At 40.1% G+C, this 144,179-nt stretch overlaps 6 protein-coding genes across 6 annotated transcripts; 3 read left to right on the top strand and 3 right to left on the bottom strand.

The window, feature by feature from the left end:
* Positions 1–28,544: 28,544 nt before the first annotated feature.
* Positions 28,545–43,654, bottom strand: CMC2 (C-X9-C motif containing 2). The gene is made up of 4 exons (XM_074157847.1): positions 43,532–43,654; positions 37,287–37,423; positions 32,954–33,025; positions 28,545–30,838 (listed from the first exon to the last, which is right to left on the bottom strand). The coding sequence occupies exons 2-4, from the start codon at positions 37,365–37,367 to the stop codon at positions 30,764–30,766; spliced, it is 228 nt and encodes a 75-aa protein (XP_074013948.1). The 5' UTR covers positions 37,368–37,423; positions 43,532–43,654; the 3' UTR covers positions 28,545–30,763.
* CENPN (centromere protein N) lies at positions 43,320–52,021 on the top strand. Its single transcript, XM_074157846.1, has 11 exons — positions 43,320–43,359; positions 44,223–44,404; positions 45,566–45,611; positions 46,365–46,421; positions 46,830–46,906; positions 48,460–48,636; positions 49,358–49,459; positions 50,015–50,072; positions 50,501–50,613; positions 51,276–51,399; positions 51,694–52,021. Exons 2-11 carry the CDS (start codon positions 44,234–44,236, stop codon positions 51,807–51,809), a joined length of 1,041 nt encoding a protein of 346 aa, XP_074013947.1. The 5' UTR covers positions 43,320–43,359; positions 44,223–44,233; the 3' UTR covers positions 51,810–52,021.
* A 2,026-nt stretch (positions 52,022–54,047) lies between these two features.
* ATMIN (ATM interactor) lies at positions 54,048–64,599 on the top strand. The gene is made up of 4 exons (XM_074158127.1): positions 54,048–54,275; positions 60,471–60,596; positions 61,609–61,808; positions 62,769–64,599. The coding sequence occupies exons 1-4, from the start codon at positions 54,048–54,050 to the stop codon at positions 64,597–64,599; spliced, it is 2,385 nt and encodes a 794-aa protein (XP_074014228.1).
* A 16,116-nt stretch (positions 64,600–80,715) lies between these two features.
* PPP1R3E (protein phosphatase 1 regulatory subunit 3E) lies at positions 80,716–81,669 on the top strand. The gene has a single exon (XM_074158155.1). The coding sequence runs from the start codon at positions 80,716–80,718 to the stop codon at positions 81,667–81,669; it is 954 nt and encodes a 317-aa protein (XP_074014256.1).
* Positions 81,670–92,589: 10,920 nt separating this feature from the next.
* Positions 92,590–102,351, bottom strand: GCSH (glycine cleavage system protein H). The gene is made up of 5 exons (XM_074158079.1): positions 102,210–102,351; positions 98,677–98,756; positions 97,378–97,441; positions 95,667–95,798; positions 92,590–95,089 (listed from the first exon to the last, which is right to left on the bottom strand). The coding sequence occupies exons 1-5, from the start codon at positions 102,334–102,336 to the stop codon at positions 94,992–94,994; spliced, it is 501 nt and encodes a 166-aa protein (XP_074014180.1). The 5' UTR covers positions 102,337–102,351; the 3' UTR covers positions 92,590–94,991.
* Positions 102,352–102,966: 615 nt separating this feature from the next.
* Positions 102,967–142,714, bottom strand: PKD1L3 (polycystin 1 like 3, transient receptor potential channel interacting). Its single transcript, XM_074158196.1, has 43 exons — positions 142,261–142,714; positions 141,531–141,695; positions 138,145–138,330; positions 137,282–137,392; positions 136,715–136,862; positions 134,983–135,212; positions 133,927–134,331; positions 132,722–132,820; positions 131,943–131,992; positions 130,702–130,819; positions 129,862–130,069; positions 129,037–129,157; positions 128,634–128,775; positions 127,931–128,131; positions 127,574–127,719; positions 126,916–127,110; positions 125,938–126,063; positions 124,388–124,570; positions 123,216–123,340; positions 122,273–122,399; positions 120,980–121,114; positions 120,090–120,315; positions 119,503–119,696; positions 118,833–119,063; positions 118,508–118,609; positions 118,120–118,298; positions 117,639–117,785; positions 116,926–117,125; positions 116,553–116,779; positions 115,794–116,010; positions 114,553–114,781; positions 113,550–113,781; positions 113,014–113,110; positions 111,481–111,621; positions 110,596–110,781; positions 109,436–109,763; positions 108,803–108,936; positions 107,751–107,878; positions 107,081–107,241; positions 106,712–106,922; positions 105,231–105,332; positions 103,945–104,076; positions 102,967–103,092 (listed from the first exon to the last, which is right to left on the bottom strand). The coding sequence occupies exons 1-43, from the start codon at positions 142,712–142,714 to the stop codon at positions 102,967–102,969; spliced, it is 7,605 nt and encodes a 2,534-aa protein (XP_074014297.1).
* Between the last annotated feature and the right edge of the window lie 1,465 nt (positions 142,715–144,179).

The raw sequence follows: 144,179 nt of genomic DNA, 5'->3' as shown, positions 1-144,179 counted from the left end.
TTAGTTCTTAGCTCACAGCTCATACACACAAGCAGAAATAGCCACAAATTAAAACACGCGGACTACAGACGCTCAACTGTACTTGCACATTTTGCAAGTGCTCAAGTAAAGGCAATTTGTTCCAGAAAAGAGAAACACAAATTACAGACTGCTTGGTGAATACACTGCAAACCAAACCACAGATCATGGGTGAGGTTCTCTTCTGTTGTGCTCTACCTTTCGTAAGTGTTTTAAAATAAGCACTAAATAGTTCTTGCTTAATGCACCTTAAATATGCCTTTGGGATGCTCTGTGGACAACTGCAGAAAGTCACTAGTGCCACAATATACTCAATACGTTTGAAATATTAACTTCCATTAAAATATCATTATTTTCTATTGTTACATCTGTCAGCAATAATTGCCAAAGGACATTTGTATAGAAAAATTCTCTCCTCTGTGTCACTGAGAGAGGCTTCAATACAGCTCTTCCACCAATGCTAGATGGTAGCCACAGATACACTGTATTTTTTTCTACAGTCACAACCTACAGTAAAACCTCTGAAAGGGTAAGGAACTTGCTGTTAAATAATAAAATGACAGGATGCCTGGTAATTCTTATGCACTGAAGAAAGTAGAGGGATATAAGTATAGTCAAACCTTAAACTAAACTGTTTCATTTTATACATATATGCAGAGTCAACATGGTAGCACAGTTTTTTGTATGAGCCTATGTAAAACAACATAGTTGTTTTACACACAGACTTGGCAGTGAAGACTGGGTTTTTTACATCCTGAAACAAAAATCAAACTTGTCTTCCACACTCTAAGCCAAGAGCACCTTTGTTTAAGCAGTTAAACGCTCTTGTTCCAGGGCCAGCCGCTAGGACGAGGTATGAGCTCGCAGAGCAGCCTGTCTATTAAAGAGGTTTTATCACAAAAAGTGGTAAGAGGTTACACAAGGTTACTCCGATTCCATTTAGGAACGATACTCAGCCTGACTATTTGCTTTAAGTCAACAAACCATTACACACGAAGCCTAACAAAGCCTCTCTCACAAACCCATGCTTGGGTATTGCACAGCAGGAGCTCAGTAAGCTATAGCTGGGCTGCAGTGATCCTCCTGGCCTGGTAGCCCCATCAAGGTAAACCCAGCACAGCAGCTCCACTTTGAGTTGATAATGTCTTTGCCAGACTTTAAACATTCACACCAGTAACCTATCTAGATGGAGGAGAACAGCAGATAAATATGGAAGAGACCTAAGACACATTTGGCAGGACAGAATCATAGAATCATAGAATGGTGAGAGTTGGAAGGGACCTTATAGATCATGGAGTTCCAACCCTCCTGCCCTGGGCAGGGACACCTCCCACTAGACCAGGTTGCTCAAAGCTGCATCCAGCCTGGCCTTGAACACCTCCAGGGATGGGGCAGGATAAGACTTTGCAGGGCGAAGGGAAAGGAAAGAACTCAGGAAGTGCTGTGCAAAGTGCCAGCAGAACTGGTATCTGGGGAAACTTCCCATACATTATGTAGTATCATATGGCCCTACATTGTGTAATTCCATATTATTCTTTTCCACACTCCCCGCTATTGCTCAGGATGGACACGTGCTGGGCTTGGTTTGTTTAGAGAAAAACTTCCCATGTTATTGCTAAGTTCACAACCACACTTGAACACAATGGCAGCAGTGGGAAGAGAAAGGCAAGCAAGAAGAAGACAGTGTCGCAGTAGGACACCTGAATATTGCAGAGTGGAATGGGATTTCATCCCTGTCTCTGCTTTGCTTTCCCATAGCTGGAAAATCTTATGAATTCAAACTTCCACAATTTCAGAGCTTCTGACTGGAGATCCTTGGGTGTGACATTTCTGAATACTGACCAGCTGCAATGGAAGCTGTTCCCTGGTCATGTAGTGTATGTACCTCATGGTGGTTGAAGAAAGGTAACTTAGGTCCTAGGTGTCTCCATTTAGGCAACCAGCATTAGTAAAAACTGTCACTCACTTTCCATTGCTTCAACTTATTACCTGTAAAATGGGGACAGTACTCACACATCTCCCAGACTGTTTTGGAAAACCCTGGTAATTACAGAACACATTATACAAGAAAGCCTCTGAAGGAATCAGTCTTCTTGTCTACGTGGTTGAGTACGAATGTTGTGCATAAGGCACTTGAAAAATCAGAAAAGAACAAAATAACAAGCTGCCGACCATTTTAATGTACAGGGAGTTCACTCACAAATTTCACTGTTGAAATTGCCACCCTTCCAGCAAATCTGACAATGTGCTTTCAGCAATTTGCATAAAACATTTATGGAAGGGATATCGTGTACAACATTAAACTCAGCTGACATAAAAACCTACAATAAACTGGAAACCAGCAATCAAAGTTTCAGCTTATTGATGGAGGCATGTGCATACTGAAATTCACTTATCTTCTGAGCATGGCAAAACAGGCTGCAGAGTATTTTACATCGCAGAACATCCTCAATGACACCATTTTTCTAAACAGAGCTTATTTTACTATTCCTCTCCCTTCGCTACACGTGGGGTAAAAAATACAGATGAATTCCTGCTGATACAGAGAAGAGATTAACTGTGAAGCAACACTGAAAACTCCAAAAATAACTCGCTCTTTTTGAACTCTGACTGTAAGCACTTTAGAAAACACACACACTACCAGATGAGCGTGTATTTATTACTGAAAGCCCCTGCTTCCTTACTGCAGTCTTTGTACATGGGCATTACCAGCGTCTGCAAGAGCAGTTTTTGCCACTGCTGAGAGGAGGAGGAAGCAGCACAACGTAGAACGGAAAAACTATGTGCATTGCTTATATACATTAAAAACCAGCTGTCAATGCATGCAGTCATGTACAAGGATTACTGTAGCAAAGCCTACAACTACACATAAAATCCACCTTTTCTTGTTTTTTTCCTCCTTAGTCCTCACATAATATAAGATTTTTACTTTCTCTTGCTGACATGCCCAAAAGCTTCCTGTATTGCGATCTCTTGGTCTTTTCGGCAGTGCTTAAAATGAACCCAAAGCCTCTTGTTACAGGCAGTTGCACCTCATCAGATCTACTAAGAGGTACCAATATTCAAACCAATATACTGAGAGGAATCTGAGCTGTTTGTAGCGTTTACAAGATCACACATGCAGCTCAGTTTACATGTGTAATTTCAGCTATTTCATTCTTTACTTTTTACTTCAGAATTTGTGAGGTGGGGTAGATGAGAATGACAATACAGAAGATAGTTTATTTGAGAGTAACTACAGCACTTTGTCATAACATTTTTATACAACAACAAAAGCCAAAGCACATCATATAAAAAAAAAATTGCTAACCAATTTCTTGTTTCTTACTGATCTGTAAGAAACAATACTAGATTTTTACCAGTCTGTATCATCTGCCAGAACTGACACTAATCTATCCAAGCACATTGACACTCAATATCCTCTTACAGGTGTGAGTGAACACAGCAGGAAGCTGAGATCACATCAATTTCTCAAACCAGGTTTCTCAGTTTTAAAACCAATACATGAACCCAGCTAAGACTTTTGTCATTTCCACGGCACGAACAAAGCATGAAGCTCAAATGCAATACTTGAATTGGCCACTCCTCCTCTCACAATCTACTCAAATAACATGTTTCTAGTTGAAAGGTCTTTTTTGATGTAGATATTTGCGAGTTGTTTAGTTTATCATGGCTGCAAGAAAGATAGACATAAATAATCACAGCATAAAATAATTAAGGAATATTATTCAGAACAAGATCCCCAAGTTGTATATTATATACTATGATCTACTAAAATCAATGGAGCTGCAATAATTTACATCCATGGAGAATCTTGCTAATTATATACTTGTACTGAAATATTTTTTCCCTTGCTCATGATACAAATATCAAATCTAGGATGTTTTCATTTTGAAGGTTCTCTAGTGTGCACTACACTGCAGAAGGTACTGAACCCTAAGAAAAACAAAGCAGCCAGATGAAATAGCGCTGCTAATTTCAGAACATGCAGCTGATTTCTATCACATTTCAATAACGCTTCTAATCTCCCATCATAAAATATAAACCAGCTCTCTGAAAGGCTAAATAACCAACTTCAGCTGCTATGATCTGCACAAAAGGCTCTGCTTTAGTAAAAGATACTTCCATAGTTTTTAATACATCAGTTTCTGCTGTACTAAATAATCATTTGTCCAAGTTTTAATTTCAAAGCTCTGTGCTGTTAACATTTTACAGTATTTTCTGAAAAAGAAAATCAAGAGCAAAACAATGACAACAAAAAGGATGATTAAGACCTTAGAAAATCTTTCTGACAATTTTTTTTACCTGCCTTAATCATGTTTTATGTTGTGTGTACTGAACTCTTGCAATGACAGTTTCTATAATAAGAATTTTCATAACAGATTGGCTCCTGGTTTGCCTTCTAATAGGATCAAGAATTCAAAGTTTAAGAAGTCCACGCTATACACCCACAGGCCAAGCCATACAAAGGAACATGCTTCATTTATTGCTGTTTAAGGATATTGCTCCCAATCTTTAAAAATGGAATAGGTTTGCTAAGTATGAAAGTGACCCAGGGCTGATGAGGATACCCAGGCAGGTGTCCAACAACTGCCACTCCAGAGCGGAGGCAAGCAGTAGCTTCACTCAGCTTCTGGTTGAACGGTGTGACTTAGCACTCATTCATATCCGCGTTTCCTTGAAACCTTGGGTGGCAGGACTGGAGAAAAGAAATAAGAGCTCACACTTTGTTATAATTTGAATTAATCTTCCCTGTTAAAACAATGCCATGGGTTCTAATCAATGCTCGATTAACAATTAAGGACACTGGATTTGCAATACCACACAACTTCTGCAACCAGCTTTTCTCAGCTTTATCTAATGCAGATCCTCAGTGGCCTTGATCAAGAGATGGGAGAGAAGAAAGATGGGGCTATTAATTCCTGAAGAAGTCAGTCATTCAACTAATGGGAAAAAAGAAAATAAAGAGCAACATATTTTCAAAATTTTCTTGCAACTATGAAGTAAGATTTCTGCCAGTCCTTAAACTGACAGTATGTTCAAGCATATTTTCATGAGACATGTCAGAGCAAAACTTCCTTGTGCTCCGTATTCCAATAAACTAAAATACTGCACCTGCCAAATAGAAACGGATAAGAAATAATGAAAGAGAATAAGAAATTAACATATAGACCTTTCAGCACCAAACGGATATCTAAGGGGTTTGCATGCAGCCATATATTTCACCCGATTCTTAGTTTAGCTCTTCTGAGAGAAGAAATTAAGGGTGTGGACAAACACCCACCTTGCAAATAGCTGTGTTGGTGGAAAAGGTTTATCCCCAGATGTTCATCACCAACTCAACTGCAGATGCTACTGCACCTTCAGAGCAGGCCCCAGCTGTTCACTTTAACCGGTACCAAAACCACTTCAGCCCAAACAAACTAGATTAGCACAGACCTGCTTCTTAATAATGTTAGAAAAATTTAGACCAATGAAAGCTGGCAATGCATGCCCTGTCCTTCCCCCTCCAATCCACTCATCCTCTCCCTCATGCAAGCATCAGCACTTAACTGACCCCTTTAGGCATCACAGGATGTTAAACAGACAAATAATGACTTTTTATTGAACAGGGAAAAAAATGAGGGAAGGGGGGAAGCAGGAAGGCCATCTTCAGCTGCAATCTTGATGTATCCTGGATTAAAGTAACCAGGAAGCCAGTTATCTTATCTTCAGTATATAAATGAGAGAGAGAAGGAAGGTTTATTTCTTTCACCTGAAGAGAAATATTATGTTTCCTCTTCAACAGATAAAATACAGAAGAAATGGCCCAGAAAAGAGTAAACTAAGTATATTGCAAGACAGTTTTAAAACATCCCAGGTCTTCCTCTCCTTTAGGATCAAGATTTCCTATCCTTCTCATGACAAGAAAGTCTTTTATTGTGCAACCATTTAGAAAGACTATTCAGATTGTTTTACTTTACATTTTCCAAACCTGAAACACCAGAATGAATAATTACAAGAGTGTTCACCCTTGCTATTAGTTTTAGAGCCCTCTAGGGCAAGCTGTTTAATTCTTGTCTTCAAGTTTTAAAAGTATTTTTCCTTCTCAAGAAGCAGTTCAGAGAATGACATGGGTTTGATCAAGAAAGACTTGAAATACGGAATAAAAAGAATCCTTCATTATGGGCAGATGCTAGGAATCTCTTCCCCCCACCTCTTTTTTCTGTCTTTGAGGAAGACAAATTGCTAAAAGTTTAGACATATAAAAAATAACAGCAGCATCAATTTTGAGGCAATGTGTATTTCAGCAGACAGCACATCAGTCAGTTTGGTTTATAGAACCTGAGAAACGATGTTTTAACTTTTACTATTGCTTCTGTCAGTGTAGAAAAGATGTAGTTTCTCTGCTTTGGAGTACAACAGATAATACTGTCATGTTCAAAATTATACTTATTGCTTATGCGTACGATAACTACAACATTTATCCTGCATTTAATTTTATGTCTGTGTTGCAGTGTTTGCTTGGGTAAAAAAAAAAAATTTAAAAAAAAAATAAAAGAAGAAACGGTGTAAGAATGCATGTGTGTGTGTGTGTCAGAGCATTTTTTAATGTGCAGTGTCTAATTTGTGGAAACAAAACAACAACAAAAAAGGGTAGAACTGCTGTGTATTTTGGGGAAGGTAATTCAAAAGCACTATAATTTTAACCTAAAAGCTAATTACAACTTACCTATGACAATTGTGTTTCTGCAACACAATGGCAACAAGCTCAGACCAAAACTTTCAGAGCTCTTCAATTTCCTCCTGCTCACTGCACAGATAGCAATCTCACCAAGCAGTGCTGGTCTTTTTGCACAAAACTAACATGTTTTAATGCATTCCGGGCAAATCTTGCAATGACGAATTTGATCTACTCACTAAAACTGCTCTGCACAGAACACTCCAAGATTATGTTCTCTTACAGAACCTTAGCAATCATCTTTGTAACAGTCCACAATAGCACAAGCATCAGGTGGGACATAAGTCGTACCGATGTGAACCAAGAAGGGATGGCTGATCAATTCCACACTGAGATGGTATGTGGAGGTGAATCCTCCACACAGCCCATCCCTGTTAGCCCCCCGTATAGCTGTGGTGACTGAGACCAGCCAATAAAGCATTGTATGAGGTCTATAAGTGGTCTATGTACAATGCAAGACAGTCCTTTCTCTCCCTCCATACCTGGTGTTCAAGCTCTTCTCATTCCAGCCCCAACATTAATTTTTTCCTTAGGGACCACACACCCAGAGTAGCTTAACTCGGCGTCCTAACTCCTAGGATACCATTCCAGAAACATTATTTCATTCCCACTCCCTGAAAGCTGGCTAGCTAATAAAATGCTGTGCCAAAGTATTACTATTAAGCCAGAAATACGTTATTCAGCCAAACAATACCTTGAAAGAACATGTACAAGTAGCACCACAGCAGGATCGATAACATCCAGAGGACAAGAGGAGAACAGATCCCTGGGGGTTACTCTGCTTGAGCTAAGTGACAATCAACAAAGACTAGATACAGCATGTATCGCTGGCAGTCTAGGGACTGCACAAATATAGTGCCCTGGAACAACATACTCTGCAACCCTGATGGAAGTAACCGCTTTAAACAACACTCACTCCCCCTAAAAATCCCTATTGTAGACAGTCGCACAAATTATTGATCCTATTCCATCCATTTGAAGAATCATAATAAATACTCATTGTTTCAAATGCTTCCTTATTCCTCTGCTTTGTCTACTTTATTGTAAGCTCTTCAGGGCAGAAGACAGCTTTTTTTATGTGGCAATGAAAAGTATTAAACGAAATATGGCTTTGAGCATTACTTTATTTTCAAAACAATAAAGGTCTACTTCATCCAAGCATTGCTTGCTTGGTCAAGAAAAAATGTGCTGTCTAGAATCTCCTCCTTTTCTGCTTCTTTGCAGTTCATCACTAAATCATTTATTTGATGAAAGAAGGACCCCTAATAAGACTTCCTCAAGACTTCCTCCACTTCCGTCACTTTCTGCTGCTGACTCTTCCTTGCTTTGCTGACTCCTCCCAATTTCCTCCTGTGTGTGTGCGTGCTTACGTGTGCATGTGCGCATTTCCTCCTCTACTCTTGAGTTCTTCAAAGCCCCTGGTGTTTACACCAGAGCACGTTCAGTGCTCATGATCAATGCACAAAACGAAGAAGGGAAACAAGACAGACAATGTGACTTAGCCTGGCTGTGAAATGATACCAGCTCGGTGGTTCAAATCAGCATCAGCCATTCTTGGTTGCCGGTCCCTGCCAGCAGCCAGAGTCGTGCTGTGGTTCTACAGAAGGAATCGGTCCCTTCCCCCACTGCCAGAAATCCCTCCCTGGCCTCCAGCTGCCAGATGGAAGCGACAGCCAAGGGTCAGATCTTCCTTTGTTACCAACATGCACTTATTGATCTGTGTCCCCCCCAAAAGCACATAACTCCAGCTCAACCTCAGCTCTCAGACCACAAGCTGTTTTAGGTCCTGGGGCAAACAAAACATTGAAGCCTCATAACTGAGACCACACTGCACAATTTTCCCTTTCTCTTTACTCCCCCAGCCAGTTTCTCACAGTTACCAATGGATAACTCTGCGCAGGAGCCTTTATACCATGGCTGTGAGAGGCAGAGCAAGCGGAGGGGAAGGAAGATGCGAGATGATAAGGTGGCAAGGAATTTCTTCAGGTCTCCCAGGTCCCTCATTATTGCTGGGACATAACATTATCTCTCTTCACGTCCTGGTTGCTCCTGAAGTTATATTTTAACACCAAAACTCTTAAATTCTGTTCCACTGTCGCGAAGAACAAGCAACTACAGAGAACAGCAGAGAAGAAAGAGCCTGGGCTAAACGGTACAAAGGAGAAAAATCACTGAGAGCACCTGTATCCTCATTCTGATCAGCTTTTCCTGCTTTCCCATGCTTACAGACTACGTTTTTTGTTGGTGTGAACCAATACAGGCTACATCCACTTACACACCACAAACCTTGTAAACACCTATGTCCGTAGAAGGAACTTGCACTCTCCGAGATGCTGCCGTTGCCACCATCTCCTCAGACATGCTGTGTGGGCACTGCCCCAAATGTTTCAGCCAAATCTGACAGGCTACGAGAAACAGCTGTAGACGAGTTCTCTTATTCAACAGAAGTAGGTTGCAGAGCAGCTCCACTGTCAGGGCTGGTAGACGGCCACCTGTCCACAACCTACTGGAAACCACAGACAGACATCTTTGCCAGATTCAGCTGAAGTCTGCACCCATCTCTGCCTTCTCATTATCCGCCAGGTCAGTGCCGTCCAGCAAAGGTGGATTAACACCATTAGGCAGAATTGCTTAAGGAGTGCTCACAGCTTCTGTTGCAATACAGAAACCTCTGGCAGAGGCAAGTTTCTGGGGGTAAGAGACTCTCCCACCAGTTCAGTGATCTGCAAAATGAGCTTCATTTTATGGCACAAGAACCTCTGAAGTACATGAGATGATATAAGAGCAAAAACAGCTGTAGTGTGGATGGAGGAATTTAGACACTGCTCTTGCTTATGTGAGCGGGTTGCGGGACAGCGTAGCAGGCAATGCAAAGTAGAGGCAGAAGCAAGAAGCAGTTGGTCCTTCATCCCATCTCAATAAATCTGTACCTGTGAAAGCAACCTTTTTGATTCAGTGACATTCTACCTGTACCTTGCACAGGTACAAACTGCTGGACAACAAATTAATGAAGGCCTTTAACTGCAGCCTGAGCAAATGCTGCTGGTGCCGTGACTCAGTGCCATTCCCTGCTTTTTCTTGGAACTGCCTGGTCACAAAAGCAGTCCCTGTGTTCCAAAACCAGCCTGAGGTGCCTGAATCAGCAGTTGTTCTTCTCGTTGGATGAAACATAATGAGAAAGGGTATTTTCAGAACAGTTTTAGGTAGGGATATGTGCTAACCACCGTCAATAAGAAAATCATAAAAACCTTGAGGAATGGTACAGAATTTCCAGGCATGTAATATCCACTTGTCTCTAAGAGGCAACAACAGCTACAGCAGTGAATGTTGAGAAGCCTCTGCTCGCATTTTAAATATTGTCTTATTTTAATACAATCTTGCTTTTATTTTCACATAGAATCCAACCTCTTTCCTGTACCGGTAATTTTATGCCTTCTAGAATGCAGTACTGTAAGAAACACTCAACATTGTGATGAGCACAAGCCCTGTTCCAAAGAACTGGTGATGACATGATACTGTCAGCATCAGTTCTAATATCCCTTCAGCTCGGATGCTGAACAGAGCAGGGGACCTTCCTCACAGACGTTCAGAAATACGAGGCCTCTGTTCGCTCCAGTAACAACACCAACATATGTATTAAAGGAGATTCAAAGAAAAAGTAAGCTGTATTTCAGAAAACTCTATGCAAAGGGAAAATCAGGTACATTGTTATAAGTATCAGGCAGCTTTTTATACGATATGACAGAAGGTGCTGGTGTGTCAAAGCCCCTCTGACTCCCACCTTTTGTATATGTTCCATACAGGCAAACCGCTGCCTTCCAGTCCCGCTGACTTCCACATGATCCACAGAAATCTGATGACACAGAGAAGTTTGCACCTGGTTTTGGTGGCAAACTCCCTCCCTGAACATCCACATACAACACTCCGTGCATGTGTTCCTCAAGGCCATGCACAGCAAGCCCCTCCCAAGGAGCATTCAATCCAAAAGCTGCAGAGCAGAAGGGTAATATAGAGTGAGGTGAGACAGAAAATATAATTCCTGCCAGCATTCGGTAAGGCACCAAGTGGAATCATGTGCTTCAGCAGCATATAGCCTCACCCTAGTTAAATTCATAATATTTAAGTGCACAATTCTCTCTCCTTTTTCTTTTTTAAGACTAGAAAATGAGGTTATTGTGGACAGCTCAGGTATCTTGTGTCTGCAGATGAAGGGGATGCTTCTGTGGGGTTTGCACTACCAATTAACTTTCCCAAGTAATGAGGTATAATCCCCCCTGAGAAAGCCTGCTTCATCTGTGATATACTCCCTGCAGAAATGTGGAAATCTACCAGCCTAAGTTGATTCATGAGATTTTTAATTTTTTTAATATTTTTGAGAAGCTACAGGAATAAAAATTTGCCATGGGAGCCCTTCTACTGTTTTCCTCTCTGGGACAAATATATAATCAGTGAAGAGTGTTTTAACACAAAAGAAAGTAACAATATTTTATAATCAGTGCCCATATAAAGCTATGTGTATTAAAAATGTTCAGCCAATCTCTGTAGAAAACAATGAAGATAAATGACTGTTGGGAATTAATTTAGGGCTGCTACTATAAGATGTCTCAGTTTCTCACATATTACAGGTAGTGAAATTTATGATTTACTCTGGCTTTTATTCACTGCCACTGTAATAAAAAACTCCAACAATTTGGCAGCAATATAAATGGTTTCCCATCAACATGAATACTGTCAGTCCATGGACCTGTATCTGTTTTCACTTGAGCTCAAGTAAATCAGAGGTTAACCACTTAAACATGAATTATACTGATACAAGTTTAAGAATGAAGGAATTGGACCTAGACATCGATTCTGCGTGCCCTTTGCTAATGAAACCAGCCCTGCTATTGTTTATACCCTAACTGAATGCTATCACAATCATTTGGATACAATAAACAGCTCTTGCAGATGGCTGACTGCTAAAGAGGAGAAAAAAAAGAGGTGTATAATGGCCACACTAAAAGGCTTTGATAACAACACATCAACTTCATAAACTTGTGTCCTGCAGTAATACAAGAGAACATTCAGCAGACCACAAGCAACAAAGGAAAACGCGGATGACTTCATCAGCCATTAAGTCCGCTGTGCCCTGATCTAACAGCATGATTCAAAATTATAATCAAGCAAATTTGTCAACAAGCATTTCCTCAGCTCAGAAGAATCCTCAATTGTTGTGGCTTTTACTCTGCACCCATTTGGGAGTGTCAAATAGACCATGAATGGGGAGGATACCGAGCAGACTGTTGCTGTACTTTACCAATTCCAAATCAATAAAAACAGTCCTTTGAGGCCTAGGCTTAGTCTCTATCAGTTTTACTTTATGCTGGGGACCTGAACTGCTACATGCCATGACACTCTAGGGTGGAAAGGAAAATAAACAGTTTCATCTCTTCCTCCTGCACCCAGACCTTCCAGGCTTGTTCAAAACGCAGCAGAGCAAACCCCTGCGAATCTAAGTCACAGTGGTCCTCAGAAGTAAAATTCAGAGTGCCTTTCTGTGGCTGCGGAAAGATGTTCTTCAGCGATGGGAATTACATGGAGAACCAAGAACAGATTAGATGAATATTCATTATGCAAAAGTAGGATTAAGAAGTAAATGACGGTTTGAGGATGTAATTTATGAGACAGAATGACACAATCCTATACCATTTAAAGAGCGGCTTCTCAGATTGCCCCCATACTTTCACACCCACAGTTTTTCCCTTAAATGTTAAGGAGCTGGGGAAGAGGCCTAATGCACAGAAATTACATATGGATACATACTCATTTTTTCATGTATTTGTGAAAAAAATCTGAGCTCTGGAATATGCAGAAAACAATCGCACACTGAAAAAATTGAAATTTCGAGGCACATTTTACTCCTCTAGCCAGTATTTCTAAGTCATACACAGGGCAACATTTGACTTTTCTGATCTGGAATCTCCTCATATAAATACAGAGCTAGTTTTTGATACCAATAAGGGTACTTCATACACATCTTTACTGACTTCACATTTTGCTTTATCAATGAATTCAATCATTTTTCAGCAATTGATGTGTTGAAATGTTATTTTTTAAAAACTTCTGATTTTAATCTTACAAACTCAACAAACCCAAAGATCTTTATTCTAGCTCCATCCTTGAAAAATTTACTTTTTGGCAGGTGTTCAAGGCAGCAAACGTTTCTATAAACTGCAAGTGCAAATATGTCTCATAAAATGCATTGCAAACAGAGAATTAAAGAGACACTTAAGAAAACACAACTGAATAAAGCAGTGACATGGATTATAGGGGAAATTTGTTTTACTCATCAGAATTTAAAAACAGTTTCTTTCTGGGCAAAACACTACATTTTCAGACCACTCTGCTGTGTAACAGGGAAGTCTTTTTGTACTCCCAATTTTCTGGCTTTTAAGGGTCTCAGTTTAACAGAAAAATTAAGGATTTAAAAAAAAATTGACAAAGGCATGAAGAAAGAAACCAAATTAAAGCAGGTTAAGTAATTCAAACCCATGGCTGGTAAACCCCACTTTATAGATAGGGGAAAAGATGCAAAGAAATTGAGTTAGTGGACCTAAACTCACATGCAAAGTCAATAGGACAGTCAGAAACAGAACCCTATTTTCTACCTCCTAGCCTAAGCACCAAGCTACAGTTCTCAGAAATGGAAAAAAATATTCACAAAAAGCAGTCCTATAAAAGAGAGTCTCATTGAGGTAAATACTTGTTTGTGGAGATTACTGCCTGTCTCACCAATACTCTAGTGACCACCCTGTCTGCACCCATAATTAGGGCAAGCCCCTCTGTAACTGCATGAGGTCATGTTTTTCTTTCAAGCAGCAGTAAATTATCATGCTTGTTATCACTTCTCTACACAGATTCCCTCAAAAATTAGATTATCTCCAGGGCATCCTTTGCTTTTTTGTCATTTTCAGTATCGCTCTCACTATAGCAGGAAAAAAAGGAAAAGAAAAAAAAAATCAGCATTTAGGGTTTGAGAAACAAAGATATTCGTGTATTATAGGGGGGAAAGACTGAAAGAAGCAGATCATCCTGGAACTGCCAATTTTCTGTATCCTTTGAGGATTAGATCCAAGCTTATAATTTCAGTGAGCAATTATCTAAATAGAAATGCTCTAATTGCACTAGGATTGTGTTTTCTCTGGAGTGTTATTTCTTTCAAGTATCCTGCTGTTTATTTATATTCAGCTAAATAAAAGGTACGCTGAGCTACCCAGCGATTTACACTGCAGTAGGGATGTTACCACTGGTACACTGGAGATTGCTGGTATAGCACAGAAAACCCTCTAGGCTGTTCTAACTTACTAGAACTAAGCTCATTCCAGTCTCTGTCTTATAAATTCACAGTTTAATAAAGAAAACAAAGCAATTCTTCCTGGATGATTGTCAATGAACTGCTTTGTTGCCTCTGGAATCACTGCCAGCTCAGGGAGAAGCAGGGAAAAAATTAGGCATGATGCACAACTACCCAAAGAAAACAGCTTACCTGGTTTGGTAACCCATGAGTCTGGAAGCAGGAAACATTTGAGGGGAGGGACCGTCATGGAGGCCACACACGTGGTTCCGTCAGTAGTTACAGTAGTTTATCCTCATCATTTCAACATGCCTCAACAGCTGCTGTAATCAATATTCCAGATACACTGAGAAAGAGAACAGCACTAAGTCAAACACCCAAGACATGACAGACCTAACGCTTGCTTATTAAAGTTTTGTACCTAGTAAGAGCAGAAAGCTTAAAAGGGCTGGCCTCTATTGTTATGCACCTTATACACCACTGCCCGAGAGAAGTTCTGTCTATCCTAAAGGTTAATAAGCCTGCAAGATGTGCACGACTTTGAGGGGAAGGCAAAAACTCTCCTTCACAGGAAGCTGTGGTGCTCATCTAAAAAGGGCTCCCATTCCTCCTTCTCCTGAATTATAGCAAAATGTCAGAAGGAAAAGCAGCAAGGGGAAACTCAAAGATCATTGCATTCTGCTTGAAAAACAAAATGGATCACATTAATCTTGAAAGTCTTAGAGGCAACATCATGATGTCAGGTAACAGAAGAAGTTTCCTATTGCACGTATTCCCATCAAAAGCTACTTAATATCTCAATTTGTATTTATTTATGTTTATACACAGTAATAGAGATAAAGAAAAAGGGGAAAGGGACAAAATTGAGAGAGTTTAGAAAAGGATAAACTTAAGGAGAATGCATGAAAGTTATCCAGTTTAAGGAGTACTAAGTATCAAGTCATGAATAATTCCCTAGAACACATCACTGCTTTTCCAAATTCCAATCAAGAGTAACTGCTTTACGTTAACAGTAAAGAAACAATGAATAGCATGTTCCTCCTCTTCTTAATGTGCCATCATTAATGGAGAACTTGACAGGAGCAGTAAGTGAAGAGGATTTCATGCGCTTTAATTTTATTTCTGTGTAGAATAAATTGTACAACTCAGTTTAACCATTTTCAAACAGACAGCAACTTTCAGAACCATGGCTCAGATCTCATTTCAAAGCAAAAAAGCATGACAAATAGGAGTCTGTGTAAAAGCCTAATTTTTGTATCAAATTTTACTATGCAAAACGTGCACAGAGCACCTGTTGATGAGCCACAGGCATCTGTGACACAGGTCCCAAGAATAAAACACAAAAATACGTTAACTAGCAACTAAAACTGTAACAGCCAACAGATTCCAATCCCTGACAGGGACTGAAAAACATACATTTCAGAAATACACCTACTTAAAGCTAATTTTCTATGCTGCCGTGAGTATTACCAGCAGAGAAACAGTATCTACTCACCTGTCCTTTAACAATGAGGAAGATGACTGGGAGGAAAATAAACATGATAATTTCTTGTCCAAAGCTGTCACTCAAATTGATGGAGCAACTGGGTTTTTCCACAGCTGAAGTAAAGGAGATATATACCTGTTAATTTTATTGCTTTTTTCTATGTATCCAACTGAAGTAAGAACCTTTAGAGACTGGGACATCCAACACCAGAACAGACAAGTCCTACTTATGCATACGCAAAACATGAATTAGTGGCAAAAAAAAGGGCCAGCAGAAGCAGACCAGATTCAGAACTACTCTTGAGGGAAAAATCCTACTTAACCAACTGGAAGTTCTTCTGGAGAAGTGTTTTTTTACCATTTAAGTCCATGCTTCACTTCAGTCACTTAAAAAATATTATTGCCTCATGATATTACAAAATTTTCACACATAAAATCTTCTAAGGGTCGTGCATTTCAATGACTAAGCATTTGGGACAAGGGGGACAAATAAGTCTTTGCTGCCTTCTCATTCAAGCCACGAATTCAAGGGTGCAAAATCTCCATGTGAAAGCAGATATCTACAATATAAATCAGAATTTTTTTCTCCCCAAAGGTTCAAAAGATAGGAAAAAGGGCAAGGGAATGCCACTCAGATTATAAAGGGTCCTGGGCAGCAGAGCACTCAAGAATCCCAGACCAGTCTTCAGCTCTTCCATGCCCCATTTCAGCTGAAAGGGCAAGAACAAGCCAGCAAAGAACTTGGTGTTTAGAACATCACACACAAATTTTGGGGTCTGCCTTTTGCAAGTCCTGCCCGTTCACCACTGTTTTTCTTCTTGCTCCAGAAGAGTTCCGAAATGGTATTAAAAATCAAAGCCTTCATGGCATTTTAATGACCTGGGGATCCCCAGTCCTTTGAAGAAAACCAGGTTCTGTATATGTGCTCAGACATTCATGTATGTCTTTCTTCATGTAGTACTTGGTGTATTATTACTTTTACACAGATATCATGATATTCAGTGGTGGAAAGAAAGCTTTTCTAAAACATAAATTTATTCCTTGTTCTGTTTTCCACAAAACGAGTTTTTTACCACCTAGTTTGCAAAATGCTATCACACAATTGCTCTTGCAAAGTACATAAGTCATTCAGATTTCCAGAACCCAAGTCTATTCAGGAAAACCAGACTTAGAATTGAAAACCTGAAGGATACACAATAAAGCAGTACTTCAAATTCTAAACATAGTTGGTAGCAAACCATAAAACTCTAGCAATATTTTTCATCATTTATTCTCTGCATATAGCAAGGACAAGGGACTACTTGTACTTGATCATAAAGGCCTCAGTATTTATTACTTATTCCCTATTAAATTCAACTATGTTGCTATCACTGCCAGTAGGTCTTTCTCTGGTAGATTAATTCATTCAGCCGCACTGTATTTCAGCAGAGTAAGGATTTTAGGACTGTGTTATCTGTTAACTGAATCTGTGAATTTAATGTGTTCTGGCATCATCTTACAGTATTGAAATGATTGGAAAAATAGTAACCTATCATAGACATAATACCGCCAAGTTACCTAATTGCAAGATTAGCTTATGCTTCTTGACCTACTAGTTTCATTGAGTAAAAATTAGAAATTTTCTGGCTAGGATGGGAAACAATTTTTGAGATTCCTAATTTTAAGACAGGATATGAATAGTTTTCTCTGCAATTAATTTGGTATTTTAATTTGTACAAAACCATTCAAGGAAGAGGCAGTATCTCAAAGGCTCTCAGTTTCCAAGATACTTAATGAACAACCTCTGGATTCTGAAATCACAGTTTGTATCTCAAGCTTAAATTCTACTTCACCTCCGCTTCATTATCTCCATCTCGTTGGAAGACAGCTACATACTGTTTTCTGTGTTACTGTTGGTTGCAGTAGCATTCTATTTCTATTTATTATTAGCATAGTATTCTCTCACCACACATTCTTTTCTAGCTGCTTCAATGCTGCTGACTTTCTTAAATATATTCTCTGAACTGTGCTCCCAATTTCCTGTGAATAAGACTCTCTCTTATTTGCAACTGGCTCCTAAGATAGTCTTTTCTTTCTCATACATATTCAAATACCAAATGAAATTTGTCTTTCTCCTGTATCTAACTTTTTGGATACAAATAAAATATCAAGACTCTTACAGCAAACACCAAAGCAGTGTTCCAGTCATATTCCTCAAATATACCAGAGACAACGGATCAGCTGCCTTCCTGGTAGAATTTCACCTAGAGTTTAATTTGATAACGCTGATTAATGTAGCCCAACAGACAGGCACTGGCCCCTTTTCACAAGGAACAAAACCAATGTATTCTGTTAGTGTCCGAGAAACAGACAAGCTTGAACAGTTATAGCACCATACGAAATTATTCATCATCTATATTTGTAAATATTCCCTCTGCTTATGGACAAATATTTTCAATCCCATTCAGTGCACTAGCACCTTAATGAATCAAAGATACAAGGATGCAAACTGTTTTTACACAGTGTTTTCATTATCTGTCATGACCTTTCATCCACAGGCAGGCAGAAAGCATGTGTGCAGAAGCAACCAGTGTATTCCCACTTTATTGCTGCATTTTATGCTCTAGAGCAATAGCAGTTTTTCATTTAATTCAAAGAAAATATTTGAAGCCATCACTGCCTCCAGAAACTGTTCTTCTCTAACATAAATGAAGGGAATTATCATGATGTCTCTGAATTCCATGTCAGTATTACTTTTCTCCTTGTCTCTAAGTGAAGATGTTTAATAGCAAATGCAGATGTAGCTATACTAAGTTGTCATTTATGACTCTAGAAACAAGTAAAGCACCAGGTCTGAAAACTTCACCAGTTTGGAACTGTTTGCAAGGCTTATGAAAAGCAAGCCAAAAAGATAAATACACACAAATAATTGAAAGGCTATACTGAACATATGCACCACGTTCCACAAAGCCAAGAAGAGAGTATCAAATGGGTTTGCATTAAACAAGAAGGGTGGGAGTGGAAAAAACCTTCAAGAAAAACAGAACAATGGCATAATTTAGCGTATTTGCACTTGGGTTAGATCCAGCTGATTGCTTTGGAAAGGATTCTGCTCAAAGGGAAAGGTGAATGGAGGAAGGGAGATCAGAAAGGAGGTGGGATTTTTTTATTAAAAAAAAAAATTGAGAGAATGCAAGGAGTAGCAAATGTATTATGTTGCAGTAAACACTCCAAATATTAGAAAAAATACTATGCAGTATCTTCATTCTCTTGATTGTTGTTAAGTAGAAGCTTCTTTGCAGAAACAGAGTTTGGAGCCCTGCCAGGAATGGTCACATCTAACACACATTATTTATGACTATAAAGTGCAAGAATATTAGCCATTTTATGAATAGCTGGAGGATGTCTGTTACAAGACATGAAATGATCATAACTTGTTAAAGGTAAAGAAGGTTAAAAATGGGAATTTCTTCACTCAAGAAGCTGTTGTGAGCACAGAACAGTCTCCACCTCAGATCTACAGAAATGCATTTTCTAGCTTCTGCTAAAACAGCTGTCACAGACATCACTGATGGCCCTTCTAAATCCAAGACCTAACATTGTCTTCTCCTTACCATCTCTTACAATCCCCCATTGATACCTCTGACATCACAGATTACCCGTCTCTCACTAGAACTTCAGTTTGGTGCACAGTTGTACACTCAGTGGGCTTCCTTCCTGCCTTTCTTCTCAGAGCTCTATTCAGTGGGCTCCTCTTCCTCCTCCTCCCTTCACACAATGTGGACATTCTCCAAGGGGCTCTTCTCATCCTACCACTTTTTCACATTTTCTATTTTCACCCTTGTGTTGGCCTCATTCACTCACATGGTCTCTCCTCAAGCGGGGACTGACAATCCTCAAATATTCCTCTTTTGTAGATCTCTACCCTGCCACCCTTCTCTCCTCTCATAGGTACTGCAATACCAAATATAACAATAGAATTACACGTTTATCCTACCCAACCTCATCCAACCATTGCCCTTCTCTTCAAAAGGAATCTTTTACTCAAGTACAGATGGAAGTTTTGAGACAAAGAAGCCATAAGATATATATTTTTTCTCAATTTTAGTTTTTTATCATTTATTCAGATATTAAAAAATGCATAGGGAGAAGGGAAAAAAGAGCTCTCTGAGAAGGAGAAATTCTCTTTGGATCTGTATTCAAATAAGGAGATGAAACAGAACACAAAGAAACAATAGCTTTTGTGTTGTTCAGAAGGTACCTGAAATGTCATGAAATACAGAGCTATTTATATATGGAATCTAATTACATAAAGTGTTTTGTACCTCTGCCACTGAATTTTGTGAAGCAGCATAGGTTACGTGGTTTGTTGCTTGGTTTTTTTAAATTGTGGTTTTACATTATTTTTGCCTCTTTTAAAGCAGCTTCCCATTTTCTTAAAGAACTGCTGTTTCCAACGATCAGACTTTGCTAACGCTGTTATGACAAACTGGCCATGCTTAGCTAACTACTTGCTCAAGCTATTTATTCAGTTTCCAACACAGCCCAGCCCAGCACAGTATATCTGGCATCACATATCATACACATTGCGCAAAAATTTCTCTCAAGCATTATCATGGCTCTTAAAACTCAAACTCTGCCACACAATGACAAGGTCTCCACATTACCAGAATTACATTCCCTCCTCCTCCACCCCCATCCAACTCATCAGTCTCTAGCATGACTCAACCCAGTTGAAAAGAAGTAGGTTTACAAGTCATTTCATTTCTTTCAAGTGAGATACATCATATGGAGGAAATAAATAAAATGTTTTACAAAAGTTATTCTCAGCGCCTGGTCCCTGGTGTACAATAGGGTCTATCTGATTTCAGAAGCTGCTTCTAACTGGGAATTTTTCTACATTAATTTTGGCTTAACTGGAGTGATATTACCATTTTGCAGCACTCTGATGGCAGCAGAACCATGCCCAGGAGCACATCAACATTTCCTTCTAAGTCTTTAAGCTGACAAACAAATTTTGGACAACCATATTCCTGTTGTTACAATTACTGCCTTATCTCCAAGGTTGCGGGCAGGGTAACAACTGCCTTTGCACAAATGCCTTTTCCCTAAGGTCCTGTGCCAAGGACCATCTTTTATTTGCCAAAACCCTAGACTTCAGTTAAACTCTGAGGATTTCAACACATTTTTAACAATTTCACTTTCAAACAGTAGGCAGCTTATTGGCTAGCCATGAGATGTTTATGTATACGCCCTTCTTTGCCTCCTTCTCCCTGGTGTATTGTTAGTGTGGTGAGCTGTGTTAAATTTATACAAAACAAAAGGGGGAAAAAAAAGAAAATGACTGTCATGTATCATCCTGAGGAAAATGAAGTTAAAGTATCTTATTTTCAGTAGTCATGAGGGATTGAAACCAGTAGCAAACATTTATCTGAATGTTGCAGAAACTGATACATCATTACGATTGCAATTTTTTTTTTCTTTTTTTTCCAAGAGCTCCATGGTATTAAAATTTTGAGGATGAATTACGCCAAGTTTTGAGTATCCCCTGCTAGCTGCTACTTGCCCTTACTTCCCCACTTGAATCAATAGCGGTCACCACTGTGCAAGATTAAGAGCCCTCTTGGAAAAGCATCCCCAAACCTACAAAAATAACAGCAAAAGAATCAAATGGGGCAGGTGTGAAAAAAGAGCAATGAGAGCTCAGAGAGGAGAGATGGCTCATTGAACTGAAAGGGGCCAGGTAGTAGCTGAAATTTCAGTATTATAAATAGGACATTACGTAGCTGAACTAAAAATAGGAGTTTTATTTTTACTTAATGTTCCTCACTGCTGGCTGCTGACCTAGAGAAAGAGGACTCAGAAAGGAGAATTGAACAATTCCCCACAACCATGCAACACAAAACCACTAGCCTGGCTCCAGCGTCTATTTGTAAACTAAGATGAATATCATTTTTTAAACCAATTTCAAAAGAAGTCCAATTGAAAGAACTCCCTAATGTTGCTGTGAAAAGAATGTAATAGAATACAACAATTTCTGCAGAAAACCGACTGCAATTACAAATTCCCTGTCTACATACTTGCTCATAACAGAAAATCGCTAGCGTATCTAATCTGATTCCTTCACGCACTTTGTATGTATGCCACTGTCGTCCTACGCTGTAACTAGTCTCTGCTCAACAGTAATAATATATTATCATTCCAGTACTTGGTTTCAAGTCAAGACTGAGGGGCCCAGCATAGGTCTGGAGGAAAATGCTATGTCAACCTGCCACCTGCCAACTGTCTCAGGGCAGCATCTTGTGTTCCTCCCTTTCCTAAGCACCAATGTTACACTTAAACTGAGAATCCTAATTTAGCCATGGTAAAACGGCAGTTTATATGGCCAGCTGCTAAGGTGGCACTCATACTTTGTTTCATTTTAATAAAATAAAATAAAAACCAAAAAGATGAACTAGCACAGGCCCAAACCACCAAATTTGGATTTAGTTTCAAGCACATACATCTAATCCTCAGGACACAAGAGACTTGAAACCATGGTTTTGGTTCTGCTTACAAAGATAAGAGGAAGCTGTAATATAAAAACAGATCTGAATCTGAACTTAAGTTCACAGATGTCTGAGTCCATGGCTTTTCTTTTGGGTCCATCACTAGCTAAAATCTAAGCATCTTGATAAACTTGAGGTTTCCCAAGGCTATTTTTGGCTGATTCTGCTAAATACTGGGTCTTTGTAATGTACCATAGACCCCAAGGGGCTCTACTGAAGCATTTATTCATCACCACTTTTGCAGGAAGCTGGATTGAAGATAAGAATATGGTGATTTAACTTTGGAAAGTAAGCCATTATTACTTAAAAGAGTTTATGGCAACAACAAAAATAACTTGCATTACTTGTCATTGCTGGTCAAGTTGAAATAAAGGTATTTATTGTAAAAAAATATTATAATTATTTAAGGAAAAAGACTTAGCATCTGTGTAGTCTGTATGCAAATCCACTACCTAGTCATGCTTTCTCTTGGGCTGAAAAATGGCAAATTACTTATTTGCTGTATTTGTACACCATTCACATCCTTCGTTAGTATTAGCAATCTGATTTGTTTGGGAATGGCAAAACTCAGAAGATAATTCTGCACTTAGCTTAAATAATTCTACAATGCTGGTTAGCACAGAAGCAGATGATAATTCAAAACTTCTTGCTGCTGCTATTTTAGCTTCTCTAAAGCCAAGTTAAACACACCTAAATTAAAATGCCTATTTGCAGTGTCTCAAAAGACAACAGAAAGACTAATGTATTTTGTTTTCCCTCTTGATTTTAGGTAACATTTTTGACTTTTCATATGCTGAATCAAAACCCCAAAATAAAAGTAAACGCCATCACTAAGGTTGCACTGTTGTATTACTATTCGATTCCAATACAGTAGGCAGTTTCAGTGGAAAACAAGAACCATACACCTTCCAGATTTGAAATGTTGGCTAAATTTGCCATTTCCTTTTTTTCACTGTTGTACTAATTTTTATACATTTACACATGCACATATATATACATCCACACACACCACCACTTCAAATGCAGCTTTGGATGCTACTAATAATTTCAACAAACCTACATTGCTGCCTTTACTTTTTCCTCTTCCCCTTCCCTAATAACCCACTCCCATAAACAGATGAGAATCGCTGTGTGATCTCTGGAACCTTCCTGGACGCAAATGGAAGGCAACATAAGAACTAAGGAAAGGACACACAGAGACCAAGGTTCACACAACCTGGACTTGCCAGGCATGACCTAAATCATTCCTACATGAGGAAACTTCAACCCAGCAGCACCACAATACACTAAAACTGGCCTGTTGATCTATAACCACAAACAATTCAAGCCTCATCAAGCCATCAATAAAATGAACCAAGTTCTTCCTCTGATATTCAACCTATTAAAGCAGAGATATTTTCTCAGAGACAAGGTCCCCTGCCTGCCATTCTGCTCAAAGGGAGAATTCTCACTTCACTTGCAGGTATGGCATTTTTGCTTCCCCAGTATAAGGTATGGTACACAACTTCTTTACGCAGTATGTTCTCACACATGCTAAGATCTAATAAACAAATCGAAATAACATTACAACATCTCCAGTGGGTATTGGCCACTGGAATTGGTTTCCACTTGATGCACCACTCCCTGCAACAACACGCAACTTCCCAATTAGGAGATTTAGTTGAACTACGTCATTCTCCCCCTCACCTTGAACACAGCCCCGAGCATAGAAACAGACAACCTTGAACACAAGCCCAGCGCAGAAAAATTCAAGGGAGAATATTTTGTTCTTGTAATAACTAGAAGATGATTTAAGGGTTTCCATTTTGAATACCAAGAAGCTCCAGAGGAAAGGTTTGGGTTTCCTTGTTGCTACCCCTCATTAGCCTTCATGCTTTCTGTTCTTGGCCATCCTACGGAACAGAACCAACAGCAGCACAGTTGCATCAGAAATTGGCTTTCTGAAGAAACTTCTACTATTTAAATCTTTTCCTCACAGTGAATACTGTAACTCCAACCAGCCCTTTCTGTCTTCCTAGTTAAAATAAACAAACTCTTATCACAAAAAAAAGTCTTGTATCTCAAAACCCATTCTCCACGGCTGCCATCTGCTAGCTGTATGACAGTGAACAGTGACCAGGTTTTGGACTGTTTGCTGTCGCATATCACACGCTTGTGTATCCACCTAAATGAAGCCACTGTGGACCAATTATGAGAGATATGTTATTCCATTTGGAATTACTCATTTGGGGATTTGATTTTTGATTTGTTTTCCTCTGAGGTTTTTTGGAAGCACTAGTGGGATGAAGCTTAAATTAAATTGGGACCATCAGCATCCCAAAGACAACTATTCAGTAGCACACATTTAATATTGATTTAATATGATTATGTGGGCTGCTTGTAACCACAGATGTCTAACTAACACCACTTACACACAAAGTACTTTATATATTCATTACCAGTAATGTTAGAATATGAAGCAGACCAAAATACGGCAAAATAAGCCACACAAATATTTAGCTCTGAAAGCTACAGAAAAGTGTAAGAATTAAAAGCTGGAATTTTCAACTCACAAAGACTGCTCAGATGGATTGTTTCATGAATCACACAAAAGTCTAAGGTGCTACTGGATAAATAATTACAACATTATAAAATGTACAAAGAAAGTGACAAACCAGCAACTACGCTACCCAAAATTAATTGCTAATAAAATAAACTGCAACAACACCAGTTTTCTTCGAGGATGACCTTATATTCCTGGCCGCTTCCAGTGCCAGGCTCATCAGCCAGTTCAAATTTCCAGATGAACTTTGGAAAAGAGGAATGTCTGTATTAGGGCACATTATTGCTCTTTCTAAAATACCTCTTATAGTTATAATGGCAAATCCAGCAGGTGGAGGGGGCGGGAGTGAGGTGTGGTCTTCTATTCTGACCACACAACATAGAGGGTTATTTACAAAATCTGTATCATTTCCACACACAAAATCTATATTGCTGCGGTTTGTGAACACACATGGGGCCTTGTGCTAAGGCCCTGCTCCAAGCCGAGCACAGCAAAGTCCAACCAAGTTTGCTTATTTCAACAGTGCTGTTCTGGGCACAACATCAATTTGATTTACACAAAAAAAAAGTAAAAAAAAGTGGGTGATAAATAAAATAGGATTGTGCAAGAGAATCTGGCATCAACAGGTGATCGATAAGATCCCTGGAGTATTTCAGGACACAGGGAATGTCTGTGAGAACTTTTGGCTCAAAGGAGCCACTAAGGGAAGAGCATGGGCGCCATTTTACCTGAGGCAGAGACCATGGGGCGACGGCAGCCAGGCCAGCACCCAGCCCTTCTGAGGGCTGCAGCCACTCCTCGGCAGAGCAGCCAGCACCTGGGCACAGCACCCACCACCTGGGCACAGCCAGGCCGCCACGGTGGCCAAGTGCCTGCCAAGGCGGCAGGGGGCTGCGCCCACTCTGGGCCCCTCCAAGATGGCGGCCGGCGCACAGGGAGCCCCTGCCGGCGGGACGGCGCGGCCGCTGGGCGGCGATGGCGGCTGCCGCGGCGGGGTGGAGCGGGCGGCCGCCGCCGCAGGAGGCCGGGCCGTGGCCTCGGAACCCGGCGGCGTTCCCCGGCTGCCAGGCGGCGAAGGGAGCCGTGCGAGGCGGTGAGCGAGCAGCGCCGGGCGCTGGCGGCCCGCCCCGCAGCGGCCCGTGAAGGTCGGTCCCTGCTGGGGCGGGGAGAGGCGTCCGGCTGCTGTCGGTGCGACCGCGGCAGCGCTGTGAGGGATCGGGGAAAACAGCTGGAAATTCCCGGTGTTCCTCCTCGCAGGATGTAGGGGAAGGAATTCCGATGTAAAGGAAGGATTTTTCCATGTAAAGGAAGGATCTCCCAGCGGCAGCGCTGTGTGGAGCCGAGGGCCGGGAGGGAAGGGCAGTCATCACTTGGGTTGGTTAAAAAACACCACTTTGGAAATAGCTTTTAAAAAAATACCCAAAACAACACACCGATCCAAACGTGGGGAATAACCATTTTAACCTTCTGCTGGAGGAGAAATTAGCTTAGGGTTTCACATATTTACAGTCAAAACAGTCTGGCCTTAGGCTGCTGGCAGCAAAGGTCAAGAAGAGATTGTAAATCAAAGGTTTTGGAAAAATACAGTATTGCCATGAGACCACTGACTTCACGCTAACAAAACGTGTATTTTGTAACCTGTTCTTTCAGCACCTTAACGTTGGGGACAAGATGGTCGTGTCTGGGTTCCAGTAATACAACTTCGTTACACATCTCTATTCTTTACAACATTCGACTTTTTTTTCCCAAGCCAAAGCAAATCACTGGATTCTGGATGGCTGATGTCTGCACTGGGGACCAGTTTTGTCAAGCTGTCAGTAAGATCTTTTCCAGGTAATGAATGCCCCAAAAGATCTTTACTCTGTAGAGTTTCCTTTTTGAAATGCAGCTTGTTTTATCTACGGGGTCTACATTAAATAAAGCCTCACTAGTTACAGTGATGGCTCCGTATCAAAGTTCCCAGCCTTTAAAATGTCACCAAATAGTTCAAAAGAAGAATCTTAAAGTGTGACAGTTCACAAGAACCTTTTTTAGGCTAAATATATATTTTGTTCCTATCAATATTTTATTTTTTTTTGGTACACAGCAATTGAAATATGATTGGGGAACCTGATGTGAATTTAATATTCACTTAAAACTTTTTATTAGTAGGCCTTCATTTAGCTGGAAGCAGGTTGTGTTGATTAGCGGCACGGTTACCGCTCAGCCTCAGTCACACCAAACCCATATACCTTGAGTGATGCAAACACCTCTAAGAATGAGGACAGACTATTAACTTCATGAAGTTCCTCCTCCTGGGCAAGCAGAATAAGAATTAGCTAATTACAAGCGAAAGGCTCTGTAAAACAAACAGAGAATCTAATGGGACCACTAAGATTTGCTATAATACTCCATTTTAGTGAATGTTAATAAAATTGAATGTGTAACTTAAGTCTACAGCCCTAAAATCCATTATGCTGTCCAGGTAGAGAATCCCCTTTGCTTAAGCACAAGTGTTAACAGTTCGTTTTTAATTAAACTGTCAGATTCTGATATCAGAGTTTTCCTGTTGTTCACATGATTTTCGGTATTCCACAGAAATGTGTCCTCATTTATATCAGAAAGATTTTATATTAGATGTCAGACATTCTTTTGAAGCACGGGCAGTGCCAAAGTTAAGGAATGGTGAAGACTCTTTACTCATGTGGTGAAGAGCTTTAGCATAAAGTATGGAACACTGGAAACATTCATTACAATGATTCACAATTACAGTTGACATAACTAACTTTTCAGCTGCATATTTTAGTAATAGTTATTCACATTAATCATTCCTGTGGAGTGTGTACCAAGACTACATTTCTTACAGGAGTTTTTTTGAGTGTGCACTGATGTTCAGGAAGATTGCCTATAAAATTCCCAATCAGCTCATCCCTGTGTTTGTGAGCCATTCCCCCAGCTGTTTGAATAACCAGGGGATCAGCTGGAAATCTGATGGGAAAAATCAAGTGGCTAGAACACTCACAGGACTACAGCCCTCACCCAAATTGTACAAACCATTAGCTCAACCGAATGGAGGTCTAGAAACTGCACGTAGACTTTATCTGCCACAAATGCGTCTGCCATATTCCTTCAGGGTGTTACCAGCCGGAGTGGAACAGGGAGAGACAAACAGTATATTCGTATTACATTAACACTCAGCGCTGCAGTTTTAACAGTAATATCGGACTCAAATCCTGCTGTATAAAGAGCCATGTGGATACAGCACATTTTGGCCCTTTGACGCCAAAAAGTCCAAAAACAAGGCAAAAGAGATGCAGGCCATACATGAGATGAGGTGTACAATGAACAGTACATGAAAGCCAGTATTATAGCTCTTTATCAAGTTAATTATTAAATTACCTGCAAGAAAGCCCAGAGGAAGGTTAAATTGGATAAAGACTAGATGGGGATGTACTGAATTCTCATCTCCCCATCATTGTGGAGCTCACAAACACACAGTGCTGTTTCTGCTCAGGTGTTGTGCTGGTGCGGCACAGCTACGCCGCGCCAGGGCACTCGCTGCAGGTTAAGGGTGTCCCAAATTAATTTATGGCAAGCTGGCCACGGAGCACTGGCTGGAATCTCTCTCACGTTAATTTCCCCTGACAGATAACTAATGTTTCAACTATTCCTAGTAGAATTGAGCACCAACTGAGTACAGTGATCTTTGCAGACAGAGGTTAACACCAGAGCATTAAAGCTGCCATTTGCCCTTTCCATTTATATTTTCCCCTTCTTCACTTTCCCTTGTGAAGTGCCCAAGAGCTTCTCACACACAACGCAACACAAAATTCCATCAAATTTCTTTTTTTCTTCTCCCTCAAACTTGCTCCTTCAGAAAGAACACGGGGGAAAATGCTTCTATACACAAACGACATTACAATAAAGTGTCTTCAGTGTCCTTATAGGTAAGGTTTATTTCACCCAGCATGTCCCCTACTCACCACTCAGCTCACTTTAGGAAACCAAAAAAACACATTTAACATTTCCTGCTTACCCTTTTCTCTATCAGATAAATCCTAAGTATTATTACACTAGTGTTTCTCAGCTTCAAGATCAAATTAGCAACGCAACGCCTTCAAAAAAGGAACAAACCCACAGGAATCAATGGGCGATCTCGTATTGCACCTCTAGTGGGCAATTAGCAGAGAGAAACAGGATGAACGTGATCATACTTTCACTAGGTAAACAAAGTTTATTTGTAGAATAGATTTATTGCTAAATGTAGTTCAAAGTATCAATAGAAATTGTGCACGCCATTTGGTCTTTCATTCATTAAGGACACTGATCTTTGAAAATATGAAAATATGATTCTGACTAACAAGCTGTGTTAAGTGGCTCTTGGATTCATGTTTTGTTGCTATTCTAGTGAAAGAGCTGGACTCACAGAAGGTGATGAAAGAAAAGCTTCAGTGCTTTTGCAATCAGGTATCAGCTTCTCAACCTAATCTCTAGGACAATTCTCAATTTATTTATTTATTTACTTACTTACTTAAAAGATTACAAGCTTTTTAAGAGCCTGCTTGAAGTAGATTTTGTCATCACAAATGGATGAAGGATCGGGATCAAGGATGCAGAGTTCCCAGTTAGGAAACTTCAGTATAAAGTACTCTTCAAAAGTATTCTGAAGTGCACCAATAAAAAGACTGCATCACTTCCAACCACTCAAGTATTTAATTCAAATAATGCATCATTTACTTGCTCTAATAAAGCAGAGGGTATGTCAAAATGTGAAGAAACAATTGATTCGGTTGTTCTTGGAACTTTCACTTGAAAACTTTCTGGCTAAGTTTTACCAATTTAACTGGGTCCACCCAGCTAGTGAAAAAATAAGTAAAATTATTCTAATAAATCTTTCAAAATAGATCACAAAATACAGCTTTCTTCCAAAAACAGGTTCATTTACCAATTTCAAGACTTGAGTGTCAACAACGGTTCTTACAACAGACCATAGAATTCATTGTAGAACAGGCACCCTTTCTTCAAAAGGTGTCAGGGCTATATTTTTTTTTAAAGTAGTCTTTTGTTGCTAGGCAGAACAGGAAAGTCATTTAAAAATAAGGTGAATCCAGCAGACACTCAGAGAAACACCTCCATCACTGCACAAACCAATGCATGTTTTAATACCAAACCTTCTGAATTCAGAGCCTTGTTCAGTACTTTCTGCAGTTTGATAGCAAATTAACAGCTCTTGTAGGCTACGAGGCAACTTGATTAACACAATACTAGTTGATTTGCCCAACTGAAAGACAAGTTACACCTTCTTTCACTTCAGTGTCGGTCATAACTTGACTTCATCTTTGTACCAGAGTATGTGGAAGAACTATTTAGCTTGTATTTTTGGCAGAACTCCTCTTCAAAAAAATCACTCAGCACACATTGATTGTACTCAACAAAAATCAAGGCAATGCTTTGTAAATCCCTGGAAATGTTCCATTCTGAATTTCTAAGGCTGTGCTTGCTTTGGGTATGATGAACAAATTGTCTTACAACAGTCCACACCGTACATATAGTTGGCAGGAGGGATTTTTAATCTTCTTGGTGGAAGATGGTAGTTTCATCATTTTAGCTCCAATAAAAATACTAGAGCTCCAATTATTACTTGATAGGTAATTTCCAATTTCAAGCCATGTGTTTAAAATTTCTTTTTGCTAATTCATTTAAGCAGTGTTATCACAACATTACGTAGAGTGATGGAAAAGTCATTCAGTGTTTTGAAAGAATAAAAAAAATACAAGATGAACAAAAAACTCCTAAACACAAAACAATAAATGCAACTCAGCACAAGGTAGGGAATAGAGCAGCCTTGAATACATAATACTCCACACACACTGATTCCTCATTACTTAACAATCATAACAAAACTATGCCAGAACAAAGATTTTCCACAATAGTTGGCTTTTTTAGAGGTCAAAAATAAAGTTAAGTTGTGAGTGATCATGTATTATTTATTTTTTTCCACATTGTTTGCCTTCCTGGTAATGAGTATGTTTTAGGTGCGTTTATTTTTTCATTGTTTCACAAACCACAGGCTGAGCGTTGGTGATGGGAAAGAAGTATTCTGTCAACTTTCACCCGAGCGTCCCTGTTGAGATGCAGCTGCCCAAGTACAGCACAGCTCACTTCTCGGCGTTTTTGTGAGCATTAATTATCTGCCGCCGTATCGCCTGGTTCCTGGCCCTGTTTTCTTCATACTAGAAGAGAGATAAGGAAATTAAAACAATCAGCTGTTATCGTTGAACAGATAAGTCACATTTAAAAATGTAGAGAGTGTTTATTACTCAGGAACAGAAACAATATCTTTGACTGATGCATTAGAAATGCAGTTCTTGTTAATATCTATATATTGGTTCATTTTTACTTTGAAATTAACATTTATTTGATAAAATACATGCTTTTAAGTTTGAAGGTATTAAGCTAAAGAGTATAAGAACATACTAATAAAAAAGATTCAGTTAATCTAGGGAGGAACTCAATTATTTAATAAAGCCTCTTATGTATGACAGCTACACTTCACACATGAACTAGGAAAAAGTTGGATGGGTGCTACTCTGGAGCACAGGTCAGGCTCTTTTCCTTTCAAAGGATTCTGATTAACCTAAGCGTGTCTGCCTTCTGAAACATGAATTTGTCATCACAGACTTGGTCTGGTTTTGATCCTGGTCATTAATTACACGCACAGATAAAGTAGTATACCAAGATGAAAGGAACAAAGGCAAATTTTGGTTGAAGGAGGGTAAGACGTTTTGGGGGTGTTTTTTTATGGTTTTAAAAAAACATGCAACAGAGACGGGACTCCAGTGTAAAAGGGAATCACAAAAACCTTCACAGTTCAGACACATGCATAAGATGACCATGCTTTCAAGTATGCCCCTGCGCTACCAAAAGCCTGAAGACTGAGGAGCCTAACCTTCTTTCATTGCAGCCAAAAAGGAAACCTTTTCATGGCTTAAAGAAATGAAAAATTAAAATCAATGCATGATTTGGTATATATTTCACAAGAAGCAAATTATTCTTGGCCTTAAGTTAGAGCATATCCTTGTTCAATTTTTTAGTAATTGGTATCAAGAATAAAAACCAAGTAGCCCACCAATACTCATTTCTCTATATAATGTAATAAAATACTAAGCAGATTGATTTTAGAAAGGATTTGCAGTTTTTCACTCGTTATGCTGATTGCTTTATAACAGAAATAATGGCCAAAAACATTACTTAACATTTACAGAATGCTTAACTTTTCCCCATACCAGTATTTAATTTTTCAGTAACTCATCCATGTTTTTACACAGAATGAGAACAATGGATCTTTAAAAACTGTATCTGTACCTATTCTCTACTTGTGAACAGCCTTTCAGGGGCTTCCCAGTAATGGCATATTTTAAGAAGGCAGACAAATATACCCATCAAGAACTCCCTTTAATGTAAAGGCTTCAATGGAACAAAAAAAAATAAGATGACATGGAGAGAAACTTTACTTTGTTATTTTCCAGATCTGTGCAACAGGTTTTACAGGGGGAAAAAATGGTATTTGACATGAGCAAATGAAATTAATGCCCAGAGACTGACAGAGGGATAAGAGGGGGTCCAAACTGTCCCGGCTGCCATGCACTTGAAGTTTCCCTTTTCAGACACGATTGTGGAATTTATATAAAAATTATTAAATACAATATCAAGTTAAAATGTGAAATGTTCATTTATGTGTTCTTGCTTGTATGCATGACAACCGTAAAGACCAGTTGATACTCTGCTGAAAATGTGAAACTAGTTCAAGCTAGTTAATCTGCTTGAACTACTGGGAGTCTTCTGCTCCTTCCTATCTGCAGATGTAGTACCACAATCAGCAGGTCCTAAGCAGCAGTATTTTCATTTAGGGCCTAACTCAGCAACTCATCCAGTAGTTTCAGTCACCACAACTGACTTCAGTAATAAGTGTTACTCACGCAGAAATGACCCTTACTGCTTTACATTCTATTCTGTGTGAATACCACTACTAAAAAAATTTAAGAAAAAAAATCAGAAGCAACCTGTGAAGTGTCAGTTCCTATTTGCAATATTTGTTTGGGTAAAATGAGTTTGCTTGTTTTTCTATATCCAAAAATAGACCATGCCATTTGTGAAAGCCAGATTTTACCTGAAAAATTTATCAAAATAATTTAAATTTAGTCTCAAATGCCCACTCCAGAATGTGCTTACATTTCAAGGCCTATTTATTGATTTGTACTACTTACTAAAAGCAACTCTACTTCTATTCAATGGACTTTTTTTTCCTCGTTATTAAGCAGTTAACTCATAATAAATTTGTTTCTTACCTCTTTCTTTAAGCACTTCCGCATCTCACGGTCAATATCATTGCAATGGCCAAAAAATTTCAAAATGTTGTGCTGATAAATTAGGGAGAGAAAAAAAGATTTACAATTCAAAGGTTTCTTCCTCTGTAGCTCTAAATTTCTTAGAAGTCATCTGCATTTTGCAACATATCCTGGTCTTCTTTTCCTTTTCTCTTTTTGTGAAAAACGATGCTTTCTAACTTTTTAACTGAGTAGCTAGAAGTTAGAGCTCATTTCAACCTCATTTGAACCACTTCTGCCTTGCTGAAAGTTGAAGGTACTCACCATGTTGTGTAGCCAGACTAAAATAGGATACCTAAGCAGAAGCTATGAAACCTACATGTAGAACATATATTTTATTGCTCTAGGAATCAGTCTTACCACTTTCACTCACACTAGCTTGAATAATGTACAAAAAAATAAATATTCTGAACTCCAGTTTGTGATATAGAAAGACACAGGGAGATCTACTGGCATCCTGGAGGCAATGTCCTCTGTCGCTTTAGTTTCCATTATTTCTCCAAGACCTAGAGAGGCAAAGGACTTGCTGCTACATCATCCCAACAATGTGAAGAATATGGTGTTGGTCCAAAAGATGCAGGCACTAAGCTTAAATGAATGAAATGTTAAAACTAGTATGAAAAAAAAAAGGGAGATTAAGTTTCTCCAGGTCTTGAGGTTAATAAATGAGATGCATTTACCATCTTTATGAGACAGCTCAGCTGTGGGCCTTATCCATACTTAAGTGTTACTTAGTTCCAGAAAACTGCAGACATTCCCCAGGTAATCTGATGATATTCACCATAAAAATCTGTCCTCTTAGCCAGGGTTTCCTGAAGCGATTTCAAATTATCAGCCATCAAATCACTCTCAGAATGCATCCTTCTAAAAGGACTGATTTTTCCAGAGTGATGCTTGCCAACATGCCACAGAATCTGGTGGCAGAATCTAGTAGCAGAGCATCCAAGCAATTCAGAAGGCCTGAAGGAGTGGAGATTTTAGTAGATATTTACAGCTGTACAATCAACAGAGACAATTTGACCAGTCTTTTAGAGAACTAATGAATTTAAAAAAAAAAAAAAACCAACAAAACAAACCTATAAATACCAAAATAGACGAGAACAGTAATTTACGTATTTCAGAGGGAAACCTATATGCATTTCTGTAGCTGTGGAGCAGCTAGATGGATTTATACAAGTAATACAGGAACAAGGAACACTATTGAGAATTCAAACATTGGACAAGATTTCAGCCAATAGAACATCACTGAAAGTAACAGTGGGATAATAAATATTATGACAAACACTTAACTGTAGCAGTGCTATACTTAGCTTGTTTATACCTCTCTGCTTTATAAAGGGCATCAGATGACACTCTGAAGCAGTTGCATGTGATAAATGGTCACTTTAACACAAGCCGATCTTGCTTTTACAACATTTTCATTTTAGGTAATCAAGATTTAATTTTGTATTCTGTTCCCATACCTGTGTATTACATTTCAAGGTGAGCACTCACATTTCAAGCTAACTCCACTCTTACGAGTACATTCAGTGATTTGAATCTATGTTTATTTAGCCAGATTCCTAAGGTGTCAAATTTTTGGTTCAGATTACAAGGAAAAAAGAATCAGTTTCTCAAAAATAGTTATTACGCCTCTTAACGGTGATATGACTGCAAGACAACATGCATTTCTTTCAGCTGCTACCTATAAAAATAAGTCTCTTTAAAGCACACGCTTGGCACCAGTGGCATTGTTAAAAAAAAAATTAAAATAATGACATCAAATAGGAAACCCAGTGACCTCTCCTTGCTTGATGTGAAACTTGACACAATGGGCAGATTCTAGATTAGGAATAAAGTAAATCAAACTGGCTTTTGTGAAAATGCACACACAGGACACCCAATTAAAAAAAAATAATACTTTTCTTCATATTAGTTCAAATTGTACATCAAGGTTCTTAAGCCATTTTGGCACTACAACAAAAAAGTAGGTACTCACTCATAACTGATTAAGATCACTAATTTTTCAGACTTCCATGACTTCAATTTTAAAGGAATATCTCAGTACATTCCCCTTGAATTTGAAATGGAACGATATTGCCTCCTTTCAACTGAGTGTGAAAGAAACCATCTTCACCCTTTCTGCTCTGAGATCGCTAGCACAATAGTTGAGCACAACACTGACAAAAGTAATTCCTCTTCATGTAAAGATAAACTTCAAACAAAACCAAGAGAATATAATCCTGTGCATGACTCTACTAGTGCTGTTCCTGGTCCCGTCCTAACTCAAACTGGCAATAGATTCCTTTGAATCACTTGCTGACAAGGAATTCAAGTACACCTTTTAGTTCCAGTTGCCTCTTCAAGTCAAAGTAGTCTAATAAGCTACATTATACAAAAATCTTATGATGCTTATACATTAACATTCATTTTTATAAAACAAAACAGTCAACCATTACTTTAAAGAGTAAATGGGTATTTCTGGATTCTCTGGTTAAAGCATAGAAAGCCCAACTATGCATATACCAATAAGCAGGACAAATCTGAGTGTATTTTCTTTTCTGATTGGCTTCGTTTTCACAATTATGAAAAATTAATGACAACATTTTCATTTTATATAGCCTACAGAAGTTTTATTCTCCTTTTAACTGTCATTTTATTTGGCAATCCTTTTGATACCATAATATTTAATGTACAAGGAAAGTCTTCTCACTTAATTCTAGCTACTGAACACTTGTAGCTACATTATAACATTAAAGTTGTTTCCAAAATAGAAAAACAACTAATAAAAGGGAAAAAAAAAAAAGACAAAAAGAAAGTCTTTACAATCTCTCAAATTACCTAAAGCATTTTTAGGCAAATTAAAATTTTAGAACACAGAAGGAAAACATAACTCTTACACTTAATACAACCTTCAGTTTTAAAGCTTGGGGATGTTCTGTACAAGAACTTTGTACCTTAGGTTTAAAAAATACAGACAGTCCATAGGAACAGTCAGTCAATAGTATGGGAAGCACCATATATGAGATGGCACCAACAGATTCCAGCACACTTACATTTCAAGATACTGCACTACAAGTGCTAACAAAGTACAACTAAATGTTGCTGAACAAACCCAGTACAGTGTACTCACTGCAAGTGAATTTTAGTATTAAAACTTTGCTCCCTTCATTGCTGTAATTTAGAAATCATAAGAAAGCGTGGTACTGCAGAAGTTTTTTTGATATGTTAGTTAAGCTACTTTAAAATCTGTGAAAATGTTTCATGCAAAACATCTCCTCTCATTTCATGTATTATCAGCCTTGTTTTTCTTTCTGTGACAACTTTTGCAAACAAAAATGCACAGTTCTGCTCAAAACAGTAAAGCTACTATATGTATTGTGTTAGAATTTATGGGTAACTGCATTATTAAAAAAATTATAAACATCACATCTGAACATAGAGCTGAAAATATTGTAGATTGCATGTAACTGTAAACCATTGTTTTCACATTCATATTTAACATTTGAAGATATATTTGTCTCAGTGGAAACTACGAAATTGACCTTTTATGCACTAATACAGAAATACATCTGTACAGAACATCTATTTAGAGTATACAAGAGAACTGGAAAAATAATTAACAATATTGCAACAATGCTGCAGGTATCTTAGCTTCCATTGCAGACGCTGGCTCTTCTACCTCTAAAGGTTTACTACAGAGCAAATTAAAAAAAGACTTTTAAACAAGTGACATGAAGAATATATCTTCTTGAAGCAATGAAGAGTCTTGAGAAGCCTGAAGTCAGTTTTGCATTTTATATCTTTGGGTAGGTGCCTATTAAGAAGATGGAAGTCAAACAGTAATTGGCACTTAGGTCACCAAGCACCGAATGTAAGGCATCCTGCACGTCTGGATCCACCTCACCACATCTGCTTATAAACAGACTGAAGCATCTGCCCAGTGGGCAGCTGGAATATGGAAATGCTGCGAGCGTACAAAAAGAAGGCCTTTGAAGTTGCTTTTATTATTGTTTTTTGAGGCGCACACAGTACTAAAAGGTGCAGAAATTATTTCAATTCTTAAAATAGGTCCATACTTGTCAAGGTGTAGCACAGGAAATTTTAAGGCATGTTTTATTTCCTAATGAAATCACTGGCAAAATTTTACACACAGTTGTCAGATACCTCTTCAGTGAAACTGTACTAGCTACGTTCCATGGCTGTTCTGCCTAGAGGAGGCTTTTCTCTCTATGATCATATAATATTCTCACTAATTTATCTGACACTCGTTTCCCCAACCCACCCACTCTTTTCTCTGCTCAAAACTCCTTACCTCCTTGTGACACTTCTTGAGCAGACTGATAATTAGGTTACATTCTTCAGTGTGCAGATGAGGAGACAGGTCTGGATGCATCTTTAGTTAGGGATAATTTTAGTAGTACAAGGACAAGAATCTGAGAAAACTTCCACCTGCCAACATCAAAATACAAAAGTATAACTAAAAAGTTTTGTGTTAACCACTTAAGATATTATCACATAGTGTTATTTTAACAAAAAAAAATTAGATCAAAATGCAGCTTAATATATATAATTTATAGTACACAGTTAAAGTAATTAATACCAGCACATCTCTTCTGCTACCCAGCCCAAATGTTAAAAGTTAACTACAAGTTTATATCCTTTGCTGCCATGGACATAAGCACACATTTGGAATTTTAATTTTCAGGGACTCCCTAGTAGCATTAATCTTTCTTGAATTGCAGATTATCTTTTCACTTTCCTATGTCAGTTTTTTTTTTCTCTCTAGCTTTAAAAAAGCTAAGTATATGTAATTTTCTCTCTACCTTCTACAAAGATGGATCAGAACAGGAAGCACAATGATATTTCATTACAGCACTCTGAGAACTGACATCTTTTTTTAGTTATCTACATGCTTTTTAAAAAATCCTGACCCAAAGCACTGATGATGCTTTAAAAAAACGCACTTAATCAAAACAGTAATTTTGGTTTTTTAATTGTACCCAATTGGAATGTCCCTTCCTGCAACTTCACTTGGTGTCTCTTGCCCTTTCACTGTGCTACTCTGAAAAGCATCTGGATCTGTCTTCTACATAGCTGCCTCCCTCCTTCAGAGAGTTGAAGATAGCATTTAGGTTTCCCTTGAGTCTTCTCTTTTGAACGCTAAAGCAGCCCAACTCCTTTAACCTCGCTGCATGCGCCAGCTCTTCCACTCTCCTGACCCTCTCAGTTTCCCCTTTGCTGGGCTCAGTTTTGTTATCACCTCTGTTGGCCTGTGGGACCCAGAGATGAACACAGTATTTCAGACGTGGCCTCAAGACTGCCAAGGAGAAGGGAATAATAATTATTTCCCTTGACCTGCCAGCTACGCCTCTAACACGACCCAGTATGCCGTGAGCCTTTCTTGCCGCAAGGGTGCACTGCTAAATCATGTTTTAACTTCACGTCAACCAAGACCCCCAGGTCCTTCTCTGAGGGGTTCTGTGGGACAGCAGCAAACTTAATTTTAGAAATTATTTTTTATATTACCTTCCATTTAAAAAAAATATATACATATATTCCCAGAAGTAATTTTCAAAATCTTTTCTTGAAAGGGATGAAAGCATCATATGATAATGGCTGAAATAAGATGACGTATTTGTTGTGGAAGATTACTTTACCAAGGAGGGAAGAAGAAAAGTCCAGTTCATACCAGGATAAATGGGCTCACCTTGACAAAATTCTACTTGTATGACCCATACTGCTACTGAATTAGAAAGATGCCTTTTTTAGTTGTTTACTTAGTATTTTGTGTTCCCTCTCCTCCCAAAGACGTCACCTTTGTAGCTGCACTACATCAGGCAAATACTGCTACAACTTGTACTAAACAGCCAGCACCGTTTTAACACTCCAGCTAAATAGACAAGCTAAATACTAGTAGGCAGTGGTCAGATTTTACAATTGTGAAATCCCAATATTCAGCTGCAGTGCTGGCAGCTATAATCTACACTGCTATTCCTAGAACACTCAAGTAATATATTTGGCTTGAAGAGGTATGTACACTAATTTACCCAATATTTCCCATCATGTATTCAGCTTAACAAGAGTTACATTCCCATAAGCAAACAAAATCTTAAAAATCCAAACAGATTTAAAAGCCTCTTGAGACCCACGAGAATATGTTCCACATTGTGTTATAAACACATGTAGTAATTTCTTTCAAAAATCTCCCCCATACTATCTGGAAGTCTAATATTACACTACATATACTCTTAGCACAGAAGAAGTTGGAAACCGTACAAGTTGCTTAAGCATTCCATTCAACAAATTAACAAATGAACCTTTAGAAATATGACAGCAGGAGCACGACTGTAACAGCAAAGTGATTAAGAACCCTGCTGTGTTATTGCCACCAGCTTTTGATTGCATGCCACACAAAGTCAATATGTTTTAAATTTATCAGTAGATTTTTTTTGATAGCACTAGAGTTAGCATTCCCTTGAGAGGGTGACCTGCTCAATGACTGCGCATTACTTTAACATGTGTGAACCCAGCTGATTATTAAATCTCTCCATCATTCAGCCTCCGACCGCTCTTCCTAAAACTGTCGTCGGAGCTGGCTGTCTCAGAAGGAGACAGCAAGGCTAATGCTCTAGTGAAACAGGCAGCGTGCACATCAGCACAGACCAGGAAGTCAACGGGAGCATTTCAAGGAAAAATTTTTTCTTTCTAAACGAAGATTAGTAATCACTGCCATTGTTTACAAAATTATTCTCAGATAAAATGGATAAAACCATATAGGTGACAGTGTATTCCATCAATTAAAAGCCTTCCAACACCACAAATTAATTTTCCAATGGCACCTCTTGCAGGATAGATGGCTACAAATCAGAGGTCCTAACTGTCACACCAGTTCATAGATCAGTACTCCTGAAATTCATTTGCAAATAACATTGAATATTAAAATCTTTCAAGTTCCATTACCAGATATGGTACTTAGCTCACATAGGCTATGACGGATTAAAGTAACAAAACATCTTACAGTGATCACAGAAGAATTAACTGGAGCCTTTAAGTACTTTCGAAGTTCATGACTGAACAGTGTTATCAGTGCTCAACGCTATATTTATGTTTAGGAGTGTCAGATTAGACAGCGATCTATAAACAATCAGAGAAAGCTAAAATATTTTTGCTGGAGGGGAATGACTCTGACAGAAAAAAGAGTAACAAAAACATGTATGAAAAAAAGGACAGGATGAGCTATAGGTTTCCTTAGTTTCTTTTAAATAATCTTCTAACCTAAAATAAAGATAGCAAGTTGCCATCTTACCAGAATTTAAGTCGACATGGACAGAATTTTATATAGGTGGTAGCTCTTAGGGAATCTGACAGTATGAAAAAACACTAGGGGAAAAAAAAAAAATCACAGAAAAAAATTGGGCATAAGCAATGTAAATTGCTCTGAGAAAACTACAAACAGAAATGCTGGATAAAGAATGTCAAGGTGAATATACAACTGTTGTAGAAGAAATACTGTTTACTGTTGTAAAGTAGAACAATATTAAGTAAATATAGAATTGCTTTAGGAGGAAAACGGACTGCAAAATGCCAAGCAAACATTAATATCTGAAGCAAGTATTTGGAGAGAAGTATTTAGATGAACTCTTTACATTAAGGCACCGACATACTTCACTGGGTTGCACAACAACGGTCTGCCCTTTAATATTTTTTATATGAGACTTTGAATTCTGCAGTTTTTCCTTCCTTGTTAAAAATTACACTACATACATATCTAAATGATTTGGTTGAAATGCCTTAAGAACTAACTGCAAATTTCTATAAACTATTAGCCTCTGAAGGTAGAAGACATGGGCAAAGATGATTGGTATTTCGATTTCCTTAACCAGTTTCTAAATCTACACTATCCTTCAGGGAAAAAAATAATTAAGAAATTGTAAAATTTGCTCCAGTATCATGTTCTGTGTAGTTTATCTTAAAGTGGGGAAAATAGGGCAGGTTCTAGCTTTATGGTTTCCACCATAAATCAGATTAAAAAAAAAAAAAAAAAAAGAAAAATCAAAAGCCTAAACTTAGAAGGTCTCTGACAATGATACTGAATTTCCAACGCTAGTATTTTTGTTTAGAAAAATAATACTTACAAGATAATTCTGTGCATAAGCAATCCTGAACACTAAGCATATCAACTTGCTAAAGATTTCCTAACAGGAATCCACATGTAAGTTAACAAGAAGCAATACTCATCCCTGATCTAAAAGCTGATCTATACAAATGTTCAATACGTTAAATATTTAATAGTAATGTGCAAAACACGCATTTGCTGCAAGCACTCAAATAACACCCACAAGGCGGCAGCATGACCATGCAAATGAGAACACGTACTAACAGCAGAGGGACGGGTGAACAGATCTGCAAATTCCTATAAAGCCACTGTATCACTCACCATGTGCAACATTTACTTTTGCACTTCATTTCACTGTCTAATTTAAGTAAGACCAGATAGTTTGGGTTTCTCAGTTATATAGTATTGTTCTGTTTGGCTTTGGAGAAAAATACTTGCAAACCCACCAGCTCGTTGTTTGCTCCAGTCACAGCTGTTTTCTGTAAGATTATAAAAAGTTTTAGCATAAAAAAGGATTCAGCTCCACACCTAACTGCTGGGTGTTACCTGAAGGTATCATTCACATCACTTCAGCAGAACTTTTGCATTCCTAGTATTATCTTTAATACACAATTTGTAAATATTTTTGATGGTAACAGCTTAGAATACTTAGAAGATTGGTCATTCAGTGAAATGAGAAATCAGTTGATGAACAGCATTTCAAAACCCTAGGGAACTCTGAACTAAGGACTCTGTTTCTAGCTTTCAGTTCTAGCTTTCGGGTTAACATCTTCCTGATCAGGATATTACAGTATCATTTATCCTAATGGTTGTCCTTAAGGTTGTCATTAGACACACTGAGAATGAAGCCTAACTTTCACGTTTCCAAGAAATTTGGCCAGACACCTTCAGTTTATATAAACCAAGTTTAGCTATATCTGATAAAAATTGGTCACAACCTCTTAAGTTTCAGTCTTCAAAACTATCCACTAGTTTTTCAATATTACATATCAGAATGCGGGGGGGGGGGGGGGATAATTTAGATACATATCCATAAAGACTTGTAAATACTAAGGAAATGCAAAAGCAGGGGGGAGATTATGCCTACTTTTACAATGTTTTTATAGTATGTAGATTGCATTTACTTTCCCTAAACCTAAATAATAATAAACCTTTGATAAATAAGATTCATACTGATTTTAACTCTTTGAATGACTGCTTTCTGCCAACAATTCAACGTCCCTCACATCAGCAGAATGAGTACTCACAGGCTACTTTTAGGAATAAGTATCTGATAAAACGATATCATACCTGATTTCATACTTAGTAAAGCAAGTTAAAAAGCTATTAGTCCTACTGAATACAGCAAGTTGAACACCAACTTGAATATCAAGTAATTTCTCGTTTTATTTCAGACTAAAATAAATGATTGAGTAAAGCACAAGAGGGTATTTTCACCACCTGGCAATTATTTAAGGTCGTGTTAATACAACAAACATCAGTACAGTTACAGGACAATTAGTGGAATATTTTTATTATAATACGCAGCAAGTGACACTGCACAATATAGCATTATATTACAAAATATTAGTGAAGCAATCTCTTTCTATCCCTGCTGTATCTACAAAGATGACAATATTCAGTCAAGAATGACAAGACCCAGCCCGTATAAGAAGTAAAGCACGCTGAAGATGAGGTGCTGTCACCAAATTCCTGCTTTGCAAGCTGCTCTTGTACTTCAGCTGCATCCACCAGACCAGGTGTCATTTCATTACTATTGCATTTATTTCCTGATCTAGCAGATAAGAACACTATAAAGGTAGTACTGCTAGCACAATTTTCTTGCTTACTGTAGAGCTGCTTTTCCCCTTCTGAGAGAAGGGGATCAAGAGGATCACACTCCCCTGATGGAAATGACAGGACCTCATCCCTTGAGCAGCAAGACCCCTGGTGGAAGGCACAGCGCACTTAGCAGAAGTAAATATTGTTAGCATAACACAGCTTTGCTATCAGGTGAAAGGGTCTGCTACACTGTTACCAACAGTTATATCAGGAGAAGAGGCCCACTGAACTAACCCACACTGTTTTCACTCTGTAGTTCCTCAGTGCTCCCAGGAGTCCTTAAAACAGCGATGGGAGACACAAGAAAAGCAAGCTTACGGCAGTCGCAATGGAGAGCCCCAGATTCCCACTCATAACAGCTCTTTTAAAAGCCTTCCTTGAGCCCTGAAGGAGGAGGCGAGGCGAGGCGAGCAGAGGGTCCCAGAAGCCGGCCCCGAGCTCGGGCAAGGTAGGGTAGGGCAGGACACGGCTCCCCCAAAGCCAGGGAGTGGGGCTGGGAGGGAGGGAGGTGAGGAAGGCACCTCCCCATAGGCCCCTCTTTTCCTTTGGGGCTAGAGAGGAACGACGCGGCCCACTCGGGCCTGGCCAAAGCCTCCCCTCGCAGCCATCCTCACACTTACTCCAGTCCCCAGAGGACAAGCTCAGCCAGACGCGACCGGTACTGAGAGCGATCCACCGGCCGCACAGAACCGGGAGGATGCGCGGATGACGCGGGCAGGCCCCACCGGAAACCGCCTCAGCGCAGCCCGTAGCGGCGGGAAGCGCCGCCACGGCGCCGGCGCGCGGCGGGGCGGAGCGAGAGGCGGAGACGCCCTGTGATTGGGCGGCCGGGGCACCGTGCGGAGTCTGATTGGGCGCTTCGAAAGGCGGGCGGTGGTTGGTGGGGCGCGCGGCGGGCGGGCAGGCAGGAGGAGGAAGAAGGCGGCGGCGGCGGCGGGCAGGTAGAGTCGGTCGTGGTGCGGTGCTCCGTTCGGTTACGCCGTTCTCTTCGCGTCTGTGCCCGCTGCCTCACGTCCCCCCCGGACACCCGGCGGACTAGAGAGTCAGTGGCAGGCCTGGGTGAGGCTGGCGCCCCGTCTCTCTCCAGAAGCTCGCACCAGGCCTCGGTCAGTGAGGGGAACCTGAGGAAAAGTTATTCTAGGAAGCGTTTTAACTCGCTCCCTGGAATCGGTGGTGGTGTTACGCGTCGGACTGATGCCGATGTACTGCTAGTAGTGCCTCGGTGCTGCTTTGTACGCTTTCCAAAGGGAGTGACTCTCCTGAGCCCGCCTGTGCCTCCGCCTCAACTCCTTTAACGTTTCAACGTTTCAGGTGGCTTCGTCATGGACGAAACTGTTGCTGAGTACATCCGAAGAACTGTACTGAAAATCCCACGAGATGAAATCAAGACGATGCTACAGAAATGGGGCTTTCTCTCCGAGGCACAGCTGAAAACAGTAAACTTCCACCAGATAAAGGAGAACATATCTCAAGATGTGGTTCAGCTTTGTGAGGTAACCCTTTCCTCCGGGAACTGTGCCTGTCAGTGACATTCAGGATGCATGTTGAAGCACCATCAAAAAACCATTCCTATGAAGAAATGAATTTTCTTTGGCAGTAACACAGCATCAAATAGCGGTTTGTAATCTGAAAAATGTAAAGCTGAGCTGGTCGTAGCATCAGTTATGTCTGATTGGTAGGAGTGCAGGATTGACCCTTACTGAGTACGAGAATACATGTTTTGAGATCTTAAGTTGCACAAGGTAGATAAACGCTTAGTGTGTTAAACCTTTAAGAAATGTGTGTTTTCTAAACTGTAAAGGCATTGATTGAGATGTCTACTCATTACATAGTGCTAATTTAGATCTACTTAATATGGATGAGGATAGCACTAGTTCATATCTTTTAGACTCTTTAGACTTTTTTGCAAAGTTGCTTTGGCCAGAACTGCTTCATTCTGCATACTGTAAGCAAAAAAAAAAGGTTTTCTTATTGCCTCTTTAGGTGCTCTGATTTTTGTGTACCAGGAATCTTTATATGTGCTAGGAATCTTATATAGAGTATCATAACCCAGATAGGTACAGTTTTTATTGATATCTTTTAAATTCTATAGGTTTTTTGTATCACTTCCTTTGAATTTTGTACCCAAAGATTAATTATCTGGGGTGTAGATCAAACTGCAGTTGAAAAACTATGATATTATTCTTGTAAGATAGCAAATGTTATGTTTTAAAACTGTGTTTGTTTCTGAAGCATCTGTAACAAGTAGTATCATAGCATGAAAAGATTTTAAAGAAACTGTAAAGGTTAAATAAGGAGGAACCAAGCAAGTTAAAATTCCTGACAGTGAAATACTAGTTAGTGTTGCATAATGTCGTGAATACCCATTAATTTTACCTTCTAATTGCTTGTACATCGTACTATAAGGACAACGTTCTTGCTGCTTCTGCAGGAACACTTAAACCTTGCTGAAATAGCTTTTGTTATTGATTTCTCAAACCTGTATTGTGTGCACATTGGGACCACAGGTGGGGTGTCTCTGAGGGGAGTGTACCTGCTGTGGGCTTCAGTACAATGTAATTTAAACCACTGGTACTGAGGTTTTTCACTTTTTAACAGTGTGATAGAGCATTCTGGACTTGCAGTTCACCATGCACTGTTATTCTTCTTTCCAGGAAAATTCTGCAGATATAAAGCAAGCAGCTGTCCTAGACATAATTTGTAAGTAAAAAATGAATAAAAAGAAACATCTCTATATTTTTTCTGAGTAACTTGATAATGCCTTTAATTACATAGGAATTGCCCTTGTGAGATACAGCTGCGTTTGGTGTAAAAAGATTACATTTTAGATGATGAATCTTATTGGATCTGACCTTTCTAAAAAAAGTTTAAAAAGCTCAAAATTGACAAAAGCATGTTTGCTTCTTCTGAGGTCTAAATAGATGTAAACTGTGGTAAACCACATCCAGCACACAGTTATAAACATAGAGAGATATGTTTATCTCCAGTATGCGCTGAACCCTAAAGTCAGTAGTATCGTGCTCTGATAAGGAGTGGCATTGGCAAAATTATCACCGAATGCTCCAGGTGGAACTCTAACTCCAATATTAATTCACAACTTGATTATACAATAGTTTAAATCTCAAGGGTTTTTTTAACAGTCTACATTTCTTAGTTGGACGTTAGACTGAGTTTCGGTCATTTTAGGTAAAATCCTTCTTTAAACATTGAACCTCTGAGATACCCATTGCTTAACTGAATTTAAAAAGATCTTCCCATCTCTTTTAATAAAAAACTATTTTGCTTTTAGGTTTACAATGAGTGGTAGTTTAAGAATGCTGAATAAATTCTATTGTGTTACCAGAAGAAATCTTTTTGAAATAAACTGGTCGTAAAAGTATTGTAAAATTATTTGTCCCTTTAATTACCGTTTGATAATACACTGTGTTGTTGAGCAGTTCCTCTTTTTCTTAGACAACCACATCTACCCAAACAAAAGAATATGGAGTGTTTACCAGATGAACAAAAGAGGTAAAATGCCTTTCCTTGCTGTAATCTCACAGTTCTTGGCAACTTACTGCAGTGCTGCCTCATGTTGTACATTTTAAACACAAATGTAGTCTAGCATGGATTTTTTCAGTAGAGATCTTTAATGTTTAACTGTAGTCTAGTATGGATTTTTCAACAGAGAGATCTTTAAAATTTTTAGAATACTTTTGATTAACTTCTCAAGCAATTACTGGAAATTACAACTTCTAATTAAATATTAACCTTTTCTCTATATCACAATAATGAGGCTCACATTTAATATAGAGCTTTTCATATAAGGCTATGGAACTTCAGCTTTTGGTGCTTAATTTTGTTTCAGCAAAACTGTAACAACATCTCTGAACTAGTTCTTCTAAACACAATTCTCATTTTTCTTTTCTTATGTAACAGGGGAAGAAACAGAAGTTTTTGACTTAACCGATTTCAAAAAAAAATTTAAAAGACAACTTCGGTCAGCCTTGAAAAACGTAAGAATAAATCCATTCTAAATTTGTTACACGGCTCTGGTGTCAATAGATTGTTTTTGTAACTTTAGCGAGGTGTTTTTCTTTCTTACAGTCTGCATCAAAAATCAAATGGAATTATTCATTTGGGAATGGTAGGAACTGCATGTGAAATAGGAGAAATGTATTGCATATCTGTTCTAGCCACTTTACAATTACGCTGGAGTGAAATAAAATGTAAGCTTGCCCTAAAATATGACAGTCTTCAAGAAAGGCAGTATGTTTATGTTTTCTATCAAATCTTTGCCCTATACAAGTGTACCTGTTGCCTGGGTAAATTGATACTGCTTTGTCCTGTTACACAAACAACAGATCAAAAGGAGTACAGAGGGAATTTGAAGTAGCCAATACACAAGACAAGGAAGTTCAGTTGCTACCACTTGGATTAGTAGCAAAATTGTATCCATTTCCTTTTAGTTCAGGTTTTGAAATGATATTTTGTGATGGCTGTGAGAACTTGACCCTGGTATATCATTACATTATAATGACTGAAAGACCGCTGTCAATAGCAAGAAGCGGTTTCTGGACTACAGAAATGAGCACGGTAAGAAAAATAAATGGGAGGGAGGCACTATCATTTCGCTCTTTGCCTAAGCAATTTGCAGAAGCCTTTCCTTGCTTTAGCTCGCCAGCTTCATGTAAACAAGGTAATAGAAAATGCTTCTGCCTAGTTAGCAGGTTCATTTCTTGATGCACAAAAGATTCCCACTGACAACAGCAGAGGGCAATAAACACAAATCGGACTAATGGATGATCAGCTGCAGTTCATATAAATGTATTCTATAAAGTTTTGTGGCATTTTCATTTAAAAAAAAAAAATTCCACAAAAGCTTTGAGAATTGATACTGGTCCAGCAATCTAAACAGGTTCTCTCCTAGTTGGACTAAAAGCTTGACTACATGTGCCTCAGTTAAAGGGAGGATTGTTTGGTGGTTGGTTTTTTTTTTTTTTTAAGGAAGTTTTCCTACTCTTAAGTCACCCAGATTGAGTCAAGGTAAAAAGAAGTAACCGAGGAGAAAATCCACAAGAACAGGAAAACAAATCTTCAAATTTCTGATTGCGTATTCTTGAGCAGTGATAAATATTATAGTCAGGTCTAAAATCACAAGTTGATCAAAAGTTTAGTTTCTCAAAAATTGGACATATTGGAAATATTGCCATTAGCCCTCCATCTAAACAGATGCTTTTTTGTTGTGTTATTATTTTCCAAAAGAGAGAATCAAGGCTTTTGTAATAAGCTATTTTTATTTTCACTCTTCAGAAGAAAATGTACATCAACAGGAACAAAAGTCATATTAGAGTTGGAAAAGTGATTTTTTTTTTAATTTTTTTTTTTTCAGTTTGTGAGGAATTTCATTTAAATACAGTCCTTACCACACTAGTGGGATTTGTTTCTTGTTCGAACAGTGGTGGACTAAATTATGTTTGGGTGTTGTGAACACAGGGTTAAGAGATAACAAAATCTTTCTGGGCACTTGAATGTGCTGGTAAATCAAAGCTTTTCTTTTTCTGTTTAGGTCACCATCAACTTTAGAGAATATGAGGATAATGCAATCTGGATTAGAATTGCCTGGGGAACACCGTATACAAAACCAAACCAGTACAAAACCAGTTACGTTGTGTACCATTCACAGACTCCCTATGTCTTCATTTCTGCCTCAGTGCTTAAGAGCAATTTGCCTCTGCTCTGTCAGGTACGGAATAAAACTGTGCAGACCCTGATTTCACCACAGTCATGTAGAGCTATATTTGTGTTAAGAGTATGGGTAAAGATTCGTCACTTAAAATAATTTAGTAATTTACATAGTAATTATTTTCCCTTAGCTCGTGATAAAAATGGGGCAAACCCCAATCTTTGAGACCTTTGAAACGGTGTATCGTGAATAAATTCAATTTAATGGGATTTTTGCTGACCTTGAATTGTTCTAATTTCTTAACCAAGCATTAGGCAATATTTAGTTAAATTGTCTCATAGAAGTTGAAGAATATTACATCAATACAGTTAACTTCCAGAACTGAAAGTATGAGCTCATCAGAGAATGCTATTAATTAGTTTTAAAAAACCTTTTCTGTCAACTTGTGGTGATCAGCCTTGGAAGTCTTTAATTTTTTTAACTGTTTAGCAGACTTCTATAGTAGTAATTAAATTATTTTATTAATATGTTTGTTTATTTATTCGGCTGATAAGGGTATAGGATTACCTGGTTATCCTGTGAATGCTTTTAAATATTAACTTAAGCTTAATAAGTCTATTCAACGTTTTTGCAGACACAAGAATCCTGCTATTTAAAGGGCAGTTGCTGACCGTGAAACAAAAACATCGCAATATCTAGAAATGCTGTGGTTTTTTTTCCATATTATAAACACAGTGATGATTAAGACTGATGTTAAAACAATTTCAATTTTTATTTAAAGGCCCTGGTTGTTGCTTCCAATTACCATGACATCCGTGAAATGGAGCTTCGAAGTCATTCTTTAAACTCCCTTAAAGATATTGTGTTTAAGAGATATAGCCAGGTGAGCTACTTCACACCTTCATCTGAAGATAAGTGTTGCTTTTTGTTTCAGGCCTAGTTCTCACCCCCTACTAGGTGGGGAAATTCACCTCTCCCAAGAGATCATCAGATAAAAATAATATTGAACTATTGAGGTGGACAACCTTTTATTAAGGTAACATTTCAACAGGGAGGTAATTACTTGCTATCCCACCTACCCTTTATTATTGTTATGGTTAAACTCAGTCTAAAAACTGTATGAACAGTTCAGTCCTAGGATTTTCTAGCATCATTTCACTAGGTATCCTAGAGCAGTGAGTTGGAGGCTATTAGAATGGGCACTTACTCTGTTCATCTGTGTAGAACTTGTAAATAGGGACATGTTCACAAATATCATTGGACGGGCATTCTTTTCTCGAAATAAAGCTGGGCTTTCTGACTTCTAGTAATTGTCAAAAACTGGAAGAATACTCTTTCAGAATGAGAAGTGAAAAGAAATCTGGAAAGTTCTTTTCAGCTACAGTCTCTAAAAGTGGAAGTGAAGTAAACTTTTTTTTTCCCTTGTCTCTCCATTTAGAACTTCCAAAGTTATTATCCAAGACCTCTGCAAGAAAGGAATGTAGCACCAGAAACTGGTATGTATATTTTAAATTAAACTGCAGTTTGAATATCACTACTGCTGGCTTATGAAATGAGATTCGTTATAGGAAATGTACCTACGTTACACTCGCCTTACATTATCCACCCCTTGTGGGGTGCTGTAGCACTGGCTGTCACTACGAGAGGTAATTATTTCCCTGTGACTGTCGTTGGACACAGTTGTGAAACCAAAAATACTCAATGCCCGGTATCTCCTTCTATATTTGCTTGGATTTTTTGCTCAATAAGAACTGAAAATATAGACGGAGACAAGTAGCTTATGAATAAAAGATCGTGATGAATTCTTTATTATTTTCAGAATTTCACTGGACTAATCACCTGATTAGAAAAACAGTATTAGATCAGCTGACAAAGTTGTCTTTCTGCATTTTCTATTCTTTTCCCTTCTCTTTTTCACCTGCAGCAGATTTAAGGATAATTCAAGAAAACAAAAGTGAGAAAGAAAGAATACAGAGACTGAATCTGGAAGCTTTTGGTGATGGTCCCCAACCGAAACTTGAATTTGCACAATATAAGGTAGTAAAAGCAACAAATTTGGGGGTTTGGTGGGGGTTTTTTTATATATAACTTTAACGTAGTGGTAGCTACATTAAATTGCAAATTGAAGGTATGCTAGATTTCTAATTTTTTTTTAAACTTTAGGGAGGACATTTTAAAATAAATTAGGTAAAAGAATCTTTAAGAAAGAGAGAGATTTGCATTGAGATTTGGTCAGACTACTAGATCATGCTTCAGTCTTTCAGCCTTGTGAACTAAGCATTTTGGCTTGTTGTTGTAATAAAGGTAGACTTAGACCAGCAGGGTATTGAATCATGAGAAATTTGGGTTATTTGAAGTACGTACAAAGCTCACACTACAGATAACGCCATCATTTAACTTCTTGGATGATGCACGGGTTTTTTGCTGATGAATAGATACATATAGGGAATTCTAAGAGATACTTAACGTTTTATATTATTACTGAACTGGCCACCTCTTTCAGCAGAAAACTGTTTACCACATGGTGGCACCCTCTGAGTTTATTAAATATTCCTCCAGCTGTAATCATATTAACATCACACATTATAGACAAATGAGATACAGTCTGATCACATAGTGCATTTTTAATGTTTAAATAATAACCTATAAATAAAATATATTCATTGCTTATACTCCCTGGTTAAATTTTGTGTTAACAGCTTGAGACAATGTTTAAAAGTGATCCTAAAATAGATGTTTTGGATAAAAAAGAACCCTTCAGATGTCTGGTCAAGTTTTCTAGTCCACATCTTCTAGAATCGTTGAAATCCTTGGCACCAGCAGGTAAGTGTTCCAACTCTCTAAAACAGAGAAAAAATCCACAGTTAAATATTTTTGTCATCTTACATTCTGCTTGTACCTTGCGTAAGGGAGAACCTTCATAGTTTATTTAGAAATACATAGAAATTTAGTAAATTAAGAAATTGCTGCTGTAAAAACTTATGTCTAAATACATACAGTTTGTTCTTAGAATTACTAGTTGTACATGGATACTCATGCTGTGTTTTTAGTTTTATAACGGTTACGAAAGGTAAATATTGGTTGAGTTAAGCTATAATTCTCTCTCTCTCCCTCCAGGTATGGCTGATGCACCACTTTCACCACTACTAACATGTATACCACAAAAAGCTAGGAATTACTTTAAAATTAGAGAGAAAAAAGGTTTATTGCCAGGAAGTTTTGTAAGCCCTTAATTTAAAATTGATTCATACAGAAATATAGAATTCATTTATTACTACTATTAATCTAAATCATCATAAACTTTTTTAAACACATCTTTAAAAAAATAACTTATTCTTTGATAATCCCTTAAAGTTTTTTCCAAATGATGGCTGCTCTAAATTATTTTCCCACATTTACCTTTAACAGAAGAGTTAGCCCTTAAATAATAAAAAAACATTTATTGCAAAATTTAAAGAGAGATCGTGGTTATTTTAAATATAAATGTGGTGATTGCTCTTAACTGTATTTTTAATAGTATTTGTGAAGTTAAAGCTTAATAAAGATACAACATGACAGCTGTAGCTGTTCAGTTTACTGTGACAGCTGTAGATGGTGAAGATATTCTTGGTGGCCGCCTCACTCGTGCTCCAGTTCAGCAGAGTGACAGACACCTGTCCCTTTCCCATGTGTGAATAGTGCCCTTCAAATAAGTGGAACCGCTCGTCTGCAGGTGAGGTGTGTTTTTACCTTAGTAGGTGAAGATCACATTCAAAGACCGTTACAGGGCGATAGGGGAGAAGGGACTCTAGGAATATAGATGTCAGCAAGAAGTTTCCATCCAGCTTTAGTGGGTATTAATTCAGATCCAGAGGTTTTACTCACCAAGGGCAACAGCCAATAACAAATACTTAAGTTAAAAAAAAAAAAAAGAAAAATCTTCCTATTGGTATAAACGTGTTGTGAAATTTTATCTTAGAAGGATACAGTGAAAGAGGCAATAATTTTCTTTTGAGGAAGGCCATGTTTTAGAATATTTCGATTAAGATTTGATCCTTCTGCGATCCTTGCATGTTCTCACTTTTTTGTGCTCGAGGACATAGAGATTGCAGCATCGTGATGGCGACATTCACTAATGCAAATGACAGCTTTGGAGCTCTTTGGATTTGGTAAAGTGTAATTGGTAATTATATAGGTATTTTTATGTAACTTGCTGCATCGGTTTTAATTTGAGATGGATTTGATCTGAAGATCCAGTTATAGTGTACAAGTGTTTCTCTTTTAATTCTGTTCCCTGGAAACTTTGTGTGTATGGAATTTCCGATTCCCTGTAGATGTGTCAGCGTGCAGTCTGTGTAACTTCATGGCACAGTGTAAATATTTAGAGAGGTTCTATGGCAATGCTTTTTTTTTTTTTTTTCAAACTGTAAATAAATGTGTAAATTTACGTCTTCTCATAGAAGTTTGTTTGGCCTGACTTAGAAACATGGTGTAACATACACTGACTTTTGGGTGGTTTGGTTTTCAGCATCTTGGTGTAACTTGCAAGTAAAAAGAAGTTAGGACTATCTGATAGTGATGTATTTTTAGGATTTGCACCTGTGTCATTTAAATGCTGGTTTGACAAAATACTTTACATAATGTTAAGATTCTGAAACAGTTCTGGGTTTTGTGTGATACACAAAATGTGTGATTCTAAGAGTTGCCTTGCCTCCTAATGTATCTTGCTCGTACCCTCGCAGAGCCTGCCAGGAGTGAGACCCATTACCGCTCCCGTACGCCTTCCACTCTCTGCAACTTCTTCTTCCTAACGCTCTCTCCCAAATAACTTTAATGCCCGAGATGGTAGTGATTTACCGTAAAGTTTCATAACACTCTAAACCATTGTGAGTACCTGCCAGTAGGCCTGTTTCTGGGAAAGCTGCTCTCCATCCCTCTTTTAACAACTAAGAAGTTTGTTTCTGATTCTCGCAGACGCATTTCAAGCCTCTTACAGGAACCGCACAGCAGTTCCAGGCCAGAAGGTACCTTCTTATTAGTCACCAGCAGCAGAATGCGTGTAGGTGGGAGGCCGGGGGCAGTATAATGAACACGAGGGAGCCACACGCATCCCCTACCTCTCCCCTAGCGAACGGTATTGTACGTTATTTCCTTTAACTGCCCAAACCCTAGGGGAAAAGAGCCTCCCTTGTGTTGTGTCTTTGGTTCGAAGATGGGAGTCTAGAGCCGTGTGGGGAGGGGAGGCTGCAGCCCCCTCTCCCCCGGAGGGCCGCGGGGGAAGGCCACCTCCGTCACCGCTCCCCGTGCCCTGGCTCCGTTATGCACCGTTATACCCCTTTTTGCCGTGAAAACGCTCCCCCGCCCCGCCCGCTGCCCGCCCCCGGGGGGCGGGGCCTGGCCACGCCCCTGCTGAATATTCATCACCGGCCGTGACTATTGGCGGCCGCCCCCGGAAGTAGAAGGGGGGGTGCCCTAGAGCAGCTGACAGCAACATGGCGGCGGCGGCGGCCGGGCGGCGTGGCGGGGGCTTGGGGCGGCCCCCGGCGCCGGCGCCCGTCCCGGTGGGGGACCTGCCGCCCGCCGGCGAGCTGGTGCGTCCCTCGGTGACAGAGCTGTCCCAAGTGAGGACCAACATCCTCTGCACCGTGCCCGGCTGCGGCAAGGTCCTGCCCAACAGCCCGGCCCTCAACATGCACCTCAGCAAGGCCCACCCGCTCCAGGTACCGCCCTCCCGCTCGGGCCGGGGGGATACCGAATGGCGCGGCTCCTCCTTCCGCGCCGCCACGAAGCCCCCGGGGCCGGCGTTTGGGCCCGCCGGGGAGTCCGGCCTCGCCCCGCCGGGCCCGGCCGCCTCCCCGGCCCTGCCCCGCTGCCCGCCGGCCTCCCCCCTGAGGCGGGAAGGCGAGGGGCCTCGGGGAGGTGGGGGGGCGGCAGCCCGGTTGGGGCCCGGGGGGCTGCGGCCTTTGGGTTTGGTGGGGTTTGCTCTGTGGGCTGTAGGAGGGGTGTAGGAAGGCTGGGGAGGGGGCGGAATTCCAAATGGGAATAACGAAGCGTGTCTGGGTGTCTCTTGTTTAACACACACACCACCCCCCCCAGGTGAAAAGCGTGTGCGGGTCTGTATAAACACACCGGTGCGTGCCCAGTCTGACCAGTCGTAGGGAGACCTCCACCAAAATCACTGACAGAAAATAACCGTTTAACCGGTGTTAAACATACCAAAAGCGGTTAAAAGTTCTTTGGGAGTCAGTTTCTGTTATTTCATGTGCTGATTGCTTCTCTTCCTGCAGCAAGGCGTCATGGCCCCGCTTGTGAGGTGCGATGCAAACACGCTGCCTTTCCTACCCGTAGCAGTTGGCGAGCCCCCGTGAGCCAAACGCTGAGTGATGTTATGCTGGGCTTTTTGTTTGTTTTTTAAAAATGTCTGTGAGCCAAAAAAAAAAAAAAAAAAAAAAAAAAAAGAAACTGTAGATGGATGCCATTTTGGAAACAAGCCCTCATTACCATAGTACTCCTGAGAAAACACAGCCTGTGCTGGGGGGGGGAGGAGAGGCGCCGTTCAGCTGGCAAATCCTGGAGTGTGGGCCTTTCACAAAGATATCCTTGCTTTTCTTAAAATCGGAATGCCAAGCGTGTGAGGAAAAATCCTACTCCTGGAAAACTTCATTGCTGAAACGCAGCCCCAGCGGGCAAACAATAAACATTCTTGTTTTGTGAAATGGCTCATTACAGAATCAAGTGTGTGTTACACGTGATCGTTTCTGATGAACAAAAGGAAATAATCTCACGCAAACTTGCGATCTCCTCTCTCTGATGGTTTTATTTCAATTCCTAACATGTGCTACATACACTTTGGGGTGTGTTAGGTATTATGTCTCGCTCGTACATACGAGTGGAGGTGCGATAGAAGTTGAGAATGTTTGTTCACGTTTAGCAGACAGTTGTTTTGGTTGGGAGCTTGTGCCCGGAGCGTGTGCGGCAGCTGGTGGGAAATAGAAGTCCTCTTGGGCGTGAGGAGATGCTGCTTTCTCACCAGTTGCTTAGGTGGCTGTTAACTGTTGGTGCCTTGTAGAATTATAACGTATTTCGTACACCTAATTACTACATCTTGTGATAGCTTGGGCAAATACTGAAACACGGATGGATGCAGATTTCCGAGGGCATTGTAATTGAGAGTAAAATGTTATTGAGGCTTAAGGGAAGCTAGTTTTTTGTACTGTGTCTTAGATAAAATATCTTAAGTATTAAGCACGGCTTGAGAATGCATCTTGAGTGAAAGGCTAAAGATACGAAGGTAGAAAGATGTAAATCTAGGTGTGTGTTACTCCGTTTCTCCAGAAAAGAGGTGGACTTAGATTAATACTTTAGTATTAGTATTTCCATTAAAGAGAGAGTGAATTCCCCAGATAAAAAGAATTTAGTAGATTGCATTTGTTAGTGAAACATGAGGAATTAATGAAGAGGCAACTTAGCAAATGAGATGGTAAGCAGCTGTTGGGGAAGAAGAGAAGGTAGTAGTGCTGAAGAGAAGGGAGGTTGACTTGGTTAATTTTCATTAATAAAAGTGGCACCAGTAGAATCTTTTGATATCAAAAACTATGAGGTATTGCCATAGAATTATGGAATAGTTTGGGTTGGAAGAGACCTTTAAGATCATCAAGTCCAACCATTAACCTCATTCGTCACTAAACCATGTCCCTCAGCACCACAGCTACCCGTTTTTTAAATCTCTCCAGTTGACAACTCAACCCCTTCCATGGGCAGCCTGTTCCAATGCTTGACAGCCATTTCAGTGAAGAAATGTTTCCTGCTATCCAATCTAAACCTCCCTTGGCACAACCTGGGGCCATTTCCTCTTGTCCTGTCACCTGTGACTTGGGAGAAGAGACCGACCCCCACCTCCCTACTACTTTCAGGGAGTTGTAGAGGGCGAGAAGGTCTCCCCTCAGCTGCCTTTTCTCCAGGCTGAACACCCCCAGCTCCCTCAGCCGCTTCTCACAAGACTTGTGCTCCAGTCCCCTCACCAGGTTCATTACCCTTCCCTGGACACACTTCAGCACCTCAATGTCTTTCTTGTAGCGAGGGGCCCAAAACTGGACACAGTACTCGAGGTGGGGCCTCACCAGTGCTGAGTAGAGGGGGACAATCACTGCCCTAGTCCTGCTGGCCACATTATTTCTAATACAAGCCAGGAGGCTCTTGGCCACCTGGGCACACTGCTGGGTCGTAGTCAGCTGGCTGTCAACCAACACCCCCAGGTCCTTTTCCGTGGGCAGCTCCAGCCACTCTTCCCCAGGCCTGTAACGCTGCATGGGGTTGTTGTGCACAAAATGTTGTGAACCTCACCCCATTGGTCTTGGCCCATCGGTCCAGCCTGTCCAGATCCCTCTGTAGAGCCTTCCTACCCTCAAGCAGATCAACATTCCCACCCAGCTTGGTGTCCTCTGCAGGCTCCCGGAGGGTGCTCTCAGTCCCCTCGTCGCTGCAGAGGAAGGGCATTTCCATAGGAAAGCAAGATTACCCTCTCAAAACAGTGTCAAATGCAGTAGTACAAGATTATAGTCTTGTGAACTGAGAACAAAAAATTTGATGAGTCCTGGTTTCTAACAGAAATAACTGAAATAGGAAACTTGCAAAATCTGTTTTGCCGTGTGAGCGTTTAGGGTAACGCTGCTGCGAGAAGGGCAATCCTGAAATAGGTCAGAACGATATTCTGTGTCACTGCTTTAGGGCTGGAATCTGATTCAAATAAGCTAAAAGGAACCCAGAAGAGGTGTAGAAAAGGGCTACTAAGGATGATGAACGGCAAGTGTGTCTGACAAAGGGAAATTAGAAGAATTTGGCTTGTTTGGCCTAACAAAAGAAGATATGATGAAGTGTTGATATATAAATGTTTGTTTTCTGGCTCTTTAGCTTAACTAAGACAATAAAAATGAGAACAGCGGATATAAACTGGCACTTAATAGATTAGGCTTGAAACTTTTTATAGTTCTTTGGTCTTTTGTCTGTATTTTTTATGGAGCGAAGGGGAAGGCATCTGTCTAAGTTAAAAGTGAAGCTAGAGGAGTTTGTGTAAAGGAGAGGATCCAGTGGATTCCTGTGATAGCAGGGAGGCTGCGGTCAGTGATGGACTGGCTGGTGAAGGGTGGCTCACCCTTGGGGTGGGTTACCCAAGTGCAAATAGTTCTTATAATAAGAATAAATGCACTTCTCTCTGTGCTATTTAATAATGAAATGCATGATCTTCTGCTGCAAAAAATGTTTTAAATAGTTGGCTGCAGTCTACTGTAACTTACTGTTTTAAAGTAATCCTTTGGAGTAAGACTTTCTGTTGCAGGAAAGCAAGGTGTCACTCAGTTCACCGGGACTAAATCAGTAGCAAGGATTGTTACTTTACGGTTTCCGTGTTGCTGCTACAGGCCCTGTCTGAATGTCATCATTCCTCACAAAACAAGTATCTGCCTTGTGAGAAGTTAATTGAACAAATCTTTACCGGTAACTGGGGTGGGTGGCAATTATAGAACCATGGGAAGTCAAATCAGATGTACAAGGAAAGGACTCGTGAGAGTGTCTGAAATATGATTGGCCAGACAGGTTTCGGAGAAGATGTAAGTTTAACCATTTAGAGGCAGGGGGACTTTGAAGATGGTCAGAACAAGATTACTGTCTGGATGGGGTTACTTATATGTGTATCTCAACTTGTCACAACAAATTTGGTGTGATCTGTGCTTCCAATGTCTATGTTCCAGCTGATTAAAAAGCATCTTACGCATGTTTATATAGCTTTTAAACACTTGGTGTTATTCTGTACCTTGGTAATTAAGTAGTTTTAAATAACCTGACTGTGGTTTACCTGTTACCTGCCTGAACGTATTTCCCATATTGCTCTATCATTTGTTGGGTTGTGACATTAAATGTAACACACTTGGAATAACTTTTTATTTAGGAATAAATAACTCCAGTTGTCCCGCACTAAGCGTATTGATTTCATCTGTGGTGGGAGAGACCAAACATAGTTTTGACTTAAAGGCAAATCCTTTCTTCTCCTGAAGACTTTGAGACTGGCATCTGGTCCGAGTGTTTGCGGGTAAACTCAGGGTTAAAAAATGTAACTAGGGGTAGTGGTGCCAGAACAACTAGATTTCTTTGAATCATGTTCCTGCTTTGGGCAGTGGCTCTAGGAGGTGCAAAAATAATCACAGTAATTATTCAGCAGAGATGAAACAGGCCTGTTTATGAATGGGAAATGTCCATGGGGAAAACTGCTGTATGTAAAGTTGCTTAGAAGGTTAAACCTTACATGAAAACTCCCTTTTTAGAGAATTACTCCAGATTTTCTTGATCAAATGGGTGGTGATCGTTTTGGTCAAGAGGCTCTAAAGTTTGCTTCTTTTGAGTGTGGTATGTCATTAAGAAAAATGAACTTGCAGCAATGTCAGCAAGAAGCAGTGTTGAATGTGTGGAAATATAACTGAAATATTGCCTGAAGGGATTACATTTTACACGGAGTATTTTAGATTGAGAGATGATTTGCGGAAAAAAACAAATCATTGGAAGCGTCCCACTGATCTGCTTCATGGTATTCCTGAAATGAAAACAAAATGCTTAATGCAAGGCCCGAGTAGCTCAGCACAGAGTTGTTGGGTCGTGACTCGCTGTAGCTGGGTAAGAAGCGGGGGTGAGCCGTGAACCCCTTTGTGTTCTGGCAGCTGCGGTACATACTTTCTGTTTGCTTCACATGGGGCGACTGTTGCGCTTGATGGATTCTTGATGTTTGGTTTAACCTGTGTAAACACGAAGCAGCTGGAGATCTGCCCAAAGAAGGTAGTTAGGGAGTGACTGGTATAAAATCAACATTTCGCCACTGGCTGTGTGCCACTGTCACTGTCGTCATGCTCAGGAAAATCAGGTGCAGAGCTCGAACAGGGCGTGCTCCGGTAATTCTTCCCTGAATAATCATCTTGGAGATGCCATCCTGAACTACTCTGGGGACTTGGTTGGCCTCCTTCAAAGCCTCAGGATGTAAGGAGATCTGTAGCTACTCTGAGCATTAGATTTTTAATAGTTCACTTTTTAATTTTATGCTTAGACACAGATGCCTGATGTTTCCACTGAGACTCTTTCAGATAGGATATGTCTACAGGGATACGTCTTGTCTGGTTTCCATGGCTCTGTCCTCAGTAGGAATAGGTTCTGTGTGGTTGAACAATCCAGACAATCCCATTAATGTATCCTTTTTATATGTATTTTTGAGGTCCTCTTTGAGCAAGTTAAGTTGCTTTCTTCTGTTGTGTGCATGTGATGGTCAGTGAGACAGATGGCATGGAAAGCACAGGTACACCAGTCACTTAATGTTTGGAGCTTCACAATTAACATACCAGTTGTTAGTTCTGTAGACTTAAGTGAGATTTGATTTATGATCTGAATTAAGTGGCAGAGTGTACTTAACATTTTTCATTTGATTACAAGTAATCTCTAAATAGTGCCAACAGAATTCCAAGATCAGGGAAGTGTTGTGTTACACGGTGTGTGACTAATTTTAATAGTAGACTCTGCTACTAACAAGGAAAACCACGCTGAATTGGCGTAGTGTAGTGTCTGTAGGGAAAGCCTTTTGGCTCAAGTAACACAGAAGGTGGTTATAATTGCCTTGGAGCAGCGAGTATCTTGGTAGAAATAAATAGTCCAGTACCACTGCTCCCTAGAGCTTGTTGTGATTTCACTTGGTAAATTTTGATGGTACGTTTGCAAAGTAGCGTCCACATAGGTTGAAAAACTCCGTTTGAACTTTCAAATCACTTAGGAAAGTGCCTTCAACTCATTGAGGTGTGTAAACTCAGTGAGCCAACGTAGATGTGTATTCTGAATATTGTCGCAAACCTGTAGAATTGTCAACTTCTCAACTGATTCTTTTTCAGGGTGGAAAACATAATGCACCAATAAGGAAGGGTTTGAAAACTTCACAGAAATTCTACTGCTGTCCTATTGAAGGCTGCCCTAGAGGACCAAACAGACCATTTTCCCAATTTTCTCTTGTAAAACAGGTATTCCTATTTCCTAAAGTATTGTTTTTCATGACTGATTTGGTCCTGACTGTCTCTACTCCGGAGAGCGTACACTTTTGCATTCCGGTATGAGCAAAGCCTCTCTAGCATATATACAGAAGCTGGAGAATTGTATGCAGAAACTCCACGTGGGCATAGGGTTAATGAATTGGCATCTTTGCATGTTGATATTAGAGGACTTGAACCTTTTGATGAGGCAGATGCCCGTGTGTTCTGCTAAACTAGAAGACAGCCCCCCTTCTCCACAAATTAAAAAGATGGAGAAAGATCAAAAAGGGGGAAAAAAATCACAGTAGCAACCAATAGGCGTTTAAAATGTGGCTGATGCTTTTAAACGGCTTTTTCAAGTGGTCAAGAATTAAGAATTTTTATCTGCTTTAGTATCAAAATGCATTTGTTTACTAATTACCCACTTAGGAAAACACGTGAGACTTGTTTCTGCACGAGTGAGTGACAAAAGCACTCTTCTGCTGTTGGTTACCTGTGATAAGCTGGGGAGGACACAGGAGAGGAGTGGCTGGCACTTGGTGCCCTAAATGAAAAGGAAAGATTCTGCTGTTTGCTCTGAAGTTGACCTGTTTGACTTGAGACTGTTTGCTCAGTTGTGGATCTTCAGGAGCGTGCGTGTGTTGCCACATACAGTTACTACGCTCTTTGGCAAGTTTCAGCTATAGATTTATTAATGTCCATAGGAACCCTCCAGTAGCACGAGGACACATCAATGTTTATCTGTGGTTTAAGATGCACATAGCGCAAGCAGATTTACAAAGTTTAAATTCTTTCTGTTGATTTCTTCAAGCTTGTAACTTTTTCCTAATGAGACTTTAAAAAAAATTCTAAAAAAAAATTAAAAAAAAATTAAAATAACGTACTCTTCAATGCTATTTAACAACTAAAAAAACCTGCGAATATTAATGTCTCCCCTAAACATGATTTTCTTTTTTTTTATCTTAGCTGAAGGCTAATGTTTACTTTTCCTTGTGTATTTTAGCACTTTATGAAAATGCATGCTGAAAAGAAGCACAAATGTGATAAATGTAGTAACTCCTATGGTACAGAGTGGTATTTGAAGCGACATATAGAGGTCTGTGGCAAGACGTTCCAGTGTACTTGTGGGTGCCCTTACGCCAGCAGAACAGCGTTACTCTCTCATATTTACAGAACTGGCCATGAAATTCCTGCAGAACACAGGTAAAAGTGAAGTAATTAAGTAATGATACTTATATTCATCACCAAGTCCTCTGTCTCCCACGTACTGGCTGTTTGTTTCCTTTCTGCTGATTAAATTGGAAGCAGGCTCACATTGTTGTAGCTGTAAAGCAGTTTGCAGTTTCTTTGTTCTGTTGCTTTTAGTAGTTTCTATTTGGTTGAAGGCAATGATGTTTGATTAGGCAATAAGGTCGTTTCCCCACATATAAAACAAGAAGTAGTGATGACACTGTACTGCACGGCGTAAATGCTAGTGGTTCTTGTTGCCTCTGCTTTTACGGTTCTGTGAGAGTAGAGATGATTTGGAAATGTTTATAGCTTGGTGTGGAATGCAGTTTGGTTTATTTTCTTTTACAGTCTGGTTGTCTTTGCAAGTATTAGTGGATTTTTTTAATTTTTATTTTTTTAAAGCCTATACATGCATGTTTAGATTTATAGTTGTATTCAGATATACATACATTTCATAAAGGGTAATCTGTTTCCTGAGGCCTAGCCTGTCTGTCTGGGAGATTCAACTGCTGCAAAATTAAGTTTTGTGTGAAAGAGCGCTAATTGTATCTTCAGTTTCCATGACAGACCTTTACTTGTACACGAATTTTAAGAGCGCTGTCCCTCTGATGCTCAGTCTGAGCTAGCATCAAAGTAACAAATTAAATATGTCTTCAAATGAGAGTGCGTAATGTACAAGGAGGAAGAAACCATCTAAACTTCCACCTCCATTTAGAAATAGGTCTCCATAAAAGACGTAACCTTTTTTTCTTTTTTGAATGTGAGAGTGAGGAATTAAATTTTACAAAGCTGAATTAATCAGGCTTAGTTGTCTTCTCATACCCAGCCTCATCTGTGACTTCCGTTTATAGTTTTAATGCAATGACTCAAAAGAATGGAAGGCAGATGTTTTGTGCTTGAATGGAGTATAAATTATTGATCTCGTGTTCACAGGGATCCTCCTAGCAAGAAAAGGAAAATGGAAACCTTGGTACATAATCAGCAGCTGGCAGAGAAAGCAAATGAAGCGTTCATCAATACACACAATACTAACCCTGGCACTCAGGAACTGGAATCCTCCGAAGTGAAACTAGTGGCCTCTCTTGAAGGCTCCTGCAGTTCTAACTTCACAAACCAAATGCAGCCGAAATGTACACCGAAGATGCTTTTACCAAAGCCCAAGGTGGCTTTGGTTAAACTCCCAGTGATGCAGGTTGCTCACTTGCCTATATATGTATCTGCAACAGACTCTGCTGTCAAACCTGCTGTAGTGGCCGTTGATAACCAAGGTTCGGTTGTAAGTACTGTTCATTTATTGCCTCAATCTATAGGAATTCTGATTCCAGCACTGGAGGCAGAAACACTTGTGTTCAAAGATAGTATGCCTGTTTCAAAAGTGACAAATTCTGCTGACCGTGAACCAGTAAGTACTGGTGTACAAGTTGACTTGGATAAGGTTACATCAAATAACATGGGGCAAGAGCTGGGGAACATTTGTCACAAGAATAAAATTTCTTCAATAAATATACAGACTGACTTATCTTATATTTCACAGAACTTTGTGCCGGCTGCAGCCTGGACTCCCAATTCTTCTGTCTCCTCTTGCTCTCAGACAGATCTGTCATTCGGTTCACAGGTTTCCTTACCCATCAGTGTGCAAACACAGACGCTGCTGCCTGCCTCCAAACTGACTTCATCCATAGCTGCTCAGACCGATGCTTTCAGTCAGGTTTGTTTTCCAACCTGTGGCGTTTCTAGAGAGACTCAAACCAGTAGGACGCAGGACTCCATCGATGGAAGAGTGCAGATGGACCAGGCTGTAATGTGCAGTGACATCTTTGACGATGTTCATTCATCATATAATGTTTCTACTCACATTGAGCTCCCAGAAAACAATTTAATGCCTGCAAATATAGATCAAACCTTGCTGCAAAGGAGTAATAGCAAGAGCCCGAATCAAGATACGGTGAAGTCTGAATCCCTTATCAGCTTCAATACACAGACTAATATACTTCCACCTCAGAACACGATGGATAATCAAACCCAGACAATGGACCTCCTAAGTGATCTGGAGAACATCTTTTCAGGAAACATGTCTGGCCAGACGCTGGATAATCGGGGCCTTTTGTCTGAGACGAGTTCTAATGCTGACACGCATCTGCCGTCTGGTCCACCGCAGAGCACAGGAATAGACTTTGACATTGAAGAGTTCTTCTCAGCATCCAATATCCAAACTCAGACTGAAGAGAGTGAGCTTGGTACCCTAAACTCTGAGCCAGTTCTGGAGTCACTGGACATTCAAACTCAGACTGATTTCTTATTTTCAGATAGTGCCACTCAATCATACAGCTGCCGAGGAAATTCTAACTTCTTAGGTTTGGAGATGTTTGATACACAGACACAGACGGACTTGAATTTCTTTTTGGACAGTAATACCCATCTGCCTTTAGGGAGTATTCTGAAGCAGTCTAGTTTCTCCATGAGTACTGACTCATCTGACACAGAAACCCAGACAGAAGTATATCCAGCTACTAAAAACATACCTACTCAGAATATTGAAAGTAAAGTCCAGCTGAGTAGCACTGAAACACAGACTATGGATAGCTGCTTTGAGAATCTGGGGAGTTTATTCCTTACCAGCAACGAGACCCAGACAGCAATGGATGACTTTCTCCTGGCTGACTTAGCCTGGAATACAATGGAGTCCCAGTTCAGCTCGGTAGAAACACAGACCTGTGAAGAGCTGTGCTCCTTGTTTCAGAGCTCTGACAAGCCCAGCCATTGAGCACTACGTCATAGAACGGATTCCTGTGGTTTGAAATTAAGTTATTGGGGTGGGAGAGATGGCTTGACCAAGTTATCCACTTTGCATTATTGAATGTAGCTAGCGTGAGCAGTCGGCCCAAGAGGCTTTTCGTGCTGAAGGTACTTTATTGAATATGTAACTTTACATAAGCTGTGTGTATAAATAAGGGGGAAGAGAAGGGGGCTGTAACATGTTAATGTACATTTGAACCTTAAAAAAAAAATTATGTGGTGCCTATGTTTTTTCCTCAGACTTCTTTACAAAGCTGATAACTGCTTTCATTTAAGCAGAAGAACTTTTAAAGTTGTTCTCCATATATATCTCTCTACCTATTCCTGGCTTACATACAGGGTTCCAATGTGTGGGACCAAAACCCTGACCTGTCCAATTCAGATGCTTCCCTGAACTTACGGGGGAGGATTCTGTTAGTGTAAGCTACTTCTGTTTACTTTTTTTAGTAGCTTGTATTTTAAATCCGGCATGAACATAATAAGCCGTATTGTCTTCATTTACTTTATGCCTTCACAGCTCTTTCTCCTGCATAAGTTGGTATTTTCCAAATACCTGTCCAACACACTAGACCCCCATAGACTCCTGAGTTGTTGAATATATTTATTATTTAAAATATGTAGTTTTAAAATTTTTTTTCCAGAGTGGCACTGATGCCTTTGAAGGGTAGGAAAAGAACGTGGAATACATAATTATAGGAAAAATTAGTATGTCGTCCTTTTAGCTAGTGTAATAAAGGGGACTAACTTTTATAGAGTCTTCAGGAGGGATTTGCTTAAATTATTTCTGTCTGTAAGATGCAAATGTTACAATGTGTGTGCCTCAAAGACTGGAATAATTTGTTTTTGCTGAAATTCTCCTAGCTTTATTAAGATGCAAGTTGAGAAATGTTACAGTGGTTTATACCTCTATTACCTTAACAGAAATCTTTAGAAGTGGGAAATTAAATTCTCTAGAATACTTACTCACCTACACTCCTGGCTTTGGACTTCCCGCTTCCAAAACCAACTGGAACACAGAGCTGTAACGGAGCTGGGAGATCAGCTCACAGAAACCCTTTCAGAACAGCTGTATCTTGCTTTTGCACATTGATCTGCAGCCTTTAGAGAGTTTTTCTGAGTATCGTCAAATTCAAACAAACTGATTTTTCAGAGAAGAAATGCATGACCTCTTAGAAATTTTTTTGCTGTTCATCTTGCCCCTCATACCGTTGTTTGCAGTGGTTTTTTATTTGCATGAAAAAAAACAAAAGCCAGTTGTGAATGTATGTTGGAATTTGGCCTTAACTAATTTTTATCTCTTATTGTAATACCTGCAAAATGTAGGCCTCTGGCTTTGTGCTGGCCAGGTTTTTGTTTCTGTTACCTTAAATGAAAAGAGAAACCTCTTTGTGTCCAAAGTTCCTGGGCCTGTAACAGACTTTACTCCTCCATTGTGAGAGGAGAGGTATTGGCTGCGTATTTACTGGGCAGCCCATCAGTAAATGTATGTCCAAGCCTTAGTTTCTGAAGACTCGCTACGCTTTGTGCTTCATATCCTCAACTCAAAGATGTGGGAGTTGTTACTCATCCCTTGCAGCCAGCGTGGTTTGTTGAAAATGAGCAATACCTTTCGTTTCTTTTGTCTCTTCTTACCCCTCTTTAAATTACCATAGTCAACACGCTAATATGGTAAGCGTGAAATATGAATATAAAATTCTTATTTTCCTCATGAAAAACTCCTGAAGCCACAGCTATGTTGCCTGCTGAGTTTTTCAGCCTTTCTTGGTGCAAGTTCATGCACTTCCAGTCTTTGGCCGAAGAAACTGCAGAAAGGAATCTTGCGGTTTCCCCCAGGACTACAGTAATTTTGCTTTGGGGAAAGCCCCCCCAGGTTTCACAGTGTCTTGAGTTCTGATATTAAAGGTGGGATATATTGAAAAAAGGAAGGCATTGCTTATAATTCTACTTCTGCTGAAGATATAACTGAATCGTATTTACCTACCTACTTTGTAATTGAGAAATAAGATAAATGACAAAACCAGGTTAATTTATTCTACTGTAGTATTTTTCTGGTAGTGTTGCATCATCAGGTTTTTAAGTGTTTTTTCTTCTCCTTTCTTCTCCCTGGCTGAAATACCAGATAACATTTCTTCATACATAGGCTTCTGTGTTTTCCATGAGCAAGCTGTCCATCGGGGGTTGGACTGGATGATCTCTAGAGGTCCCTTCCAACCCCATGTGATTCTGTGATTTTGTATCAACACATGAAACAGAAGCAGTTACTAAGATCTGGTTCCTAGAGGAATACTTTAAAGGACTCTGACTGTTTGGGGAAAAACTGCATTTTCCACAGCTGCAGAAAGCAGAAATGAGAAACTGTTCATTACCTCTGAATTTAGAAAATCAGTCTTTTTTCTGCAAGCGAGGAATCTTAGGTGATGAGGAGCAGAATTGCAGAAGGCTTTGAATCGTAGCCATCCGAGAGACCAGGAGGCATTTCAAGAACTTGTGAAACTACAAATTAGAATGAGAATTGCCATGCTCTTATGGTGCCAGCCAAAGCTCGTAACATCAGAGACTATCAGAAAAAACCTAAGGTTTGTGTGGACACAATCTTACAATGCAATCGTTAATCATTCCTTGTACTTTGTAATTAGAAGTATTTATGAGCTTTGTGTGTTTTATTAGAACATGCAAATAGCATTCCCTTCCCTCATCCCGTAGGTTTAAAATAGTTTGAACTTTAATTAGGTGAACACAGTACTACAACATGAAATTATTAATTGAAAGTGCAGTGTTAAGAAATCGTTAAATGCATCTGCATTGTCTTAGCGAGGTGGCTCATTCTCACCAAAATTAGCTTCTTTCTTCACAAATTTGGTTCTCCATAAGTTATTCATAAAAGTCAGAAACCAGGTTTGGGTCCTTTGTCACTTTGTTTGGATTTATTAAGTATTTTTGTGAAAATGTGAAGACTGCAACCAGACCTCACAGTTTGCTGAATCTGGCAGTAAACCTAATGAAACCTGATCTGAAATTTGTTGCTGAATGCTGCTCATTCTTCAAATTGAACAAGTTCTTTAAAATAAACTTCAATCAGAACTATTTCTTGGTAGTACTAAAGTGATACTTATCTCCCTTTCTCTGCAGTTTGTCTCTGATTTTCAAGGCAGTGTCTCTATTGTAAGTATTGGTCAGCAGTGACTTCTTACTTTGCTTATTCTCTTTTGTATCCTCTACTGCCATTGGAACTACTGTACAAAATTAACATCAGATTCCTCGTAGTCTCTTAGCACAGATTTTTATCTGGAAGTGATGCTAACGTTACTTGTACTTACCCTTTGTGTTTCCTGCTTAATTCTGTTACACTGCAATTGCTGGATCTTGATCTGGTTGCCTGTGTAATGCTAATCTAAAACTGAATTAGTAGTTTTGCTGGAGCTTTTTCTTCCGGTATATAAAAAAATCAAACAAATGAAACAGCAAATTTGGGACACGCGTTCTATGAGAACATAAGCACAAACCAGCTGAAAAATGAGAGACCTGTCTTGTTGCCTTCCACGTTTGTCAGAGTGTTAACAGTTCGTGTGACAGTAGATGTAGGTTTCTTCTACTTTTGGCTTCATTTGCATCTGTTTCCACTAACATGCTTGTAAATATTCCTTTCTGCTCTGGGTAGGGAGGGAATCCTCCCCCAACTCCTCATGTCAGCCTGGAGAAACTGGTAGTTTAAAGTCAGAGTTTGCCACACTACGTATTCTTAGCTGTGCAAAGCTGCTTGTGTCAAAAACCATTTCACTTCCCAAAGGATATGATATCTTAAAGAAAAAAAAATACTTGCAGCTGTAAATGAAACAGCTGTAAAACAACCCTTGTGAGACCTCGTCTAGTTTTGAACAGTTCAGTGTCTGTACCTTCATGTCTGTAACTAACGCTCCTTACAAATTTTAATTCTAAGCCACCCAGTCATTTTTTTCTGTTGAAAACAAAAGGCTGGATTTCCCTGTTAGTCATACGGACCTTGATTGTGTAGAGGCAACGGAACAAAGGAAGATGACTGTTTTAAATCCTTGTCCGGCCAGCACAGGCTCACGTGCTTAGATCTGAGTTGATTTTTCTGTGAGGCTGGGTAGAGATGTGTTGGCAGCGTTGAGATCTTGGTTTTTTAGTAGGCTTTCAGATGTAAGTCAACAGGACTAATACGATACATACTGAATCACCATCGGGTGCTCAGCTTGCAAAAGCATGTGTTACTGAAATGACAGCTCAGAGATGAACCAAATGTACTTGCCTTTATCGTTAAGGTTGTACAGCTTCCTTTGCTTTAATCTATTTCTGATGGGTTGGTTTTTTAAACATGATCTTAATGTACAATTTACTGTTCCAAATACGTTCACACCAAAATGTTATTAACGTTTTGGGCCTTGCAAGCTTGTTCATTCATGTTTGGTTTAAGGTGCTGCTGTGCTTGTGTTCCTAGTGGCATAGGCCTGGTGTAAACAGATTTCCACTAATAACTTTATATGAACACTATGAGGACAGGGTTGGTCAGTGGTAGCAAGCTTCAATGCATGGTGCAAACGTCCATCTTCTGTTTCTTTTGTTGTTGGGTTTTTTTTTTATATCAGCTGATGTGAATTTAAACATGTGCTGGAAGGATTTGCTGCTCAGAACGTGAGTGACTTTTGTTGTTTAAAATGTCATTGCTGTGCAATGAACCAGAACCAAGGATCTGCGTCGTTCAGCTCTGCATTGCCTTGCAGTTGGGCTGAGGGTATGTTCATTCGTGTGCGTGACTCTTCTGCTTCACTGAAAATGCAGTCAGACAGCCTGAAACAGTGGAAACTCCTGGAGGAACTGCTGAGTTAAGTAACAGAAGCCCTTTACTGCTGATTCTTTTTCATACACTGGCTTGACAGCAGCATCGTCGAAGTAACAGGCAATGGAATATAATAGATGACTTGTGATGATATGAACCTGCATTTCACAACAACTAAGGCTTTACGTCCACACTTCAGGCACCTGCATGCAGGGCTCCATTGACAGTACTTCTGTCTACAGGTATTTGCAAGCGCATCTATGAGAAAGCCAGCTATGAAAGATAGCCATATATTTTTTCAGCTTACAGAGTTCAGCACGTGATTATGATCTAATTTAAACTTGTAATTATTTGGAATGTATGAGTAATAAATCTCATGGATGAGTCTTTCCCAAAGAATGTGTGAGTTAATAAGGCTGAGAAATGTCCTTAAAATATGTTTCTTCTCATCGCTGGTGGGATTTTGATCTAGTGGACAAATTTAGTTTTCAAAGGATGTCCGTGTTTAATTTTTGCTGTTTAAGCCAGTAAGCTTGCAAGGAGCAGACAAAAGCAAGCGTTTGTTTCTTAGACATATTTTACAAGTGACAATCCCAAAGAAGGAATGTTGTCCTAGTCATTGTGAAACTTTTAAGTGTATTAATGCATGCAGAGAAAACCTTGTGCCAAAATACTGTCTCATATTTCCCTCTGTTGGAAACTGGTATGTTACATAAAGCTACTAGTAAGTTATTCTCAAGTATTGAAACGTTTTGTTCACAAATGAAACACTTTGTCCTGTAAATTGTACATATTTTGGAATAAAGTTACCTTCAGTCCATTTTTGCCTTCTCTTTTAATGGCTGTGATCTCCTGCCTGCACAGGCACGGGTTGGGTGTTCAGTGCCTATTGGCGAGTACCACCCATTGCTCCTGAACATTTTACTTTTTGAAAGCTCGGTATCTTTTGAGTTGGTAGAGATTTTGTAAATTAAAACTGTCTTACAATGTCAGTCCTTGATCTCCAGAGGCTGCAGAAGTTTTCCTGTGTAGTCCTGCTTCTCGGTGAATCCTAGGAAATTTAAACTTGCGACACAAAGAATGGCAAAGTGCTACATTTCATAAACCTGAAACAAATCCATTGGAGAGGTTCTCTGCTGTAAGTTAACCTGTGCATAGGTGCGAATTCCTGCGGAATTGGGTGCATTCTGGCAAGGCTGGAGCCTTCTGACCTGCAGCACCCAGGCTGGCTGCACTAGTGCTGCTCCATCTCAAACCTCTCAGCACCGCGTGCAACATTTAATCTTTAATTACCGTGTGTGCACAACGGAATACCTCTGTGGCTTCAGCTCACTGACCGCAGATGCCTTTCTTCTCCAACAGACTCTCATGACAGGAGGATTACTTTGGGTTCTTCCTCTCCCTTTCCATCCAGCCCTCCTGTAATTGTCAAGATCTCTAGTTCTAAGTAACATCAAGTAGAAATTCAACTAGAAATCCTACTAGAAAACTAACAGTTCTTTCTAACAGCTTATATTATTTTGCAATATATATTATGTGAGAAAATATTTTTTGCCACTATGAATATTTTTAAAAACCAAAAGTGGGGTAGGTTGGAATATGAATCATGCATTGTCTCTTTTCTTCCTGTGCAGCTCCCAGGCTGAGTAGCGATCCCACCACGCTGTGTTAGTTGGAGGATATCAAATGCCTGTTTTTATTGCTACCTGTGTATCTTGTATGTATAATTCAGAGTAGGTGAGCGAGCAGATGCTCCTTGCCTGGAAGTTCCTCTGTGCTATTACACACACACGGGAGCCACTCTGGCACACAGCAGGCTGCAGTTCTCAGTCCCCTCGTACCCTGAGGTGAGTATTTGCACAGGGCAGCGTTCAGCCCCAGTGGTACCAAAATACGGAAGGGATTTCCAGGGGGGAGTATCTCATAAGCATTTAGAAACTAAATACCTGTTCAAAGCATTTAAAATTATGAAAGAGCCAAATGTGTGAGCTGCTGACTGTCCTTCCGGCAATAACAGCCCTATTCCTATCGCGGGGATGATGCTGCTTAGTTCAGGCTGGGTTATCTCAGGCTTTTCATTATTCAGAACAGATTTGACCTATGGACAAAAGCAAGATACTTTGACAGACTGATCTTCATGAAACTTTCACAAATGGTAGAGAGTCTAAAAGGCAGGACGACAAACTTCAACTCTTCATTGAGAACAGATTGAGAAAAAGATAATGGCTGTTTTGAAGGGAAGCCTCATGTATTTTTTAACTACTTTCTTGTTTGCTGTTGCTGAGAAGGCACTTAGTTCTTCTGCTGGCAGCAAAAGCATCCCTGGCCAGTTTACGTTTGGTTCCTGAATTTCCTTCACTTAAAGAAATTGCATGCTGGCAAGCTGATTGTTTGCAGTCAAAACAATGGAATTAAAGAGAGAGGCAGATTTTCTGGCTCCAGGATTTGACAGTGAGTCCTCTGGAATCAGTCCTTTGGAAGTTTGAACTTAAAACAAAAGGGGAGAAAACGTTGATTAAACTTTCAGGTGTTCCATTATTGTATTTTCACATTGTTCCCTTGTTTTGTTTTGGCACCTTGAACGCAGGAAGCACTTCTGGCTGATCTAGCCCTTAAGTTTATTTCCTTTCCTTGAACGGGAATGGCTTTATTCTTGAGAGAATTTACACGTAAACAAGAAGCTGATGTTTCCTGTGGTAGAAGAACCCAGTGTATTCAAGGGCACAAAACTTGATTAACCTTATGATGGTTTAATTGTTGTGTATTCGTTTCTTTATGTTCTAGGCCTTTAGTTGGCAGCTTTTCTAGTCTTCTGCTCCAGGTCTCGTAGCAATAATCTCTGAGTGTGGTTCTTAGAAATATGATCTTGTATCAGGTTGTAGTAAAACTTCTGTCTAATCTGTCTGATTTCAGTTTCAAAAACCTCAGCAAAAATCTCACCTGGCATGAAACACTGGAAAACCTGGAAATAAAGTTTCTAGTTTTCCCTGCAACTTTAAACATTTTTTTCTGTAGTCCTAAAGAATTTACTACCTGTCCGCAATGGCTGCAACTTATTACTGTAACAAACAAATTTGGCTTTACTTACTGTTTATTGGCAATGCAGTTCATTTTTCAGTTCACTGCAGTGTTTTTAGTTGTCTGAATGGGAGAGACGATTTTCTCTCCTTCTAGAGTATGAAACATTTTAATAGTTTCACAGATACTTGTATGTTTTAATTTTTCTATTTAGTGGAAAATGAGACTGAAACAAGTATATACGGATTTATTTACGCTGGGACTGTTTGTGAAGGATGCCTCTTCTGTAGAGCTTGTATTTTATATCTAAATATGGAAAACAGGAATAGAAAATATGTTACCATAGGGGGAAGGGTGCAAAGAAGGGAAGAAAATGGTATGTTAGAGGGTGTCTCTGATCTGTCAGAATGATAGTGCCCCCGTGTAATGTAGCACCAGAACTGAATAGCTGTTGGGACAAGTTACTACAACAAAAAAACCTGTGTTTCCTGGAAACCAAGGACAGAGCTTGACTCCAGAGAGTCATCAGCTGAGATTTTCAGATACCCTGAGTAGTGAAGGAGGTATAAGATGCATATAGATCATAAGATCAACTATAATGACCTCTTTTTAATAGATCTTTATAAATTTTTTAATAGGTTCTTTATAAATTTGCCCCTTGACTTGCAACAAAATACCAACAGGTACAAAAAATGACTGCCATTTCAGATGGAAACGTTTAGCTTTCGCTCTCCAGGAAGAGTGAGGGAATGCAGAAGACAGTAATTCTCGCCTTGTGCCATTCCCTATTTTGTTGGCCGCTCAGCAGGTGGCACTCGTCTCTCCAGTACAGAGGTACCCTCGCTTGGAAAATCACGTTTCCTGCCAGAAAAACGGTGTCCCTGTTCTAACCTCCAGTGCGACAACTCCCATACTCTGCACCTCCAGCTGATGTGCCACCCTGCTTAATGATACACTTCTTACAGAATCGTAATATACTTTCTATACCAATCAGTGTTCTAAAAGATTTCCAGATTTCCCCAAGCAATTCTCAGGCGAACTTGTATTAGGAGACAAAGCCAACTGCTTGGAGCTGTTATTTAAAACTAGCACTCAGCTCCTGCGTTCTTCTCTAGAGCTTGTTTCACGTGAGTGTTGGACAAAGAGATGAAGCCCTGTCATCCTTCCCCTTTTTTAAAGGAATAAACACATAATTATTTAGGTACATAGACTACATATCACCTATTTTACCTAAACTGTGCCTCTAGGAGTTGATTATTCTTTAGCTCTGATGTTGAGATGCCTGAAGATGAACACAACAAATTGATGCCAGGAAACTACTAAAATCTACATTTACGCACATGTTTATTAGTAAAGAAATAAATCTAAAGAGACATTGAATTCCTCCATCTGTTTTAAAGTGGAAACTGTATACTACTGGGAGCTTTGCACTGGTATTATCTTTCCCTATTCTGAATTTTTATCAAAGCATCAAAAGAGGGGAAGGGTGAGCTGGAATGAAATCTCTGTCCTGAATGCTGAATTGGAGTTACCTGTGTGTCTGTGGAAAGGCTGCTGATTTACTCGCTTTTGTGTTAAACAAAAAGCAAAAAGAGCACTTGATCTGGAAGTCCCTCATGTAGTATGAGATAAAACATGAATAAGTGAATATCAGAATGCAGACAATACATGTTAAGCAGAAAGAAGCAAAGAGCACATTAACAGGATTAAAAAATGAATCTACTTACAACAAGTAAGAAAAAATAATTGTAAATAACTGGCAGTCCCACCACTCTCTGCTTTTCAGGTCGTTTCCATTTCTTTTAGGTGCCAAATTAGCAAGGAACATATGCAAATGTTTGTCTGTGAAGTTCAACAGGATTTAGGGCTGTTGAAGTTAAGAATATTATTAAGTGCCTTGTGGAGTAGCCATGGATTTTAGAATGTTCCTGAAGTTAGGCATTGCTTCAGTGCTCAGCATCATCACATACCTAATTACTGTGCGAGGCTACCATAGTCATTCAGAGAGAATCTAAATGAAGAGGTTGCGCTTCATCCCCAGAATAAGCTATTTAAGGCTCTAATGGATCTATCTTACGGTCAGGAAGAAACTAAACCTACCTGAAAGTAATTGGCGTTCATCAGCTTATGATGCTATTAATAGCATCTACAAAAACTACAACTATCCACATTGCTCACAGGGAAATTTTATTGTTTTCTCACGGTCTAACAAGCTTTAAAAGAAGCATGAAATTACAATATAAAACCGCTAGGTCAGTCTAGATGGCAGGGCAGCCCCTGGAACGTGGCTGACTGCTAAGGGAGATAGACCAGAAAGCAGCAGAACCTCCTGCATTTTTTGATTCGTTTCCTTCCTTGACCTCAGCGTTTCTCTTCCTGACGTTACAGGGTAAAGAGCCCTGGATGTCATCACATTTTGTATGTTGGTTTTGGTTTGTATGTGGAATCTGTGTGCAGGCACGGCGACTGTTCTTTTTAAAAGCAATAGGATTAGAAGCAGTTGCAATACCTTTGTCTGATGGAAGAGCACGGTGCCAGCGTTAACTGCCCAGGGCCTTCTTGCAAGAGCGAGACCTTTGTCTGGTTTGAGATAAGCCACGATTCATGAATTTCTATTTTTTTGTCCCCTGACTTCATCATTCATGATGTCAGCTCCTTTTTCACCCTTCTGCTCTGTTGCTCCAGCATCGTGCCTACAGGAAGCAATCTCAGCTGAAGCACAATTGAGCATCTTCTGAGAGATAATGGCTTTTGTAATTCTGTCAAGAAGGGTCTGAAGTGTCCTTGGGAGTGGCATCTCTCACAGGTGGAAGTACTCGTGAAGACCTAAAGTCAAAGATTCAGAGCCATTTGGATCAAGAACATTTGGATCTTTTTATGCCTTACAGCTGCTGGATTTTTCGTATCTTCCATGTTTCCCATACAGTGTTCTTTTTTTATTGGCAGGTTCTTCATTTCACCTTGGAATGTATGAACAGTGTTACCTGTTATGTATCTCCATATTAATGCCACACGTTGCAGGACAACAGTCAGACTAACTAGAATGGGTTGAAATCTCTTCCTTTTCTGAAGCTGCATCAGCTGTGGCATCTATGCTTAACTCACCTTCTGATTTTAATTGATTTCTTATGGTCTTGGCTTCTTGACCTGTACTGTTGTCAAGAGATGGCAACACGGCTAAGTGAAAACTGGTAATTGTTGGAAGTTTCATCTTGGAAGATTCATTCAATCCTTTTAAAAACAGCAGAACTATTTATATAAGAAAAAATTCTTTGCATGTTCTTTATCATCTTCTCCACAAAATGAGATATATCAGTTTGGGAGTTTTTTTTCTTTTCCACTCTAGTCTTAATTGAGGCTTTTTTTAGCTTATGCTGTCTCCAGAAGTCTTAAGCCAATCACTTAGAGTCAACAGAGGTGGTTAATGCTTAACTGATAAAATTGTGTGTGAGCTTCATCATACAGCAAGGCAGATTCACAAGGTCGTGAACTGAGGTAAACTCTTACAATTCTATTTTCTTGTTAATATTGTGTCTTCATTTGGATCCTGATATTTAAAAACAAAACAAAACAAAACAAACCCAAAAACCCACAAACCAAAAGCCAACCACAAAGCAACTTTTCCAAGCGTCACATTTCTCCGTTCAGCAGAAGGTGCAGCTCTTAGGAAGTTATTCACTGATCTTTGTTTGACGTCAAATGTCCTTGTTACAACACTGTGAATGGCACAAGTTGCATCTTAATAGATAAAGACCGCACGTCCTGGTTAGGTGAAGGGGATATTTGGTACAGAAGATCGATACCATTGTTCTTTAACAGAATACTTATTTTTTTACATATATACCTCAGGCATATTACCTAATTCTAATCCGGCACTTCTCTGAGATGTGACTAAGATATTGTCTTGGGGAAATAAATAAAGTCTGAGTTAATAGTTCATGTGAAGCGGTGTGGGAAGGTATTTTTAAAGTATAAGCATGAAGAACAAGTGTATCATGCCAGGTTTACAAACTGTCAGATTAAATACCATTTTCAGATTCACATAGTCATATATGATTATTAAACTCTCGAGGTGATATTCTCGTGTAACACCTACACAGTTCATCAGCTCCAGAAGAGCTGCACAGAGACAAATGAGAGTAGGAGCTGACCTTTCCGACGCACATACTGAGTCACAACTTCATCCCCAAAGCTGATGTAATCGTAATGCACTTCGCCTTTACATCCATTTTATCTTCCTACAATTCTCATGACTAAAAATAAACCTGTTCTGGAAAGTTAAAGTGGACATGTGACAGTGGCCACTTTGGATAAGCCCCAGCACTCAGACGCTCCTCCCTATTAATGGTTCCATTGTCGCTCTGCCTAATGCTCCCAGCGCCAGCATCTGCTCTCTCCTAGATTACCTGCAGTCAGGACAATTGATAAATGCAGCAGAAGAAAAGCTCCCAGATCATTTGCCTTTTTGGTTTTTTTTTGGGCAAATCATTTAAATCTTAACAAAAAAGGGGACCAAAGGTCTCTGCCTGGTGTGTTGGAAATTCTCAGGCATCCGAGGGATATTTAAATGCGGTTTGGCACAGCAGAAATGTCAGGGTCGCTCGGTGCCACCTCAGCTGTCTTTAAAACTTTTTGATGTCAGCTGCAAGACGCAGAGATGGGTCGACAAAAAGTTATTAGGACAATGTTATCAGGATAAACTTTTACTCTGTGAGTATGCAATTTAAATCTGCAACGGGAGAGGAATCCGTAGGAATTAAAACAACGCCTGAGGGCCATTTCCTAAGTCAGTCGACACCAATTGTAATGTAAGACCTTCTGCTTTCCTTACCCTGTGAAACAGCAACACCAGACAGCTCTAGGGTTTACATTATGACTGCTCTGTTCCTGCTGGCACCTTCAAAATTATCATAAAAATATTATTTTCCAGTGAAAAGATAATAGGTATTTCTTTAAAGGGGCTAGCTAGGTCAGTACTAATGATTTCTTTATCAGCTTTGCTATTGACAGTATTATTTTTTAAAAAGCCCTGGATAAAGTCCTTACTATAGCACTATAAACAGACAGACAGATCAGACTTTTAAACTTACATGTTGGAAATTTTGTGAACTAAATTAAGGCAGAGAGGGGGTGGTGTATGGGTGCCTACCACTGCATATATTAAGCCATCGTTTCTGTATGTGTGGCGGTTCTAAGGATTTAAGCGTTTGCTGTGTACAAATATTTACAGTAGGCAAAATCAACAGCACTTCCTTTTATAAATGGGGCCTGATGCTTCCCATTCTCAACTCTTACCACAGTTTCCACATCACAGAAGGATGCCCGAGGCTGCAGGCTATTTGAGGGAATGTCTCTCTGCATGTTTGTTAAATCTCTGGGCTCAAAACTTTCATTTACTTTGTCTGTCTGAAATTCGTGAGACGAGGAAGACCAGCCTCAGAAGTGAAGGATGTGGGTAGGAATTCCCACAGCCTCACCCTTGGCAAGTGAGCAGGAAAGTAAAAAGAAAGCAGCATCATACTTCCCCCGGGAGATTCAGCAAGACACGATGGGAATGTTCAAGAGAAAAAAAGTGAGAAATACCTTTGTTGGGGAGGCTGGTGGAGTTACATGGTGACAGTGCTCAGCAGAGACCAGGCTGAGGTGTCCCCACGTGTGCCAGAACTTGAGGTGTCTGCAGGAAATTGCAGGTGAAAACGTGAGCACCTCTAGGATTAGCTGGTGAGGTGATGTTTTGATGATTTAAATACCATTTAATTCTGATTTTTTAAAAGCCTGTGAATTACTTTCTTCCACTCTACTCCACAAGGAAATGATTTACAGTGGGCATGCATTTATATCAAGTCTCTTTCCACCCTTTTCTCCTCTATCCACATGCCCATACAGTTTTCTCATTCTCTTGCAAGGCTGAAGAACCATCAGGTTTTTACCTGATGATGACCAGAGCTGAACTCAGCTGAAATTTCTGAACTGTGTTCTCATGTCAATCAGTTTACATGGGTGTTCATCTGCATCTCGTCTTTCCTTGACCTGGCTAGTCCAAAGCTTATTGTGGTGGTTTGTGTTTGTTTTTCTTTCTTATCACAAGATCTTCTCATTTTTTATGCCAGTCTCTGGTTTACTAACTTTGGGAAATCTGTATTTTCAACTCGGTTCCATGAACCACGTTGCCTACAATCACCAGTGAAGAAAGGAGTTGGCTGGTTTGGGGTTTTTTTGTTCTGTGAAATTTTATGAAGGTTATGGGAGAAAATAAGAGGCCTAAAAAGCCAAAATGCAAGAGTATTGCACAAGTTTATGTTAAGAAGAAGTTAGGCAACTAAAATTACCAGAAGAGGGGAAGTCAAACTCTACTAAGGCATCCCTACTGTGTAAAGTACAGCAGAAGCTAAATTACTCCAAAGTCGTGTTCTCTGTGTATACCGCAAAGACACATCCAAAACTGACTGAATGTGTAATCAGGTTTAAACCAATTTAGTTTATTAGTTCTGTTAGTTTCACAATAGTTAAAAAATGCAAAAATTTTGCATATCATTGTAAAAGAAAAAAAAAGTTCTTACTGTTTACTGGTTTTAATTAACATCAGCAAAACCAATCAGGGTTGGTTCCTCAGAAAATTTTCATTATGACAGAGAGAAATTACTAAAAAATAATTCTAAAGGATGTAGCCTTAAAGTCTGTTTGAACAGTTCCGTGGGTCTCTTCCTTTTCTCCCATGTTAGCATGAGTAAATGAAAACCAAACATGACTTCATGTTATTTTCCTGAAATACTGATTTTTTGGAGGGAGGCATGGGAAAGAGGCCTAACAAATCTTTCCCATAGTCTGCATTAAAGGACAAGTGAGACAGTTTTAAGATCCTGGGCTAATGAATTTAGGTATAATCCTTTACGTTACTACTATTTAATTTTTCGAAACCTATGATCATCCTGATAATGTAAGACAATGACACGACAAATCACTGGGGAGCATAATGGTGTCAAATTTAACACTGCTGGGCATATTTTTTCATTCCCTACTTATGAACCATCTGTCATCAAAAAGATTTGGAACCCAGGGGCAATAAGCTAGGAATTATTTTCATACTTATTAATAAAGGAATTAAAGCTGATAGTTCTAATATGACACAGCGGGGAGCTTTTCCCCGTGTTCTGGTGGGTTTGGGTTTTTTTTAACTCTTGGTTCTTACCGGGTTTACTTGTCCCATTAATCTCATCAGCCGCATTTCCACCGCCTAGACTTTCAAAGGAACACCAAGTGCTGCAGATAAAACGATGGAGGTGTAAAACCTCCTGCTCAGAAGCTAAATCAGAATCACATGTCAACACAGTTCAGGCTCAGTCCCTGGCAGGGCGGCAGGATCATTGTTTTTAATGCAATTTACTAATTAAAAACGAGTACCAGATTACGGAAAGTCTGGAACGAAGCGGCTTGCTAAAATAGAGTTTTAGCTCCTTGAACTGGCTGCGCCAGAGCCTGCTTTTCATTAAACTGCAATTCATTTGAATATCGCTTGGCAATTATCAAACGCTCTTCCGAAAAGAAGAAAGGCAGTTTATGTTTCGTAATCACAAACCGTGGTGAGAGCGGAGCTGCTTTTCCTACAGATGGCAAGGCGCAGCAGGGCTGCGGCAGGTGTATTTTATTCAGCAGATGTACTGTAAACGCATTACAGCAGATTAGCTGGATTTCTTCCTTTAAATGTACACTGCGAGATCCAACTTGCAAGCCAGCTGTTTCTTATCGGCCCCTTTAATCTCCCAGAGCCCGGCTTTGCCTCTTCCTTTTAGCAGCTATTTCTGTAAGGGATCGGACGAGGCAGAGCGCCGCTATGAATCCTAATGCCTCCACCGGGGAATCCCTCCCGCCTCCTCTTTTTGGATGAGATCCTCGAGGAAAGACCCAGAACGCAGCGAGGAGGAGGAGGAGGAAGAGGAGAGGGCCGGCGTAGCGGCGGTACCGGGGGAGGCGGGCCGGGGGAGCCGCCGGCAGCGGGGGTGTCGCTGGGGAAGGTGGCGGGGACGAGCCGGCGGAGCCATGGGGGAGGAAGGATGACAGGGGCCGCCTCTCGCCGCCCGACCCCGGCACCTCCGCAGCGCCGCGGACACATGCACCCGCCGGCATCCCCCGGGGCCGGCCGCGACGGGGACAACGCCGAGGCCATCCCGCTGCCGCCGGCTCCGGGCGAGAGGCAGAGCCCGCCGAGCGGGCGCTAGACCGTCCCGAGAGGAGCAGCCCCGGGGCCCCGCCGGCACCCCCCCGCCCCCCATGGATAAGGCGGGCTCGCTGCACACCTCGGTGCCCACGCCGCCCCCCCGCCTCTACCTGCCCCGCAACTTCAGCTGCAGCGCCTGCCTCTATGGCAGCCTGGCCGAGCAGTGCAAGGGGGGGTGCAGCCCCGACGGCGACGCCGCGCCCCCCCCGACCCCCGCCGTGGTGCGGGAAGCGGCGGGGGAGAAGCCCCGCGGCCGGGAGCCCTCGCTGCCCGCCGTGCCCCCCAGCCCCACCCAGCGCCGCCGCGCCAAGTCGCTGCCCACCCCCGGCGACCGCAGCCTGCGCCCGGCGCTGCAGCAGAGCCCCTCTCGCCGCAAGACGGTGCGGTTCGCCGACTCCCTGGGCCTGGAGCTCACCTCCGTCCGCCACTTCTGCGAGGCCGACCTGCCGCAGGTCCCGCTGCCCGCCCCGCCGCGCCCCGCCGACCTCCTCAAGACCAGGAAGCCGCCGGCGCTGGGCGAGCTGGAGCCGGTGCTGTTCGGGCCGCCGCCGCCGCTGCTGGAGCCGCTCTTCCCGCCGCAGCCCGGCGCCAGCCCCGGCTTCTCCGAGCGGGTGCGGCAGCACAAGGTGAGGCTGGAGTGGGTGCGGGCCGAGCCGACGGGGCTGCGGGGCGCCGTCCGCGTCCTCAACCTGGCCTACGAGAAGGCCGTGTCGGTGCGCTACACCCTCAACCGCTGGGCCAGCTGCGCCGAGGTGCCCGCCGCCTACCAGCCGGCCGGCCCGGCCGACGGCCTCACCGACCGCTTCGCCTTCCTCCTGCCCCTCGGCCCCGCCGCCGCCGCCGCCGAGCCCACGCTGGAGTTCGCCGTCCGCTACCGCGTCGCCGGCGCCGAGTACTGGGACAACAACGAAGGGGCGAACTACCGGCTGCGGGGCCGACAGCGCGGCCCGCCCGCCCCCGGCCCGCTGCAGGACCCCGACAGCACCGCCTGGATCCACTTCATCTGAGGCGGGGGGCGGCTGGGGGGGGGGGGGCGGTCCCGCCTTCCCTGAGGGGCCAGGGGATCCGCGGGGCCTGTCCTGCCCGTCCTGAGGGGCCGTCGGGCCCGGTCCCGCCTTCCCTGAGGGGCCGGGGGCTCCCCTCACGGGAGGGCCCGGCACCGCCTCCCGGGCGCTGCGGGCCCAGCACAGGCCTCGCGTCCAGCCGCTTCTCTCCAAGTCGCCAGGACATATTTTCCTGAATTCTGTTTACAGAAGGATAATTTATATTTTCTATTTCACTCGCCACGTCGAGGGGAAACCGCCCAGGTGTCGGGGGGGAGGCCGGGCGGGGTTTCCACCTCAGTCTCCCGGTGCGCGATGGCTGCCCCCCCCGCAGCCGCCCCGCCGGGCTGTGTGTGGAGCGGGAATTTGCAGAATTTACTAGCCAGGACCAGGATCCGCAGGTGCAAGGGAATGCTGCCGGAGGTCAGGATCGTCTGCTGTCACCTCGGCCGGGTCAGATGCTGGTGACAGGGAGGGCAGTGTCAGGGGGCATCCGTCCAGCCATCCTATATCTCTAATCCTGATTAAGCAAAGCCCGGCTCCGGTGAGGTGCTGGGTCCCTGTTCAGAGCCTCGCTGACCCACTCGTGTTAATTGCCCTGGTGGGGTTAAGGGCCTGATAGGGCAAGGTTAAGGGACAAATTACAGTTCTGAACCCATAAAAGGCAAGAGAATGGATGCCCCCAGGTGTAGTTGTGTTTCATCAGGCTGTATAAATGATTGATTGGTTTAAAACAAAGATATTTTTATATATTTTTAATTTTGAACCCTGTTTCATGTGTTTCAACATATTAAGAAAAGAAAAATAACGTCACATTTTATTTTAAATGTGATCCACTGAGAGATTTATTTTATATTTTTTTTTTAAAGTAAGTGTTCCGTTGTAAAATTCACGTGGCATGGCATGTCGTTGTAAAGGGTTGTCAGGATCTGGTGTTTGTTCCAGTTGGATTGGTCCCATAAAGCTGCTTGTGCTCAGTTCAGCCGGAAAGTGGTGGAATTGCACCAAAGGAACTAGAGATGGCAAGAGTTGAATCCGTAATTTTGGTCCGCATCCCAAACAACACTTTCAGTTTTATTCCTGTTAACAGTTTAATTGCATTTCCTATGCTAAAGGTATCAGTGCAGGAGCCTGCTTTCTGAAAAAACAAAATGCTCCAAATTTTTCATAGTCATTTCAATGAGTGACAGATTCCACAAAACTGGCTAAATTTGGGAGACAAATTGAGGAAAGTCATATCTTGCCACATAAATATATCAATAAAAATTACAGAGCATGCTGACTTCTGCCTTCAAAGGTATGTGTTAAGCTATATTAGCAGTAAACATAGCATTTTCCTTTTTGAACTTGCTTTCTCAGGAGTTCAGCTGAATACAGGTTGTGCTGGTGCCAAATCTGGGTGCTAATTTTCCAGGATTTAGGCATGTATGTGTTTGCTGGAGAGGGACCTCTACAAATAACAGCTTCTGAGAGTGGTAAAAACGACGTCAGTGTGATCATCTGATTATGAAGGGCTGCAAGGTCAGGCCTTTAATGTTTTGGATCTTCTGTAGATTGTTTAGGAATCAGATGTGACTTTTTAAACGCTTTCGAGGAACACAAAAATGCAGTTAAGTGTCCCAATGAGTAATGGCTTGAGTAACGTGGAGTTCTCGTAGAACCTTTTGACTTTGATGGGAATTAAGAGCACTTTTGTCTCCTGAGGGTCTGGTTCGGTCAGAATAATTAAACTTAAATTCAGGGGAAAAAAAGAAAGGGTCTAGAAACTTGGTGGGAAAAGAGTATTTCATTTAATTTCTCTAGATCACTGTTTCTGATTTAATAGAAATAATAGCAAGGCTACTTTCTGTAGTATTGGTAACTTGGTTTTAGTTTCCCAGAGAGTTTTCTAATCCCTGTGTTCTTAATGGAAACAGAATATAAAAGAAATGTAGTGTCAACATCTACTGAGTATTTTACATTTCAGAATATTAAGGCCCCGATCTTGTAATAATATTGTTAGTACAAATTTATAAAGCTAGAATTCATGGTGAAACAAATTGAGTGCTGTATTTGATAAAGAAACCCCAAGTGTCTTTTAGTTAAACTTGTATAAAAAAAAAAAAAAAAGAGCCTTAATACTGGAGAGAAGGAAAAGGTCTTGTCTCCGTTTGAAAGCACTTTGAAATCTGGTGGAAATACAGCCAAATGTCTCTTTACTGATGTGTGTAGCTTTCCAAAACACTTTTTGCTTGGCCTTTTTTACCCAAATAGTGAACCGACAACTGTTCCGTAGATTGATGAAAATGCTTGGAGAAAAAAATAGTTTCTGTGCATTTTAGATTAACTGATGCTGCAACTTTGCTTATAAAGATTTCACAAGATTTCCTGTTTACTGTTTTAATGGCTTTAGAAACACGAATGGTGCTAAAACCATTTTTAACAGTGAATAACTCTAATCCTAGAACTTTTTTTTTTCCAGTGAATGGCAGTTTTCCTTGTCATCTGATTTATGCAGCATCTGTAGGTCTCTAATAATTTCAAAATCACTTAAAAATCTCCTTATAGCAGTTGTAGTTTAAACTAGATTTGGAATAACTAAACAGATGTACATACATCAAGTACACTAGCAAGTTACTGTATTATTTTCTTTTTTAATCTTGACTTAAGTGAAATTACTGTTGCTCTCACTTGAAATTTTGTAGGCAGAGTTGAGCTATGGCTTTATAATACTGTTCAGATATTACTGCTCTTTACTTTTTATTTATGGCCCCATTTGTCAAATAATAAATATGAATGTTAAACCTTTTGAGGGTGTAGCGTACCAGAAGGATGTCTCACAAAACAGAGACTCCCGACCTTTCAAGCAGTTAAGCTTTTCCTCAACGCTATATTTCGTGGGTAACTTTCTGGGCTTGAACTTGGTCACAGATGATCAGTGATATATGTGCAAGTCCAGTAAAAGACATGGTCTTCTAGAAACGTTTATAAACACCTAATTTTTAAAGCCTGGGAAAGTAAGCTTGCGCCCGGTCAGCTTAGACTAGAGAATGCTATTGATGAAGTCTGTGGAAGAAGTTTGAGGTGTTTTAATAGAAATTTATCAGTGGTATATGTCAAAGCTGCACTACTTCGATTACACATTTTTTCACTTCTATCACATTAATTGATTTTCAAGCAAGATTTATTCAGATTTCCAAAAACATGTTCAGTTGCAATGACTCTGAGTATTTTTTTCCACTGGCACCGTTCATGTAGTTTCCAGTCCTTTAGCTTCAGTCTGATGCTATCTCTGAGTGGTTTGCTAGAAGCAGTGCAATAAATGGAGAGGAAGAAAAAAATCCCAAATAATAATTATATAATATTTACGTAAATTATGACTTTGAGGAGAAAAACCTATGTTGAAGAGGATAATTTTCAAGTTGGCGGGACATCAATCATTTTAATGGGAGCAAGAGCAAGACAACTTTTTAAAACCACACTTCTAAAGAGCATAGCTCCACAAAATGAACTTTCACGGGCAAAGTGAAATATTTGAAAATTTTCAAGCCAACCTTTTTCTGGAGAAAAATGTCATCTCTTTGTATTTTTATTTGCATGACTAGAGCCCGTGTCACCTTCCTTTCCAACTGATACTAGAATGGTTTAGGCAATAACCCCTAGGTCCTGTACTTCACTTTGAAGTGAATTAATCATTGCTTATGTCTCTGCAGATGTAAAAATGTGTCCGTCACTTATTGTGCAAAGTTGTAGCTTTGTGAAATGTGCCATGTTATTTTATGTGCAATACAATGATACTTCATACAGCGAGTCAAATTGTACTGTATGTCTGATATATGTTGATGTTTGCTGCTTCACACTTAAACTGGTAGAGTTTTTGCATGTATTTCTAGGCCTTTCATGGCAATATTTTTGAAATCTACCCTAATTATTAGAAATCCTAACAGGAATCGAAACAATTAAGTGACTGTAAGCAGAATAGCAGCTGGCTAAACATAGTACTACTTATTAGCATAAAATCAGTAACTGAAGTGGTCCTCCTCATTTTCAATAAATGTACATTATTTCAGGTAAACTAATTTTTTTTTCTCCTTTTTACCATTTGCAAGTAACTTTTTGATGTGAATGTGTGTGCCTCGGTATCTGAGTAAACAGCAGAATCATTGCACACTCTTTGTTTCAGCGTATGTGAGGGGGGGAAAATGTTTCACTTGAATGAACAAATGTCTGTTCATGCGTAAGCGTGATCTCTTTACAGATACGTGAAACGTTTTTCCATAGGGCCAACAGGCAAACATCTGCTAATTCTGTATTTTAATGTCAAGTAACCTACAGAAACACCCAGAATCTGCTTTTTAACATAATATTAAATATATATTGAAATTTTTATGTGCCTTTCAACATTTCCTAGGAAGAAATCTCATGTGTTCCTTAGCTCTCTCACCCAAAGTCTGATAATGGCTTTGTCATTAAAATGAAATTTATATTAAAAATATAACAATACATTCTGATTCCTGACACACTTTCAGCTGTGCCAGAAATCCTGTATCTGTAGCAGCCAGAATAATTTGGTAATATTTTCCCTTATTACAGTGAAAGAAATTACAGTCAGAACTGTGTCTTCCTGGTATACCTCTACAATTATGTAGTTAAGTAAAAAAGGAAAAACCAAACCCAACTGTGACTATAGTTAATATAACAAAATACATTTATTGTACATATTCACCTCTTACGCAGATATTCTAAATATATATTCTATCTGAAACCAGAAGTTCTAGTTTTTTATGAAATCTATTTGTGGATTTAAGCTTTTACTGTTATTTATTTTATGCTGCATAGTGTACATCATTAAAACTTTTGGATGGATTTAGTCTATTTGCACAGTTTATATCATGAGATAAAAGTGCTCACTATAAGGAATACCTGAAGAAAATGACTCTCACCTTCCAATTATACTGCATGGCTTTTTGGCAAATCATCAGTAATTCTGTTTCCTGTATGCACTTCATGTGTACATCATTACTGAGATGAAAATATTTTTGAGCACTAATATTAAGGGTTTTTTCAAACCTAAATAGTTTAAGGTAGGAAGTAAATACAGTCAGTTTTGCTGTAAAAATAAAAAGCCCCTAGCCTTACATAGAGCTGATCAGTGTGTTTTAAAAATGGAAGATGGTGACGCTTTTTCGAAATGGAACATGTTCAGGGAAACATACCTGTTTCAATAAGAAGGTTTTCTCAGGTTCAGCTTATATGAGATAATTGCCGTAAAATAATGAAGTGGTAAGAGCACTTCCTTAAATCAGTGTATGGTCTTGAATGTAGGTCTTCCATGGTCACGGTGAAGACTGAGCTATAAAATCACTTACTATTGGTTGGACTCTTTCTTTAGCCAACTTATAAACATGACTTTTAAATTATTTTGCAGAGAGGATTTTTGACCCTGGATTTTCCTATCTTGTACAAATATCCTCTTCAGTCAGCTGTCTTGGATTTCGTTTGAGTTGTCTGTTGTTGAGAAAGGTCTGACTTTATTTTTATGCAACATAGGAAGATTATTTTCTGTTATATTTTTTGGGGAGAGGCAGGAAAACTTTTCCTTTCAATTTTATTTTTTTTAATATTAAACAATAGCATGCAGAATAAAAATATGCTTGAAATAACACATGCACTAGCAATTCCAAAGAATTATATAGCTAAGAAAAATGTCAAATGCGAGATCTGCTTTTTTTAAAAAGGTATGTGCTTTGATTTAGTAAGGCAGGGAGAAAGTCCTAGTCTCCAGTGCAAGTGTATTAATACCAGGGATTTCCTTCTATGCAATATCATGGTGCACCTGTTTGGTTTTTTTTTTTTTTAGGGATAGATTTGGTTGGTATAGTTGAGGTATTGGTGTGTTGTGTATAGAATATTTTGTTAAAAGCCTCATTAAGGAAACTGTATGTCTTAAATAGTGTTATATCTTTAGGCTCTTTTTGTCTTATCTCAGTCTAATCTGACTTCACTAAATCATAATCATATCCTTTGAATAACAGTAACAAAACAATATGTCATAAAATTGCATAATGAAGTCTCACACATTATACTTTATCACCTTCTAGATCAAGGAGTTGTGTTACTATTGTGAGTTTTAAAATTTTTGTATTTCTCTATCTTAAAAATAAGCCAAACTGTATTATACTTTTAAACTCAAAGAGCTTATATATATATATGTTTTTAAAGCTGATCAAAAGTTGTAAAACTAAAATTGGTTGGGATTACCCCTAAGTCTGGTTTCTAAACTGTGGTATAACAAACGCTTGTGTGTGTCTGGAGCTGCACCCTGATGTGAAGCTCATGCATTTTAAAGCTGATACAAAACGAGCTCTGCCTGGGTGTGAAACCTGCCTATGTCTGGGCATCAGTCCGTCTCGTAATGCAAGAAAACTGACTGCTGTGACAGAAAATTACTCTTCTTGGAATGGTTTTAACAAACCTTACTCCTCCCCTCTACTGTTACACAAATTATTTCTCTCTGTCTGTTGAAGACTGTGTTTTTATTACTGTTTCTTTGATTTACCTTGACTTTGTTTAAAAAAAAAAAAAAAAATTTGTTTCTTAACTATGTACTTAACTGGTGAATTACTTCTGGTTGTAGTTTCTTCTGCAATGTTTATATTTCACCAAGTAATGTTTGTTTCTAATGTTTGTAAAAGTCATGTAGTAACACCAAAAGTTCAAAATTGATGTTTTCTAATAATGCCTTGTAATTTACCTAGCCTTACAGTATTTCAGACAATTTTCCACCAAAACCACATCTAGTCACCGGTTGTCACAATTATGAAATATATATATTTATAAACCTGTAGCTTCTAGCTGTCATTAAAGATTAATGATACAAATTGTGAGCACGTGGTGAATATAAACCTTTTTCTTTTTTTTTTTTCAATTGACAAACCATGAGTTCTTTTTTTTGTTGAGGATCTGAAACAATAATGTTCTGATTCATCTGTAGTGCATGTATGAAGACACGTTGTGATGCATCTGCACATGTGGGGACAAATATCTAATGTTTGGGCCAGGTTTTCCAGACTGCATGTCTTCGGGCAGTCCCCATGGAGAGTGTTCCCTCTGGAAGCTGCAGTGTGTTGGGTTGTGTTGGTACCGGTTCTGAGGTGTAGCCGGCTTTCAAGAAGACAGGATGAGATTATCAGTGAGCGTAAATGTATGTAGCTGTCTTTAGTCTTGTATCGGTAACTCCGTTTCAGGTGTAGTTTAGCAGCCTGTAGTTCAGAAAGGGATGCCTGTACTTCAGCTGTTTGTGCCTTCCCACCTTCCCGGCTTTGCATCGTTACGGGCACTAGGACATTGAAACATTCTCAAGTGCAGCTCAACATTTAGCTGCCAAAAGCCCGTGCTGGAAAGTACAGAAACACTGGTCTTTCAGGAGAGGAAGGAGGGTCTTTCATAGAGGGAAGACATGAGATTTGTGAAAAGAACTGTGATTTTTTTTTTTTTTTAAATATTTTAAAAAATAACAGTTTAAATTTTTGCGGCGCTGAAGGACTGGGAGGCAGGTTTCTAAGCCCCGTGTGCATTCAGCAGTAGCTGCAGTTCAAGCCATTTCTTTACCCAGCACATGCCTTTCCTCCAGCCATGATGCAGAATTGAAGCTCTCTAGGTACTGGAGAAATGAATCGTAAGGACTATTCCAAATATTCTTTCTCTATTGACTGCCAAGTTCAAAATATTTGTTTCTTGAATTGTTATAATGTGCCGGTTTTCACAGTCTTTCACTGTAGGCAGCATCTTGTCTTACAATGCCAAGAACAGGTTTTGGCTTTTCTTTAACTGACACTTTTTAAGCCTTCTTTATAATACAGATAAAAGCCATATAGCCATAAGGAGAAAAAATGTTACATGTTTGTTCTTGTGTAATTAGTACAACTTATTTTTCTATATTTTTTTCAGAAACATCTGCTTAGCTATCTCATTGTTATTAATAATAATATTTTCATGTGTTTCTTCGGAAGGGCAAAGTAATTAAAACGTACCCCCAGACTTAATTTTTTTTTTTTTTTTTTTCCCAGAGGGAATGTTTTCTGATTTAACGTCTATCTAACCTTTTTGTTCAAGTAAAAATGAGCTCTTAGCTCACAAAAATTACAGAATCCAGAACTGCTTTCTTAAGATGCCATTATATAAATATTAGACTGTAATAGTTAGATAATAGAGTGTGATTTCCCCTTTTCTTTTTGGTCAGACATATGCTTTGAATTTAAAACTGCTGTTACACTTGAGTGATGCTGAAGTGATGAGATTACAGTTCTGGGTGAAGATCATGATGAAGTCATGGTGCTCTAAAATTTAAAAGAAAAAAAGAAAAAGAATAGTTTTACATTGCTCTTTAGTCTTGGATTAATTTTTCATTTTTTTTTATGCTTATATGGGACAAAATATGACTAGGGGAATTCATCTGACTATTAATGAGAGTTACATACAGTAGACAGACTCTTATTAATAACAAGTGTTAAAATGTATGAACTATTCATATAGCAGTGCTACTAATAATCATAATAACAATCCCTACTTCTTAACATCCCTCTCTGGGCTTTTCTTGGAATCTACTTTTTCTCCATCTGCTTAGAGATGACATGCAGGATGAGCTGTTCCATCACCTTTCCAGGGGTAGAGGTGGGGCGGACCCAGGTCCTCCTCCTTGCCCTTTTTGAAGACGGGGGTGACATTGGCTTTCCTCTGGTCCTCAGCTGAGCACCTCTCTTGTTCTCCATGACCTTTCAGAGTCATCAGAGGATGACTGCTGCTTCTTCCTCGCCACTCTCCATGTATGGAGGGGCAGGTAGAAAGGAGAAATAGGGGTTGTCTGCCCTACCTCTATATTTAAAGAGCGGCCCTTTGCGAGACTGTTAGATTCCCTATTAGAAACACTACTTTAGGTCCTGTAGAAGCAGGGGCACACATTGAAGGAGAGTGTTGTCCTTCAGTTACTCTTTAAATCTCTGGAAGATATGGGAAGTAGACAAAAACATTCCTATTGAGGTATTGAATAGCTGCATTTTCTTTGTTGTCTAACACATTTACCAGGCCCACCCGGTGTAAGAAATGCCCCTTAGTCTAGTAGAAAGCTGCAAAAATGTTGCCATTGTAGATGAGGATGATACAGTGCAGGAAAAAAAGGAGCCGTGCAGCGGTGATATTACACCAATTTTAGCACCGTCTTTGCCTTACCAGTTGTGGCACAAGCGAGGGGTTGTCAGAACAGGCAGGAGTTGCCAAGAACACTTAATTCTGGGCCATTTTCTCTTGATCCAGACCCACGCAGTGAAGAAGGGAGAGGGGCAATGGCTGAAAAACAGAAATACTCTTCAGTCCTAAGAAGTGCAGTCTTATCCTCCTGCCTTATGGATTGATTTTCGTGGTTGGAGAGAGGTACAAGTGTTGTACCTCCATTAAAATACAGCTCTAAGCAAAACACATTCAATAGCATAAATAATTAAACACTATAAACAACTGACAGCTAAAACAGCCTGATAGCGGAGGATGTAGGGCACTTGTACTGCATTAAAATAGATCAGGTCTGAAGTGGCTGAATTATGCCTTGTCAGGGAGAGAGGGATATCAATATTGCGAGGCGAACTCTAATCCCGATACCACGGACTAAATTCTCCTGCCGAGGACTGTTCTGCTAAGGCTGTGCCTCGAGGGCTGTGAGGAAAGTGGAGAAAATTACATTGAGGACACTCCTAAGCTGCTCTCAAAATTTGTCTGTGCCACCTGCAGCGTGTCTTGCTGGTAATTTACACTGATGGACATCGACTTAATGGCTGGCATCATGTGTGGAACTTGGTAAAATCTCAGGCTGTCCATGCACACCCCTTCCCCACCAGGCTGAATTTTAGGTGTGCTGCGAGAAGGGGGAAGAGGAGATGGGAGAAGAAAGATAAGATGATGGGTACAATGAAATGAGGTTTAAGTTAATTTCTTTGTGAGGAGTGCTTTTTAAACATCTTCAATGAAGCAGGATGTGCTTAATATTTTTTTTTCTGATCTTGAAGTTGACCCAGGAAATTAAATTACACGGAGGCTGAGGTGTCCCTGCAGTGGCTTTTGGTGACCAAGCAGCTGAGCTAGAAAACCAGGTGGATCTCGCTTCCTTACCTTGTCCCTCTGTTACCATCTTTAACGTTTTGAGTGCCACCCTGTGGAGAAATCATGCAATAATTTATTTTGTAACTTGAAATTATTTAGATTGGCACCATTTGACAACCTGAAGCATTCCACCCACTGGTGAACTCGTGTTAATTAATTAATTATGCATCGTTCTTACGTTGTCTTTCGCTTCTCCAAAGTAGGCAGTGCGGGTGGTGCAATTTCCTGTGCGTCTGGCTGCGTGAGGGCTCCCACCATCAGGCGAGGAAAGCCTTTAGCTCACTTGAGGAGCTGAGGATCGTTCTGGATTGATTTATGATGGGTCAAGATTCACGGGGAGAGGCAGCACTTCATTGGTTGAAAACAAGACAACATTTAAGGTACGCAATCTTTTCAGGACTGATGTTGATAAAAAAACTGATGAAGAAAAATCTTCAAAATTAAACATGGATTAAAAAAAAAAGAGTTCCAAGTTTAGCTTATATTGTTCAGTTAGATAATTTGAGAGATAAAGGGGCTGGTACTTGTGGAGTGGAAAGGAAGTGTTGGCAAGAGGAAAGGTGATGATACAATTAACCCCTAGGAGATACAGAGACATAATTACTGGTTATAGGAGAAGTATGGAAATCATAATTTGCCAGAAAAACCAATCATCTCCCTAGTGAGCCTATAATGTTTAGTATCCAGTGATTATGAGTGTTAAGTTCTCAAGCTCAGGATCAAAAGTTAAAGAGAGGTCACAGGTAAAGTGGTTTTGTAAAAAATCATCTCCTTTATTAATTTTCTGTAGGAGCACACACTGGTGAGCAAGTTTGACGTTTTTCCCTTACAATTTACACAAAAGCATTTAAAATTGTGTCATAGACCAAGGTTAACACACGTTCACCCCACTTTTTTACTCTGATAAAAGGAGTTCATTGTGCGTCACGTTGGCAGGTTTTACATTCATGCTCTTGCAGTGTCTGGTTCCAACCAGGGCACGGGGTCAGCCTGGGGCTTCCTCCTGATGGTGGAGTTATGGGAATACTTGGAAGGATGAGCTCTGCTTGGGCAACATCTGTCAAACAAGGAAGAATATATTCTTTTGGCAGCATAATTTGGGTATTTGAGTGGATTCTAGAAAGATACAAAAATCCTTTGGCCTAAATAACTGCCGAACACCAGAGCTCTCAGCATAAACCACACAAGACACACCTAAGTTTTATTGTTCCCATTTTAAGAGGAATTGGGAAAATTATTAATTCACTTTAAGGTCATATAAAACCCTAAAAGAACTAGGGATAGAGAGGTTCCTAGTCCTCTTTAAGCAAAAGAGCATCCATTCTCCAACTCGTACACCATGAAAGAAGGCTTGAATTCTGTTTCAGGTGTTTTCTCCAGAAAGTTGTCCTTTATCCATACTCGTGTAACTTTATAAACACTGCTCACACATAGATGAGGGCAATGCTTGAGAAAGAAATCAGATTTGCCAGTTTTCACTATTCCCCAGGTTTCTTAGAGGATTACAGAAATTACTATTTCATATTTTGTTCATCAAAAGGAAAGAATACAAACATTTTAAGGGAAAAATTGTATTAAAAATGCATTACACTGGTGTGGACTGATCTTTAAAGGGAGATGCACAAGGGTCATACGTTACATGGCAAAGAATGAAGGGCCTTTTACTCTCTAGTAAGTAAATTGGAAAAAATAAGGGGAAAGAAACAGTATCAAACTGAAACATTTTCTTGCATTCCTGTCTCTATTTGCCTGGTCATTCTCATTTGAAACAAACTTTCTTTTTCCCTTTGGAAAGTGCATAGGGAGGTCAAAGATCCACGGGGACACAGCCTGTGAAGTGCTAGGATCAAGCTCCCAGCTCTCTGGGCCCTGAGGTTCTCACAATAAATACTGTATGATACTGTGAATAATGGATAAGTGCTGGCAGGTTTTAAAGCATTTACACTGGGCTTACTGGAGCCTTGTGTTTATCAACATGGACCAGGCAAAGCCGCTCTTCCCTCTTGGTTACTCTGCAGTTTAACTCCTATGGAGAAGATAGTTTTATCTTAAATACACAGCGGAGTCTGTCTTGGCAGGGCTTTTATCTGTGACTTGTGTAGAGAAAATTAGCTCCTAGGATTTAAAAACCCCAGCAATTACTTTGACATCCCTTCAGCTTGTAAAAGAAAGCCCTATGTGTTTTTTATGCATTAGAAAGGTTTCTGTATAACTCACAGTATATTTCTGCCCTCTGAAGGGCTGTGCTTTTGAAAGGAACTTCCAAAGGAATATGAATTTTGCCTTTGTCATCTTATATAGATTAAACATTCCCCTACTTCCTCTTAGAGGTTTTCGTTCCTGTTTTGTGCTTAGCTTCTAATCACTATTTTAAATGGTGGGAAAAAAGTTTTAGACCAAAACTCTGCTGTACGACTACATTTTCCTGAAGTGCAGGTCTGTACAACACAACCTTACCCTTAGACATCACATCAACTTTGAGCACACATTTGTGGATTCATTAAATGTTAAGTCAAATGGAATCAGCTGCTTTAGTTCACTGCTTTGCCAAGGGGAAGTTTTAGTTTCATTCCTGTGATGTCATTACAGCAGTTTGCTTACTTGATCTTAAAGACAGACACACCGAGATACAGATGTCAAACTATTACCGATCACACAATTTTCACAAGTACCTACTCTTCTGAAATCACTGCAATTGCTACACACAGGATGGAGAATTCCTTAATTACTTGTGACATAGATGGCGTTTACTAATCAAAAAATACAGCCAGAACAACCTACTCTAGAACCTTGATAAACTAATATTGCCTGAGTTTTGTGTACTAAGAAAGCATATAAATCAAAATAAATGTCAAGGGCAGAACTATTTGATTACATAGTAAAATGAAAGAGGAAAACAAAGGATTAGTAAAACCTGTAAAGAAGTAAAAAATCATGCAAAGAGGTAGTTGATATAGCTTCTTTTTTGGTATCATCTTTGCAACTGTAATTAGGAAAAATATTAGCAAATAAACATTTTTATCACTGCAATTATTTATGGCCTTGTAAATGTGATAAGTGGTATTTTTCAGGTTGCCAAAACTGGATATTCTGTGCTTTGCTGATTGATGACAAACTACACTGATATATTTTATACGGATTTATTTCATTATTCCAGCTCAGTTCTCAATGGATTTTATGTATCTTTCATAGGCATCTTCATTCATCAGTTCATCAAGTTCAGTGGGGTTTTCCACAGTCATCTTGATAAGCCAACCTGTAGTTAGGAAATTAAAAAAGAAAAACAGTTGCTAACATCCTACAAGAAAGGCTTATTCATGTAACTGCCTTAGACAAGTACCCCAGTAGGCAAACAAGCCCTGTGACACTGGTAGAGTCAACAGGATTTCTCGTACAGGCAAACCAATGTTTCAATACTTTAAAAAATAAGCAATCTGTCATAAGAAATGACTTTTTGAGTCAGACGCCAGCTGTCTAATTTAGTACTGTCTCTGAGGGTGGCATTGAGGAGGCACAGCCCAGAAAGAGTACCAGAGCCTGACCTCTCTGTATCATAAGCTGCTACAAGACCAAAAAAGAAAAATGCGATCAAGGGAAACAGATTTAAATTCAACCACTGACTATGTCTGAAAAGAACACAGTGTAAAGCAGCTGTCAAAGACACAACTACAATAACTCTTTCACATTAAATTTTATTGGGCTTGAACTATATTCAATATACTCCATTTAAGCCTCCACATCATTGAACTGGAAGAACTAGGGATTGCAGAGCCATTTGTGATAGCAAGAATCCAGGTGTTATTCATTATTGAAAGCTAAAAAAGACATCTTACCATCTTGATAACAAGATTTATTGACGAGGCCTGGATTATCTGCAAGAGCAGCATTAACCTCGGTCACTTCTCCTGAGAGAGGAGAGTAGAGTTCACTAGCAGCTTTCACACTTTCCAAAGCTCCGAACTCATCTGAAACACAGAATATGATTGAACGCTTTTAAGAGGAAAATACAAAGTGCTTTATTTTTTTCAGTCAGACATTCTGGTCCTGACCTAGCCACTGAAGAAGTGTCTTGATCTTAAGGAAAGAAAACTGTCAAAAGAGACCGAAGTCACCAACTTTATGATGGTAATCAGCAGTATTATATTTGATGTTTATGCTCCTGAATTATTCTGGGGAACTTGCGTAACACTGGCAAGCTGGCTCCTACAGAAGGGATGGAAATTTCTTACATTTGGCTAATCCTTTGACTAAAGTCCCACAGCATATGGTATGATATGATACCGGGTTAGAAGGAACCACATTCCACTCTCGCTGCAAGAGACATAAATACACCTTTTATCTACAATTTAAACCTTTTTATATGTAATTCCATTGCAAAATAGACACAGCCACAATTTCAGGAACCCCAGTTTTTCTTCAGAAACACTATCAAGTATTGCATTTGCACTCGCTGGAAAACACACATTAGTATTCAAAACACCACACTGGAATCACCCAGCTGCTCTTCCCTTTTCCCTATTTTGTAGGCAGTTATGGAAATGGTGCCTGGAGCAATCTTAGTCCAGAGAAACTCTAAGCCACAAGCAAACAAGGCAGAGGCTGGAGGAGCTGTCAGAGGAGCACATAGGCATCAGCACAAGGAATCAGAGAACAACATGTTCCGGGAAAGCCTGAAATTAGACTAAGGCCAGAAGGGGTAGAAAAGAGAAGAACTAAATGGAAATGAAATTCCTTCAGATAAAACAAAACTACAAGTTGGTTAATTAAAACCCTAAACAGAAAGAACTTTTGTCTAACATTCACCATTCAATGCAGCGTAACAGATTTGGCCAAAACAATTCGATATGGACCTATTCCATGAGAAGGATGGCAAAAGAAAGGCCTGCTGCTTTACCTCAGTAAATCTACATTCTTTTTCTGCAATGGTTGAAGCTAATGACAGTCTTTTCTTCATATACTAGCAAGACAGATCTCCATGTAAATACAGGGATAGGCTTTTCCTTTCTACCTGTTAATGCTCACTCTTCTTTAACATGGAAAATGACACAACTGAATGATTAAGAATGTAACAATTTGTATGTCACTAATGAGCAAAAACCTATGATTACAGTTGATACTCCAAAATTACTGGGTCTGTATATTCATAGAAAAAATCAGATATCAATTAGATGTTTCACATCATGCAACTCATGAAATGCGTAACTGCAGAAATACATATTAGGCAGCCTAAACACTAGCAAATCCAGGTGAAAGCATAATTATTTTAAAAACAGCATAGATAAAATTATTACAAAAGATATTTCAAATATTTGATTTTAAATAAATGTCTTCACAGTTTAACGAGCAGGTACTTTCTGCAACTTTCTGCATGGTCTGACAGTGAGAATTTGAAATACCCGAAGAAATACCTGAATTTGTTTTCCATCCAGAATATTTATAATGGTACTAATGAACATAAAGATTAATTCATAAAATTCATCTTTGCAAAGGGAAAGTGGGATGAGTAGAATAATTACTTCATTAGAAATTACAGCTGAAACTTACCATGTTTACTCAGTTTTGTCCCAATTTCTGGAAGACTACAGTAAACAACATCTCCTAATGCTTCCTTAAAAGAAAAACAAAAGCATCAAAGTTTACATTAAAGAAACTATACATAGGAGAGATCTGATACAGTAACTCTAGTGTCTGTATATGAGCAATGTCTGTCTGGAAATCTAGTTCTCATTCTTTAGGGACGGCATGTTTTTCACTTTTTAAACATTTAACTTAAAAAACTGTTTTGTTATCATGTCCCAAATGCTGTAGCATTGTTTATCTATGACAGTGTTAATAACCCTCAGGCTGAGTTACAAGGTTTATATACAGATTTCTTCAGGTAGAATGAGAAATAACATCTGCTGATCTTCTAAGCATCAGCTGGAGCAACAACTGTTTTAAAGGACAATGTTCCCAACGATTTGAGGGAATTATCTTTTTGTTACCAAACACAGAGGATTTACTTCCAGTGCAATCTGAAAGAAAACACAATGATTCCTCCCCAGAGACACAGATAACTGGAGAGCTGTTAGCGTAGAGTTTGTCCTTACTGACTTAATAAGGAGCCTCACCACGCTATGAATCGGCTCAAGCAGAACAGGCTTCTGCCTCTTCACTGACAAACGTACTCTGTCTCACAAAAGACTAGGGTTCTTACAGAGCATTAATGTTATTTACAGAAAACTGAGATGACAGGAAATGCTGCTTGTTTTGAGAAACAGTAATTCCATTTCATTGATAGCTTCTCACATTAGATTTTCTTAAGTTTCACATACAGTGAATCTCTATCCTGAATTTGTCTGTGAATTATTCCAAATCAAATACTTGCACGAGAACAAAAAAAAAGAAAAAATCCAAAGGAATTCCTATCCTGGAGTAAGAAATATATGCCATGTTGTACTTCTGTTCACAACTGTTCTTTAGCCAGAGGGATTGCACCGTACTCATTGTCAAGGGAGACCTGGCCTAAAAAGTGCAAGATACACTCTTCACATAGTCACAAACTCCTCAGGTCTATAACAACTGAAGCAATAAAGGAGGTTTTAAATTCTGCTGAACGATCAAGTTTCTCATCAAGTTCCGCTCTCCATAGGCTCAATCTGAAGCGATTAGGAATTTATCAGCATGCTGAAGCAGCATTCACTTCACAAATAATGTGATAGATCCAAGTCCAAAAATCGCACTCAGTGTATAGCATATGCAATTAAGAATGATAAAACCCAGCAACTGTCCAAAGAGCAAGGACAAGAGCAGGTACACCTAAATAAACATTGCAGACTTGGGTAAGGGGGGAGAGATCAATACCTGTGCAAAATTGCTGATTCCTACTGTTCCAATGCCATTTTCAACTGTTATCCATTCATGCTTGTCTGTGAATTTGCGGGCTAAAAGGAAACAAACTTGATATTTCAGAAATAAGTGACATGTTGCTCACTTAAATACAGTGACACATTCACAGGCTTAAAATTGTTTAACTGAGGTTTGTTTTGTTTGTTTTTTCTTGGGAAACATTTTAAACACCACATGCAATTTACAGAAGCATTTTATTCTGCTCATGACATGCTTAGTGACACAGTAGAAGCTCACTAGGTGTTCTGCTGAGAGCATTACTAGATCCTGTGCTATCACATAGAGACTGATGAAATACGGGAGCAAAAGTAGTATTTCAAACAAAAGTATCAATCTAAAGCATATATGTGTACTTTACTCATAGTTATGCAGTTCTATTAAAGCTTCAGGGCTTTTCAAGCATATTAGTGTGCGTTTGTGACAACCACTTTATTATTCCTGGGAAGGCCAGTGTTAATGACCCGTTAGAAACAGTGTCAGCATCACAGCCTCTCATTCAAAGTACTTAGAGCCATCAGTTGAAGTTAAAAAGTTGCAACCAGGTTAAAGTGGCCGATTCCCTTCCCTCCCCCTGACATTTCCTATAGAGTCTGTTTCTCTGTGTTTAATGTTATCACAGAAATATGTAAAATTAAGGCAAATTAATACAGGCAACTGTTACTTAAAAGAATTTGCTCTCTGTTAATACTGTTACTGTGAGAAGAGCACAGTAGTTATTCTGTATAGTTTTAAAATAGGCATATTTGAGGCTCTGTTAAGCCTTTTCCACAGCAATTTTACAATGCTACATATATTTTAGATCTGTAAGATTCAGAGTCAGTTGTACTAGCTTTTATTAAAAGCAATTCTTTCTATGAAGTCATATGGAGAAACTTCAAAATAGGTAATTAAAATAGGCAACGTTTTCCTTGTGAACATTTTACATAGAACTTTTCTTACTCTGAGCATTTTCAGCCTGCATTGGCTGTTTTCTCGCTTGCAGTTTCCCCATAGATACTTTCTTCCCTTCTTCTTTTAAAAAAAAAAATAATTTATTTTTAATTTTCACTTGTAGCACCTACCCAATCAGGCAAGGGATGTCACAGAAGCTGGAGAAGATAACTTCTTAAACTGAGCTCCCTGTGTGATTGGTGCCAGAGCAGCACAGCTGGGCCTTCCTTCTGAGTTCCAAATTCTCCCCTCAGGCTCTTCCTTGAGGCGGGACTCCTTATACCCACCACAGAAACTACACTTCTGCAAATCCTTCTATATTTTCTAAACTTGTACGTGAAGGAAAACAGAAGTTCTCACTGTAGACCTGCTAAAATCTTTCCACTATGAGTCAGTCAAATTTTAAGCTGTTTCAATTGTAGTGATCCTCTTATTTATGTCTGAACACGTGTAAGAGAAGCAAGTAGCAGATAAAATGGTTTGCTTTTGAAGATGGCCTAAGTTTTATACACCTCGGTAGAGCAACATGTGTTTTTGCAAGTGCATTACACAAAAAAATTTGAGTAAAATGCAAATATCCCAGAGAATTTCAGCTAGCATTTTTTATACCTACATAAATCACTCCAGACACATTCTAATGAACAGAAGAAATCATTAAATCATTTTAGGTCAAGACATTAAACCCACGGGTAACAGGAATTCCACTGGAAATGAGTAATGAGCCATAAGAATGGAGAATGACACAGAATTTCAAACCCAAACTGAGCATTTGTGACATTACACACATCACAGAGAAGCCAGCCAATACCTTTCTATGTAGGATAATAATGTTGTATAAAATGTTTGTAAAGCAAGGTTAAAAAAAAAAAAAAAAAAGAGAGATAGAAAGCCAGAAGACTTCTGTGATGAGTTTGAAGTGTTCTCCACAGTTAGAAGAGAATGTAAGCTTTTGTAGGGGGAAGAAAAAAAAAAAAACCAGAACAAGAGAGATCGAAAATGAAAAATTCTAACCATGTAACAAAAAACTGTGCAAATAAAGTAAAGGTCAAATTAAAAAGAGTTAATAAGTAATCTCAAAATTTGAACTTTGAGCTTATGTGATCAGGCCATTAAATAAATCAAATTAAATGAATATGAAATGTCAAAGCATATCAAATCTCTTCTGTGAGCATTCTTTTTCAGAAGAGCAGCTAAATTTACTCCAGCTTCATTCATTTCAACACGACTTTGGTTTCGGCTTAACTACCACATGCTGAATTCCGACCTTCATTTTGTTTAGCCTGCCTCTATTAAATATTTCAGAAATATATACCTGAAGAGTGAAGGAAAACTCACACCTCCACAAAGAGGCATACAAATTTTTTCCTCTCTGCCTAAAACAAAAGCATAATTTATGTTATTCCTTCAAGTTATATCTATAGAAAATCAATGGGTATATTAAACAATTAGAATAGTGAAAAAAGCTTAGATCTTGATTCACTTAATTTGCAAATAATAGCTAATAAATGTTATTTCTTTCATTTGTAGGAGAAGGCTGTTAAACAGATAGGCTAAAAGACTACCTGGAAGGAAGTTTATGACCTCCTAGTCATTACTTTTATAGTATATTCTCCACCTCTCCTATCTTTCCAACATTCCCATCTTCTACAGTACCACAGATTCCATTTTTCAGACTTCTGTGGCTATCAAAGAGAGCTTCACCAGCAGAAGATACTTTCAGAACTAACTATATTAAGTGCAAAACCGTGCCAAGCACCGACGTGCGAGCCCATCTCCTGCCTTACCGCCTCTGTCGCTACACCGCCCGGGAGCTGGCCAGGCCCTGTTAGCCCTGGAGATGTGGCTGGGCTTTCCCGGTGGCCATCGCCAGCCCCGCTGCTGGGGCTGCTGCCTGCCTGCCCTCCCATCTGCCTGTCCTCCTCCGAGCTACCAACCGCTCATAAAGCGGATAATGGATGCAGCATGTTCAGCACAGCCATCCCAGAGGAGCTTCCCGCTTCTCTCCTCAAGTTTGTGCTCTCCGCTATCCACTTCTTTTCCTCAAGTTTCTGCTCTCCGGTCTCGGCCCACCCAGCGAAGCCAGCAGCAGCGTCCAGAAGGGGACAGGGCCACCTCGCTAAAATACTGCAGCATCCAGAGGGGGCTAAAAGTTTTCTGCCAATTAACGCAGAGGAGGAACTGGGAGAGGGCCAACAGCAGGACAAGGGGCAGGTGGAACCCATGCTGCCAGAAGCGGGCAGGCACCCATTGCCCCCCACAGCCCAGAGCCCTTCAGCCATCTTGCGAGGCCTCCCCCGGCCCCTCACGGCCACCCCGGGACCCGCCCGGCTCCCGCTCCGCCCGGCCGCGGGGGCGCATGGACACACGGCCCCCCTCGCCCTCACCGCTCCCGCAGGCTCGGGCGGGCGGGGGTCCGCACATCGCACCGAGCTCCCTCAGCGGCTGCTGCGGGCGGGGTCACCGGCCCGCCCTCCCCGCCGGCAGCCCCGACAGAGGGGGAGACACGGCTCATGACCGAACTGAGCCTCCCTCCCGCCGCCCCCAAGGCCGCCACTCACCGGACAGCACCAGCGAGCTGGTGGCCAACCTCCGCGCCGCCGGCACCCGCAGCGGCGGAGGCGGCGAAAGGCGCGGGCAGCGCGGCGCCAGCACCGGCCCGACCCGCCGCAGCGCTCGCCACGCCATCTTTGCCGGGGGCGGGCAGGCGGAGGGGGGGGGCGGCGCTGCGCGGAGCTCCCGCCCGGCGGGGGCGGCCGTTACAGGGGGCCGTTAGGGCGCGCGGGGCGGGGCGGGGCGGGGCGGGGCTGGGCGGCCGTTAGGGCGCGCGGGGCGGGGCCGGGTAGCCGTCGGTCCGTCCCCTCAGCGGCTGCGCGGCCTTTGAGAGGAGTTCGCGGCCTCGGAGGCGGCAACCCCGGGATGAAGTGGCTTCGTGCCCCCGCCGCGACAAGCCACCGGGCCTGGGGCGGGAGCGGGGGCAGGCCGGCGGGAGGAAGGCGGTCTGAGAGAGTCGCCATCTTTCCTTGGCACTGGCTTGGAGGAAAGCGAGTGGGTTTTAGCCAAGCGGTGCAACAAACGCTCGGTTTTTATTAAATACAGATGCTAAGTCTACAGGAAGTACACGTGGGACGCTTTTTTGCTTTAGGTTTAGCGTTATTTCTTAGCTAATACTCGAAAACAACATGTCAGCAGCAGCTGGTTGGTTGAACGCCACAGCGTTTCAGTCAGAAGCCAGGATAACCTAAGTCTCGCCACTGCAACTGATAGAAAGTAAAGCTTTCACCCACAAACAAAGCAACTTTTCATTGTGGTTATCATCTAATTGTTGACAAGTTCTTCCAGTTGGTCATTAGTGACTGGCTTCTCTTCCTTCTTGCACTTAATCCCGAAGAAGCTGAAAAGTTTCATGAGCATCAGATCAACAATCTCCTCTTCTTCAGAAGCCTAAAAGAATGAGAAAAAAGTTACTCGGATGTACAGACCAGAAGCAGATACAGTTTCTGCTGAAGCCAGGGAGAGTCACAAGAGAAAATCTCTACTTGAGGTGAAACAAGCCAACTTTCAGTCAACAGAGCAACAACACTTCCAACAACAGAGCATAATTAACCACCAAAGCAAAACATCAGACAAATGTATTTATCAAGACAAAAGTCCCAGTTGGGCATGGGTGAGCATGAACGTTACAGAAGAAGTTTTGGCTCTGTCAAAGCCCATGGAAATCTTGCTACGGGAGCCTGGAGTTCACTTGCCAACTACCATAAGAGCTGGTGGTACATAGAGTGAGCTGCCCACCATTTCTAGATGAAGTAAATGAGAAAAATGAAATATATCTTGCTTTCTATTGACCATATGCTTTGTTTTCATCTCCCTTGACTTTGTTTAGAACTGAGGAATTTTGGACAGTACTGGAATACTAAGCTGGAATTTACACCATGCTATTAATGGGTTGAATGGGTCAAGCACTCAGGGACATTTTTGAAAGGTGTGTAAAGTCCTCATGGACCTTAGTAGCAGTTTTGGTGCTGATTTCAATGGTGCTGGGGCACAAGTCTAAGGCTTTAGCTGGATTTAGTACGTGAACAGAAGGTTACAAATCAGATCTGAACAGGGACTTGTCTGAACAGGAATGGACAGCGTAAATCTGGAAAATGTGAAGTGTGCTTTATGAGTAAATCTTGACTTCTTAGGAGTTGGACTGAGTTTATATGGATTTCATCCGATGGTAGAATACCTAAATCATGAGTAAGCACGGCACAATAAATGTTAAAAATGGCAGGAGAGCTTAGATGAACACACCTGGTAGTGCTTCTGCTCCTCCCCAAAAGCAACCAGAATCACCGAAATGAACAGATTCAGTACCACAAATGTCATGAAAATTATACAGGATCCGATTAAGAAGGAGCCTAAAATTGGATTGTAGTCCAAGACCTGTAATATTCATAAGGTAAGACATCATATTTTCATTGTTAAAAAAAAAAGAAAATCAACCAAAAAAACCATACATACAAGCAGTTAAGACACAATAAGGAATTTGTCTCTGAAAATGCCTACGGCTAACAAATTATGCTATCTATATAATACATCTATACATATATCTTCTTTATTCACTTTCCTATGTTGATATGATATAATACAAAGATGATGGAATATTTTATATACATGATATGAATATGGGAAATCTCTGGGTTTTTTAAGTGTTTGCATTTGATTGTAAGGGTATGAAAGTTTCATGTGAAAGTTGACAAGCCTGGAGAACTGTTTATCCACAGAACAGCTGAAACTCCATCACGCCTCCACTTTCAAAGTATGGATGAAATCTCTGTGTGTTTTTCTTTAGTAGTGTCTTTACAAAGAAGCCTAGTCAGACTGTCATGGGCACATATCAACAAAGGGTTGCGTAAAAATCAAAAAATCTAATTTTCATGTAAACTATAATGTAAGAATGTATTTTCATGATTAACAAAATGAGTGGGATGTAGAGGTGAAAAACTTTGTGCCCAATTACTGATCTTCAAAGCTACCCATACCCTGTTGGATCCATGGTCTGAAAACATCCACCAAGGAGGACTTCACAGTCAGAGATGTCTGAGAACTAGCTTAATCCACAATGAGCTGTTCAAAGGATATTGTAATATTTGAACGAACTTAACAAAAAAGTCAAGAATAATAAAAACAAATGTAACAAAGTTCCCTTGTGGAAGGCCTTGCCTTTCTTGGGAAGCTGATGGGTGTGTGTTCAGCACGAATGCAGCGCATTGCTCACATTTCCGTCTGTAGCTTTCTAAGGAAATTGCTCAAAACTTTCTGTAATCAGTAAGTAACATATCTAGTTAAAACATGGGCACCTTTCTCAATGAAGCATTCATTATGAATCTACTGATGGTCAAAATGGGTTGTGAGATATATTTCATTTGATGTCTTTTTCTTGATGAGAAAAGGTGGCTGCTTTAGGAAGCTATGGAGCTTGCAAAATCAGATTAATGTCTAGCACTAATTGGAAGTCTATTTGCTGGGTCAAAGCATATTTGATAGCTGAGGTGCTAATTATACAGTGATAAACTTTTCAAAATTAGGGGTGGTACCTCCTCATAGTTGAAGATTCCCAGCTGAAGACTGACCATGGTCTCTGCTGAGTCAAAGAGAGTTTTGTAAGAGCAGAGCTTCCAGCCAAATATCAAGTTTGTCTGCAGAGGAAAGAAGGCACATCTTGTGTCACGATCACAGTCCTTGCTGCAAAATCCACTAATGACTGCCATATTCAGAGAAAGCCCTCTTAGCTTGTCAGCAGAGCCATGAAGCTTTTTTTTGTGTTCTGGGTGCTTTTTGGTTTACAAGCAGGGGAAACACCAGACAAGGTCACAGAAGAAGACTAACCTAGAGCTAAAAACTGGATTCACACTTTTTGAATGTGTTTAGCTGTAAGACTTTTTACCATGGATATGAGAACATGTTATATTGCTCAGCTTGGCACCATATATGTAAAAAATCTGCAAATACATGACAAAATCATTAAAGTAATTTAACTTGCCTCCAAGGAGCAGATTTATCCCTGCATAATTGACCAAATTAATCATGGTCACAAACAATGGCCTTTTGGCGCACAGATCCTTCCAAATAGGCAATCTCCTTGTTTGCACTCAGTAACTAAGGTGCTATTTTCTTCATTTATATCTTGTGGGCCCTCTGTGTCTGATTTAAATGGGAGCTGCTGCGGTCTCACCTTTTTCTCCATCCCTCTGCCTCTTTCTTTCACAGCTCCATTACTGGCATGAGGTGACAACAGGCTGATCAGAACTGATCTGATCACTTATTTTACCTGTTCAGTTTGTGGCCACACCAGCGCCTAAAGCTACTCAGTTACTAGTGCCAGTGCTGGAGGGAGAGACGAGAAGCCTGAAATCAGGCAGTGTGAGACTGCAGCAGGTCCCATTTGTCACAGTACTGTCCCTTACAGGATGGTTTGCATTTGGCTCAGATGGTTTCCACTTCTTCACTGATTTTGCAATTGAGATGTGCTGAATTTCCCACATCACACTGCCAGAAGGTTTACACGAAATATTTCAGCTAAAGTGTATGTAAGTAAGTATACATAAATGGTTGCAGTCCAATAATTCTTTAATCTCATTAGAATGAAAATATAATTTTATTTGTGTAATAAGTATTCCTATAATAGGCAGAAAAATAATTATTTCCCTCTTAAAAACTAGCCAAACAGAAAATGGCACTTGCTGCGCGATCCCCAGTTTAAGCTTTATCCAGAAAATTATTTTTCCTGTACTTTGTTCTTTGTCACACCTATTACACACAGAGAATCCATTTTTTCATCTCAGTGTTTGATTTTTGCAGTAAATTTCAGTTTGCAAAGAATAGACAAGTGGATATTTTAACTTCTCTTTCACTTATACTGAAGAATTGGGCTCCAAGCTTCTAACCTAAGATTTAGACAGCTTTATTCAGTTTTATATTTCAAAGCTGCACTGCTTTCAGCATTCAGAGATAATTCGTTTAGCCTGACAGTACCTGGATGCAAACCGCAGACAACAGAAACCACAGTGGTACTCACAGCGATGGAATAGGCAAGGAACATGATTGCAATAACGGTGATGAATCCAGAGATATCACCCCATGCCCTCCTTAGGGTTGAAGTGATCATGTTCAGTTTAGGGTTGAGCCTCAGGAGATGCCACAGTTTCACTGTGGAGAGAAGCACTAGGAATGCAATCAGGTAGCCAAGAACCGCATCAGCTCTTGCTGTTTCATTAAAGCTTACACAGCTGTTAGAAAGGAAGAAAAGTTGTAATAGACCATGAGGTCTATTAAGATAGAATCTCTCTATCTTGAGATTCCAAGAGGAAAATAGATTTGCTTCTGCTAAGTAGCACCAACAAAGGATGCACTTAGTACTAAGTAAGTACTAAGCATTAGTACTTACTCTTCTTTGTGTTCCTGGTAGTAGCTGATGTCCCGGGTCCCAAGGATTGTCCGCTTCACAAACACTGACAGGGCACTCCAGCTAATCAATATAATAGCCATCTCCAGGAGATTCCACTTGCTGTGGAAGTATCTCCATCTCAGAGTCTTCATCCTTTTTCCCTGAGCAAAGAGGAATTTTACAGTTTCAGTCCCATGACTCCGTATCATACAGTACACCTCTAAAGATTAGGGCTATCCTCTCCGCAATAAAGCAGACTACTGCACGTCAATAAAACTACATCTTGCACTGATTTCTCATTATCTTTCTCAAAAGCAACGTTCCAGCCAAATAAAATGTTGCCTTCCTATTATTTAACACAGATACAGTATCTGATTCAGTCTTCCATTGATGCAAGTCAGCAGCAGCGTTACTGAAATAAAGTACAGTCATAGAAACATCGAATTGTCTAAGTTGGAATGGACCTTTAAGGTCATTGAGTCCAACCATTAACCTAACACTGCTAAAACCACCACTAGACCATGTCTGTCAGCGCCATGTCTACTCATCTTTTAAACACCTCCAGGGACGGCAACTCAACCACTTCCCTGGGCAGCCTGAAGTTTTTGTAAGTGAAATGAAAACCAGACACAAGGAGGTGCTGTCAGCTGAATTTTCCATTGGGTCTTACCTGCACTATCATGTAGTACACAATGAAGAGGAAATAAATTACTTCTGCTGCAACCACAAAGATGTGGAGGCTGCTGGTGTATGTGTAAAGCCGGACACTTTGCAGCTCTGCGCTTGTGAAGAAGGCCCCTAAAAAACAAAGTTCACCTCAGTGCTCTAATAATTACATCATCCTGTTTTAATTCAAACAATTTAGTTCACCAGTAAGACTTCTGTACTCGCATTCCCATCAATGTGGGACTGAACACAACTAATATTCTAGATTTGATTATCAACTATCAAACTAATATTTAGATTTGATTATGTGTGTAGCCTTATAACTGATCTTTGAAATTTTCCTCCAATAGGAGTTTCAGGTGCTTTTAGAGTGCTGTTGCTCTCTTGTATGATAGTATGATATTAATTCTGGCAGGACTGAGTTTGGATTGGTCTACAAATGCAGAAATGTAGCAGGAGGACCTGGAGATGTAAATCTGAATCTCATTCTAAAAAGAAGATGACCTCAGGTTTGTGGTCTGGTTTGGGCATTTTCCAATACTGGGACAGACCTGAGGGAGGCTACTGCTCAGATTAAGTATTTTTGTGCGGCCTTCAAACCAGAACCTGGTTTCACTATTTTCTTTGCTGTATCCAGATTATGTATTGTAGGATTACGTGGTGATATATTAGAAGTCTTCTGGAACAAAAAAAGACAGACTGTTATTTGTACTTTTGTCTTAATGCTGTATTGATTAGCTGAAATGGATAGGAGACATAAGTTTTCTTGTTCCTGTTGTGTAAATTCTGGAGATTAAGTTTCAGTTCCATGTTTTCCTCATCAGCAGATGACCACAGCATAAGCAAACATAAGATATTCCATTATGGTCTGTATTATTGTGATGCTACATTTTCCCTAAATGGTTTATAAATTTTGCATTGATTCTGTTATTGGATTTATTAAAACATTTCTATTTACTGAATAGAGAACTAGGTAAACATCAGCATGTAAATCTGCACTCTGTGGGTGCATCGCTTGCTGTCCTCAGAAATGTGTAACTTAAAAAAGGTTCTCACCTAAAGCATTGGTTTCAAACATCAGGCTTATAATGCAGAACAGGTTCACATTGGCGTTGTAGACTGTAAATTCGACAAACACTGCTCTTGTGAAGGTGTCTAGCCAGACATTGTTGAAAAGGTACTGGAGAATTCTGCCAAAAAATGTGTAGCCAGTGATCTAACTCATACAGGAAAGAGACAGTATCATATAGGAGACAGGACTGTTTGGATATTATCATAGAGAAGGAGTAAACCAGAAGATGTTCAAGAGGACATCTGGCCTGTTAAGTCTGGATATAGGGGCTATTTGTACTATTAGTCTAGGTGGTAAGCTTCTTTTTGGCTCCTCTGGAGAAGCAGGTTCCAGATATTGGCCAGTGCTAAACCTGAGATGCCTCAGGATCTGATCATTTACCTCATATAAGTTAGGAGAAAAAGGTTCTAATTTTGGATCCTGGTTGATACCTAGCATGGAGCAAGATGACAGGAACGTAAACTACAATGGTGGCCCCACAGTATTATCTACAATATTCAGCACAATGCACAGTGGGAAAACTTGTGATGCAATCTGAAATTAATCTTAAATAGGGTAAAGAGCATCATTGATGCTACAGCAGATACACTAGTAATTTACAAGAATACAAGTGGTACCTGGAGGCATTCCTAGGATCAGTTCCCAGGTGAATTGTGTATCCCCCTCCCCTGTAGATGGCCAGTTTGCCCCAGATGGGGTGTCCTCTCAGTTTGGACTGACTCTGATAGTGCCACGCTGAGCTCAGGTCAGAGGAGTTATCAAAGACTGAAGCATTCCAGTGTTCCCCATAATCTGATGTATCTTCTGTTTGTAGGGAATATGGAGCATGGCATTCCTGAATCACGTGCTGGAGTTTGGGAGAAATAGGGCAAGTGTCTCCTTTCACTCTTACTTGGCGAATTCGAGCACTACCCACTAGCTTGGAATTGCCATCTGTGATGAATCCTAAACAGGAGATGGAAAAGAGCAGCACTGGTAATATAACAGAACTACTACTAATATTTCTTCATTTCATGTATGATTCACTTATGCATTAATATTTTGCTATAGATTCTTTTCTAAAAAACACTGTAAGCAAAATAGTAATGAAAATTAAGCCCTTGTATTGATTTGAACTGAGTTCTTAGATAACACCCATAGATAACAGAGTTCAGTATCACTGCCTGTCTGTATTTTGTACAGAAGGAAACTGAGGCCTGGAGGAGAAAAGTGACTTGCTTTGAGTCACCCAGCAGAGTAGCTGTGTGCAGTGTCCACTTGGCCACAGTTGGTCAGTGCCTCTCATGTTCAATGAACAGCTCTGCTAATGTATTTCAATGTTTACTTTTAAATGTGAGCTGGAAAATGGGTCATATTTATTACTGGATATGGCTAGATAGAAACACGGCGATATTGCTTCATTAGCCTTCACATTGACGTAAGTCATGATGCAAACAGAGCTCTCCTGAGGAAAAGCTTTGTGGTGCCACCCATCTGCCATTCTTTTTTTGAATTATGGAAAGAAACTAATGTAAAACTGATACCTGAAAATGTAACATTGCAGTGCAGAACTTGCACATTATATTAAATATAAGGAAAATACCAGGACACATTAAACTTGGGGTCAAGCTGCAGGTTTTTTGTTATCCACTATTATTCGTATTATAAGAATCCATACTAGCCTTATACACTCATAGTTTCTTTTTCCAGTCAAATATGCATGTGCAAGTTAGGGGTACGTATAAAAGATAATGTTTAAGAATCTGGCAAGCTGAAGTGAAACAATGGGACTCTGCACCTTTATATGATCCATAAAGATTTTTGACTAAGGTAGTGTTTGCCCATGTGAAAAAATCCTGATAACTGTAGACATCATGGAATCCATCTGTAAAGCTGTTCTCAATGTGTTTGTTTAAGTAGTAGGAATTGGGATCTCTCTGCCCGTAGGCAACCAGTAACAGCATCCATAAAAATCCCAGATAGGCTGGAAAAAAACAAGAAGAGACAGCATATGTGAGCTCAGAATTAACACTGCTGCTTGAAATAGATTGCATGAATGCTGTCGTCACTTATTAGTGGTGCTTTGGTGGATTCTTACTGACCGGTGCTAATGAATTTGCATGAGCTACTTCAAGGTGCTGCAGTTTAAACGTATCACATTTGGAATATGAGTAGCAGTCGAGAAAATAAGTGGGAAGCCTGGCTAAACACCAATAGTCATGACAAGTCAAAATAAAATGACTAGTCTAACTTTGTTCCATGTGAAGTTGAAGTGTTTTTTTCCATTGTTTTAAGAGGAAATAAAACTGGGGTATAAATCATTGTCTATAGATACTATCTGCTTTTAGAAAGATGGCCTCCATATGCTCTTTTGATTTCCACTTCATTTACCTGTTGATCTCCTCCTTCTACCCTTTCTAACTTTTCTTTAACCTCTCATGTGTCTGTAATGTGTTTCTTTACCATAAAATCAAGCCTTAGCCACAATTCCATCTCCAGCGAATGTTCCCACCTCCTTTCAGCTGCAGCTGCCACTGAACAGCCTCTCTTTACACCATAACGACTGGCAAAAAGCTAAAGATATGCCAAAACTTCTTCACCCAAGAGAACAATATTTTTACTGATGTAAAAATACTGAGGAATATTATTGAATAAAAAAAGATAATCTACATATGGATAATACCCAAGATTTCTCTGATGAGGGCAAATGCTTTCTGCTCCTTCATACAGCTGATTTTCATTTTCTCCACATCAGCTGCAGGAGGTGGCTGGTAAATATTGCTTCTACTGTCCCTTCGGGCTCCAAAGAGAGGATTTGAATCACCTGGGAGTGAGAGCAGTAAACCCTGGAATTAGTTAACAGATCATCTCTGTCCTACTTTTTGTTTCTTTGGATATTATAAGGAAGCAGTTCTACTTAATGCTTTCCCTTAGGAAGACAGGGGATGTGATTTAAACAATTAGCATATTAAGGAAAACAGTGGGGAGGGAAGGAGCTGACAAGCACAGTGTGTTAAGTTTATGCCCAGGTGTGTCTATCTAGGCTGGACATCTCAGAAGGTGATGTATTCAGAGCCTGAGGCTGATCAAGGAGCAAACTAGATCAGGATCCTTTGCTGTGCCCTAGGACTCCTATCTGCTGGTGTCAGCTTTTTTTTTTAAGATGTGATAGTGATTGCAGAACCCAGTGTTTGGTTTACAGGAGTAATACAGGTAATTTTGGTTGTGGAAAAGCATGTAAACTGAGAAATTCCATAGAAGACTTAAAGGAGGTGGGAAATTTCATTGAAAGAGAGTTTTAGATATGCTTGTCAGATAAAGATCTACCAACCTAGATGAAGAGTCATTTTGCACTGGGTGTTTATTTTCACTAGGTTGTGGAATAGTTACAGGTTTTGTTGCAAGCCATGCCGTGAATACTGAGATGTCTGCACAGAGATAAAACAAGTCTCTTTATATATCTGATTTTTCTTATGCCTGATGCGAGAGCTAAAATATTTAAGCATGGTTACTGCATACTAATAGCGCTGATTCATTAATTTTTATTATAATGGCCTTAGTCAGTTTGCCACATTTTATTATTTTCTTTTCTAGATGCTCCTTGAATGTTGACAGACTGAAAAGAGATTGACTATCCACGTGTTCTTGACCTAATATGAATCAATATAGGAGAATACTTCTTTTTTCCTGACATAGGCAAGCCAGGGATGGAGGGAAGGAAGGAGTCAAATATCACTATCCTGGCAGCAAGTAGGTGCTCCAGTAACAGGGGCAATCTTACAACAGGGCTAGGGGAGATTGTGCATGTATATATATTCATAGTGGTAAAAAGATAAACAAGGAAGTATTATTCTTTTGATCCAAAACTTCTTCTCTTCTATCTTTTTGACCTTGTGGTCTCTTTCACTAAGTGTTCTGCAAGATTTATGCAACCTAAACATACAGTGGTCTTTATATTTTCTCCAGCTGGCACAAAACCAGTATTTAGGTTTGTTTCCACTTCTGCCTTGATCTTAGGAGTGCTAATGGGTAGGCACATAGTCACAGCACCTGTGGTTAGTGATTTCTGCGAACCTTGTCAGCTAAGAGTCAGGTATATAAAGGTAACCAGTGACGTTCTCAGTTGAGCTGAGTCACGTATTTGTGCATAAAGCCCTCCAAAAGCTTGGAGAACGTTTTGCTATCTTTAATAATTTCTCACTCTACAGGCATTTACCTGGTGCAGATAAAGGCCCATCAATAGCTGTGTTTTCTTCATCCTCATGTTCCACCTTCTTCAGAACTAGAGCAAAAAAAGCAGCAAATCCCAGCACCTGGAAAGAATTAGTTATAGACTCACCGTATGCCCATTTTATATAAAGAAGCTCAGACTTTGACCTGGATCCCTCTGGATCCAGGCACGGCAGGAAAACTGCTTTGGCTTTGTTGAATTCATGCAGCTGAAGCTCGTAGACAAAAGAAGAGTGGACGGTGCTGGGGTCCATCCAGCTAAACTGATTTTGCTATATGACACATCTTCCCTGGTCAGAAACCTCATCACCTATTAAACTCCGACAAAACAAGGGAGATGAAACTAATGGAGTTCATGTCGGCGAAAGACAACAGAACTCTGTAAACCATCTGCTAGCTTTTGTTTTAAGACTTCATTTTTAACATGTTAAATCCTGTGGTTCTTTAGAATACGTTACACTGTCTTCGTGAAATGACTGTAGAGTTCATATTGGCCAGGGTTTGTATTTCTGAGGATCTCACCTTTAAGGGCTGTGTGATGAAAAGACTTTCCAAGAAGGAGATGGCCATGGAGATCAGCCACTTGATGGAGTTCTCCTTGCCATAATGCAGCCCATAGAGCATGGTAAAGAACCCAGATACACCACTGGTGGCTGCAACAAGGAACCAAGCAATGAACACAAACCACCAGGGCAGCCCTTTAGAAGAAGAGCTTTTCTTGCCATCACCGGAGAAGCTTGGAGTAAGGGACCACCTTGAGAGTCAACCAGAAGAGAAAAAAATCAGTCTGCAGTGGAACAGGAGCCAAAATGACAGTCGTTGGGTTCAGTGGGGATAGGCAGCATCTTATGATTTAAAATCTCAGTCCTTCAACTAATTCCTTTAACTAATGCAGTTATATAGGATGTATGGATAGTAAAAGGTGCAGTGAGCAAAAGTATGAGCAAGTGTGCAGAGATCAGCTAAAATCAAACCAATATGATGGCCTTATTTACTCCTCAGTTTATGCACAATTGAACCTCCAGTAGAAATACTGACAAATAAAACCATGAGTGCATTTTAGCTGCTGGATACGTCTCTTGTGATCCCCATAAAGGCCAGAGAGATAATTAGCGGTATTGTTTTCAATACTTCCAACTTAATTATCAGATTTCACTGAAATACTTTTGTCTGCTTATTAATTTTTCTTTATCCATACATTTGAAGAGCCGTCTGAGACTTTGGGGCTCAGTAATTATCCCAGGCCTTTGTTATCGTGTGGCATTGTATTTTAACACTCAATTTTGGAGGCAAAAATGACAAAGAGCGATGATCTGTCATTATTACTTTTGTGTGCAGTTACCAGTGCATTGAAATTTCTTTGTTGCTCCTACAATAGTATAATAGTAAAACATGTTTCTACAGCTATAATAATGGTTATCTAGCACATATTAAGCAGTAATTATTTGGGCTCCGTCATCCTGACCAGTTTTGAATTCACGACCTGAATTTACTTATACTGAGAATGAGATGAGAACTAGGTTACCTCTCACTGATGGACACTGATGAGCAGATCCGGTTCTCCAGGAGGTTCTTCATGTGCTGAACCTGACGAACAGCTTGTGTATAACTCTGAGGCATCTGAAATTTGTGGGGCCCGAGCACTTCCAGCTCCATCTCTACATGCTGGAGTTGCATGTACAAGCAGCGATTGTAATCGCTGTATTTCAGTCGCTCACACATTCCCTTCTCTGGCGTTGGGCTGCTTGTTTTTTCTGCAGGTAAAGAATTTATTTATTTATTTATTTATTTAAAGAAAATGAGCATAGCTTTCCCTAGATTAAAATACTGTTCAGTACAAAGGTTAGCAGAACTGGAGCTCAAGCTTATGAATGTGACAAAGTGAAGAGTAGCATTGGAAGGGACATGTGAAAGCGACTCTATTACGTACTATAGAGCTTTAATGCTTTTCTGCTGGAATGGGCTGCATCTGTTGCCGGGAGGCAACTTAGTAAGACAGAGGTCCTAAAACCTTAATAGACATGTCAGATAAGATCAAGTGCTAATTTGTTCATAGTTTACCTGTGCAATTAGTAGCTTGATACACTCATTGGAAAAGCCAAATGCAAATCTTAATGAAATCATTGGGATTGTTTACTCATATATTATTGTTTAATTGAAAATAAACAAATGCCTGTTAAGAGTCAGACTGAAAGTAATAAGAGCACAAGGCTAAGAATTTAAAAAGGACAGGACAAAAAGACTGTGAAACAACTGATAGTTGTGAGTCTTTACACTGTTTAGACTAGTCTTTATGCTTTATACTGATCCTGCTCCCAAGCCAGGCTGGTAGCTAACATTTAGTTCTACAGCTTAAGAAATAGAAAGTTTACAGTGTCTTTGCTCAGTGGTATGCAGTAAAGGTCAAGAGGCAATGGGCACAAATTAAAACACAGGAAATTCTCTCTGAACTTAAGGAAAAACCTCTGTATTGTGAGGGTGGCTGAACGCTGGAACAGGTTGCTCAGAAAATTTGAGGAGACTCCATACTTGGAAATATTCAAAATACAACTGGATGTGATCCTGGGCAACCTGCTCCAGCTGACCCTGCTCTGAGCAGGGTGGTGGACTAGACAATCTCCAGAGATCCCTTCCGACTTCAACTATTCTGTGATTCTGTAATTGCCTTTGAGTCAGAACGTAAGAAGAGCTTGGGTCATCACATCCAGCGTTACCATCATTTTCCCTACAAAGGTTTCAGTAGGCATGTCACATTGTGTTGTTTACCTTGTATACCCATAGCACCTAATGTGACAATTATAGGGTCATCCTTCTTTTTGGTCTCATCATAAAACTCTTGTCCAGCTCTGTTCTGCTGGCAGATGATGTCCTCAACCAGTGCCAATAGCGTGTTGATGTTAGTTGATTTTCCAAGATCTGATACTGAAGTGAGAGGTGGAGTCTTCAGAGCTTTAAAGAGTGAGTTGGCAATTCTTCTTATATCCTAGAAAAGACAGCAGTGACACAGCAGTGACTGGCTGCAGTGACTTAAGCTGATGTGATCTGAAGGCACCACTGGCTGGGAGCTGCAGCAGTTGCTAAGATCTCGAGAATGGATAAGGATAGCATATCCTATGGTGCTGGATGTGGCAGGCAGATTTCAATGAATTCAGCAAGACAGCTTGCAGGATTCAAAAATACAACTTACTGCCCAAAGACCTTAGCTGAGAAAGATGGGGTCTGTGATACCTTTTATCCTCACTGTCTTCCTTAATGTGTGCTTTATTTCCTGAACACAGTGATTTTGGTTGCACGTAATAATTGTGCAAGGGCTGGGATGAAAATAGGCAGATCTTAATGAAGTGGAGGATTCCATGTAGATGAGTAAATGAGTGCTTTGCACCAGTGTGTAATTGGCTTTTCGCTTCAGACAAGCTGAAGGACGTCTGACGGGGAAGATTTCTGCTGTTAAACCGGGGATGTCGGGTTGTGCATGGCAGCAGAGGGCAGTGCAGGACTCACTGGGGAGCACCCACAGGGACTTGCCTTTGTCACAGCCTCTGGAGTGAGTGAGACAGCCTGGGTGACCTGTGGAGTGGGAGGTAGGCTTGGGGACACTCGACCATTCTTTGATGGCTTCTTCTCTCTCCCCTCCGTGGCTGGCCAGGACCGTATGTTCCTGAAGATCTGCACAATGAGCAGGTTGATGGGGAACATGAGGAGGGAGCTCTCAAAGCCAATCATCACTTCCTGCCATGTGAACTCGATCTTACCTGTCAAGATCAGAGAGGAGGAGTAAAAATAACCCCAGGTAGCATCAGATCTCTCGCTTGTGAAAAAGCCCATTTATTCAACTGTCCTGCTTCTAGATTCTGCTGTCTATCTATTTCCCTACCCAAGCAATGGTGAGGAATGTTACCCAAATCCATTTTCTGCTCGGCTGGGTCCTTTGGCACTCCCCAGAACATGATGCTGGTCAGCATGGTGCAGAGAAGCAGTGAGAAGCAACATGACACACGCTGGGCTCGTGTGAAGGAGCTTCGTGGGGAGCGGCTGAAAACTGAGTACCAGATGTGCCCGTCCTGGAAACCCTTGGAAGTTTTCATGAAAAACAGATTGCTGGGAAGGAGGAGAGGGAAATCAAATGGATTGGGGAGGGAAAGGAGAGGGAAAAATAAAGCTGTAGTTAAGGTTCCTGACCTGTTCATGCTTCTAGGCACTGTCAGAAGAAATAATAACTATGAAAAATTGCCAAATATCATGGCTTGATTTGCATGGAATGGTCATAGCTACTTATGTCCTTTCCTTCTGGTCACACCGTGAAGGGAAAGCTAATCATGAGCAGTTTCTATAACAATTGTTAGGGAAATTACACGTAAGAGAAGACAAGATGCTTGGGTTTCTGTAAGACTTGTCAGACTATCTTCCTTTAACACCAATATTTCCAGTATTACTGTTAGAGTAATGATAAGACTAATTAACCAGCCTGCCTTCCTTGTTCAGAGTACTTTGAGGGCTATGGAAAGACCTCCCTTGTTTTCATTTTTCTCTAGGGGCTTGATCTTTTTTGCATACTTGCTTTTCTAGACCGGTTGCTACCAAAAATAAAAAAGTCCATAAAACAGAAGGTACCTGAACTGCTTCATGTCCTGTTCTGTAGCTACTGGGAACACTTTATCCAGAACACATTCACCAATATCAACAGCTAGCCAAGAGTTACAGAGGAAGTACCATTTCTGATCCCATGCCAGATCGTGGATCAATACTCGATTCACATACCTGTCAGAAAAACAGACAGGGCACATTCACATGTAACTGAGTGGTATGAAATTCAGGACTTGACAGGACTATGAATGACAAACTCTGGCCTTTGGCTTCTTGGGTTGTGTCTAAACTAAGGCACAGAACACATCCCATCCTGTATTGAACACAGGATAGGGGAAGCACTCCTGGTCCTGCAGTTTAGATTATGATTTGATCAATTCCTCTGCAAAAATGAGAAACTAACATTTCTTTCCTTTCTAGAACTGTAGAAAGGATAATTTTCAAGTGCTAGAGAAGGAAAAAATATTTGTGGATCTTTACTTCCCAGGGTCTCCAGATCTCCACTTACCAGGATGGACTGTCCCCTGAATTATCATGCCACAATCTAATACTCTGCAGTTCCCCAAGAGGGAAGAAGGTACAGAGTAGGAAAACATCCACTCCTCCACGTTCAAAGACGGGTGTATCAGGATCAGTTAGATGGTGTGGCTCACTCTCTCCTTCAAGTCCATAGAGGGTGAGAGTCACCTGGAGAATAAGATGGAAAAATGAAAACTCATACATCTCAATCCCGTGTATGATTATTCCTCTGGCATACTCTTCCAGCTTTCATCAAATCTAAGGACTTTCTGGCTTAGATGTTGCATTTGAGCAGTCCTGTCGAATAGCCTCAGGTGCTCCATTATTCATCCAGTTCTCTAGACATAAACTGTCTTACTGCACGGTGCCACTGATACCTTGGATGTTGTGGCTGCCCCGCGGCGGTGTCCTGTAAAAACTGTCACAAGATAACGGTACTGAGCAAAGGGGTCATTGTCTTCCAGTACGGTGATTTTCACCTGCAGAGTGACACAATACAAACAGTGTGTTAGCTGTTCTGTAAGCACAGATTCCTTAAAGCTGTGGATAGGAATTTGTCATCTTGTGAACAATCCATATGCTTCCCAGTAAACAGAGTTACAGGGAAGGGAGTAGGACTGGTTGAAGATTTCCTATTAAAATAGGCCGTGCAAAGTGGGTATTGGTCTAAATACATTCAGTCTTTATTAGCTGGAGACTTACTTTGGCATCATCCTGGATGTCTTTCCTTCGAGCCCAAATGACAACAAGTACATATATCAAAAAGATGCATCCTACAGTTGTCACCACCACGGGGTTGTCCACAAATGTACCAAATAGCTGTGCAGTTTTGCTAATGTCTATGGCATTGGGTACGACGAAGAAGGAGCTCCCAAAGAAGGTCAGATGGTTGCAGAGGCACTGCGTGCTTGTAGGATTTGTTTTTGGTCCTACCTGAAAACCAGAAAAATTTCCCAATAAAACATTTGGCTTCATTGTATTAGATAACTTACCAAGCAAATGAAAAGACAGTGCTGAGATTGGTAAATTAGCATGGAGAGGTGCTATACAGAAAATAACTCTTCGAGTTCCAATAAGGAGTATTAATTCTAACATCTAGCCAGAAACAGGCATTGTAATATAACACGGCCTTGCCAGGATGGTTCCATTTCTTTTTATACAGAAGCCCATCCCAAGAAATCGAAATGGAAATATCATTTGAAGCTTAGTCTGGTATGACTAAACTTCTTCAGTGTATTAAAACATCTCAGAATGATCATCTCAGAATGATCTTATTTTATGGTGTGAGTTCAATGCAGCTATTTTACAACAAGATGGTGGTTATAAGGGCTAGCTTTGAAATATAAACATTGTTTTGTTTCTCTCTACTTACGTGACATCCATAACTGCTCCAGTTCCCTTGGCGCTCATCCCAAAATACACAGCGGGATGCAAAGCAAGTGACAGCTATAGTTAGCTTGTCATAGACTGTGGAATCCATCCCCATGTCTTGTAAAACCATGAAATAGTAGGTTCCCTCTCCAAAAATGAGTTCTTCTGGGCTAAGAACCCAGGTGTTTGTCTCACCTTGAACATAAATATTTTAGTTTCAGTGTACATATAGAAATGCTAATTCAGAAGTATGCAGCTTTAATGCATATAATCAAATAAATAAACTGAAGAAACAGGTATGAAGTAATTCTTAGTGACTCATTGTTCAAGGCATCCCACTCTGCTCCTGTTAGTGAACACTCTATACTAGAGATGTGAACCATGAAGCATGATGGATTGAAACTGCTTTGAGAGGTTTCTTTCCAGATAGAGTCTGAACTCATGGTCAAGGCTCATTCTGCAAGTATGTGCATGTGCTGTAGTTGTGGCTGAGCTGTCCCCGTACGGAGTGCCCTTAACTGGCTGTGGGAGTTTGGTTACAGAAGCCCAGAACGCACAAGTTCACGGGTCACTAACAAGTTCTCTTACCTTCAGCAGTTTTCTTACAGAATAGATGATTTTTCATATCATAGTTGGTTTCATTTGGATGATAACCGTACCCTAAGTAGAGTATTAGTGGAATGTCATGTTCAGGTTCCAGGTGGATCACTATAGATGTGTTTTCTGAGGTAACATTCATTTGAAAAGTGCTAAAATTGCCCAGATTCAACAGAATCCTGTCTTCCTGAGCTGCTGAAGGCCTTGGTAATATTATCTGGTTTTAAACAGAAAGACATAGCTTTAAATACAACAAAACATCTTGCTTCTATTATCTATGAGCATAATACAGCCATACAGTAGATAATCTTTTTTCATAATATGGGGAAAGCACGACCAGCAAAAAATAATGGCTTCATAGTAATTTTCTTGATATGTCAGCTAACCTCTGAAAAGTTCATTTGAAACCTACGTAGAATCATCACAAAGTCTATGACCCTTGGTGCAATTCTGAACAAAGAGCTGAGATTATAAGTGAAACACGGGCTGCATGAAGTGATATATGAATGATTTAGACATCAGCTAATCCGTGGGTTAGGAAGCCCAAGCAGTAGTAATATGAACGTACGGCTGTTGGATGATGAAATTGGACATGACTGTAATCTGGAGTCATTTTCCACAACCATTAGCATTCTCACATCCACTTAAATGAAGAATAAGATATTTCTTTTTAAAGAAAAGACATAAATATTTGTTGTTTCATTTTTCAAATCACACAAATCCCTCCATCACAAATGCAGACACTGTGATCCCGTTATACGCTGTAATGGACACTACCACCATGTGCAGTCACTTCACAGAAGATAGCAAAAATGATGGTTTGTAAACAGAGAAAGGAAAAAGGAAAAAAGAGGGAGAGGGATAGGAAATACTAAGTTTACCTCAATGTTATCTTTGAGATTGCTGACAGGTATGATCAAACCATCCAGACCACTAAGACTTAGACCTCCCACTGTTCCACTGATGTCAGAACTGGTGTCAGTGGAGAAAAAGGGATTCACGGCAAAGCTCACCATCTATTAGCAAGACATTAACAAACAGCTTTGAGCTATTGGTAATATTTCATTATATTCACACTCTAAATTGCTGAATAGATAAATCTTCAACTCAGACCCAAACAGTACTCAACTTTAAAGAAACCTGCATCCAGATTTAAATAAGAAGCTGCCTTATCTCTAAGGCAGGCCAAAATCAACCCTTGAAAGTTATTTTGATTCTGAAATGTGATTTATGTACAGCAATGTATATTGCTTCCCATTAATTGTAACCCTTTTGTCTTGTAGGCACCGGATACCAAAATGCAATTGCCTAAGCCTCTTTCAAAGTGACTCCACCAGCACTAGGCTGTGGCACCCCTCTTGGAATTAGGAATAGAAGTCTATTTCCACTATGATAGCAAGGCACAGAAGAGTACGTCAGACTCGTCAGTCCAATAAGAGGATTCAGGAGCCTTTCCTAATGCTTAGGTGAGACCATGGATGTGTTTTGACTGGTTTCAGTGGGCTCTGGACATTTTTTAGCAGAGCTAGAGAAGACACAATGAAAAAAAATACTGATTTGGGAGGTGTTGTAGGGGTTTCCTGAGAGGGTCAAATCAACTAGAGAGGCCTTTAGAAAATTTATTATAAAAATAAGGCAATAAGATGCAATCTATTGATCTGAGATAAAAACCAGCATATCCTAATTCAGATGAGGGATGTTATCATCAATTATTCACAGGCCTTTTGTCTGCTGCAGGATCTGGGTGCCTCAAACTCATTTATTTCTGACTGGGATGAAACACGACTGCTGCAGGTTAGTTTTAATGGTGATATGAACTCTAAGCTGTTGCATCCTCCTAAGAGTGTTAGATATAAACAAACAGCAAATAGATTTATAGGTATCGATTCATTCCATTGCCTTCTCTAGCCATGCAAGTATGAATCAGGAGTGTAAGCGAGGGGCTGATGGGATGGGGAATTTAAGCTTTCAGTCATCCTTAGCTTGCTGAACCAGCCTCATGCAATTATTATAAGTGAAGGCTTCTTTGACCAAAAATATTTCAAATTTTTTTCCTGGCATGACAGGGGGGATGACTTGTGTGCTAGTGTATTCATTGTAAAAGAAAGGATTCTAAAACAACTAAGAATGTAAATTGTATATCAGACTGAGTCAGATAAAAGCTGTTTACTTGCCCTTATATCCACTGTTTCATCATCAGCTCCTGAAACACTGAGAGAGGAAGCAGGTGGGAGAGTAAAGCTGGCAGAGCTGGAATTGGAGATATTAATGGATTTGCCATCCATGTTTTCTGTTTGTAATCTGTCCAGTTAGGGTTGGACACATGCAAAACAGAATAAAAGAGAGAAAAAGAAAAAAAAGAAAAGAAAAAAAAAAACCAGAAAAAATCAATAGCATGGATTTCATATCTAGAGAAAAAGCTTTCTCACTTCATGAGTAGAACTCAGCTGGAAAACTATTTCTAACTCCACCAGTAAATACTTTGTACATTATATTTCCCTGCCGTTGTACTCCATATAACACTACCACAGAATCATCAAAAAAGGGTGGAATTGATGTGTCTGGATAGGAAGTTGTACCCAACTAGGGGTACTTATGTGAAAGACGTACCTGGTTTCTGTGTGAATATGCTCTTGATTTGAATGCATAGTTAAATGTGGATGAAAACCAGGCTCTCAGGGAACAATTTAGGGATGACTATAGGGAAGGAGAATGCTCATCAGGTTCCTCATGCTTATATTTGCTTCTGCCAAGCTGGTTACAATTCTATATAACAAGTCATTATTGGCAACTTGGAAAAGAAAAAAAACCCTTAACTGGCATGACCTGAGTTTTCAAAGGTAAGCAGCTACTGCCTCATCCAGGAAATAGTAGTAATTTCTCCATTGGTCAAAAAAGACAATTCAAAAAAGAGAATTTCTAAGGTGGCTGCATTGAAGCTAACTGGAGTGCAAGCTGTTCTTACTACAGTTAGTAATGGCACCCTCTTTGCACTGTTGAACTTGTCCTTAAGCTGCAACATTTAGTTGGGTGTTACCATTTAAGGACAAAGTAATGAATGTTTGGGGCAAATGATTAACTCTGAGGAGCCTGGGTGGGACACGCTGTTACTGTTACCTGTGTATGTACATTGTGGCAGAAGGAGCGGTAAGGACAGTTGGTTCATCATCCGGTTCTTTCCCCAACAGAAGGGCACTCTGTAGATTTTCAACTGTATTCAGGAGCTGGTGTGATACTGAACTCTGGAAAAGGGTTAGAGAAGGAAAGTTGCAACAAAGCTTCTCAGAATCATTAAGTTGCACATTATTTGCCTTTATTTCCTTTTAGGAACAAATACTAATTTTCAGTGTCTTAGAAAGCTGGCAAACTTGGTGATGTGCTGCTTAATCTCAGAGAAAGTTATTCTAATCAGCAATTTGATTTCTGTTAATTCTCATTAAAACATTGCAGACAGCAAATAAATATATTTTACAGCTTTTATATTCTATTACTTATAACTTCTACACATTGACATTTGAAGCACTACAAACATGACATCAATTTAATGCAATATACTCCTTCACTTCTGTACATTAATGCCCTTTAGCTGCACACTTCAGAGTCTAGTTACTTGCAAAAGCAAGACCTAATTACGTATTAATTGTGTGTTATTAGTGTGTTATCCTGGGGAAGTTTGAACAGTTCATAACCTTTTCTTTCAGGTTAGATATATTTCATGCTCTATGCCCTTGCAGTGATGACAGTTAAAGTATGTTCAGCCCAGGAAGCACACTGTGCACACTGTGACAATTCATGGGTAGATAAGAAAGGGTAGAACAAAATAAACACCTTGCATAATTTTGAATAAAAAATCAGAGTGGGCTTTCTGAAAAAGTGTGTGCAACAACCAGAGCTGATTTCAGCTTTGAAGTAGTGGAGCCAATCATGAATATTGAATACCTGTGGCTTCCTTGAATTATGAAGCAAAAGGAGGGGATAAAATCAAACCAGAAAAAATCTCTGTGTGCTTGTCATCCATTAGAGGTTGCACACTGATGCTGTTGTTCAGTGCTCTGTCCTGTTCAGCTTTAAATGTAATAAATCTTAAGAGGCTTCTATCATCTTCATTAGCAGACTGTGCCATCTAACAGGTCTAACTGGGGAGAAGTTTCCTTTGATATTCAAGTCCATCACGGTGTCACAATGAAGCCAATTTAAAAATATGAGAGGCAGCAGAACTCTTTAAAACCTTCCAAAGTGAGCAAATGTTCACACACAGTCAACTACAGACTGGACGAAACCAAAATTACCTGTCCTGCCTCTGGCACTGAAGTGTTCGTAGCTCTGATTTCTACAGAAGCCTTAAGGACATTGCTCACTGCATTAAATAGGTAGTTGGCTGCATCTTTTAACTTCTGATCATCTCTGCTGTCCTCTGTGTTTACAGTGAGCAAGGAAGCACTGACATCTTTTAGAGTGTTGCTAGCTTCCACCTGCATGGGAAACAAGAGGAAAAGTTGGTATGCCTTGGTACTACAAATGACAGAAGTGACACTTGTGTCATTTACTGAATATTCCAATAAGTAATCTCGTGGGACTATTTGTGGCTAATGCTAGTTTTACTATAATTATTTGTGCTGGGGTAATACTTCAAATGCCAATAAAGATGATATACTACATGGTATACTAACATGTACTTCAGACCTGAAAAATGCAGCCTGCTTCTACAGATTTAATTCAAAAAAGATGAATAACATCTGAAGGAAGCTTGTCTGTCAAACACTGGGCAAGAGTACAGTTTAGATGTACAGTAATGTAGTAAATTAGGTTATACGTTGGGTAGTGTGTCCAAAAAATACCACCATATTGTCAAGTGCATGTGCATTTCAATCTTAGTTTCCACAAACCCCATTGGATTAAAAGCAAGTAATACCTTTGGCCTTGTGCTGTGCGAAATGCCAAAGGAGAATGAGTTTTACAATTTTTATTTTGTGCCCAAATGCTGGTTGCTCTGCGATTGTGAAAGCATTGGCCAGCTTTTAGCTCAGGGTGGTGAGGGAGCCAAGCAAATTCATTGCAAGCTTGGACATATCCATTCCCACCATCTGCAAACACTTAGCAGCCTTACTGTCGGGTGAGTGCTGAATCTCAGCTATGTTCTTGTCTTGCCAACGTTAACCACATACTGCTGAAATGCTCCCAAGCCATTGTCTGCCTCCAACTGTTTAATACATCAGAAATCAGGACAGCTCTTTTTATCGCCAGCGTATTTGGGAGACTTCCCCAGTGACAGTTTGTTCTCTCCTCCCATGTGCTCACTCCTTATGCGTAAATAGCATCATCTACTAATAATGTCACATTGCCAGATAAAATTCAAGAAATACTTTTGTGAGGCCCATCTGAACATTTGTGTCCAGTTCCTCTGGGTGCTGTCATGTTCCTGCCTCACTGACATCTTGCCTACATGCATTTTGTGACAGTGCATGGATCTGGGCAATTCTAGAAAAACCCTCCTGGGCTCTTTTTCTTAAGGATTCTAAGAGTGCTTTACAAGATAACATACACATCCTAACATGCCTCTGACTAAAAGTTAAGGTTTCCATCTTAAAGACATATCATAAAATGTAACTGGCCAGACAGTCATAGCCTGGATTGTAGCGGTTGCTGAGTTAATGTCTGAGAGTCCAAAATCGCCTACTCTAAACAGCAAAATGTATTCCCTTCTGGTCAAAATACACATGCTGGTACAGTTGAAAAAATGGGTAAAGAGCAGATAACTAAGGCACTGAAACTCTTCCAAGGTCAGTGGGGTGCAATAGAGTCTGTTCGTGTAGGAGATACAAGATGAATTGCTTCTTACCTGTGCCGAGACAGACAGCTCTTCACTCTTGTAAGTGATTTCTTTCAATACTTCTGACATCTTAAGAGCAGTCTGCACTGATGTTACATTAACAGCAGAGAGAGTTGTCAGCATCAGCCCTCGGAGCTTGGGGTGAAAAGGGATAATTAGGCAAAGGAATAAGATGCTAGTTAGGACTGTGCAAGTAGTGCTGTATATTGACAGCCAGGCTAGCTGTAAATTATGTGGTAAAGTAGGACTCCACAACAAGGATCATTTGAACTGATATTAGGTCTAGTGACAAGATGCCACTTGGCTTAGTAACTATATAATCACGAGTTTTGTGTTACCTCCCAACACAGAGAATTTGTACACTTAATATCTGTTAACAGCAAGGAGAGTTACTTGTGAGAATTTGTACCAGTGTATGTGAATTACCATATAAATGCCACTTCCAGAGAAAGCAGAGTCATGTATGATTGATGTTATGCAAATAATGACTCATAATTGAAGGATACATTGCATTTCTCTGGATCTTTTCATCTGAGGCACTCGAAGCACTGTACAAATATAAGCTTATAACTGAAACATAAGCTGGTAGCTGAAAGGAACAAACTGCAATTACCGCTATCCAGTACTTTTTGGGAAAATTAGGATATTTCTCCTGCAGGAAAGGCCATTTTATTAATATTTAAATTGTTTGTGGAAAATCAGGTTAATTTTAAGTTTAAAAAGATCATTCAACTTATTTTAAGTTAATGGAATAACAATTGAGAATAAATTCTTTTACTGATGGATGATAAAACGAATTATTTATGCGGGCAAATAGTGAAAAATAGCTGAAACCTGTGCCAAACACTGAGACAGATACTAGAAACTTGAAACCTCCATTGATTTCAAGTGGTGATATATGAGCTTTTTATTACTTAAGAGCTGTCAAAGAGTATGAAGAGTCCATTATATTGCATTGTACTGCAAGAACAGGATTGTCTGGCTGACCTCTTTTCGTGTGTCCGTCTGTAAAGATATGTTAAAGCTCTCCTCTTGGGTCTCCTGATTAAGGACTGATGTAACTGACTTATACAGCTGGAAAAGGCTCATGCTGCTGTTCCCATCTTTTAGGATGGTGTTTGCCTTCTCGAATACAATCGCCTGCAGGGTCAGGTTCCCATCAATCATATCTGCGTGTCCGACCTGATGAAGAAATCAGATACGTTCTTAACTTTCCTAGTGCTGTTATAATTATCTTTGAACAGCTTTCACAATCATCTTGTTGACAGCCTCGCTAGAGCAGGACGGAAAACTTGGTGTTCCCCGTTTTTGAAGTTTTATTTTTAGTGGTCTGATAAGAATCTCCTTCCTGAGGCACTGGGGCAGAAGCAAGAGGTTTGGGGGCCTACATAGAGTAACGCCAGAATCACTAAATACAGCTTATGCTGCCCGATGGCCAAATCTTTTATACTTGTATCCTAGAGAAAGGGCAATGGAAGATTCTTTTAACTACCTTGAGTCCACTGAGAATAGTCTCTGTTAGATAGGAAAATGGTGATTACGGCACATTCAGAGGGGAGTAAAAAGCGTAAAATGGGGAGAAGCTCCAAAAGTGAATCGCAGGTTAGGTATCAAGTTAATCTTGAAATAACATAATTCTGTGTACCTTCACCGAAGCATTTGTTTGAACTGTATCGCCATAGTTGTTGCTGATGGTGATTGTCATATGTAAAATGAAATTATTTTCCTTTTCTCCAAGTGGAAGATAAACTGGGAAGAGTTCAGGATCCGGGCCACAGTGCAGGAGAGAATCTGAAAGAGGAAAGAGGGGGTCACCTACCAGACACCACACAGGCACCACCTGTCCTCCAGGAACAGGGGACTCTGGGCTTGCTCTCTGTAGGCCTGATTGTCTCTCTGGGGAGCAGAAGCAGGCTGTGCCTTTGCTTTTGTTAGCGACAGTAACAGTGCTTGCTAGAAATACAGAGAAGCATTTTGCCAAACAGCTCACCTCGGGACTTACTTGATTTCAGGTAGAAGCAATATGTGAGCTGCCTGTTACGACTGGTTTGGCATGAATCCACCAAGCAAGGAGCACTGCAGGAGACTCTGAACGTGGTGAGTGCTGATCCCTGCTTGGGAGACACGGCACAAGCAGGGATGTCGGGTGGAGGCACGGTGCTGACGAGGTATGTTTCCTCCCCGTAGCCACGCTGAGTCATTGCTGGGAGCGGAGGGAGCAGAACATCAGCAATAATTGTGCCCCGGGCGGCACTGATCTTCAGACATTCATCTTGCCTAGTCTAGCAAAGATGCCGTTTGTTCAGGCACCAGAAACATCAGGGTGGGCCTAGTCAGAAATGAAATCCTGCTACTGAGTAAGCTATAAGAGGAAAATAACTTATAAAAACGTGGTAGTGTTGCTTTATAAAGCAAAGCTGTGTTATTTGATCAAATATTTAGCATAACTTCATCTCCAGATGAGCCTTAACAAAGTTATTAACAGCTTGGAGTAAGGTAACTGAATTTGTCCTGCTGTGCAATATCCCAGATCAAACTTAGCTCTTAATTATTTCCAAGAACCCACATACAAAGTAACGGCTCTCAACTTGTGGAATGATTTAACTTATTTGTCAGCGAGGCTATATGTGTGTAACGTCAGTGTGATGTCATCTATCACTATGAAACTATCTCAAAGGAGTCTGAAAAACCCTGCTTGCCCCTACCTGTTACTTTAATCTGAAAAGCTTCTCCCTGTGTCTGCAAGAAGGAGCTGTTCATTTTCAGCACGGATGTGTTGCTTTGAACCAAATTCAAAGAGTTCTGCCGGAAACCGGTCAGGCCACAGGCTAAAGGGAGGGGCGTAGACTGGAAAATCAGACAGAAAAGAAAACATGACAGTAGAGGCTCTTTGCTGTGATATCTCTTGTGATTTATCAGGATCAGGGTGGTAGTTTGGTGCCCTTCATTATAACCCCTCCCAAACCTGGCACCCCTTTGTCTTGATCTTCATTATTATTTCCAAAGCATCCATTTGACAAAGTATCACTCTGAGGCCATGTGGCGTTCCCTCAGGATGGATGTTTGTTTTTCTGCATGTGGTATTTCTGACAAAGCTGATGCTCTCACCTTGGTTTGGAAAGTGTTATCTAAATACCAGTTATAATATATGTCCTTGGAGTCCTTCTGTCCAGAGACTCTCAAAACAACATCATTGCTAGCATTCACTGGATTGCAGTTTGCCTCGCACCTGTAAGGAATTAAGATGGTAGTTACAAGTAGTAACTGGATGAGATGTCATAGTCCTCAATGTTGATTGTTTTACTCTTTTATTTGATGAAAATCTCCAAAAGCTCTGCAGCATGACTCACAAATAGCTAAATACTTGATTTTAAAGCAAGAGATTTAAGAACCTTCATCTCCATTTTCAACATGACTGAGGCCCAGAACCCACAAACTATTTATGTTGCAAAACTGATTCAGTCTCTCAAATGAAGCCTGTCTCTCCTTAAGCTCCTGAAATTATTATATTAGCAGATCATTGAAATGCCACTGCTTTTCAGTGAGGCATTAGACACTTGAGAACAGATTTTTTAAAGCAGTAATGTGTATCTGAGTGTCTAGTAGGAATTTCAGACATATCTTACTGTTTTTATTCCCATTGTTTCAATGAGGTTTGCATATGGAAATCTCCAACATTGGAAGGATGTAGTATGGTCAAAAACTAAATGGTTTTGAGAAGAATCTTATTCAGTTTAGAAAAGGATTATGTTCGGAAATGTGGTCGCAGCAAGACCCATTTTATCTGTAATTCCTATGATGGTAAAGTATAAATAGATTTACAACAGTAAGTACTTTATCACTTTATTATAATTATTATTGAAAACTGCAGCCTTGCACTATGTTTGTGTAATAATAATATTAACCAGTGAATACTCGGGTTTAAAAACAGACCTGATTTCTAGTTTCAGTTCTTGTTTTGCAGTCACATAGAGACATTGCTCGTCCTGCCTCTCTTCACCGTCATGGTTTCGGACTGTGACCCTGACAGTCACTGCTGATTTTGGAGGAGGAAGGCAGGAAGGTGGGATTTGCACCTCAGTTTGGTTCATTAGGATTATCTGTTGCTGCACACATTCATTCCATTCAGGCCAGCAAGCTCCTGCAAAACATTTCCTTTATAATTAGAATAGTCATAACATCCCATGCCTCTTATAAAGGATTTTCCTGCAATAGGTTTCAAAGAGGTCCATAGAGGAAACAAGTTTCCTGAACCCTATTTAGAAAGTCGGTCATCAGAGTTCAGAGCATACAGACTTTTCAGGGTAACGTAGGAGGCCAGAGATAAATATTGGGACGGAACACAGATGTCCTGAATCTCAATCCAGTTTTCAGCCATAAATGTTTTTGCATTATATTTGATGCTAGTTATTGCTGTTTTGTTAAGACACATGTACCTTGCAAATGCCTAACTATGGAAGTCACTTGGGATTAGTTCTTGGCTATGAGGGTGAGGGCTTAGGATGGGCAGATCTTGAAAAACTGAAACCTAGGAGTAGCTACCCTTGGAAAAAGACAAAAACTGAGTATTATGTCAGATTATATACCACAATTAGTGGAGTGTTAAAACCAGGGTAAGGTAGAACGACATTCTTCATGTACAGTGAGTGGCAAACTTTAAAGCCAGAGAGTAAACCATCCTTTAGTCAGATTTTCATCACTTGATCTGACATGCCGGTGAGCTTGTTACTTGACAAATAGAAGTTGGTGGAAAAGTTCAGGAAATGCACATACCACAGGACCAGAGAAAACTGGAATTATTGTTGTTGTCTGGCCAGCCAAACGTAACAGTTGTGAAAGGATCCACATGGCGACTTGGTTTAATATATATTTTGGTTTTTCTTTTGTGATCCTAAACAATAAGTAAATGTATCAGTTAGGATCATGTATAAACACACACATCTCTTGCTTCTTTATAATGAAAAAGGTCTGAAAGTTTAGACTCCAAATCACTGTAGGCAGATCCGTAGTTAAATGATCTTTCCCTGATCAGCGGTAGTGTGGCAGTAGAAGCTACGGAAACAGAAGCAGATGGCACAGAGAAATTGTGTGTCAAAATACTCCCAAACTCCTAAGTGGCTTAGGAGCCCAGCTCCCATTTTCAAAACTAATGCAGGTACTTAGAAAACTAATTCCCAATAATTTGCCACTTCTGGACCGAGACTTTTAACCCTTGGACAATCATTTGGCTTCTAGTACATTCCTTAATTTGTCTGAATTGGATACATTACAGCTATAGATAAAGAGAAGGAGGAGGTAGCTGAATTTGTCTTTCTGTGCAACGAACTGTGATAAATTTAGTTTTGAATTGGATTTATTTTCCTCTGATGCACTTTATTCTTACAGGCAATCTGTAAAGTATGAAACCTTCTTGTGAAGCAGCACGTCTCCTATGGCAGACATCTGTCTGCTAGTGTAATGGTTAAAAACTAGACCTTTAAGATGACAACAAAATATTGTATCTGGCAATTTTATTATTTAAATTTGTGCAGCTGCTACCAATTGGCGTATCATTAGTTTCTCAGTTTGCCATAAACTGGAAATTTCTTCTTTGCAAACTTAAACATTCCAATACAGAAGCAGGAAACACTTAGAAACAGTATAAAAATATATTAAACTCTGCTTGAAGGATAATCCCCCAAAGAGAGGTTTCCATTAGTCAAGTAGATAATGCAAAAATTCATCTAAGCACATTTCAACTTCCAAAACTAAATCATTGTGAAAAGTTCATTTTTTTTCTAATCTTGTAATTGTTACTTTCAGGCTTTTACAAATTGTAGACTGAATGCCTGCAAACACATTTGTCTCAGAGACTTTTGGTTATTTTATGTTAAACCATATGGGGCACAGCAAATCTAGTCCATAATCTAGTATGCTACAAATACTCCTTTTCAATATCTTATGCAGCATTTTTACTGGTAAGAAAATTTTCTAAGCATTTCAATTTTAAAGAAAGATCGTTGAGTAATACTTACATTTGTCTTTGGGGTACTTGTTTTGGAGTTGCCTTGTTCTGTAGCAGAATCTGTTTAATAAAAAAAAAAAAAAAAGAGCAGAATATATTAGTGCTCTCTGTAAAGCTTTCAGACATCCTCAGAGAATATGACTTAAATACACAGAATTTGACTGCCAACAGTCTGAAAGGTAGGGCTATAAGAATCAGACTCTAGAACTGTGATAAACAGTCTAGTTACAATAGGTAAAATTGTAACAACAAGCTAGTCACAAACTATAAAGAAGATGATCCCGATTCTCCAAACATAATGGTATAGATCAAAATAAATTCACAGAAGCTGATGGAGGTTCATCGATGTAAAGAAAAAATTGAGGGAAAGCACTGGAGAAGTCTCAATAGGATTAGTACTAAAGTCAGTTTATTCCTGGTATAATCTGCTTTTGTAAATATAAGGATAAGCCATCTAGAAGCATTTACTGACAGCAATTTATGAGACTGCTGTGATGCAAATATTTCCTGGTTTCAGAGCTATGTCCCAAGCCATAAACTCCACTAATTAATTCTAGAACAAATAGCAAATGTGCAATGTGTGACATGCACAGAGTGATGCTAATTTATGACTACTTCAAAGCCAGGGAATCTGCCTTCATCAGGAAGAAGCCTCCACAAAAGTTTCTAGCACCGTTGCTGGAAGGAAAGCAATTACTAGATGCAAACCATAAACACTCCATGAAATGCTCTGATTGCAAAAAGACACTTATGTGGTCAAAACCAGCACTGTCAGATTAATGCAATTACCTTCTTTATGAGAATTATTTGCCAACACAGTGATGAACCCAAGATCCAGACTCATGTTTGAGAAGGCATTCATGGCCACCACTTTCACTAGGAAAGTACCTAGAGAAGACAGATGGCCAGTTAATAGCAGTGGGACCTGTCCGTCATGTTTGGGATATAAAATCCAATTCATAAAGAAAATTCTATTCTTTTCTGTTCAGAGCTTTGGGGTTTTTCTGATGAGTTTCCACTACTGAAAGGCTTTCCAAGGAATGTTCTTCCCCTTTATCTCAGCTTTTTATTAACTCAGCTGCCTTTGTCCTAGCACTTGCAATGCTATTCTTTGTCAGCTGGCTATGAAGTTACTACCCAGGAAACTAGAGGTGTGCTAATGCTGGAGTCCAAATGAGCTTAGGCATCTTGAGAGACCAGCTATCTTGTTTGAAAGTTTCTGCCTGAAGGGAAGGGATGTTCAAATGGGTATAGGGAGACCCAATAAAACTTTTAATATTGAATAATTTTAAAACATAAAATGAAATCATAATTAGCTTCTAGCACTCCAGCTTTGGCATGAGATTTGAATAGTTCATTAGAGGAGGAAATATTTTTATCTTCTGCCACTGAATTAACTCTTAAGGGCAATCTCACTAATTCCACATTTTAAAAGCTTTGATTTTTTAATAATGGAAAGAAAACATTACTAAAAAGCTTATACTTAAGTCCAACAAAAACTATGTATTGGAGACTGCCACACAAAAAAGCTCCCCTTTTCTTTGTCACTTCTACTGAGAACTCCTCAGATTATTAATTACTGCAGTGTAAATTGCAGAGGAGTGTAAACTTGAAAAGTTGTACATATGAACAAATAGGAGGAAAACACTTTGTGATTCAGGAAAATGTCATCACTTGTACTTGAATCAGATCAGGTAATGAAAAAATAAACCCTGGCTCACTATGTCTTTTTTATTGCAAAAATCTGGTGAAGCCTTGCTTTCCCTTTCCATGTGGAGAACCCATTTGCCAGTTCAATTTTTTTAGCTCACTTACAAGTCAATAAGACCATGCTGGTCACACTGTTCTGCAGACCAAGTCTGAGCAGCTAGAAAAGCTACCAAATTCAACTGTACATTATTGTCCCCTACCCCAGGGTGCCGTGACTGTTTATATGAACTCCTCTACTCAGTTGTGAGTGTCTTAGAAATACAGAAGATGTCAGCATGCTGTACCTTCAGAGTGTATGGGAATGACATACGTTCGAGGCTCCCCGTGAGGGCTGTCTTCATTGTGAGAGTGAGTTTCATTAGATCCAATCACCTCAAACTTCAGCTTATCTGGGGCGCCGTGAGACACAGAGACATTTATCTCCAAATTCTCCCCCAGCTGCAGAGCGTGAGAAGCTAATGCAGCCTGAAGACCAGATACAGGCTCAATGAAGTGAACAGCAAAGCTCTCAGAGATCTCTGATGCGGTTGTGTTGCTGGATGCTCGGATTTCCAGCTGATGTATCCCTGGGCCTAGCAGCTCTTGAGAGGCACTGTCCAGTGTCAGATTGTGAGGGACAATTCCTTCCTTTGTGCTGGATTCAGCGAGTGTCATGTTATCTGCTAATATAATGTAGGTCACTCCATTGCCTGCAAAAAGACAGTTCAAAATTTCTCACAGCTTGTGTGATAGGCCATCCAGTTCTAGCTGCTGCGTGCGGCATGCAGGTATTTATAAAAGAGTCATAAGAACACTGTAGCAATGCAGGATTTTGTGCCCCTCCAGGTTCCTTATGGAAGTCTATCACATGTGTTTTCTGCTTGCAGTGTTAGGGCAGTCAAGAGCATTCAAAATACGCTACTGAATTTTATTTTTTAAGCATGTATGTGGATGCCAAGAACTTGAAGTGAGAACAAAATACATACCAGCAAATGTGACTGGATCAGCATGGAATCTTCTTACCCTCAATCAGAGAAGCATTTCTGTGGATTCCTAACTTCAAATATGGATATATTCCTACTGGCTTCACGTGGATTCATGTGACTAAAGTTATGCTCATGCTTTGTCAGCTTTTTGTAGAGGGAAAAAGGGTTCATACTTATGTTTGAGGTCGTGTAATAGCTCTGAGAAAGAACCCCTCCAATGGAGCTGAGAGCATTCAGTTGCAGGAATGCAACAATTAGAGGGAAAGCATTCAATAAAAAGAAGTATTGTTTTGCATAATGAAAATCCTGCTTCTATCCCATGGGTAGCATAATATTTAGCCTGCTGTTTAAATCGTGCAGAGTAATTAGCCTCACCTCCATTGAGTTCAACTTGAATCCACAACAACTCCCCATACAGCGTACGGCAGAGCGAGCTGTTCCCAGTTTCATACTGGCTATAGCACCCAGTAATGCTTAGTTGATCCATCTTATCTTGAACAGTCACCCGCTTCTGTGCCATCACATGCCATTCGCTGGTGGTGCATTCCACAGAAAGAGTAAATTCTCCAGGAGATGAATATCTATATGTGACATTGCTGACCAGTCTAGAATAGAAAGAGAACAGCTGCTTGTTGTGGAAGACTGTCCTGGGAAGTCCTTAGCCTTATGTGATGACAGTGATCACAGTTCCCAAATTTGTCACCTGAGACTGAGCTCTCCTGCAATCACTGTAATCCCTCGTTTATTTACATAGAATTTTTGGGGTTGAAGATTGTTCCTTTGTTCCAGCTATGGTGTCATTAAGGGTGTATATCAGGGGTAGTCATTCTCAAAGCATAACTATTAGGATGGATACATTTTGCTATGAAGTAGGTAGATTACAGTTCTATAACACAGGGCATTAGATCTGGTCTGTGTATTGTTGGCTTTGAGCACAGACATATGACTACACACATTAGAACATGTAACAGTGTCCTTAATTTCTCTATTATTGATTTTATTCCCAATTTACCATCTCTCTTATATATTGGTGGAAGCTGAGGCTGCTCAGCATTTTGTTAGAACAATCCCTTGCTCTTTTTTTATTTTTATGCACAGCTGCTTCTATGTTTGCTCATGCTGGCAAAAATGTCTCTACTGCTGGATCTGGTGTAGCTCTGGTCTTGATAGCAATAGGAGATGCAGAAGTCTGTGGTAGCTGCTGTTATTACTAACAAGCAAAGGGAGATGGTGAAAACCACCTAAGGATATCCTTCTTGAATGACATACACCATGGAAGGCAAATAAGTAATATTCCTGACGCTAGTCTCTCTGAACTGTTTATATTCTTACCATGGTATCAACAGATGAGAGTGACTGCCAGCCATTTAGTAGGTGAAGTAAAAGGGCTTCCGTAAAAACAGCCAGCCTCTGCTTACAGCTAGCAAATAGATTTCACTTAAAGGTTCACTATCAAAACTTTTTTTTTCCAGATTCTTGACAGCTACAGACCTGTGTCTGTAGCTCTGAAAGAATGTTTACTCTTTCTAGTATGTTACTACTTTTTGGGTTTTGTTCTTCTACTCTTATTTTTCTAGTTGACTCAAGCAGGATTCCATAAGTAGACAAATAAATTTCTAGAACTGTTCTCTGTCATTCATAGCACTAGGACAAAATCTGATTTTTAAATCCAGCAGAAAAATGTTTGAAACTTTAAAGACCCAATTTTTATGCAATTACAATAAAAGAAAAACTCCAAAATGCCATTGTATTATTTTAAATGTTATAAAAACATACTCTTTAGGCTTAAGAAAACAATGCTTGCCTGTTTCTTTGGCAATTACTGACATGTTTTCAGTAATTTTGTCTGCTTAGGATCTGGAATAAATTCCCTTAGTAAGAAATGCGAATCATATTAAGCAGAAGAAAGATTGTGGTTGGCAGCTTGACATAAAATTTTGTATTAATTTCAGAACAAGTTTCTGCAGAATCCAAGTGTCTTGTATGTATGGTCTATTATTAATCTAGTTAGTATTTAACATCTCATTTAAGATACTTGAGGCATTCAATAAAATTCAACCAGTGAAATTCACTGGTTGTCTGATGATACATGAAGGATATATCTTACGTTAGAGGGTAGTAAGGATCAATAGTGTGGCCGTCTCCAGTGCTAATGATGCAGGAGAGGTTGCCAGAGTATGGAGAGAGCAGCCAGTTCAAACTGACCGTGGTATTTTCAAAGACAAAGCAAGTATCTGTTACAAGCAGCTGCAGACCTGTAAAACATAATGACAGAATTCAATGCCATTGCTTGTCTCCATTTTTTACATAATTCAATTGATTTTCATGTACTGAAAAGGCCTTCTCCGAAACCGAGTTGATACTGCTGCTAATTTGCTCCATTAGTGGTGTGAGAGGGAGGTGATTCTTTTCCGTACCTACTGGTCAAGATTCTTGTTGGGATATAATTTCATTTAAGTGTGTTTTTGTGTTTGATATCCTGGCTTTGTATGCTATCAAAAACCCTCAGGTAGGACAGGGAAGCTATGTTTTTGTGCCTATTTTTAGTGGTCACCACTCTTTCAGGTTCTTCCCTGATGATGGAGCAGTGATTTTTAGGATAAATATCAATGGTCACAATTTTACAGCAAAGAGCAGAACAGGCTTTTGGTATTGACAGCCCCCTCCCACTTACCTTCCTTGCACTGGTATTGAATAGACAAATAGCTTCCAGACGCTGGACAAGGATCTCCATAGAAAATGCCATCTGCTGCCACCTGGCAGGCCTGAAGACCATGACACTGGCCTGGAAAGAAGGACCATTTTATATGAACTAGTGGGTTTTGTCTTTGACTGTCATAACAGCTCAGATGAGAGATGATTACAGAAATGAAAAGGGGAGGGGGAAGAATATCATGTCACTGATTTCTAGACAACCTCCCACATCACTTTGACTTTAGTGTTTTGCTTATTGCGTGGAACAAAGCTGAATTAGAGGGGGTAAAAAATGAAGTTATGTGTTTAGTTTAATTTTGGCTGGAAGCCCAAAGAATCACCATAGGGACAGGCTGTAGCCACTGTTTAGTCTGGCAAGCCATGGAGCCCTGTAGCTCCAGCAGGCTGTGTACTGCAGGCAGCAGCAGATCCCTCCTGCCCTCCTGTCCCCATGGGTGCCAGCCCTTTCACCCCTCCTGGTTTGGAGGTAGGTTTGTATGGGTGTATTCTCTTCCATCTCTGTCAAATCTAGCATCTCACATGGAGTTCATCAGGGAGTCGGTGTGCCCACATATTTTCTTCATACAGTGAGAGCAACCCTTGTTCTCCATTTGCTCCCCTTCCCCTTCTCTGAATTTTTGCTCCTCGCAAAATCCCTCCTTTCCATCCAGCCTCCCCTGGGAACCTCCTCCATGTTAGTAGTTCTCTGTGAATCCCTTCATTTTAGGAATAATCCACTTTCCTATTCGCTGACTCTAATGAAATACAAGATAAAATATTTTAGGGACCAGGGACTTTGGCATGTAATCTATGCTTCTGTCAAGCAATGCCCTAAGGTACTACCTGCTACTTCGTCTTTGACACTGATCCAGCTACACTCTTCCTCTGTATCATACTGGAGAGGAGTCTCGGATACACAGTAGTGAGGGGTCTTCCGTCCATAGAAGCTGTCTCCAATTTGAATAACTTCTCCTGATCCACACTGTACAGTGGCATTGTAATGACCACAAGCAATGCTCTGGCCAGATTCTAACAGGAGAAAAAAAAGTCAGAATTAACTTTTTGAATTTCTGACAAGTCCTGCCACAATTCTCCTGCATATCCCCCTTTTGTTTTATTTTGTTCCTCTTTCTTCCCTTTTCTCCCTTTTAAGGCAAACAATTAAGATAATGAAAAAAAAAAAACAAAGAATAAAATATTTTTCCATTTTTTAAAAATCAAAAGAATAGATTCATGGTTTTTACTGCCTTAAAAAAAACCTGAGAACATTTGTAGTAAACCAAAATAATTAAAAAACCCCCGATATTTTTGTGGAAAAAACTTAGCATTTGTTTGACCTGCAGTACTGGAAGGTTTAAAGTTACTCCTTACTTCCAAAAGAGCCTTTTGGCGGTATGTGATTTGCATGATATTCAGGTAATTGCTCTGGAGAATAGTTTGCATATTAAATATGGGACCTGATCCCATTTCTGCTACAGAGACACCTTTGTTCCTGGATGATATTTGACTGACTTCATTCAGCAGAACTGCTCAAATGAGTAAGGTCATATCTCTAAATGCCTACACCTCATTCTTTGATTAATCTGGGACAGTTAATTGTCTCTCAGAATTCTTAGTATCCTGTAGTAATCAGGATACTTAATACCTTGGACAGGAGGATGCGAAAGACTGCTCTCATATGGGAGTGTTGCAAAAGAATGTTTTTGTTTCTGCTATCTCAGGTTTAAATACATTGTCCTCCAGTTGCTGGTTTGATCATTGCCCTTAAATACCTTGATTAATGGTGCCAATGTGTGCACACTGCAGCAATTGTGTGCTATTGTTATTTAAAGGCTAAATCTAAGCCTGGCTGTAACTATAGCAACATGATCAGTTTACAGATTAGAGCTCTCTAAATAAGCTTGATAAAAAAATTTCCTATTAAATTCTAATGCGGACTATCATCTTGTGCATTTCTTTGTTCTTTACTTTGTATAGAGAGTTCCCATAGTATTTGCTGTCTTAGTAACTTTTACTTGGAAAAATGTGCAGAACCTGGTTTGTGTTCCTGTGTACAAACCCTGGTTCAATAAGTATATTTTTCCTACAACAGATTGCTAACTTAGCACCAAATGGCAGAATACAAAAAATAAGAATTAATAAGAAGGACTGTTCTTACTTTTGTTGAGGAACACTAATGCTAGGATAGATGGCCAAAGGAAAGATGAAGGCAGAGTGCAGTCTGGTTAGTTTTTGTACATACGTACCTATCTCAGATGATCAAGTAGATGAGTTATCAGTATTCAGAGATATTAAATTCCAACAGTGGTACTATTTGGAGCTACCTCTACATTTCATTTGAAGTTTCAAACTCAATATTAATGTGAACCGAGCCTCAGAGTAGCTGGGCGTGAAGGTGTTAAGTGTTGCTATGCCTGTTTTACAGATACAAACTGAAGCATGGACAAGTTTCAGGAACTTCCAAACATTCTGCGCCCAGAGAAACCAATTAAAATATTGTCCTTGTTTCTTTGGGATATCGGATCTAATTCCTTGCATGCAAAGAGGAGTCTACTCTGTTATTGAAATATGTATGTGTATTAAAGGACATGGGCTGTGGATACTGAAAACAAGGCTATAATTGCCTCAATCTGTTCTCAGTTTCTTGGGTAATGGAATGATGGATGTAGCGTAGGACATTGTTGCTCAATAATGCAAACACTCTTTGAATTTAATGGCTTTAAGTTAGATCCTATGGTAACAGATGATAGCTTCCTTACAAACAGACAGTTGTCTACTGTGGTTGTAATGGAAAAATAATTTTAGTCTGTTTTTGCAAGGAAAATAAGCTTAAGGGATTGTGCTGTCTGCCAATTTCATGTCCCCCAATCATTGTTAATGTTAGTCATCTTCAGGCAAATTTGATGTATAGATATAAACCTCAAAACACCCTAAAATTTCATGAAAATTAATAGCTAGGTAGAAGAGAAAGAGCTACATCAGTGCCTCTATTAGGAGTAGGGATTATAATCCGATGTTTATTTGTTCCACGATGTGGGATTCAGCTGTCCAGCACCTACAGCTGGAGCTCTGGAGCAGCTGCAGAACTGCAGGGGAGAGAGCTGGGAGAGGGAAAAGGATTTGCAGAGGTGGGATGTGCTGGGGATGTGGGAGTGAACTGGGAGTGCTGAGGAGGAGCGTAGGGAGGGGATGTGGAACAGAAAATCGGGACAGGAAACAAAACTTTATTAGTTTTGCTGATTGTGGAACGACTTGTTAATATGTCAGAAGTGGTACAGTACTGGACCAGAACAGCAGCAATTCTAGGGCTTGTGGTAACCTGTACTCCCAGACTGGATTCGAAGACTCTTTGTATTAGTGAGCCTAAGCCAGACTGTCCTTCTAGCACTTAAGACCTTAGCTCTAGTTACAGTTTAAAATGCTTGGCTTATGTGCAAAGTGCGAGGAACACAAATTCCCCTCGTATCTATGTGGTGAATGGGACGATACTGTCGGCATTCCTTTCCAGGACTGTTTGTTCCAGGTCACAATTTAAGGGACACAATGTCTGTAAAGTTTCTGTCTGAGCACTGAAAGGCCACCAGGAAGTACAGGTTCCTGTCTGCTTCCTTATCCCAGGGAAGCCCTCGAACTTCACCTGATAGAAGGGTCTGAGAAGAAACAAGAAAAACTTGCTCTCACTTTTGCTTCCTCTAGGCTGTTAGGAGTGGTGTCTCTGGAAGCCTGGCTGTATTTTTGCTTCAGTTACAAATGGAAATTATTTTGGCACATATTTATGATTAGGAGTATGTTTACAGGGTCCCACCTGGCTCAGATACTGTGGTGTTGTGGGAGTTTATTCTTGCAAACATGGTCTCATGCACTACTCAAATAGGCTTTAAACTAGTTAGCTTATGTCTGCTGTAGGCATGGACTCCTACGCATTTAGATTCACTCTCAGATCCATTTCTATTTTACTAGCCCTCTATTGGAAATCTGGACCTTAACGGCTAGTTGCTGAGCCCCTATATCTCCCAGTGATTCCAGGGTTCTTCCTTTCTTTGGATCAGATCTTACATCAGCACACTGGAAAAAAAAGCACCTGCTGGGATTATATGGCTTCTTGCTTGTTCACTTTTAGTAAGCTCTATTAAGTTATTGCGCAGCCACTTTGAAAGCAACAGGGCGATTTATGCACAGTTGTGAACGTGGCATGCTCACTTCTCAGTTCCAGCTGTTATATATCTTACCAAACTCGCAAATGAAGTCAAATTCCTGGCTGCAATTGTCAGTCACGCCCCACTGATACTTGGCATTCTTCAGGATGTACCCGCATGTGGATGAGAAGGGAGATGGCTGATCCTTGTACCAGTTACTGTAGCTTATGTTTGAGGTGTCCAGCCAAATCACTGACCCTGCAAACAAAATAATCATGTCCCAAATGTTTATTTTCCACAGTAACACCATTACAGAGACAGAGCTTGCAGAGCAGGACTGTATCCCTGCTCCTGCTGAAGCAGAGGTGGTTTTGTCCACGTGGGGATCTTCAATTACATTTTATGTTTAACCTGATAAAACGACTAAAAGAGACACCACCTCTTCCCCCTGTGCTCCCAGACTCAAGATTCCACCATTTCCCTTGCATCAGATCTTGCAGCACTTCCTAATGTGAAGAATTGGCTCAGCTGGCTCTTCCACTGGAGACCTAACCCAGCACATTTTTTTTTCACTGGGTCAGCAAGCTGATCTAATTCACCGTGTGCTCACACAGCCGCAAGATCCTATGGAAAGGGTGACAACATGCAACTGGGAAGTGAAGCAGGCAGTTAAAACATCTCACTATAAATCTGAAGTTACAGCAACAAAAGACTGGCTTTTCAGCAGAAGTCTACAGAGGGACTAATTGCATTTGTTATCATGTTAAGTGAGCATCATGGGCTGATACAGTTTTAAAGAAGACATGATTTCAAAACCACCTACCGTCAGTAGTTTCATTCAGCACGGAGTTTGAGATCAGTCCTATCCACCATTCCCGATCCTCTGCAATGTGTTTTTGCAAGAACTCTTGAGTTTCCTCATTTTCAATAAAGACAAGGTGCCCTCCTCCTCTCTCACACCAGCTCTGGGCACTTGTGAAGGAACGCTGGAGTCTAACAAACTCATAGCACGAATGGTTGAAAGCTACCTGGTACTTTGAGCAAGGAATTCCTTCATCAACGCTTGCTTCTTCCACAGCCAAACATACAGCAAGAGAAATTAGAACTGCGATCCCAAGCCACATTCTCAGCTCAGTGCCCTGTGTGGCACTCGTCTTGCTTAGCACATCACCACTCTTTTTGCTGCCTTCTTCAAAAGCTTGAGGTGTCATCCTTGTCGTGTCATCAGCGTTTCTCTTTCCTCTTTGCTGCTTGCAACAACAGCAGCAATCGAACATGGAACAGATTGCTTCTAATATATAACGGTGATAGTGCCTGAGGATACACACAAGAAGTGTTGATGCAAAGTCACTGCAATGGCCGTTGTGAGGCCTATTGTATAAATGTCTCATTCCATGTAAAGTCTGGTTGAAGAGAAGACATTAGAGTATTGCTTTCCTCATGAGCAGAGGAGATAAAGTTGATATATGCTGCTGTTGGACACATGGGAAAGTGAGATAAAGCTCCTACATTGAAGGCATCATTGTATGAGCATAAAAGCTGGAGCAAAGAGATACAAAGTAAGAATGGGAGGAGAATGAGGAAAATGAGAAATACAAGGAGTTACGAGATAGGAAAACACACAGTGCTCCTCCGGATACATTTCATTGTTTTGGATTGCTTTATTTTTAATAATTATTATTTGAGGTGCTTCTTTTGGATGCTAATTTTTTGAGGTACTTCTTTCAGATGCTAATGCAATGTCTATAACTACTGTATCATATTCATCCTGTCCACCTGTTTACACATAGGCAGGTTAATCTCAGCTGACCCAAGCAAGCTTCATTTTGAAGCGTTGTGTCTATTTAGAATTCCACACCCCAAGTGAAATGCTCCCATCATCCCTTAAAAGCTAAGCTGCTTAGCTATATAGATCTACAGTATTCACACCTGCTAGGAGGCAGAAGAGAAGGCCAAAAGTTAAAACAGTGATGTAGAAAAGATGAAAGTATTGCCTTAATCATCAGAACTACTTGGGAGGCCTGTGTGCGCATTCCAAAGGCTGCTGATGGACTTTGGGAAGGCAGCCCAGCAACATTTAGGAGCTGAAATCTTTAAGTGCTTCTGAAATTCCTTACAAAAGATACCCATCAGGTTTATAAGGCCACTGGATTAACAGAAATACAGTACAAATACAGATCTTTAGCTATTGCGATCTTCCTATTCTTGGCATTAACTCCATTGAATTTGATGCAATTATTATTAATTTATACTACGATAACCTGACACTGAAAGAACACGCACTTATATTTAGACGTGGATCAGTGAGCCAGCTACTGCATCACAGAGATGCAGGAAACAGGGATGTTTGGTTGAATTCCTGCATTGCAGAAATGCCACCTGCGTCGCACCATTGAGCTGAGCTGCAGGTAACGCACGTATCGCACGGTATGCCAGTCCCGCTCTGCCTCTAAAGCTTTCTTGCAAAGTAGACTGTGTACTGCATCCAGCAAGCATTTAAGAATAATCTTCAATCTAAAGACCTTTCTGGACCTCCAGTTCATAGTCACCTTGCTCAGCTGGATAAAGGAGGACTATGATCAGGGTTTTCAAGATAAAGTTCATGGTGAAGTGTTTAATGAGTACGATAATTGTGGGGAAGGAGAGAAAAGGGGAAGAAAATGCACTCTGATGGAGGGATAGACACCATGCTGGATGTCCCTTCTACCACTGCATTTGAAAAGCAAGACTTACCTCAGCTAT

This window comes from Numenius arquata, chromosome 13, assembly GCF_964106895.1.
Source record: "Numenius arquata chromosome 13, bNumArq3.hap1.1, whole genome shotgun sequence".
NCBI lineage: Eukaryota > Metazoa > Chordata > Aves > Charadriiformes > Scolopacidae > Numenius > Numenius arquata.
Note: the sequence above shows the minus strand (reverse complement) of the source record. Positions and strands in the feature narration are given on the sequence as shown.

Bases quoted from the DNA above. Each gene is read 5' to 3' on its own strand.
- GCSH (XM_074158079.1), bottom strand. From the start codon at position 102,336: ATGGCGTGGCGAGCGCTGCGGCGGGTCGGGCCGGTGCTGGCGCCGCGC. The intron at 95,799-97,377 runs GTAAGTTTCAGC...TCTGTGTTTCAG, and splicing joins GACAAAACTGAGTAAACATG to ATGAGTTCGGAGCTTTGGAA. The intron at 95,090-95,666 runs GTAAGATGTCTT...TCCTAACTACAG, and splicing joins TAAATCTTGTTATCAAGATG to GTTGGCTTATCAAGATGACT.
- CMC2 (XM_074157847.1), bottom strand. From the start codon at position 37,367: ATGCATCCAGACCTGTCTCCTCATCTGCACACTGAAGAATGTAACCTA. The intron at 33,026-37,286 runs GTAAGGAGTTTT...CTAATTTATCAG, and splicing joins TCAAGAAGTGTCACAAGGAG to CACAACATTTTGAAATTTTT. The intron at 30,839-32,953 runs GTAAGAAACAAA...TCTCTCTTCTAG, and splicing joins GGAAGTGCTTAAAGAAAGAG to TATGAAGAAAACAGGGCCAG.
- ATMIN (XM_074158127.1), top strand. From the start codon at position 54,048: ATGGCGGCGGCGGCGGCCGGGCGGCGTGGCGGGGGCTTGGGGCGGCCC. The intron at 54,276-60,470 runs GTACCGCCCTCC...ATTCTTTTTCAG, and splicing joins GCAAGGCCCACCCGCTCCAG to GGTGGAAAACATAATGCACC. The intron at 61,809-62,768 runs GTAAAAGTGAAG...TCGTGTTCACAG, and splicing joins GAAATTCCTGCAGAACACAG to GGATCCTCCTAGCAAGAAAA.
- PKD1L3 (XM_074158196.1), bottom strand. From the start codon at position 142,714: ATGTTCGATTGCTGCTGTTGTTGCAAGCAGCAAAGAGGAAAGAGAAAC. The intron at 134,332-134,982 runs GTGAGGCTAATT...GTCTTTTTGCAG, and splicing joins TCAAGTTGAACTCAATGGAG to GCAATGGAGTGACCTACATT. The intron at 111,622-113,013 runs GTAAATGCCTGT...TCTCACTCCCAG, and splicing joins TGGGCCTTTATCTGCACCAG to GTGATTCAAATCCTCTCTTT.
- PPP1R3E (XM_074158155.1), top strand. From the start codon at position 80,716: ATGGATAAGGCGGGCTCGCTGCACACCTCGGTGCCCACGCCGCCCCCC.
- CENPN (XM_074157846.1), top strand. From the start codon at position 44,234: ATGGACGAAACTGTTGCTGAGTACATCCGAAGAACTGTACTGAAAATC. The intron at 49,460-50,014 runs GTGAGCTACTTC...CTCTCCATTTAG, and splicing joins TGTTTAAGAGATATAGCCAG to AACTTCCAAAGTTATTATCC. The intron at 51,400-51,693 runs GTAAGTGTTCCA...CTCTCCCTCCAG, and splicing joins GAAATCCTTGGCACCAGCAG to GTATGGCTGATGCACCACTT.